The sequence below is a fragment of the Cavia porcellus genome, unplaced genomic scaffold (assembly GCF_034190915.1).
Source record: "Cavia porcellus strain 051 isolate PalLab524CR breed Dunkin Hartley unplaced genomic scaffold, mCavPor4.1 scaffold_30, whole genome shotgun sequence".
Taxonomy (NCBI): domain Eukaryota; kingdom Metazoa; phylum Chordata; class Mammalia; order Rodentia; family Caviidae; genus Cavia; species Cavia porcellus.
In genome coordinates, this window is record NW_026947513.1 from 20,196,463 (window position 1) to 20,323,348 (window position 126,886).

Genomic DNA, 126,886 nt, shown 5'->3' on the forward strand with positions numbered 1-126,886 from the left:
GGACCAGTGTGTTTCCAGACCAGGGGACAGGATGGCTTCCTGTGAAGTTCCTCAGGGACATAAGCACAGAGAATTCTCTCAAGAACAAAAAAACGACCCTGGGCATTATCTAGATTTTACTTCAAACTACTCTGCCAATGGCATCTTCACCCTTTCAAGCTTAGAAATTGCCACATGTCTGCCTGTTCATACACAGAAAAACTGGGTAATACAAAGCCCTGTGTCTCCAGGGCATTACTTGGCAGGCATGGGTTTGAAACCTGTTTTGGGTCCATTTTTGCACATGTGGCTGGCATCTGACCACATAGACAAGGGTTTTCTCCTGGAGTGCGATCAAAGTATGATCTGAGATGCTCTCCATGTATAAAGAATTTGTGGTAAAGTAAGTTTGGAGTATAAATACTGTACACTTACATGCCATTGTTAAAGTTTGTAAGTATACTGCTGCCTGGGATGTAGCTCAGCAGCAGACCGCCTGCCTGGGTAAGCATGAAGCCCTGAGTTTGATCTCCAGTATCCCTTCCCTGCAAAAAAACAGTATTGTGTAAGCGCACGGCTATCCTACAAACTTTGATAATTTAAAGGAAAAGCACAATATAATGAGTTTAAAATGATGAAGAGTTAATGTACAATCTTTTATTTACATGTTTTTCACATTTTTGATAAAATATAAATGGTAGGAAGCTATGAAGAGATATGGTCAGATTTGTTATCTCAGGAACTTTTCACTCAGGCCAGAATGCCATCATTCAGTTTTGTTTGTTGTTGTTGTTTTTTTTTTTTTTTTTTTGTCTTTTTCGTTTTTATTGGTACCAGGGATCGAACTCACAACTGCCAAGGCAGGCGTTTATGCCGCTGAGCTAAATCCCCAGCTCCAGTTTTGTTTGTATTTTGAGACAGGGTCTCAACTATGTAGTTCAGGTTGCCTTTGAACTTGTTATGTATGTAGTTCAGGCTGGCCGCAAATTTGTAGTAATCTTCCTGCCTCAGCCTTCTGAGACTGGGATTATAGGAGTGTATCATCGTGCCCTGCTCATTATCCACATTCTTAAAATTATCTCCTGTTATTAGATTTATTTCCTCAGATTTGTTTTCTCATTTTCTTATTTTTTATTATCACTGGGGACAAGGTCTGCTGTTACCCAGGTTGGTCTTGAACTCTCAACTCAAGTGATTCTCCTGTCTGTTTCCTAAGTAGCTTAGTTTACAGACAAGTGCTATTGTGTCTGATTATCATTATTTGTTATTAAAATCCTTTATACCTACCCTTTATAAATAATTGAACAGAGAAAATTACTTTTTCTTCATGACTGAGTATACTAATATCTGTAATAGCTACCATTTTATAGGACTTATTTTTACATTATTTATTGAGCACTGGGTTATTTTATGTGTCTGAATATTTCATATGAATCAGACCACTTTCTCTTAAAATTTTAAATATATTTTAATTAAGTATGTAGCTCTGCAGAGGCTAATTAAAATATGTAAATATTATTCAAATGACATACTATGGGGCAGGGGATTTTAGCTCAGTGGCATAGATGTTTACCTGGCAAGTGTGAGGTCATAAATCTAATCCCTGGTACCAAAAAAAAAAAAAAAAAAAAAAAAAAAGAAAAAGACTAGAAAGATGTACAATTTTTTAGAATTAGCATCATGATGGAATCAAAGGTTAGGAAACAAAAAGAAACTCAAACAATTTTGAAAAATTTAAGACACTAGCAGTTATCATGACCTCTAATTTCTATATTCTGCATTAAGAAACTACCCTCACATACTGACTGGTAATAGAATACTTTTTTTGTGTGTGTACTGGGAATCGAACTTAGGACTTTGTGCTTGCCAGGCAGGCACTTGTGCTCCAGCCCTAGTAGAATAAAGTGCCTTTGTCTAACATATAATTCATAAGTAAAATGAAACCATCAAAAACCTAAAATATAACAGTTTTAAACTGAGCTTAACTGGGAATGAAAAGTTTACCAGCTACATAAAAAGGGAGAAAATTCTGAGACTGGGTTTCTTTTGGTTTGCTGTAATGCTCATGCTTTCATTCCATGAACATCCATAGATGGTTTATTTTTTACAAGTCTCCAAGTTTGGCAATAAGGAATATAAGGCTGAATGGAAAACAGCCTATCTTGAAATTACAGATGATCCAGTAAAGGAGATTATAAAAACATAAATGCTTGTAATTATAATTAAGTAAAATACTCTGGCCAAAATCAAAGTACAAAGGGGGCAGATTACTTTCAATTGGAAGGAAATCATACTTACATTTTAAGTAAACATTAATAAATAGGTTTAGAATTTAGCTGTTAAGTAGATCAAAGGAGGCTGCAGACAAATGTAAAAGGGTTAGTCATTTTATTTACACAATTATTTACAAAAATTGAAGACGTTCCAAAATATAAATTTTCTTATCTCTTTAAAGGTTACTTTCTCTTAAAATACCAGCACTGACTTACTTCATTTAAAGTGCTAGCTAGTGGGCATTTTGCCATTCCTGTTGCTTGGCATTCGAGAATTAAATATTCTTGCAGAATTCATTATAAGCAATTGTAATGAAACTAGAAAGATTACAAAGAGCAGAGTGTAAACCACATCAAGATAGTCAAAGTTTCTTATGTTTTTTAGCAGATACATGCTCTTGAATGACAATGAGCTCATAAACAATCCATGTACTCTACTAACCTACAGTTGTCTCATCATTTGAAAGATGTATTGTACTTTTCCTATTGGCTTAGGATGGAACCAATAGGCAAAGAGAAAAGCTTTATAACTGCACAAAGGAATGCTGGCATGGTAAATGTTGGGTAAAGACTGCTTTTGTTCATTTGCTTTTGACTTTCAGAACTTTATGGTACTGATGTGTTTCTTTCATTACCAGTGTAAGCAATTTTAAAAAATGTTCAGCCTGGGCACTGTCTTGGTGCCTTGAAATATATGCTCTTCAGTGTAAGAACACTGTATTTCTTATTGTTCAGACTCGTGATGTATTTTTAACAGATGTTCAAAGGAAACTACAGTTAAAATACAAGTTTTTATTACCATGTCGAACATATTTCATATGAACACAATTATTATTAACTTGGTAGAACAGCTTGAGGTTTATAATAGGGTTCTTTCCCTTCAGAAGTGTCACATGCCACAGTTACTAGTCTTTTTTTAATGGCTGTTTAGAGGCAGAGTTAATGCTAGGTTCTCCACCAGCTGTTTATACCTTGAAATGCTGGGTTATTATACTTTGTTTTTGACCTTTAGTAAAAGGGTTAAAAGGTGCTTATATGTTCATTTTTTAACACAGGAACTCATGGGACCCCTAGTATATGTGCAGCCAAAATAAGCACACTCAAGGTAGCTCTAAAAGGACCTTTGTAGCTTTGCATAGGTAACTTTAGCAGAAAACTTACCATCCCAAGGTGTCTGCTTGCATCTTACTGGCTTCTAGAAAAACCACTAGAATGTTCCGAGTGTTCCAATTAGATCAACAGGAAGAATGCACTTACACTTTCCCCTAAGTTTTAGTTCAGTTTAAAGCTCTTGCTACAGCATGTCTCTTGGATGTAAAAGAATACTTCCTTTCGGGTGTTTCTTTTCTGTTCTGTGAAAAAATGGAGAAAGTGGAATCCGAAATAACTGCCAAGGCAGTACATGGGAAGGAAACAACAGGCAGACAAATGGACCCCTACTCTCAATCAGAAAGCCCGGGTGAAATTTTTTTTTATTACTCGGGAAACCTCGAACGTTTCCTGTCAGGACACCGGGAGAGCAGAGCTGGGAGAGAATAAAGCATGTCTGGGGACCGGGTAGTAACAGCGATCACCACAGCGAAGAGCACACGGTTGCTCCCCCGCCCCCCAATCTCGCTCCTCGGGGGCAGAAGCCGGGCCGCGGCCCCACGTGCGAGTGCGCGCGCCTTTGTGCTCACGCCCGCGAGATCGGCCAGCGAGTGGCGGCCGGGCGGCCTGGCTCCGCAGCGCGGCACCCCGGGTCCTTTTGTCTCCCCGCCCCGCAACGTGCCGAAGGGTCCCCTACATCCCTACGCAGCGACCTTGGGTTTGGGTTTTCCCACTTGGGAGCGTGACGACCGGGGCTCGGAACTGCTGAGGTTCAACAATTTGTGCTTGTTTCGGCCCAAATTCCGGTCCCGCGTCGCGTCGTTCCGCAGCGCCACATTCCCCGCGAGCCTGCCACCCTGAGGGCTTGCGCCTCCCGCCGTCCAGAGCGGGGGCCACGCCGCAGGCTTCCGGGCGAGCTCTCGCGGGTGCGGGCTCGGACGCTGCGGAACCCGACGTGCAGGGGCTTGCTGTCCCGAGGGAGCGGGAAAGTGGCGACGCCTGGGGCTCGGGCGGGCCAGGCGCCCTGGAGAGCCCGGGACACACGGGGCAGAGGTCGCGGCGCGGCGGGGAGGCGGGGGCGGCGAGCCACCTGGGCGACGTGGCAGCCATTGCCGGCTCCCGAGACCGCTCCCCACACGGCCGCCCACCCGCCCTCTCGCGGCTGGTCCTGCGAGGCTGCTCTTCCGCGGCCGGACGGAGAGCGGCAGTGTCTCCCTGCCCGGCGCGCTCGCCGCGAGTCTCCCCCCTGCGGCCGCGGCTGCTCGGCGACCTAGCCGCGCCGGAGAGCGCAGCGGCGGCGGGAAAGGGTTGTGGCCTCGCTTCGGCCCGGCCTCGACGCCCTCGCCCGCTCCGGAAGCAGGTAAAGGCGGCGGGTGGGAGGCAGGCGGCGGCTTGGGGTGAGGGGCCCGGTGGGACGGGATCCCGGGTCCCTGAGCCGAAGCTGAGGCCCGGAGGCAGCGGCGGGGGCGCTGCGAGCGAACGCAAAGCTCTGAGCGCGGCGACGGGCACGGGGTGCCTGGTCCCCGGGCCCAGCCGCCGCACAGAAGGGAAGGAAGCGTCGGCGAGAGGCGGGCCCTGGCGCTCCGCCACAGGCCGGCGAAGGCTCCCCGGCCTCCGGGCGCCTGGCGGGCCTCCAGGCCCGGGACACACCCCCTGCCCCGCGGCTCCCCCGCGCTCCGCCCGCACTTGCCCTTGCGCCCCGGGCGCCCGCCCGCCCGCGGTGTTTCCAGCGGAGCCTTCTGGGAACTTGAGGCCACCTTCCCGAACACGTAGTCCTAGCAGCGCTGCTTATTTACTCACTTCCCCAGACCCAAACACGCTGCTCCTCCGCACGCACGCTCGGATTGGGGCTGCCGCGAGGATTCGTTCCCTTTCTGGGTTTCGCGCGTCCTGATCCTCCTTCATTCCCTACTCCCGGTATGCAACTCTGAGCCTGCCGGGACCTTCCTGGAGCCGTTGGGCCTTCGGGACCCTCTCCCAGCTCTCGGCGTGGAAATCCAGCTTCATTGAGTGAGTCATCTCACCCGGGGGCAGTTTCTTTTTTCACGCGGTTTTCGTACTTATATTTTTTACCCCCCTTTAAAGAGAGGTAGAGGAATTAAAAAACCCAAAAGCGTAGATGCCAGATCGCTCTCTGCATTGGAATCTTCTTTAGGGCAACCACATTGAGAGCTCAGATCTGATATCTGTGGCCGGGACAGGTTTGTACACATTCTTGCCATGCAGTGGTTGTAAGGTCTCCATAGCAGAGTTCTGACTTGAGGGCAGGATTGGCTGGTTTTTCTACTCGACTTCTTTAAGCCAATCAAGAAGCGCGGCTTGCCTGGAGACTGGTTAACTCAGAAAAGGTGGAGATTGGCTGAACTCTCGAGCAGAAAATCCTGGAAGTGAGCCTGGCGTTTTAGAAAAAGATTGGCAGCTCTCTTTGCTCTTCCACTTAAAAATAAAAGAATATTTGTTGATGCCACTATCGACCTTTTTACGCACTTTTAAAAAAATTTTTTTGAGACAGAGCCTCGTTATGTATTCCGGGCTGGGCTCTTCGGAGTCTAGACTGGCCTCGAACTCACATGCTTCTGCCTCAGCTTCCCAAGTGTTGGGGTTACGGTTTTATACAGTGTTTTATTTGGCCTCGAACTCACATGCTTCTGCCTCAGCTTCCCAAGTGTTGGGGTTACGGTTTTATACAGTGTTTATTTCAGATGTTTTCTGTCCAACCAGTTCTCTTTTGAAACTCGCTTTATTTTCAAGGAAATAATTCTTACATACCTTAAGGAATGTAAATAGACAATTTTTTATTTTTATAAGTGTGGTCCAATTTTCTTTTTTTTTTTTTTTAAGGTCAGAATGTAAATTTAACTTTTAGTTCCTATGCCAAATTTTAAATTGCCTTGTGAGAAATGGGGGTATGGCAAAGATAGTAGAACGGGAAACAGATGGCTGCTCATTATACAATTTAGTTAATGGAAAAAATGCCAACCTATGAAACAACCCCTACAAGTCAGTCTGCAGTTGACTGTTCTTTGAAAGGGAGGGAACGGGAGTCTAGAACATCATAGAAAAAAATGGGTTTTGTAAAGGTGAGCTTTTTCTGTCTTTATAGTATATCAAAGTAGATACAGGATCTTACACACAGTAGAGTAGACACAGTTTCTTACACATTGTAGACATATTTTTAAACGCTACGTATTTTTTTAAACCTTCCGTTTTTTCATGATTATGCATGTCTTTTGACATGTAAAATGTAGCTATTATGTGATATTTAGAAAATCTGTTTGCCATGGCAAGCAGTGTTACTTGATATCTATTAAATGCTTTTAAAAGTTGTATATTTTAGGTAAGAGGGAATTTTTTTGATATCTACCATATAGGCAGTGAGTAAGCCCTACAGCATCATTACCCTCATTTTCCTAGCAGTAAACACCGTGGTGTGTGTGTGTGCTAGTTTTAAGCGCTTTGCATATGCCATTGTATTTGAGTTTCACAACTGAAATTTTCACTGTTATTAGTACTGTTCTACAGATAGGGAGATAGAGACCAAGAAATGTTTAGAGAGTGGCTTTAGGTCACCCAAGTTGTGTATTTATATCACAAAGCCAAGATTAAGACAAACCTAGATCTTTCTGATCCAAAACTTCACTTTAAAACATTATTTTCTTTTTTAATTGGTACTGGGGATCGAACTAAAACTGTATGCTTGCAAGGCAGGTGCTTATGCCACTGAGCTAAATCCCCAGCCCCAACACATTATTTTCATAGCTTTCTGAAAGTAACTTTTGATACTTAGTAAATAACTACATCTACCAACTGTAAGATGTATTATCATTTTATATATCACTTCAAAAAAAAATCCCACAAAACTCCAAGTAAGTTGTGATGTGTTATTGATTCTGCAATGTGCCTCAACTACAGAAATATAAAACTGTGTCTTAAAATTGACAAGATACATTGGTTTGTCACTTGAGCATTTTCTTTTATTTTCTTTCTTTTTTGAGACGGGGCCTTGCTGTAGAGTTCACGCTGGCCTTGAGTTCACTATGTATCCCTCCAACTTATGCTGACCTCCAACTTATGCCTCAGCTTCCCAAGTGCTGGTGGCATGCACCACCATGCCTGGCCTCACCTGAGCATTTTCCCTTGCATATTGCCAGTAATTGACTTTGCTTATGTAAAACCATACATGTTTTGAATTTTGGTTTATTGAATTTATAAGTGTTTCCTTACTAAAGTCTTTTTTTTTTTTTTTTTAAAGTTCAGATTCTCCTTTAACTAATTATGTAGCCCAAGCTGGTCTTGAACTCATAGCACTTGCTGTAACTTTGAACTTGCTGTCTTGACCTCCATTGCATAGGTGTACATCACCATGTCTAGCCTAATATCTTAAAACACACCTATTTGATAGATTGTTTGGCTGTTGGAAGATAGGCTTTTATAAGGCTTAGAAATCTCAGCATTGTCCTTCAGTAATTATTAATACATCTAGATTAATCATTTCTGTCTGAACTCACATAACCAAAAATTAAAAGAGCATTTCATTAATTTCCTTGAGGAAGTAAACTGGCTAAGTTGGCTAGATTTTTATGATTACTAGTAAGTGGAGTTAGTGGATCAAAGAATAGGGTCGATTTCTTCATGTCTTTTTTTCATTTTATAACACATGTAATAAGTGCTTGCTATTAAATAGTTTGGGTGACTAACATGAATAATACTTAATTTTTCTGTTCCAAAGGCAAACAGCTTTAATTCTTTTTGAATGTGTGGTGTTGCCCGTTTAGAGTGTCTTCACTACTCTCCTTATCCTCCTCTCCCTGAACTCTACTAACCTACAACTTCAAGATGTGGGGGGTGGTATTTGTGATTTTTTTTTTTTTTTTGGTATTGTGACTCGAACTCACCACTGTGAGCTTGCAAGGCAGCCTCTTATACCGCTGAGCTAAATCCCCAGCCCTATGATGGGTTTTTAAGCCATGTAAATATCCCGCATCCTCATGGCAGTAGTCCAACATGGCAAAGTAGCCACAAAGAATACCTTATCAGACTTCTTCTTCCTGATTTAAGCCAGACTCCCTGTCTCTCCTTCCTGCGCATGCCAAGGATTCCCCAGTCCCCAGCCTGAGTACACTAACATGTAGCAATAATCCATCACTGTCATCTCACCAGACCCTTCCTCAAAAAAGGTAATCTTTTTTTTTTTTTTTTAATAATCCGTACCAGGGATCGAACTCACGACCGCCTGCTTGCAAGGCAGGTGCTTGATGCCGCTGAGCTAAATCCCCAGCCCCAAAAAGGTAATCTTTATAAGCGACCCCCAATTGTTTGTCCAAGAGGGTTCCCACATTCTCAGTGTGTAAATCTTTCCCATGCCTGCATTAAAGGTCTTTTTGCTGTTTTTTCCCCCCATTTCTGTGCCTTTAGATTGAGTCCCAAAAATAATCAATTTGTTGTAAAGTCATCTTCCTTCTTATGCATATATTGAATTACCGTATTGAGAACCTTTCCTTCATTAGGAGAGTTGATACTGAATCTTATTCACCAATTCTTCTGGTCTGTCATCATTCACCCCTTTCCAGAAATATGTCTATAGTAAATAAGTGTTGGTAGGACTGCCAGAGATACTTTAAAAATCCTCCCTCCAGCCCAGTTACTACACTGAAAATTCTTTTTTCAACCTAAAGGCTCTTTTTTGGTAGCTGGACTTTCAGAGCTTCATGACATGTTCATCTGGTACCTCAAACTCAGCATATCCCAAGCTTAAGTCATTATTGACTTGTTTATTCCTAAATGAACAAGAGTAGGGCATACTGGCTCTTTTCCATCTCATTTCTACAGAACAATTAAATTAGATAGTGCATGTGTGATGAGAATACAGTAAATAGTATGCACTACAAATATTGACTTGAAAGAAACATGGGCTATTTCTTACATACTGCTTTTTCTTTCACATTCTAGTTGATCTTTGAACCCTATTGAATTCCTTCTCGTTAGTGATCTCTTGAATCTGTTTACTTTTCTTCTTGTAGTGCTTGGAACTAAACCCAGGTCCTTGAACATGCTAGGCAAATGCTATAATGCTGAGCCACACTCCCAGCTGTTTTATTTTATTTTATTATTATTTTTAATTTCTTTTTTTCTGGGAATTGAACTCAGGACCTCACTCTTGCCAGGTAGGCACTGTGCTGCTGAGCTATATCCTTAGCCCCTATTTTTAAAATTTGAGATGTTTTGCTGAGTTGCCCAGATTGGCTTTAATCCGTGATCCTCCCACCACCTCCCAAATATCTGGGAATACAGGTATGCACCAACATTGTCAGTTAATCTGTTCTTTTGTTGGGGGAGGGAAGGGCTTTTTATTTTATTTTATTTTATTTTTTTGTCTTTTTCATTTTTATCGGTATCAGGGATCGAACTCAGGACTGCCAGCTTGCAAGGCAGGTGCTTATGCCGCTGAGCTAAATCCCCAGCCCTGGAGGGTCTTTTTAGAGACAGGGTCTCACTACGCAGTTCAGGCTGGCCTTGAACTTGTGTCTATAAGCCCAGGCTATTCTTGAACTCTCTATAGCCCAGGCTATTCTTAAACTCCCAGCAGTCCTCCTGCCTCAGTTTCCTGAGTATTGGGGATTACAGGTGTGTGTCACCATGACCAGCATTGTGCTTTTTCTTTATCCCTTTATCCCTACTGCTATCATCCATTGGTCAGTTTCACCTGTAGTTACCTCCACCTCCTGTCACCCCTCTCCCTTTTAATTGTAGCTGTAGTGATTTCTCTTGACACATTTGAGCATGCAGCTCTGCTGCTTAAGACTTTTTTGTATCTTTCCATTGCCTTCAGGATGTCTGAACTTAATTTGACTTTCAAGACTTTCAAAATTTGGCTTCTAGTTACCTTTTAGGTTCACTTTTGGTACTAGGAATTGAACTCATGACCTCGTGCTTGTCGGGCAGACACAAATAAATAAAAGGCTCATCCAATTCTTTTTTTTTTTTTTTCCGTACTGGGGATCGAACTCATGATCTTGTGCTTGCCAAGCAGGTGCTTATGCCACTGAGCTAAACACCTGGCCTGCAATCTATAGACTCTTGTCATGTTGTAATTGCTTATTTATCATCTCATGAGACATTGGTTAGGGTGTAAGAAAGAAAAGAGGTAAATTGAGTATGTTTTAAAAAAAATTATGTGATTTGCATGGTATATATTAAAAAAGGTAATTGTCATTTTGGGAGTTACCTAGTAGAGGTAGCTAAGATACAGTTTATCTGATGGATGAAAATTTTCAAATCAGGAAAGGTACAGTAGGCTCTTTCATAGCCTTAATGTAGAATGAATACCCTTTGACATCCAATTTTCCTCTATTCTGTTTCTTCAGTAGGAGTTTTGAAGTGAAAATGATTGAAATAATCTGTGGGAGGAAAACTGCTATTCACATGACCATTTAACAATTTGTGTTACGGAAGTTGCCATGAAGCGTTGGGTGGGAGCTTGCCCCTAGTTGGACCTTTCTTGTGCTTATAGTCGTGCATATGGGCTTTACTTCTCTAGCTACAGATAGTAGGACCTAGTTCCCGGCAGCACAGGCTTGTCCTCTTAGAGCCTCCATCAGAGACTAGGTCAGTTTGGCCATGTGTCCTTCTCTTGACCAGTTCCTGTAGCTGAGGGGATGCTGCTTAGTTTAGCCTAGGGCATGTGATGCCATTTTTAGCAGGGCCTTCTTAGTAGAAAACTGACTCCTGATAGGGATGGTAATGAGTTCTGGGCTGACAAGAATACCTGTTGTAATTTGTAACACTTTTGATTATGGGTTTTTAAAAAAATTTTTGGGGGAGTACCAGGAATTGAACTCACAGCCTCACACCAGGCAGACACTTGTTCCACTGAGCTAAACCCCTGCACCCTGTGGGTTTATTTATTTATTTATTGGTGCCAGGGATCATAACCTCATGTTTGCCAAGCAGGTACTTAGGCCGCTGAGCTAAACCCCACACTCGTGCCCTTCTATGGGTTTATTTTTGTAGGTACTTTATTTATGGGGAAGATAATGCTCTATGTTATAGATACAAATGCAGAAATGGTCAAATCCAGTATTTTGAAGAACTTCATTGGCTTGAGATGGTCTGTGCTAGGCATGTAACAAGTATGAGTGCTTGTTTGCTAAATGAGACACATCTGTGAGATGCTTACAGAGTAGTAGTTGAAACAAATAAATACAAAGGTATGCCTAAGGTGCAGTGAAGGCGCAGTCTAAATCAGATTTTGGGAGAATGGAAAAAGTTCCTGAAGGAAAATTAATTGAGCCGTACTCTGTTGCCAAGCAGTATGGCTTCAGTGGGATGAGTAGAGGGACTTGGGGCAGAGCGTGTGTGAAGCACAGAGATGTGATGTTGCCCTGCCTTGCAAGGGAAGCAGATAAATCCAGGTGGAGTAAAGTGCCCGGGGGGTGTGGGGAGTAGGAGGCCCAGGGTTGGTGAGAGGCCAGTCATAAAAGTCCTTAAATGCATTACCAAAGGACTTGAGCTTGAAAGCAACAGCAAATCTTTTAGGACTTGGCAGTGGTAAATCCCGCTGTGGCACCGTACCATAGGTTTGCCACCACTGCCCGGCCTTTTGGGCTTGATGCACCTCTGAATAGCTGTAGAGATGTGCCTGTCAGGGAGTTAACTGTGCTGAACAGGTTTTTGCTGGAGTCACAGGTGCTGAGGTCATGGATTTGGAGAGACCAAGAGTAACTGCAGTGAGAGGATTGGTGCAAAACCTGGGGAACAGTGACACTGAAAGAATGAGAGCAGGGATCCATGAAAGAGAGTAAGGTGCAGCCAGAGACACATCAGAGGAGTGGACCCTCCTGGTCCACAGACCTTGTCCAGTGACCCTGAGTGGATGTGTGAAGTGGCAGGTAGTACTCGACCCTAGATAGACTGTTGTTTTCTGTAAGTACTGTACATGTCTGTGATGACCTGTAACTTACAAATTAGGCACAGTAAGAAATTAGCAGTAGTAATTAATAATGCAGTAGAACAGTTGTAATAATAATGATGTGAATATGGTTTCCAAAACACTGTCCTGAACTCACCATTTACCTTGTGATGATGTTGGAAGGTAACAGTGGCTACATGATGAGATGAAGTGAGCTGACTGGCATAGGCATTATGATGAAGCATTGGCTGCTGTGCCCTCTTCACTGAACCTCAGAAAGCTGTTCTAAGCAGCAGGTACCATCCTGCTTCTTTCCCCACCAAGAGGTCATCCCTTTGGTCAGCGTATCCATTCTGTAAGCAGTACCCGCCATTGGTCACTTTGTGTCCCTTTCAGTTATCAGGACCACTGCATCATATTAGAGTACTTTTCCTTATGTAACCTTCAGCGGCACACACTTTAGGACTTAGGGACTGGTTTTTATTTTTTTATGGTATCAGGAATTGAACTCAGGACCTCATGCTTGCTAGACAGGCTCTGTGCCACTGAGTTGTATCCCTGGTTCTGGACTGTTTATTTTTGAAGTTTTCTATTAAATATTTTCAGACTGAGACTAACCACAGGTATCTGAAATCACAGAAAGTAAAATGGAGGATAAGGAAGGATGTTATAGATGGGGATGTTTGCATTGAGTCAGAGTCAACAGAGAGTAGAAGTTGAAACAATGAATATAAGCTACTTTTAAGCAACTAATACTATATAGGAAATATTACAAGTTTATTTGGTTTGAGTTAGAATTCCCCCAACCATTGTCAATTTTGGGTGCAGTGAAAAAAATTTTTCGATCATTCTTCCAGTGTAGGCATCTGAAATTTTTATTTGATGTCATTTGTAAAGACAGAAAGAAGGGCTGGCAGTTTTTTTGGTGGTGCTGGTTGGGAGGAAGGAAGCTGTGGAGTAGAGGAGTGAGTGTACTGTGGCACAGTCCTTGGGGAGGGTAGAGGTAACACATAGTAGAGTGTTAAGATCCAGTAGAGCTGTTTTGTCAGGGCACCAGGGTTGTTGACTGATTGTGAATGAATTCACTTCATTTCTTAAATTTCCCTGCCCTTCTCCTTTTCCCTTTCCTTCCCTCCTCTTCCTTGTTTTTTACTTTCCTTTTGCCTACCCTTTCTCTCCTTGTCTATCTCTCTTCTTTCCTCCCTCCGTGCTGGGGATGACCCCAGGGTCTTGCCCATGCTAGATAAGTGCTCTATCACTGAGTATATCCCCAGCCGTATTTCCCAGGATTCCATTCTGTTCTGTTCTATTTTTTCTTTCTTTGCTAGAGTAAGACAGTTTATTTGGAAAAAAGACGGAAAAGAAAGAAGATAGACAGCTGTCATGGGAGGCATCAGAGTTGAATATCCTCTGTTCTATTTCTTACTGTCTCTTTTGGATCAATAACTGTCCCTACTAAGTCACTATATTTTTTTCTTTATTGTTAAACTCTTCATATTTAAAAAAAGTTATGATGAAAAGTGCATAATATGAAATTTATTATCTTAACTGTTAAGTATGTGATAGTTGTGTTCACTCTTTACATCTTATTGTGCAACTTTTTCATCTTATAAAGCTGAAACTATATTTCACTGAACTTCTTTTTCTCTCTCCTCCCAGTCCTTAGCAATCAACATTCTACTTTTCTTTCTTTTTTTTTTTTTTGGTCTTTTTCGTTTTTACCGGTACCAGGGATTGAACTCACGACCTGCCTGCTTGCAAGGCAGGCACTTATGGCGCTGAGCTAAATTCCCAGCCCCAACATTCTACTTTTCATTATCATTCCTCACAAAGTTATCAATAATTCCCTAGTGCCTTCTACAGATACCATATTTAGCTTTCCTCACTTTTCCAAAAGTGACCTTCATTGCTGTTTAAAAAAAAAGAATTCGTTTCAATCAAGGGCTGCCCGTTGCATTTAGCTATCTCATTTTTTATAGACCTTGTCCGTTCTACCCATGCACCCTTTCACTCACCTGTCTTCTTCTTCATGCTGTTGACTTGCGAGCTCTGTTGAGACTTTATTTTGTATTGCTCGTTTTTTCCTCATGCTGCATTGTGGGTGCTCACTTGGTTCCCAATATCTAGACTGGCAACTGGGAGTTGAATTGAAAGTTGTGAGTAGACTTAGGTTAAACATTTTGGAAAAGTACTTCATATTGTTTCATGATAACAGGTATGTGGTATTTAGTTCCACTGTTCTAACTTTATCTTGATTACCAAGGTAAGGTGGTAACAATCTGAACGATCATTTCTTTTTTGCATCTAGAAATAATCTATGGGATAGTATTTTGCTATCATTGGTTTCTGTCAACTTTTCATGTAATGGAGGTTTAAAAATGTTTTGATTTATTTCTGAGGTTTTGTTATTATTTATTTGTGAAAGTAACAACTATAGGCCTATAATCACAGCACATGGGAGACTGAAGCAGGAGGATTACAAATTCAAGGCCAACCTTGCAAACTGGAGAATCTTTTTCTTAAAATATTAAAGCATGAGAGAGAGATACAGAACAGTGCTCCCTGGATTCAGTCCCTAGGACTGCCCCTCAAAACCCAACCAAACTAAACCAAAGCAAACCATACCAAACCACACCACAATAAAAAGTAAAACCTAGGTTTTTTCTTTCTCCCAGTTATCTTTGTTCTCATTTTGTTTTCAGTCTTCTTTTGAATAGCTCAAAAAACAACAGCCTAGATCAGACATAGGAGCTTGGGGAATGGGTCAGCTGAGGGGAGCTAGAGGGGAAAAGGAAGTGGAGGCAGCGGAGGAGCTCCGCTTGCCTGACGGCAGAGTCCTCATACCAACACCTGATCTAAGGGGGTGTTCCGACTTTTAATTGAAAACAACAAAATAAAATAGGAGCTTCTTTTCTCTCTTTTCATTGACCATACTTGATCACTACTTAATTGTGTTATGAAATGGTAATTACTATTATTTTCCATTGTTTTAGTAGTTAGTTGCCTGAATAAAGACTTAAATTTTCCGGCATCATCTGGGACTATTTTGTTACTTTGAAATAGTATTTTACTCAAAAAAGGGTGAATAAATGCTGTTTTTTCTCTTTATATCACTATTTTCACAGTGTAGTAGTCCTTTTAATGGCAGCAAATGAAATCTGTCTTTTTCTTTGGAATATCATGTGTGTTTATATTATGAATAGTCTTAGATTTTTCATTTGAGATTAAAAGTTGATATGTTTACTTTTACTATATAACATTTTATTTTACAGTAAGAAGACCTTGTGTTAGATGACAGGAAGAGCTGTAGAGTTTGCAAATGTCAACCATGGCCTTTCTAAGCGTGTTGGTAGCATCAATGCCAGAAAGACGGTAAGTGTTAAAATCTGAGGGCATAGGGCTAGGGTTTATAACTCAGTGGTAGAGTGCTAGGCTAGCATGGGTGAGGCCCTGCGTTCAATCCCTAGCAACACGCTTACATAGAAAATCGAAGGCATGAATGAATATTTTACACATTTTCAAGCTTGCATGTATACATTTGAGTGATTAAAAGAAAAATTTCTCATGGAAAGGGAAGTAATCTCAGATTTTTGTTAGTAGAATTTCTAAAAGAGCTGGGGGTGGTGTAAAATATATTGACTCAAAGCATCTAAAGAACTGTGTTTTAATGAGTTTCCCCACTTAAAGAGCATTTTATTTTCTCCCTAAAATGCCGTTTCTTGCTCTTTCATATTTATATGTCATTCATTAGCTATTCACAAATAATTTGGTATGGAACAATACTTAAATCCATGATTTCAAAGAGCACAGCTAGCTGGAGAGCTCAACTCATGCAGATGAACGTATTGTAGTTCCTTGTGGCTGTCTGGGAGGTCATTCTCCCTGGGCTTTATGGGGGTGGTTCAGGGAAGCACAGAGCTCTGCCTGTGATGTACAGTCCTTTTCCATGAAGGTGGAGATGAAGTTGGGCTGCATATTATTACAGCTTCTCTGAGTCCTTTCGGACTATGACCAAGGAGACAAATCAGGTTGAAAACATGTCCATTCGGAGTGGGGTGGAGAAAATATGTCAGTAAAGGCAACAAGGGAAATCTCTTGAGATAATTAAGGAGGGTCAGTACTACAGTAAGGCGAGAAGGTTATAGGAAATGTGGAAGGATTATAGAGAAGTACATCTGCCTGCCATTCTTTAGCCAAATGCCATGTATTTTTTAACAACTGGCTTTTACATTTATTTATTTGATTTATTTTTTGAGAAAGGGTTTCTCTGTGTAGTTTAAGCTGGCCTTGAACTTACTTTCTCTTCCAGGCTGGCCTCGAATTCATAGTGATCCTTTTGCCTCAGACTCCCAAGTGCTAGGGTTATAGGCATGTGCCACAATGTCTGACTGGCTTTTATATTTAATAGTGTATCTCAGAGCTCTGATTTCTACATACCACTTTATTCCTTTTTAACTGCTGCATGACATTTCTTTCTTTTTTGGTACTGGGGATCAAACTCATGACCTTATCCTGGCCAGGCAGGCACTTATGCTGCTGAGCTACATTACTGACCATGACATTTCAAAGAGGGATTTTGGCCATAATTTAACCATATTCTTTTGCATCAATATTTAAAATATCTTCAGTTATCAGTTATAGTTTTTCTGACATGTAGATATATTTTAAGATGATTAATGCTAGGTAAGATGGTGATGCGTACCCGTGATCGCAGCACTTGCTGGAGCAGGAGAGTTGAAAATTTGAGTCTCATGGGTAACTGAGCAAGACCCTGTCTCCAAAATAAATAAATACACAAATAAATAAAAAATAAGGATGTAGCTCAGTGGCAGATTGCCCCAGTTCACATTTTCTGTAAATACTATCTTTTTTAATGCTAGATGTGGTGGCACATGCCTATAATTCTAGCACTCAGGAGGATGCTAAAGCAAAAGGATTGCCACGAGTATGAAGCCAGCCTGGGTTGCATAGTGAAACTCTGTCTAAAAAAGGAAAGAGAAAAACTTGTGTTTTTTAGTGACATTCCCTTGGCACCTTCATGAAACTTTAGTATCTGTCTTTTTTTTTTTTTTTTTTTTTTTTGTCTTTTTCCTTTTTATCGGTAGTATCTGTCTTATACTCTTTTACTTCATTCCTAGAAAGAATGAAACCATCTAGTCCTGGGGTTTAATTTTGGGAAAGTTTTAAAGTACAGATTTTATTCCTTTAATAGATAAAAGATATCAGATTTTGATATTTTGATTGCCACCCCCCCCCACTTTTCCTTTCCTCCCTTTCCCTCTGCGGTCTCCTTCTCCCTCTCCGCTTTTTGTGGTACTAGCGATTGAACCCAGAGTCTTATACATGGTAGGCAAGTGTTCTACTGATGAGCTACATCTGCAGCCCTTTTTTTTTGAAACAGAATCTTGCTAAGTTGCCCAGACTGGCCTCAAATTTGTGATCCTCCTGCCTCTGTAGGCTTGTTTCACTATGCTTGGATTTATTCTTCTTTTCTAATACACAAATTTCTTTCTTTCTTTTTGGTGCCGGGGATTGAACTCATGACCTCGTGTTTGCCAAACAGGCACTTATGCCGCTGAGCTAAACCCCCAGCCCCTAATATACACATTTCTATATATATCATTTTTTATGCATGGTTTTAATTGTATTCCACAAATTTGGATATATAAAATTATTTGGTTCACAAGTTTCTAATTAACGTAGTGAGTTCTTCCTCAATTCACATGTAGAAGTGTGTTTCAATTTCAATTACTGTAATTAGATTCTAATTATTTTTGCTAGTGATGTCTAGCATAATTCCATGTGAATTTGAAAATAAAGTTAGCAAGTGTGAGATCTGAGTTCAATGCCTGGTACCTACCCCCTCAAAAAAAAAGTAAGTATAGTCTATGGTTGTCAAATTCACTGTTTTGTAGATATTAAGTCAAATTAGGTTTATAGAAGACTGAGGTGGTAGCTCAGCGGCACAGTACCTGCCTGGTAAGTTCAAGGTTGTGTTTGATTCCTTGTACAATATATATGTATATGTGTGTGTGTGTGTGTATAAAATGTTTATTGTATGACTGAAATCTGTGTCCTTATTGCTTTTACTTTGCCTCTTTTTTTCTCCTCCTCTCTTCTTTTTCCTCTAATGGTAACATCTTTGTAAAAATATAGTAGGAGATCAGTCAGGAAATTCACATTAAGTTACAGAAATCTCAAGTGGCTCTTTAATATGGACCTCCTCTTACTTTTGCTTTGGCACCAGTGATCTGTTCTCCTTTTCTGTAATTCTGTCATTTCAAGAATGTTGCACAGGTAGAATCATTCAGTATATCACTTTTTTCATTGTATATAATTCTCTGGAATTTCATCCAGGATTCTGTGTGGTCAGAGTGGGAGTTGAAGCTGGGCATGGTGGTGCATGTCCGTAATTACAGCTTTTGGGAGGCTGAGGCAGGAGATTACCATGAATTTGAGGGTAGCCTGAGCTACATAGCAACAACAACAACAAAAAACTACAAAAAATGTTAGCTGGTTTTCTTTCTTTCCTTTTTTTTTTTGTCTTTTTCGTTTTTATCGGTACCAGGGATCGAACTTACGACTGCCTGCTTGCAAGGCAGGCGCTTATGCCGCTGAGCTAAATCCCCAGCCCCCTAGCTGGTTTTCTTTTGCTGACTAGTATTTTATGGAGTGAGTGTATCTTAGTTTGACTCTTCATTCATTGACGGACATGTGAGTTGTTTTCAGTTCTGAGTTTTTCTGGATAAAATTGCAGTAGAGCTGGGCGTGGTGGCAGTGTTGTAATCCCAGCTACTTAGGAGGCTGAGGTAGGAGGAATACAGATTTGAGCTCACAGCTCAGTCTGGGCATTTCAGTTCTTTATATATCCTTGGGACTAGTCCTTTGGCAAGTATATAGTGAAAGAGTTTTTGGCAAGATAAGAGAGAGAATATAAAGTAAAAATAGCCATTACTCCCAGGAGGTGGAGCGATACCCATGACCGCCTGCGGCCAGGTCTCTGCTGGAACGCGGGGTATGGGATCTGTATGTTATCTCTGCCCAGGGGTGGCGCTTAGGGCGGGCATTGATGAGGCTGAGGAGCTGATTGGAGTTTTCTTCACGCAAACAGGAAGGGGAGTTGTAATTAAGGCTGAGGAAGAAGCAGGAAGTGGTAGGCGTCCCGCTTTGGTTTTCTGCCACGTTATACCACCGCCATAACCTAATTTATTCTAGGGCAAGAATCTTTCATATGGTATGTAAATATTTTTTTTTCCTAAATGTGGCCTGTCCTTTCATCATCTTTTTTTTTGGTCTTTCCGTCTTCTTAAGGTGTCTTTTGTGGAGCAAAATTTCGTTTTTCTTTTGTTTTTTTGAAACGGTCTCATTATGTAGTTTAAACATCTCTAAGTTGCAGCTGTATTCCAGGATGACCTTGCCTTGAACTCACAGGGGTCTTTTTTTTAAAATCGATACCAGGGATCAAACCCACACTGCAGGCTTGCAAGGCAGGTGCTTATGCCACTGAGCTAAATCCCCAGCCCCCACAGGGATCTTTTTACCTCAGGCTCCCCAATCCCAGGATTACAGGGGTGTGCCATCAAGCCCACTAAAAAGTTCTTGTTTGTTTATTTTTTTGTCTTTTTAAAAATTTTTTTATTTTGTTATTTATTTATTTATTTATTTTTTGGTCTTTTTCCTTTTTATTGGTACCAGGGATCGAACTAATGACTGCCTGCTTGCAAGGCAGGCGCTTATGCCGTTGAGCTAAATCCCCAGCCCCAAATTTTCTTATTTTGAAGGTAGTAAAATACAACAGAACAAGACAGAATAAAGGCAATCAAGACAATGCAGTGAATTTGGTATAGAACTTCACAGCAGGTTACCGGGATAACAGTAATAGGTATCACAGTATATCTCGTTATCTTCACAATATTTGTCCTTTCAATCAGGTATAGCAAAATCAAACCAAATACAGAACATGATAAGGCCTATCATAACAGAGTAGTGAATAGAGCAATAAATCAGAACAGAGTGAAACAGTGATAATGGTATTCGCTTTCAAAGAGATGGTGAAAGAAACCCCTCATATTTGCTATATTGCATAAGTCATCCTCCCAAGAGATGCTCAGACCTCAGGCTCTCTTTTGTTACTGGGGTTGGGGAAGGATGGGATGTTTGATTTTCAGCCCCCACCGCTGCGTGGGTTGCTTTGTTGTCCAGCACCCTAAGTTCCAACATGGCTGGGATCTTGGGCGATGCCGGCTGCCTGGTTTTCTCCCTGGGTCGCCTGCCGCTTGCTCTTTTTGTCTTTTTTTGAGACGAGGTTTCATTATATAGTTCAGGCTGGCTTCAACTCCTTGTGATCCTCCTGCCTCTGCCTCCCAAGTACTGGGATTACAAGTATATACCACAAAGTTCCCATTTTGGTGCAGTAAAAATTATATGGTTTTTGTTTTATTTTATAGATCATGTTTTTGGTGCTTTTTCTTACCTGTAAAAGCTGAAATTTTCTCCTTGTTTTTTTGGTTCCTCCCTGTAAAGTTTTATAGTGACCAGGTACAGTGACTACTTCTAGGTCGAGGTACTCAGGAGGCTAAGATAGAAGTTTGAGGCCAGCCTGGGCAATTTAGCAAGACCCTTTTAAAAAAAAAAATTAAAAATGCTGGGGATGTGGATCAGTTGTAGAATTTTTACCTTACATATGCAAGGCCCGAGGTTCAATCCCTAGTACTTCAAAAAGTCATAGTGTTATATCTTTGTGTATTTTTTTTTAATACTGGAAATCTAACTCAGGGTTTTGTGCTTGCATAGCAGGTACTATGCCACTGAGCTATATCCCCAGCCCATAGTTTTGTATCATATTAAAGCTTCGGTCCATCCCGAGTAACTCTTCGATGAAGTTTGTAGATGAAGATCAAGTTTTTCACCTATGGGTATCCACTTACTCCATCATCCATTGTATCATTTATCATCATTGATTGTATTTTTTCTCTGTTGACTTAGTTTTGCACCTTTGTCAGGAGCCATTTGGCAAGCTGGTGGTACCTTCCTGTTGTCCCAGCATTCTAGGTAGCTGAAGCAGGCTTGCAAATTTGAGCCCAGCCCAGGAAGCTTAGTGAGACCCTGTTTCAGAAAAAAAGGTGGAGGGTTAGGTATGATACTGAATCCAGTTCCCAGTATCATGAAAAAACCTTTGGAGTGTATTTGTTAGTGCATTTCTGGAGTTTCTGTTGTGTTCTGAGATCTATAATCTGTTATCAGGTCTGTGTATCTGTTATTTACTGATACCATAATCACCTAAATGCATTTTATGATTCTTCAAGTTGGGCTGATCTCATCCACTCTATAATTTGTCAGATTAGTACATGTATTTCATTTTTTGAGTGATTGTGAATGATACTGTATTTTAATTTCCATATCTGTTCATTGCTAGTAAATATATTGTGTTTTTTGTATGCTTAATTTGTGTCCTACAGCCTAGCTGATCTTTTTTTGTCTTTTGTCTTTGTGAGACAGGGTCTCGTTATGCAGTTCAGGGGTCTCAAGCTCACTTTGTAGCCCAGTCTGGTCTCGAACTTATAGATGTGTACCACCACAGCTGGCTAACCTTGCTGATCTTACTAGTTGGAGATTTTGTAAATTCCTTACCATTTTGTGTATAATCATGTCATTTGCAAATAGAAGCATTATTTTTTTTTTTAGTACTGGGAATTGAACTCGCACTTGTAAGGTAGGTGCTTATGGCAATGAGCTAAATCCCTGGCCCAGTACAGGTGCTGTTATTCTTTTCTTTTTATGTATGCTTTGCCTCCTTTTAATTAATTTATTTACTTAAAAATTTTTTTTGTTTTGTTTTGTCTTTTTGAGACAGGGTCTCGCTATGCAGTTCAGGCTGGCCTTGAGCTCACTTTGTAGCCCAGGCTGGTCTCGTACGCACAGTGATCCTCCTGCCTCAGCCTGCTTTACTTCCTTTTTTTTTTTTTAAATCTTACTTCACTAGCTAGATCCTCCAGCTTATGTTGAATAAAAGTGGCTAAAGTACATATCCTTACTGTTTTTCTGATTTTAAGAGGAAAGTATTTAGTATTTTCCCACCTAGTATAATGTTAGTTGTAATCTTTTGTAGATTCTTTTTAATGAGTTGTGATAGTATCCCTCTATTCCTGTTTTACTAGAGATGGTTTTTTTTATCTTGAATTGGTAATGAATTTTGCCAGACATTTTTCCTGTGTTATTTAACTTTTTCTTAACACTGTTCATGTAGTAGTTTTCACTAATTTTTAAATATTGAACATTTACATTCTTAGAATAGATTCTACTTTGTAGTATATAATTCTTTACATAATACATAAACTATATATGTATATATATGTGTAAACTATATACTTGACTTTGATTTGCTAATGTTTTGCGAGGATTTTTTTAAAGGTAGCGATATTTTTTTTTTTCTTTTTGTTTTTTCCCCTACCCTCCCTTCAATCCTACTCCTTTTTATTTATAAAAGCTTTGTTTCCATGTTTTCCTCTTACTGTTTTTTTCTGTTGTCCCTTTTTTCCTCCCTCTCCACTCCATACCCTTCTCATTTTCTTCCATTTCACATTATCTCTTATACCTTTTGGTCCTTATTTACAGTTTTGGTTTCTCACACTACAGAAATCTTGATATTTACACACATATGTCTGATGTATTTAAGAGTAGGGCCTTAAGGTGCATCTGTTTAGCTAGAAATGCTTCAAGTGTATCCTTTAAGGCAGAGGAGTACTCCCTTGTGTTCCACCTCTCTTTTTTTTTTGGGTACCAGGGATTGAACTCATGACCTTGCATTTGCCAAGCAGTCAATTGTGCTGCTGAGCCAAATCCCTGACCCTCCTCCTCCTCTTTATGCATTCATAGATTCATAGATACTTGGGTTATTTCCAAGATTTTAGGTATTATAAACATAAGTGTGCATATATCATTGTGGTATGATACTTTTAATTCTTTTGGGAAGATACCAAGAAAGGGAATAGCTGGTTGATTTTTTTAGTTTTTTTGAGGATTTTTTTCTTATTTGAATTGTTTATTGGGTATATTTTAGGTATATATAATGATCACATTCATCATGGGGAATTTGTACTTGTACATGATGTAGCTTGGTCCCCCCCCTTCCCACTTTTCAATCCCTCTTCCCCTCCTGATTACAAAACCTTTGTTTCCATTTTTCTCACCATTTTTTTTCTTTTCCCTTCCTTTCTGTTTCTTTCCTTTCTACCTCCCCCCTCCCTAGTTGCTCTTCCTATTTTAACTTTTTCTTGCTACTTCCCAATATCTACTGTACATTACGGTTCGTATTTACACTTTTGGTTTCTGTGAGGGATTTTTGTATCTGCAGTCATAAGGGATACTGGTGGATAAATTTTGTTTTTGTACTGTTTTTGTTTGGTTGTGAATCAGGATAGTAAAAGCCTCTTAAGTGTTTTTTCTTTTTTTTTTTTTTTTTGAAGATGCTTTATAGAATTAGTGTTAATTTTTCAAAATGTTAGAATTCTCTATTCAAACCATTTGGTCCTAGATTTTTGTTTTAAGAATGTGAATTTTATTAATAATCATATATATGTATTTTTTTTCTATTGGGTGAGTGATGATAGTGTATATCTTGGAGAAACTGGTCAGTTTTATGAAAGCCATTACATTTTTCTGTGTAGAGTTAATCTTTTCCTTTGTTAGCCTTTTAATGTGTGTAGGATCTGTAATGATACCTGCTTCATTCCTGATGTTGGGAATTTGTATCTTTTCTCATTTTTCTTTCAGCTAGATTTGTCAGTTTATTGACCAGTGAATAGTAGTTTTTAAAATTCATTTTCTGTTTTCTTTTTCCTGTTTCAGTCTCACTGATACCTGTTCTTTCATTTATCCTTTTTTCTGTCTGCTGAGTTGAGTTTATTTTGCACATGTGTTTCTAGGTTCTTGTGATAGAAACTTAGAATTTTTTTTTAAAGTGAGATAGTGTCTTGCTATGTAGTTTAGACTGGCTTGACCTCACTGTGTGGCCCAGGCTGGCCTCAGACTCATAGTGCTCTTTGTATGTCAGCCTCTGGAGGGCTGGGATTATAGGAATGTGCCCCAGGCTTGGTGAGATTTAGATTATTGATTGGAGACTTTTTTTCCCCTTTTCTAGTTTCACAAGCTAGATCTTCCATTATTATGTTGAATAAAAAGTGGTTAAAGTAGACATTCTCACTACTTAATAAAAATTTTCCTATTTAATATATCCTATAAATTTTAAGGGATGTATTTCAATTTTCGTTTATTTCAGTATATTTAAACAGTTTTCCTTGAGATGTCATTCTTGACCCATGGTTTGTTTAGAAGTATATTGTTTGAAGATTTTCCTGTTATCTGTCTGTTACTCATTTCTACTTCTATTTTGTGTAGTTGAAGGAGGTACTCTGCTTTTTGTACTTCTAAGTTTGTTAAGGTTTATTATACAGCTTAGATTTTACTGTTTCTTGATAGTGGTTCTATGGGTGTTTGAAAAGAACGTGTATTCTGGGGCTGTTAGGTGAAATGTTCTGTAGATGCAGTGTTGACTACATCCTTAATTATTATTGTTGTTTTGTTCTGTGTACTTGGGATTTTCTAATAGTTTTTATAAATTGTTAATGGAGCAGAATTAAAACCTCTAACTGTAATGAATTATCTCTTTTTACTTCTGTCACTTTTTTTCTTCACCTGTTTTGTAGCTAGTTGTTTGATATTTAGACATTTAGGGTTGCTCCATGTTCCTAGTGGATGGATACTTTTATCATTATGTAATGTCTTTTTTTTGTTTCTGTTACTTTTCTTTGTTTTGAATTCTTATGTATAAAAATGTGATTTTATTTAATTTTAATTTAAATAGGCACATGTGGCTGGTGGATGCTATGTTGACAGTGCAGTTGTGGAAGGTGGAGAGAGTTATGACACAAATTTAATAAAAAGGTAAATTTTATGTAGGAGGTGATTAAGGGTAATGGGTGATAGCGGAAGGGGGAAATCGGGGCCAAGGGATTGGGGTATTTGATTTTCGGTTGGCTAGTTAGGATTGGAAATGATTGAATATGATACTTGAACAGAGGATTTGAAAGAGAGAAGGGGAAGAGTATTTCTAGTGCTAGCAGGGAGGCAGACCATTGTAACAACTTAGGGTTTAGGGAAAATCCTAATCATTCTGGTTGTTATGTTGAAAATAGAATGTCGGGGACAAGGGTACAAGCAAAAAGACTAGTCAGGAGATAGAAACACAGGAAAGATGATGGTCGTCAGACCAAATAGAGCAGATTTTGGGGAAGATACCAGATTTTGGGTACTTTAAGTTCAAAATGTTACTAGACACATGCAAACAGATCATAAGGAGGTGGCAGTTCTACGCCAGATACATGGATTCCTGCCTTTGTGGAGCTTATCTTTTACTGGACTAACAATGATAAACACAGTAAAACATATACCATGTCAGAAGACAGGTGCTATGGAAGTAGGGAAAGAGGGTTAATGAATGGTTGGGGAACTGAATCTCTGATAGTGGCATACCTTGCAGTGATAAGAAGGTAGGGAGGAAATAGTGGGGAGAAGAGTAGTTCAGGTAGAAGGAACCAAGGGGAGAATGTGACTGATACGATGAAGAAGAGCGAAGAGACTAAGTATGCATGCATGGAGTGGCATGAGCAGGAGAAAGAGGGCTAGGGAATGAGAGTAAGGACAGAGGCACCAGTGTCTGGGCTGTAGCCTTTCATCCTGAGATGGGAAACTGGTGGACAGATTAGCAGAAAGAGGCAGGATCCAATCTGCAGTTTAATTGAATCACTTTGCCTGCAGTGTTAAACAGACAAAAGGGACAATGATAGAAAGGGGAAAATTGATTGGAATCTTAGAGTAATGGAGGCAAGAGTGTGGCACTCTACAGTTAGAGTGGAGACGTAAGGAACGGTCATTTCTGGATATGTTTTGGGGGTTGTTTTTGCAAAATGAGCTTAACAGTTGGATATGGGATGAGAGAAGTCAGGATTATTCCAAGACTCAGGACTTTAGCAATTAGATGGATAGAATTACATTAACTGAGTTTTGAAAGATTAGAAAAAGCAGGCTTGAAGACAGGTAATCAGAAGCTCAGTTTTAGATGTGTTAAGTTTATGATGCCAGTTAAACATCTGAGCATAAGCGTTCAATTGGTAGTCTACATTTATGGATGCTGATGTATGTTTTTAAAAGAATTACTAATATAAAACAATGTACTCACTTTCTTGAAATATGTTACACTTTGTTAATATCTTAAATTTTAACATGTTCCATCCTGGCAAAACTGGAATAATTTGAGAGAAATTGTTTGACCACTTTTAGGCTTCACTGCCATTTTCTTGGAGTTAAATAAAAGTTGTCACCCCAATTTTGGAAATAGAAATAGAAATATAACTATATAGTCTGAGTGATTTTACTTGCTTTTTATTTTAGGTCCTATTACTGCTGGATTGTGCAAGATTTTTAACCCTATTTTTTTTGAATTATGATTTAAATATCAAACATCTTAAATTTTATCAAAGGGAAGCATTTTAGTTTTGCAAATCAAAATGCCAAGGAAAAGGAAAAATCTTGGGGGAAACCCTTTTCGGAAGACTGAAAACTCTAAGGAAGTTGTGTCCGGTGTTGCTAGTCGTGGGGCACCAACTACTGCTCTTCTTTCTGTGCGTGAGACGAAAATTGATCAGGAAGAACTCTTCACCAGTATCTCAGAGATGTTTTCTGATCTGGATCCTGATGTAGTGTATTTGATGCTTTCTGAATGTGATTTCGAAGGTGAGAAAAAGTTTAGTTTGAACCCTTTACATCTTATAAGAAGACTTCATGTACTATATAAGACTAATAGTGATACAGAAAAATAAGTCTTATTTTTGTTCATTATTAAGCATCTGCCTTGGGCAAGATACCAAGTTTGGGATTATGAGGGATATGAAGAAAAATAATGCATAGTTTCTGCTCTTAAGAAATGTACAGTTCTAGATGTAAGATGTAGCTATAGATATCTTTTACATCTTTTTTTTAATCTTTCTTCTAGCACAGTTTGGCACTCTAACATTTTGGGCTGGATAATTCTTTCTGGGAATGGCTCTCCTATGCGTTGTAGAATATTTACTAGCACGCCTGGCTTTACCCACTAGATGCCAGAAGTGTTCCAGCCCCCTATTTGTGATGACAAAAAATGTTTCTTTACATTATCAAAAGAAAAAAAGTGTTTCTTTAATATTACCTGGTTGAGAATCAGAGTCCTAGACTATAAGCTCAATGAATATAGATATTTTAAAAATTGCTCTATTTCTGTTTTTTTTAGCCCTTAAAATGACAACTAGGAGTTAGTAGCGGCTAGTATTTGTGCAAAGAAAAGCTGATTAAGATTGAAGCTAGTAAAGTAGTATGGTTTTGAAATACTGCCTTTGGAGTCAGGAGACCTGGCTTTGGATTTCCAGTTCTGCCACTAATATCTCTAAGCCTCAGTTTTCTAACCTATTAATGAAAAGTAATAGTATGTACCTTATAGGACTTTTTGGTGAGGATTGACTTGTACTAACTTGTTTAAAAGCATGCTTACACACAGGAAAGCCTAGATAAGTTGACTAGATGAATAATTGTTAAGAGTCAGTATTGTTATTGGCCATTAATTTTATTTGTTAATTTTGTTAGTTTTATTTTTATTTTTTTAATTTTTGGGTTTTTTTAGGGTCTTTTTGAGACAGGCTTTCACTGTACAGTTTAGGCTGGCCTTGAACTCACTTTGTAGCCCAGGCTGGTCTCTTCCTTGTGATTCTCCTGCCTCAGCCTCCCTAGTGCTAGGATTGTAGGCATGTACTATCATGCCTAGCATCATGTTTCTTGGTTTTCTTATGAAACAGTGACCCCCTATGTAGTGTAGACTTGCCTTGAATTTACTGTATGCCCCAGACTGGTCTCAAACTCAAGGTGATGTTCATGTCTCAGCCTTCAAGTGCTTGGATTACCGGTGTGTGCCATCTCACTTGGCTTGGCCATGATTATTGTAAGATAAAATTACTCTACATTTGGAGATTTTGGTAATATGTGATAAAGGTTTCATTTCTAGTGTGTGAGCTGTGATGCGAGCGTATCTTATATATTCTGGTATACACAAAACAGTTTTTGCAATGTACTTTGTTGTTTAGAATGACTGAATAATAGAGTTCTGTTGTTACTTCAACATTTCCTAATTTTTATGTCTTTAAAATTTGTTACATATAAATTAACATAGTAATGGGGACTTATAAGAAAACTGTATTATCTAATATCCTAACAAAGAATTTATTTCTCTTTTTCAGGATCTTCTGTAGTCTGTTTAAAAACACTTGTTTATAAACACTTGATATTTTGTGTGGTTTGAATAATATCATTAATCACCTTTCATATTCTGCCTTTTAAAATTTAATATGTAATCTTTTAAAGTTGTTGCTATAATCTATATTTTAGTCGTTTTCTAATAGTGCTATGAGTTTTGTGCTTTACTTATTTATACCTAAATTTTTCATAAATAATATTGTAAAAAACATGTTAGTAAAAATAGCCTTTTCTCCCTTTTGGCTTCTTTTCTTTGTCCCAAAGTTTTAATTTCTGCATCGCAGCCTAAGAACGGTTTTCAGCTTTTGGAAATGTATTGTTAAGTTGCCCACCGTGAGGTATGCAGATTTGTAATACTGCTGGCACTGTGTAAGTGTAGCGCTTTCACCTTGGCCTCTTCAGCACTGTGTGGAATTATTTTAAGATTGTAGTAAGAATAAAATTGTACCTTTTCTTAATTTGTTTTTTTTTCATAAAGGGGATCATTGAACATTTTCATACATGATTTCTTATTCTTACATTCTCTTATAAATTGTTCATTCTTTATTTTCGATTGATTTCATAAGTGTTTTTTTCCAATAATTTGTTTAAGGAATTTTCTTTTTGTGTGATTATTTCTCTTGATCTTTTACTTACTTTACTTAATGCTGTTCTTCATTTTTATATGTATTTTCTTCAGTTGGTCTTTTCAGAGTTTTCCATTATGCATATTTTTTCATAGAAGTACTTCTTACATTTGCATTTTTTCTTTTTCATTTTACCCCACTTTTCCATTTTTAGGGCTTCTTGCCTTTGTAGTATTGCTGTGATCTCCTAAATGGTCTATCTGCCAGGCTTGCCCCTCCAATTCCTCTTTGTTTTTCTTCTTAAGGGAACATTAATTGGGTGCTTACTAGGTGCCAGTCCTTGTGCACAACACTTTTTCATGGATTATCTCATTTAATCCTCACAACAACATATGAGGTAGGTACTTTTATTATCCCCATGTTACAAGTGAGAAAAGCGGGGCTTAGGGAGGTTAGCTAACTTGTTTAAAGTGTCATAGCCAGCAGGTAGGGATTTAAATACTGGTGTCCTGACTCCAGACCAGAGCTATTAACTAAATGCTATGCCTTTAATAGATTTGTCTTCCTTAAAATGAAACATAACACAAAACTAAAATTTAAGAAACACAGATTTCAAATGTCTGAATATTATTATCATCAGTGTCATCCTTGTGGTACTCATGATTGAATCCAAGGGCCTTATGGGTACTCTATTGGGTACTCTACCACTGAGTTTCATCCTTAGCCCTCAAATGCTTAAAAATTCTAATGGCTCAATTATTATTTCTGTTAGAACAGAAAAAGCTCAGCCTTGGAGTCAGACACACTAGTGCTGGCTCTGTCACTTACTGCCTGTGTAACGTAATGTATTTTTTGAGCTTCATTTTCTTTTTTTATTTGTTAGGATGTTATACCTCACAGTATTATTTGAGGTTTTAGTGAGGTAATTTGTATAAAACTTCTAGGCCAAATGTGATGACTGGTCATTTTCATTCAAGTTCCCTTAGTAAATAAAATTCATATTTCTTAGCATGACACATAGGCCCATTCCCAGTTTAGCTGAGTCTTCCTCTCCAGTTTTATCTTCTCTGATCTACTATACATGGCACTGTGTGCCTGCTCCTCAACTGACTTCTTTTAACGCCTTTAAACACACTTTTTAAGCTTGGCTTTTCCTCTTACTCTGTCTGGCAAGTTGTTTATCCTCAAGTGCCAGTTTACGTATCAGTTTATGTGAAACCTTCCTTTGTCACCTAAATACTGCTATGGCATTTATGTATTATCAAAAGTACATTATTTAATCTATATTATGATGAATCATCTTGTATAGTGGTACCTTCATTCACAAAGGCTTTTATTTGCAAACACTTTAGTTTACAAATAAGCATTTGGCAAGATTTTGTTTTGTTTGTGAGCTCGGCATCAGGTAACAAACAGGACTGTGGGCATCTTTCCCGCATGAACGCAAATATGGCTGTCTTTCCTGAACCATGGAATGAATTCAGTTTGTGAGCTAAGGTACCACTGTACCATAACTGTCTTCACTTTCTACTAAACTGCAAAATCCTTTGAGTGTAGTAAACACAAGGTACAAAGTATTCCTGATAAGTAGCATATGCTCATAAATATTCTTCGTATAAAGTAAAATTCATAGCATGGACCATATATAAGTCAGTAAGTGGTTGAATAAATGAACTGGTATTAGGACCTTTATTAATAACCCTAATACATTCAATTACAGATGTTTATATGTTTACTCAATAAATTAAAGAATATCTACTTGATAACTTTTTACTACTGTCTTGAGTGGAAGAACAACGTTGCATGTCTCTCAACATTGGAACTTTTCAGTAATGTAGACTTTGGTGTATTATTAACAAAATAGTAATTTTTAAAAAATGACTTGAATATTACCAGTCTTCCTGTATTACATTCAGCACCAAAATCCATTATTTTTCCTTTTAATAAGGTTATATCTAGCTTTTTTTCAAGAAAGTTATATCTTACTTTTGTTGTTGTTGTTATTCTTGTGCAGTTGAAAATGCCATGGACTGTCTGTTAGAATTATCTGCCACTGATACCAAGGTAGAAGAACCATCTTCAAAAGCCTCTGTTGCTTCTGAGAACCAGCTAAGAGAAACAGAAAGTGAAATAATGGAAAAGTGTCCACATAAAGAAGAGAGTGAAGATTCAAAACTGAATTCAGTTTTGGATATGCAGCTAACCGACGACTTGGATTCCTTAATAGAGAATGCTTTTGAGAAGTTGAACACGTCTTCTGATGACCAAGTATCAGTTTTGCCTTTGCAAGATGTTAATAGTCTTAATAATTCCAGTCAGTTTACAAATTCACATTCAGATAGTATGACAACTATTCTTTCTACACAAAATTTAGATTTGAACAGTGAAAATTCAGAGATTTCTGCCTCTGCATTAAATTCAAAACCATTAACTTCACATTCAGTTTTGAATGAGGCCAAAAGTTTTATGAAGGATAACACATTAACACTGGAACATAGCTATTCAGAAGATTCTCTTCTCAGTGGTTCTTTAAATCTCGCAGATGACTCTATTGTGGATTGTAGCAGTCTTAATCAAAGACAGAAGGTGCTTTTAGATTCCAACTGTGTTGAGACTCAGCTCTCTCCAGCCCCTGTAGATTTGGATGCCAATGTACCTCAGGGTCCTTTAAACCTTACTGTGCTGCAAAATCCTGAGCTTGACTTAGCAGGTACAGGTGAGGGTCAGAAATCTGTTTCTATCTCTGGTGTTTTTGTACCTTCTGAAGTGTTTAATTTCAAACTGCACAAACATACTGAACTGCCACCGAAGGAGAAGAATGTGAATTACTGCCCAGTACTTCATCCTGTCCCTTTACTGCTTCCTCCTCCTCCACCACCAATGTGGAATCCAATGATTCCCACTTTTGACCTCTTTCAAGGAAACCATGGCTTTATAGCTCCCATCGTAACCCCAGCTGCGCACTGGAGACCTGTCAGCTACACGTTTCCACACTCAGTCATTTCTCACACTTCCCCACCACAAGTATGGCGAAATCAAGAGGGAGCAAGTGCTTTTCAAATACAAGAGGCTGCTGTTTCTCAGGTTGTAAGAAAGAAGACAACTTACGTTGGACTAGTGCTTGTTCTTCTCAGAGGGCTTCCAGGATCAGGAAAATCTTTCCTGGCAAGGTATGAGATTTTAATTAAGTTTTTAAAAAATATAATGCATAAGTGTGAACAGATAATGTGAACATCTAGCATATTTTATTTAATAGAGATATTTCATAACCTTTGAAGTATTTTTTACTAGTTTTTCTAGCGTTTAGCTAATAGCAATGTTTTTTTCCACAAGTTTTTTTTTTCTTTGAACTTTTGCCTCCCTATTACTTTTTGAGAGTGAATAGAAAAAAAAAAATGAAAGATGGTTTAAGAATTTGAGCTTCTGAAATCAACAGACATAGCTTTTTGAATGCAGGAAAGATGAAATTCAACTTTGATCATGGATTTTAAAAGTCATAATGATTTTTAACTTATAAAAATGAAGTCTTAAGCTGCATGTGGTGGTACACGCCTGTAATCCCAGCACTTGGGAGGCTGAGGCAGAAGGATTGCTGAGTTTGAGGCCAGCTTGGGCTACAAAGTGAGTTAAAGGCCAGCCTGAACTGCATGGTGAGACCCGCATCTCAAACAGACAACAAAACAAAAAACAAAAACCCCCCACAACAAAAGAAGTGAAGTCTTAAATACATGAATTCTACTGTTGGTTGAAATTTGGTATATACTATGTTGTTAAATAATGCTTTTAAAAATGTTATTTGAAGGAAGAGAGTGTAGGATGAACATTGGTAGTGAGAGAGCTTCACACTTTGAGAGATGTGTTTGTCCCAAAACTTGGCATCCTCAGTTACTTTCTCATCTCTACTTATGTCTGCTTTATGGTTAAGGGAGGGTTGTGAGTGCCTTGAGCTAGGGACCGGGGTTAGGGTTAGAGTTTGCCTTGTTATGGTTTCAATGACACTCCTTCAACAGTGTTGAAGCTGGTTGTCTTAATTCCTTCTCACCCTTCTTAGTCTTTAAATTCCAGGAGGTTTATACCTGACATATTTTACTTGATAGTTTTCTGTCTGTCTCTGTCTCTCTTCCTGTCTCCCTCACATTCTGTTTATATTCCTCAATTTTTACTTAGGTCTTTTATATTTAGTCTAGATATATATAGTCTTAGAAAGTATGCATAGATATATAGAGAATGCACTTTGTTCATGCATTTTTAGTTGTTTTTCGATAGCTTTGGTTTGTCTAGATTTATTTATTTTTGGTGCCGGGGATCAAACTCATGACCTCATGCTTGCCATGCAGGTGCTTATATCATTGAGCTAAATCCTGGCCTTTTGTGTAGATTTACTTTCTGTAAATTTCCACATATTTTGATGCATTTTATAACCGTATTCTTCTGTAGAGGTATCATAGGCTTTTCTTACTGACTTAATGACAATATTAAAACAATTCAATATTACATGTTTTATACTGTTACATTTTATGAAAGAGATTGGAATGACGGCAATACCTTAAGCTGTAGTAGAGTCTTTTTTTTTTTGTAACATGGATGGAGCCAGGCAGGCTCTTGTGCCACTGAGCCAAATCCTGGGCCTGGGTAATAGTCTTGAGAGAGATTTATAGAATTAGATTTTGAGGGCCTTCAAATCATAGGCAGCTAACATTTGTGAATGGGAAGAGAGAGAAATACTTAGCACAAAGTAGGAACAATGTTTCTCAAAGAAGAGAGAAATAACTGAATAGTGTGGCCACGTAAACTGGGTTTTCCCAGTGAGAATGGTCCACAGTATTAAGCTAGCTTTTGAGCTCAAGGAAAATGAAGCATGAAAATGAGGCTTTTGGAGTGTTAGAAAGAAGGTGTTGAGAGTTGAGATCTGCTCTCGCTATGCAGTTCACGCTGGTTTTGAACTCGCTTTGTAACCCAGGCTGCCCTTGAACTTTCAATGATCCTCCTGCCTCAGCCTCCGGAGTGCTAGGATTACTCCTGTGGAGACACCAAACCAGGCTGGAGTCTATATTTTAAAGAGCCATTTTGTTGTCCTGTGGGAGTAGAAGACAAAGGGAAAGGAACCATTGATATTGAAGCATTTAAGGGAAGAAGAAAAGCTGGGAATAGTTGAAAGGGGTCTCAGCATGTGGCAACGGTTTTATGATTTATATTGCCAGATGTACCATCTAAAAGGAAAAGAAGAGAAGGGAATACTTATTTATTTTTTGGTGAAGGGAACAGTTCCAAGAGGATAAATAAGAGTCAACGTGTAGTGAACATTCACTAGAATATAAGCTTCATGAGTGAAAGAAAATTTCTTTTTTTGGGGAGGAGGGGTCCCGGGATCAAGCTCATGACCTTGTGCTTGCTCTGCAGGCTCTCATGCCACTGAGCTAAATCCCAGGCCCTCGAGAATTTTTCTTTTCTGTCCATCAGTGAATGCCCAGTTTTTAAAACAATGTCTACCTCTTAACAGATACTAATAAAAATTAAATTCAGGTTGAATGTGTAGGCCTGTAATCTAGCTAGCTGTTAAGGAAGCTGGGACAGAAGGATTGTGAGTTTGAAATCAGCTTGGGCAGTTTAGCAAGACTTCCATCTAAGAATAACATTTAGAAAAGCGACAAGATGTAGCTAGGTGGAAACATGTTTGCCTAGCATATGGCAGGCCCTCAGCTTAATCCCTAGCATCACAAAAAGCAAAACAAAACAAAGTTTGTCAGTTTTAAAATGTAGATGGTTAACTCTAGATTTATGTAAATAATTTGCATAAATCAAAATAGAATTGGTTTAGGTCAGTTTTTTGGGGTCATACAGGTTATATATGACTAATAAAAATAATCATCTTTATCATTAACAGGACTTTGCAACAAGATAATCCAACTGGAATTATTCTTAGTACTGATGATTATTTTTATATAAATGGGCAATACCAGTTTGATGTAAAGTACTTAGAAGAAGCACATGAATGGAACCATAATCGTGGTAAGTGTGGAGGAAATTCTGAGTAATGTTGAGAGTGATATCTACATTTTAAGTATACTCTTCAATCTCTTTTTCCAGAGTGCTGTCCTTTTCAATATAGAGGTGTTCTCTATCCTTTGTTAAATTGATTCCTAGATATTTCATTTTTCTGGATGCTTTGGTGAAAGAGGTTTCTCTGATTTGTCTCTCAGTGAGTTTGTTATTCGTGTACAGGAAGGCTATTGAATTTTGAGTGTTGATTTTGTATGCAGCTCCATTACTTAATTTGCTTATTAAGTCTACCATTTTTTTAGTGATGTTTTACTTTAGATCATTATTTTGTGTCTGTTTTTTGTTTGTGTTTATATTTTATTTTTCAATGATTTTAGAGTTAGAGAAAACTTGGCAAAGGTGGTATAGAGAGCCTCTGTATGCCTTTCACCCATTGTCTTCTAATGTTAACACCTTAGGTGTAGTGATGGTAGATTTGTCAAAACTAAGAAATTAACATCGGTATATTACTATTAACTAAACTGTAGACTTAATTTGGATTTTAACTTTTTTGCTAGGTCCCCCTCCGCCCTTTAATTTTGGTTTTTTGAGGCAGGATCTTACTGTGTCAGCCTGATCTTGAATGTGAAGTGTAGCCCAGGCTTGCCTTGAACTCATGCAGTTTGCCTGTCTCGTCCTTCAAGTACTGGCATTACATGTATGCACCACCATGCCTGGCACTAATGCCCTTTCCATTTGCATAATCTAATCTAGGATACCATGTTGCTTTATATACCATGATATAATTTTTCTCTGATTATTACATAACTATAGTATTTATTTGCATTTGTTATTCAACTTTTACCTATGCTTTAGTTTTTCATGTTCTCAGAAGTGATAGTTATGTCAGATAGTGTGTAGAATTTGTAAATATCTGTGGTTTTCAAATTAAATACTTACAAAATAAAAATATTAAAATGATTTGTCATTTGCTATTATTTTTCAGCGAAAGAAGCATTTGAGAAGAAGATATCACCAATCATAATTGATAATACAAACCTACAAGCATGGGAAATGAAACCATATGTTATTTTGGTTTGTACTATAAATTTCTAATATTGAAGTTTTTTTTTTTTTTTTCCTTTTTGAGACAGGGTTTCATTATGCAGTTCAGACTGGCTTTGACTTTACTTTGTAGTACAAGCTGGCCTCAAACTCAGCAATCTTCCTATGTCAGCCTCCCAAATGCTGGGATGCTGGGATTATAGGTGTGTGCCACCGTGCCTGGGCTAATACTGCGTTTGGAATCATTGACTGATACTAGTTTTTATATAAGTGACTATCAAGCACTTGAAAATCTCAGAATTTTGGTCTACCTTTAACTCAATTTTCTCTGGTCTTTAATGAAATGAGCAAAATAATAATATTGCTGAGTTTTCCATAATTATAAGTTTATTTAGCTTTTAAATATTGAGAATTAAAACCTTAATATCTAAGACTGTTTTGTGTTTTGGTATCTTTCATGGAAAGCTAGTAGTATTAAATTTTACTATTAAGCTGGTGTGGTAGTGCACCTGTAATCTCAGTATTTAGGAGGCTGAGGCAGGAGAATCACTGGGAGTTTGAGGCCAGCCTGGACAATATAATGAGTTTAACACAAGCAAGACTATCTGAAAAAAAAAATTTTTTTTTTTTTAGGTATGTATGTATATACACGTATACGCCTTCATACTCTTACTTGAGGAATTAGAATTTGTTGGTCCTATGGTTGTGCACACCTGTAATCCAGGCACTTAGAAGGCTGACACGTGGATTGATGGCCTTCAGTTTGAGGACAGACTGGCCTACGTTAAGAGTTTAAGGCCAGCTTGAACTGCATAGTGCAACACTGTCTCAACAAAACAAACGAAACCCAAATTTGGTGATCCCTTATTACTCAGTTTAAAAAAAAATGCTGTTCTGAGCAATTCTGAAAACACCACCATTTCCAATTCCCTCCGTTTGCCAGGTTCCTTGTAATACCCAGCCCGGAGCACTCGCACTCCTCCCACTATCCAGGCTGGCCTGGATGGCAGTGCACTTGCTCTTTTTGTACCCTGCACTCCAGTCCTGTTTTGAGACAGTGTCTTGCTAAGCTGTCCAGGCAGGACTGGAACTTGCGGTCCTCCAGCCTCAGCTTCCGCACAGTAGCTGGGATTAGAGTGTGCTATCACCATGCCTGGCTTTTTTTTGCATAGCTGAGTTAGTTACTTTTTACTTTCATACCACCCTGGATTCTGTAATAGCATGATGTGTGCTGGTTTTTTTTTTATTGGTAGGCTTACTTTTCTGTTAAGTGCAAGTAAGGATTTTAGGTTTTGTAGGTCACATACAATCTCTGTCACATATTTATTTCTTCCCACTTCTCTTTCATTTAAAACAACAAAACAAACACAGCAAACCTATTCTTCATTCCCGTTCAGAAGGGAGCAGGGAAATAGGCCCCTAAGTGGCAAGGAAATGGAGTAAAGAGCAAGCTGGCAGAAAAACGTATTATTTGACAGAATTTAAAAATGTCATGTCTTTATTAATTTAGCAGTGCTGGGGATTAAACCCAGAGCCCTGCATAGTAGATGAGCCCTCTGTCACTTCCTTACATCCCAAGCTCTGAAGTAGTTGTAAAATTATAAAAGTTAATGCATATATAAGATAAATATTCAAACTCTGAAAAAGAGAAAAAAAATGCCTGAAGTCCTCTTTGCTATAGGTAAATGCTTTTAATATTGTTTTTAGAATCTTTTCAGGCTTCCATGCACATACAAAGGCCCATATCACAATTCTGTTTAAAGCTGGGTGTGGTGGTACATACTTGTAATCCCAGTGCTCCAGAGCCTGAGGGCAGGATTATTATCAGGGAGCACAGTGAGTTCAAGGCCAGCCTGAACCACGTAATGAAACCCTGCCTCAAAAAACACTGGATATTAATTGCCAGGTTACAGGTTATTGTAGGTTTTATCACTTTAACATATGTACCAAAAAAAATCTTTGTTCTTTCATTTTTGACATGCTATAAGCTTGGAAATAATGTGATTAATTTTATGAAAATAATTACTTTAAAATGTTGTTGGTTTTGTTTGTAGTCACAGAAACACAAATATAAAGTCCTTTTCCGGGAACCAGACACATGGTGGAAGTTCAAACCAAAGGAACTTGCAAGGTAAAACTTGGAGGCTTTCTAACATGTTTTTATTTCATGGTGCAAAGTCCATTTAGATTTTTTTCCTTTATAAATGACGAATGAAGCAATATTGACTGTATTACAGGTTTGCCACTTAAAAATTGACAGCAAATTTGATATTGTTTGCTTTTTCCCCAGTTTTACATGTGTAACTTTGTTTCTAAAATTTGTTGTCTCAATATACTCAGTACTTTATTTCCTCTTAATGATGCATTAGTATCTGAGATTAGAGCAGGTCCTAGGCTTTGGCACAGTTGAGCTGTGTGCTTCTGGCAGGGACTTGCTAGTGATTTACTAGAAAATGGAGATAGAAATTGAAAAGATAAAAAAATATCCAAATGTCCAAATATTTTACCCTCCCACCACCCAGGCTTATTTATTTATTTATTTATTTGGTTTCTTTAATTGAATAAAAATTGTTATTCAGGACATGGAATATAGTATTTTTTGCTGTGTCTTCCATATTTCCTTAGAGATAGCCCGAGCTTAAATTTAGTCAGGGTATTTTCTTCTTGGTAATTTTAAGTAATTTCAGTAATAACTAAAGGACAGCCTAACATTTTTTGTGTTGTGTGACTAATTCCAGAACATTCACACTTCAGTAAAAAGAAATCCCACACCTGCTAGTGTTTACTCCCAGTTCCTCCCTCCTTTGGGCAGCCATTCATCTGTTTTCTCTTCCTACAGTTTTTCTCATTCTGGATGTTGTATATAAGTGGAATTGTGTAGTATGTGGGCTCTTATGTTTGGCATCTTTCGCTTAGTGTAATATTTTGTAGTTTATCCCTGTTGTAATATATATCAGTACTTAATTCCTTTTCATTATCCTTTTGATACATTACTGGATTCGTTTTCCTATATTCCATTTAGGATTTTTATGTCTGTATTGCATCTATATAAAAGAGTAAGATTGACCTTTAGATTTTTCCTTCTTGATCTTCCTTGCCTGACTTAAATGTCATTGTTTTGCTTTCATAAAATGAATTGGGAGGTATTTTTTCTTTTCTCCTTTGGAGTTTTAGGTTTGAATATTTGATAGAATTTACTTGGTAAACTTTGAATCTGGTGTTTTCTTTATGAGAAGGTTCAGCTGGAGTTTCCCATCATATCAAAGTTATTAAAGTTTTATTAAAACAATTATAATGTCCTTGCCATGTACATCTCTACTACATTACAGTTAAGGTTTCCTGTTCAATCTTAATGTGTTTACTTTGTCTTCATTTTTTTCTTGATCATTTTCACCAGTGATTGGCTTTATTTACTAGGCTCCCCACCCAAATAAACAACTCTTGACTCACTCGATCTTTTTCTGCTGTAAGTTTTATGTTTCTTTTTTACTTCTTTTCATTCTGCTCTTTGCCTTTTAAAAATAATTTGCTTTGCTTATTCTGTTATTTTAAGAACTTCTTTTACCTGAAGAATTATTTTCTACCATCATTTGATGTCATATACTTTCCAACGTGCTACTTATCTATTCTTAGAATTTTAATACAGTCTTTTCTTTTTGGTCATTTGGATACCGTAAATTTCCCTGTGTGGTTCTTTATCTACTCTCAGAATTTAATATGTAATCTTGTCTCTTTTTGTTACTATTTGTTGTCTAAATTGCTTTATGGTTAATTTTATTCTTTTAACTTTTGAGTTACTTAGAACTGTGTTTAAATTCCTTAACATTTGGATGTTTACCTTTTTTAAAAGACTGATTTTCAGCTTTATTGTAGTAGTTTAGATTGTGAGATTTGCATGATACTAATTGTCTGATCTTCTTTGGGGGAGGTTCTGTTTTTGCTTTTGTTTTTGGAGACAAGATCTTGCTGTGCAGTTCAGGCTGACCTTGAACTTACTGTGTAGTTGAGTTTGGTCTCAAACTTGCTGCTATCCTGCCTCCCCTTTCTGAGTGCTGGGATTATAAGCATGTACCACCATGCCTGAACTCTTGGTATTTTTAAATACATTTTGTGGCCTCATTAAATGTTACTTTTTAATAAGTGTTCCATTTGTGTTTTATAAGAATGCATACTAATTATTTAGGAAACAGGGTCTTGCTGTATGGTCTGGCTGGCCTGGCCTGTTCTTGAGCTCATTATATAGCCCAGGCTGCCCTCAAACTCACAGCAGTACACCTGCCTCAACCTTCTAAGTGCTAGAATTACAGGCATACATCACCAAGCCTTTTTTTTAATTTGCCCAATTGATTAGTATTTTGGAGAGGAATGATGAAATCTTTTGGTGGGAGAAAGGTTGAAAAAGATCTCTGTTATCTTGAACATGTCAGTTTTTCCTTAATAGATTGCCTATTATTGTAACAGTTGGAATTTTTTCTATTGTGTTTTATTTTGGATTTTTAAAATCAAATCTGTATCTTCCCCCCAATAGTTAGATACAGTATGCTTTTTTTAGTGGTTATCTTACAATTTTTATCATGTAAACTTTAGTTAAGCCATTTTCTAGCTTCTTCCTCATAAATACAAAGGACTTTGAAATATTTTTTGCTACCTCCCTTCCAGTTTACCTGTTTGCTTTATGTATTCTGCAGATATTTATTGAAGTTTATGAGAGTTTAAGATTTTGATATTATCTTAATTAATTTAAATTTTTATCCTTTGCCTAGTGATTTCCTTTTATCTTTTAATTTTTGTTACGAGGTGTAATTTGTCTAATATTGATAGAATTATACCAGTTACCTTTTAGTATTTGAATGTTATATACCCTTTTTAATATTTTTACTTTTAACATTTCAATATCCTTTTTGTTTTTACAGGGCTGGGGATTGACCCTAGGGCTTTGTGTATGCTTGACAAGTGCTCTATCACTGAGCTACATCCCCAGCCTGTTCTGTGATCTAGCACAGAAAATTGTGCAGTTGGAATTTTTTTCTATTATATTTTGTTTTGGATCTTTAAAATCAAATCTATATTACCTTTTTTTTCTTCGCAATAATTAGATGCACTATGCTTTTATTTAGTGCTTACCTTATAATTTTTATCATGTAAACTTTAAAGTTAAGCCATTTTCTGGCCATCTTCCTCAAATACAAGGACTTTAAATATTTTCTGATACCTCCCTTCCAGTTTACCCGGGATCATTGTCCAATTAATACAGACAACGCTTGTTTTTATTTACTTGTATTGTTACTGCTTTACCTTTTTTTTTGCATTGTAGACCTTTCATTTGGAAATTTCCCTCTGCCTGATGCTTAAGAAACCAGTAAAGGTCTGGTTGGTGTCAGACTTTTTTTGAGGTTTTTTTGTGAAACCCTTTTTAAAAATTTTAATGTGAAGATCCTTTCATTGTCCTTATTCTTGTCAGATACTTTTTGCTGTATGAATTCTAGACTGACTGACATTTCCATTATGGAAGATTACATTTAATTCTCTTCTCATTTCTATTTTTATTAATGTTTGTAGACAAGTAGCTCAAAAAGTTTTACAAACATTTTTGGTTTTAATATTCATCTTTTTGTCTTTGGTGAATGACACTTTCAGTACTGTGTTTTTGGTTATGGATTTCATCTTGTTTGGAGTTTGTTTGAGTTCTAAAATTGGGGTTGTTGTCTTTCTTCAGTTCTGAAAAACAGCATTTTTCTTTAAATTGCTTTTGTCCTATGCACTCTCTTATCTTCCTGGGACTTTGAATGGATGGTAATAGACCTTTTTGCTCTACCCTTTGTTTCTTAACCTGTCTTTCATATTTTCTATCTCTTTGCTTCTCTGTGATTTGAAACCAGACAAGATTGAGGTAGGTAAATATGGAAGTCAGATTTCTCGTCAGAGGCAAATGCTCATTATATCTGGGATTCAGACACAGAGCTCTGAATCCAACCCAGAATAAGAGAGTTTCAAGTGAAATACTTTCATTAAGACAAGCGTCTTGAGGGATTAAACCACACAGCTGGCCTCTGAATAGATACAAATCCAGATGTATAATGAGTGAAAACACCCTTAGTTTAACACCTAAGATTCCCATATGTTAAGTTCAACTATGTATGTACTCATTAACACAAAGAAATAAGCTAACATTAGTAAATGGACAAATAACAAGCTTCCCATTTGAACATTAATAATATGTTTGATTTTAGTTTACATTGCATCTAGTTTTATTGTGACATAAGGGCACCTTTGAGTACTCTAGTCTGCCATGTTGGCATAAGCAAAAACCTCTGTAGTGGGATGTTTATACTCATTAAATTCTAATTAACTAAAGCTTTGAAATGACTGTTTAGCAGATTATAAATTCTTAGGAATTGGGCTTTTTTTTTTTTTTGAGACAGTGTCTCGATCTGTAATTCTGGCTGGCCGGCCTTAATCTCACTGTGTAGTCCAGGCTGGCCTAGAACTCAAGGCAGTCCTCCAGCCTCAACCTCCTGAGAACTGGGAATGTAGGCATGCACTGCCATGCCTGACCCTTTAGAGATTTTGTGCAAAGCTTAAGAGCAGTTTCTTTTAGTTATTGGAACCTAGTTTTTCTTAAATTGGTAAAGGGTGTTTGGAAAAGAAAGCCTGATAGAATGGAAATTAGAATCACATAGTATATGTTATCATCAGGAGCTTGGCTAAGAGTCACAATTGTCCGTTATAAGAGTATAGTGAGAAAAAATAAAAGACAGAGGCAAGTATAATAATGCATCAAGTGAGTATCTCCAGATAGGTTCTCCTTCACTTCCCAAGCAGCCACTATTTATTAGATGTAAATAGTGATAGGTGAGGCTAGCAAGGGATTACAGTTTGGCAGAAGACTGAGACTGAAGAAGGTGTAGATGATCATATGAAGAAGGATCTTGTCCTGGAGTATAATCCTGGGGTGACTCAAGAGGCCATAGATGATTTTATGCTTAGAAGAGTCAATGGGAAATCTCAGATGGGTGGTACTTATAATCCCAAACCTCCATTTTATCCTATAGGGACTTTGCAAAATTAGCCATTGTAAATTTGTGGTCCCCAACATGTTATGTCATAATAAACCGGTTTGGATATTGTTTTATGTTAGAAATGTATTATTAATGAGGCTTGTAAAACTCACTGGTAGAGTGATTGGGTGACGTGTAAAGCCTTGAGTTTAAGCGGTAGCATTATAAAAAAAAAGAAATGTGTCGGCATTCCCCTGGACATTATATATTCTTTTTTTATTTTTCCTTTGAATTCAGTTATCAGTAATTCACGTAGACTTTTGTTCCTTCGTTTTTTTCAGGCGAAACATTCATGGGATAAGCAAAGAAAAAATAACAAGAATGTTGGAAAACTATCAGCGTTTTGTTTCGGTGCCTATAATCATGAGCTCTTCAGTACCAGAGAAAATTGAATGTATTGAGTTGTGTGCATATTCTTGTGAAGGCCAAAGTCCCAGGTAAGTTAAAATGCCTTATTTCCAAAAACTTACTTTGAAACTGTTTTTTAAAAAATGGTAACTTTTGCAGCATACGAAATCAGTGCAATTAATTTTAAAAATTAGACTTTTGTTATTTCCAACAAATAGACTTGTTATTTCTAAATGGGTATGTACAGTCTCATCTGGATTTAGCTGAAAATAAGTTAACAAGAGAAGTCAAAGTTCAGAGAGGTATGAGAGTTTTTTCATTGTACTTGGGTTTTGTACATCTGTGATTATACTATGAATATAGTATAATCCTTGTTACATTGTTTCCCTTATTTCCTTACTATTACTATTTTGGTTTCCATATTGCTTCTTAATTTTCTAATGTTTTAGTGAAAATACTCGTAAACTGGTTTCATAAAAACTAATTATTCATAGTTTACTTTTACTAATACAAGTCATGACTCTTTGGAAGTTTATAATTTGGGAAAGTACTTGTGCTAGTTAGCATGTTGTCACTAACAAAATACTTGAGATAACCAACTTATTAACAGAAAAGACTTGCTATGACCCACAGTTACAGAGTTTCTGGTCCCTGATCAGTTGGCTCAGTTGCTTTTACCTGTGGTGTGACTGTGTAGCATGGCAGAAGCAAACCATTCACTTCATGTCCACGAAGCAAATGAGACGAAGAGGCAGTCCCTTTAGGGGTGCACTCATAGTTACCCACTCAGGCTTTCTGTGAGGTCCTCCTGCTTTCGCCAGTTCTTGGGAGCGCTATCCAGAGGACCAGGACTTTGGCACATGGGTCTTTGGAGGACTGGTTCCAACCATATCTGTACTGATTCTATAAAGTACTTAGAACACATGAACAATTGAACAAATACATGAATAAGAATTTAGATATAGTTGAAGTGTGAAGTGCCATATTTTTCAATGGCAAGGCATGAAAGTCTTTGTTAAAAAGAAATTGAGAGCGGGGAAGAGGAAAATTTATAAATGTCTGTTTAATGTGAAGCAGTGTGCCAGAGTGGCTAAGAGCATGGACTTCAGCTATGTGTCCTGGATTCAGATCCCTAACCTTTGGAATCTTTGCAGTTACAGAATCTCTCTATACTTTAGCTCATTACTAAAATGTCAGAGATATACTCTACTCCTAAGGCTGTCAAATGGATTATAAGACTGTGAAAGGTATAGAATAACATATGGCACATGAAAAACTTTAAGTATGATTTCACTTATGAAGACTTTATGGAAGAATTGTTTTTTGTGTGTGTGTGTGTGTCTCCCAAACCTATTTTATTTAAAGGAGAACAAGAAGAAAAAAAGCTACAACAGAATTTAAAGACACATCAGTCAGGGGGTAACAATGGTATATACAGTGTGCATTGTCATACCCAAATCACTCAGCCAGAGCACAAGACATAATGCTTTCAATTGTTTGAACATGAGTAGCACAAATCTTTCTCTTCAGTGAACTCAGAGAAGTCAATAGTATAACCATCTTCACTATTCTATAAATACGTGTATATGTTTTTTCTTTTAGCTTCTCACACTACATGTGTCTCATTTATTTCATTAATGAGTATGGTCTCAAGTTGCATCCATTTACTTATAGAACTCCAGTTTGACCTTCTTTATGGCTGAGTGGTACTCCATTGTATAAAAATACCATATTTTTATATACATTTCTCAGTCAGTGGGTGTTTATTTCCAAGATCTGGCTATTACAAATTGTGTTGCTAGGGCTGGGGATTTAGCTTAGCAGCATAAGCGCCTGCCTGGCAAGTACGAGGTTGTGAGTTCAATCCCTGTTACACCCCCCCCCCCCAAAAATGTGGCAGGAGAATCATTTGAGGCCACCCTGAGCTACATAGTGAATGCAAAGGCAGCCTAAACTACATAGTGGGACTAAACCTCAAAACAAGTTGTGCTGCTATAAACATGGGTGCACATATATCTCTGTGGTATGATGCTTTTAATTTTCTTGGGAAGGTACCCAGAAAAGAATTGGAATTTTGAGAGTTCTTGGACGGAAGGAAGACAGATGAGTTGACAGATTGAATAAGAAAAAAGTATAATGACTCTGCAAAAGTGCTCTGAATCTGACACCCAGGTTGTTTTTAAACATTTAACAAGTGATAGCTCAAGTGAGAGCTCTTCTTCCTTTCTCTTATTTCTCATAATCATACACATTATGTTGATTGGTGCTTTGTGACTTTGTACGTGAAGCTTGCTTTCACAAGTAGTGGATAGATACAAGGGAAACCCAGTGTTGTGCTACTCTTACATAGGTTTACAGGAGTGAGGAGGTGATATCCTGCTCTAGGAAGAAATTCAGAGCCTTAACTTTCCTATTTAATGCATAATGAGCACCTTAACTGAAAAACTGATGTTTCCTTTCCAGTTAAAAAGGTTTGCTTCATATATGCCAAGCATTAAGCCAGATATTGTTATTACAGCAAGGAAATTGAACCCAGGGCCTTGCACGCGCTAGGCACTCTGCCTGTGAGCTATATGTCATTATATATCACTGAACTATGACATTTATGATTTTAATGTAGTTATTTTTTTTTAAAGAATGTGTGTAAATCAGGTGTGGTGGTGCACTCCTGTAATCGTACCACTCAGGAGGCTGAGGCAGGAGGATAGTTGCAAGTTCCAGACCAGCCTGGGCTACAAAGTGAGCCCAAGGCCGGCCTGAACTGCATAGTGAGATCCTATCTCAAAAAGAAAAAAAGTGTGTTAAGTGTGCAAGGTAAGTCACATAGTTCTTTAACTCATAGTGTTCATAACAACAGTGAGAGACTTTCTTATGATATTTAAAAAAAAATCTTACAGCTCAAGAGACAATGAAGACAATACCTCTGAAAAAGAAGAAAATGTTTTGTCTTCATATTTGCCACACCTAGAGTCCATTGAAGAGAAGAGTCTCGAAGTGACTGAAGAAACCTTGTTACCAGAGAATGTTACATGTCTTTCTCATGAAGATTCAGACAAAGGAAGAGAAGATTTAAGTGGTATCAATCATAGCACTCAGAGTACTTTTATTCAGGAAACTCCAGACGCATGTCTTTCTGACTCTGAAAGCAGAGTTCAAGCAAGTCTTTCTGACTCTGAAAGCAGAGTTCAAGCAACGGACAAGAGGGAAAAAGAAAAGGTATTAGTAATAACCTATAGGAAAGAATGTACTGAAACCAGTTCAGATAGCCCTGTAGAGAGAATATCACCTACTATTTGCTGCAGGGAAGGTAATCAGGATGAATTTGATTTTGGAAACATGGGACCATTTCAAAATGAAAAATCTCCAACTGGTGAAATATTAGAAGAAAGAATCACAGTAAAGAAAAAAGCTGTTGGGAAACAAAAAAGCAGATCATCTGAAGAAAAGTTTCCAAGACTTGAGCTATCAAATTTTGTTGGTGATTGGCCAGTTGAGAAGACTATTGGTCAGAGGATGAAAAGGAACCGGAAAACTGAAAAAGCTTCTCCACAAAGTGACAAAAAGTTTAATTGCCCACAGTCATGCACAGTATTAGATAATAGTGTATCTGTGAATACAGATCTTGTCCAGCAGCAAGGATCTTCACAGGAAAGTGCAAAGGAGTCACAGTGTGATGATCCTTCAGAATTGTTCAGTAGCTATAAATACGAAACTTTTAAACCTACTGAAGAAAACTCATTCAGCATTATTGGTGACTGGCCATGTGATTCTTTAGCTCAGAGAGAACACAGATCAAGAATGCCAAAGGTTGATATAAGTAAATCCAAGATAGAATTTGGAACTAATAACATTATAAATGAAATATCCTTGTACCCAGCACATGAGACCTGTTGGGGTACAAGCCTTGAAGAACTAAAAATGTTGGGTACCTCTACTCTGCCGGGTTCTGAGATGCCCAGGGAAATGACCTGTGAGAATCAGACTTACTTAAATAAGCAGATTCCTGGGTCACACACATTGCCTCTTTCTTTTACTAGCAGTGTAGCAGTGGCTTCTGGAGGACTAGGACCACAGATGTTAGCTGACTTCCCAGGGGAAAGGTCTAAAACAGGCCCTGAAGGAGAAGTAGGTACGTGTACCCAGACTGACCCACAGGATTTTGCCCTCATATGGAAAATAGAAAGGAATAAAATCAGAGTTTCAGATTCTATCAAAATGTTAACAGGAAGATCGGATGGATTTAAACCGAAAGCTTTCGGTACTAACACAAAAGCAAATGTTCAACAAACAATTCCATATAGGGTAATGCATGATAAAAGCACGTTTGTTGAGGAAGATGAGCTTACCAGTATTGATGAATCTGAAAATCTTAACATTCTTTGTAAACTATTTGGATCCTTTTCATTAGAAGCCCTGAAAGACTTATATGAGAGGTGTAATAAAGATATTATCTGGACTACAAGCCTTCTGTTGGACTCTGACATTAAACTGTGTGAGGATACAGAATTTGGGAATTTCCGAAAACCATGTGGTAAGCCACAATTTGGGCCATTTTCTTTGGGATCTGATTTGTTGAAGGAGGTTACTAGCCAAAAAGGCACCTTAGAAGATTCTAATTCTGTGCCAGAGTTTCACAGAAATAGCACCAATAACAGTAATGCACAGCCTACCTGGGATACAGAAAAGGGAAACTCAGAGCAGGCAGAAATACAAGGTATAACTCCTGAAAATCCTGAAATAATAAATACATTTCCTGCTGCTACTGTAGATGTAAAGAGTAATGATGCAGTACTTCCTAACAGTCAGGCAGAATTTTCTGACTTATGTAACTTTAATCATTCTTTTCCAGCTGTTCAAAAATCCCCTAAACCTAATGATTTAAGTGAAATAAAGAATAGTCTAGTAGCCACAGAGGCTGGAGATGCTATACATTCACCTTTAAATTTGTCTGATACTCCAAACTGTGTAGCAAGCACTTCAGATCTTGAGTTAAATAAAGAAGTTCACTTTACAGAGAATTTTGACATAAAGAAAAGTGAAAATCTTCTAAGAGATTTTGAGAAATTTGTAGATACAGAAGAATTTATGAATGAAGATGAACAGGAAATGGAGAAAATTCTAATGGAAGGAAGTTTGTCAGCTGGAATTGGTGAAGAAGACAAAATTGAGTTACTGAATCCCACACCAATGATGGCCAAATCTTTGACCATAGACTGTCTGGAATTGGCATTACCCCCTGAACTGGCTTTTCAACTTCATGAATTATTTGGTCCAGTTGGTATTGATTCAGGTAAGGAAAAGGTAGATTATCTACATGTGTATCTTTGTGTAACTGGAATGCAGAAGCTTCAATTATAAAATTATTTCACGTTAACTAAAATGTAAAAGTAATTTGTGTTGTTGCACTTTACATAGTACTTTGACACAGTTTATTTCTAGAGTATTTTTAAAAAATGTAATTGGAGAAGTAGATTACTGCATGTTTTTAATCCATCACACATACATAATTAAAACTTGCTTTATGATTTTCCTCATACTTGTTTGTACAGAGGAACTCGTATCATCTGGTGCCAGCATTAATTCTTGCTAGGTAGGATGATGCACACTTGTAATCCCAGCTACCTGGAAGGCTGAGGCAGGCATATTGCAAGTTTGAGGCCATTTTGGGCCATTTAGTGAGACCTTGTCTCAAAATACAGCTTAAAAAGTGCTGTTGATGTGACTTAGAGACCTTGCAGCATGCATGAAGTCACAGGTTTGATTTCAAGAACTGGGAAAGAAAAACCATAGAACAGCCTTATTGAAAGGCCTTAACTAATGGAAATGAATCAGTGGTTAGAACATGGTCAGACTAGGAAATGAATAACCTAGATTAATTTTGAAGTTTTGTATAATTATACCATTAAGAAGTGTGAAAATAATGGCATATATACAAAGATGTCCTAGTAGAGGTAGAAAAGAGAAACAAATTAATATCGCAAATTAGTTGTACAGTGTGTATGATTTTCTTCTAATGTATAATGAGTAATGATTAAGCTTTCTTTTTTTTCTCTTCACAAGGATCTCTAACAGTTGAGGATTGTGTGGTTCATATAGATCTGAATCTGGCTAAAGTGATTCATGAGAAATGGAAAGAATCTGTAATGGTTGGTAGGCTTCTTTTTATGAACAGTTTCTTTTATTCTTTCATCATCACTGCTATTCAGTAAAATCCACTGTTATATGAATGAGCTCTACTGCATTTTGACTCTGAAAGAATGAAGTTTACCAGCTGGCTGTAGTGTAATCCTCGTACTCAGAAGTACTCTCCCTGATTTTTGAGGCCTAGTACTGTCCCTAGTACTCTCCCTGAGTTTGAGGCCAGCCTAGACTATAAAATGAGTTCAAAGCCAGCCTGAACTACAAGTGAGACCCTGTCTCAGAAAACCAAAAACCAACCAAATAGAAAGTTTACTAATTGTTTTTGTTTTTTCAATATTGAAAATATTTCCAGATTGACCCTATTATGTAATTTGCAACAGAGGTTGTGATTATTAATTTCATTTTAACCAAAAAAATCCTAAACAGTGAATTCTTCCCTCCTTAAAAGATTACAGTGCAGCTTGGCATAGTGGTGCTTACCTCTATTCCTAGCACTTGGGAGGTTGAGGCAGTTTGAGGCCAGCCTGGATTGCATATCGAGATCCTCTCTCAAAAAAGAAAGCAAAAAAAAAAAAAAGCACAGTGCTCATTAATTAAATTTTAAAAAGTTTTTTTTTAAATGCGTCATATAAAATCTGTATAAGAAGAAAGGATATATAGATGTTAAAATTTCATTTATCTAGTTTTGTTTTATTTAGATTTAAGAAGAGCTATTTATAGTTACATAAGAAGAAATGGCTGGGCGTGATGATGCATGCCTGTAATCTCAGTACTGTGAGGCTGTGAGTTTGAGGCCAGTCTAAGCTACATAGTGAGACCCTATTTCAAAACAAACAAAAGGCAGCCAACCAAACAAATGAAAAAAAAAAACAAAAAAAGTAGGAAATGATTTCTAGAGTAAAATAATAAAACCTGTAACCTTATTTACCTTATGTACCCTCCTTTCCCCATTCTCTGCTTTTTATTTGTGTTCAGGAGCGACAGAGACAAGAGGAAATGTCTTGTGGCAAGTGTATACAAGGTAAAGCATGTAATTTTACTTCTGTTCTTACCTTGATGTTGAAACTTGGCATGTATTTGAACTCATTTTGAATATACTTCCGCAAAATATGTTACTAATGAATTTACATTTGCAAATTCAGATTCTTTAGAAATACTTGAATTGTAAGATAAAGCAAAAACTTAAAAGGTGGTAAAATGAACGCTATCTTTATCATACATTTAATTTAATCATCATGAGTGCTTTGGAATACTTAAAATATGCTATCTGATGCATATGATATACACAGAATGTTTCCTGTTAAGATTTTGCTTTGAGTGAAAGAAAACTGAGTTGACAGAAACAGTGTTTAAGGGCTGGGGATGGAACTCAGTGACACAGTGCCTGCCTGGCAAGGGCAAGGTCCTGAGTTCACTTCCTGGTACCACCCCCCACCCCTCAACCCCCCCAAAAAGAAAAACAGTGTTTATGTGTTTGAAAGCATTTTTGAATTATTACTGTGGTTTTCAAAAATTTTATTGATGTCAGTATTACTAGAGCATAAAATCAGCCTGCTTTTTGGTTCTTCCTGCCAACTTGAAAATACTAGATTGGGCTGGGGATTTAGCTCAGCGGCATAAGCGCCTGCTTTGCAAGCAGGCAGTCGTGAGTTCGATCCCTGGTACCGATAAAAATGAAAAAGACAAAAAAAAGAAAATACTAGATGACTTATCTTAGGGCTATCCTCAGTGAGGACCTTAGATGATGAGGATCTTCTTTCTCTCCCTCCTTGTCTCTTTTCTCCTCTCCTCTCTTCTTCTCCTCTCCCTTTTTCTCTTTTTCTTTCTCTCCTTCCTTCCTTCCTTCCTTCCTTCCTTCCTTCTCTCCTTCCTTCCTTCTCTCCTTCTCTCTCTCTCTCTCTCTCTGTATTTTTTGAAATAAGAGTCTCGATGTAGTTTAGACTGGCCTTGAGTGCACTTATGTAACCCAGGCTGCCTTGAAACTTAAGCAGATCCTCCTGTCTCAGCCTCTGAAGTGTTGGGATTACAGGTGTGTGCCACCATAGCTGGCCAGTGGTTTTTTCCTTATTCATGAGTCCCACCAAGTGCCTCTTTTTTCCATTGCATACTTTGACCACAGCAGGGAGCCCCAGGTGGCAGATTGCTTGAATCTACTTTAACTCTTGTGCTTGTGTTTTGTCTCTAAGATTTAAAGCTGTCTGAGAGCTTGAGTGTCCAGAGTGTGTTATAATTGCATGAATGCAAGTGTGTGCTGTTTTCTTCATTTCCTAGGAAAACAAGGAATATGTGTATATCTGTTATTAAAGGTTACACATTCAGTTCTGTTATAACTTCTTATTCAGTTCCTTATTTTGAATGTCATTTCCTTAGTGTTTATTGTATTTCCAGTGAGTTACTGATTTGCCAAAACACTGATTCTCTCATTTCTTTAATTGCCTGGACAAAGCTGACAAGAGCCATTCTAGTTTTCATTTCTACCTAGCTATAATATCTTCTGTTTACCAGTGTCCTAAATATGCATCACCTTTTTTGTGTCAATGTGTTATGAGAAAGTATGGGAAGTACTGCTATACCCAGATCATCGATCGCTTAAAATATTCCTACATTTATTTATCTTGCACGTAATTATGTGAAAATGTATTTTGAAATTTCAGAGTTGTGTTATATTCACAAATTCAAAAGCTAAAAATTGTATTTTCTTGGTTTCTTTGAGGTAGATGTAAAAGTGAGTATTTTTACTTTTGTATTAATTGTTGAAGGTTTAACACTATTTATATTGCTCTTATAGATCCTTCCTTGGTTGGAAATACTGGTCTTGATAATCCTGAACAGAAAGTAGACAGAAAATTACTGCAGACTTTAGCAACATCTGAAATGCTGCCCTTCTTGGATCACTGGAATACTCAAACTAGAAAAGTATCACTCAGAGAAATAATGTCAGAAGAAATTGCCATACAGGAAAAGCTTGATTTGGTATGAGTTAGTACACATTTTAAGCTGTCATCTTTAACTCTTGTTAATTGTTGTTGCTTACTTTGTGTGTACATTTAATTCAGTGTTTTCTAGTTTAGAATCCATATTTCACTTGGTTGAAATTAGTGTTACAGTTGAGATTTTTTTATTTGAAAGCAGAGTCTTACTGTGTAGTTTAGGCTGGCCTTGAATTCATGACATCCTCCTGCCCTAGCTTTCTGAGTGCTAGGATTACAGGCATGTGTGATCATACCCAGGTGAAAAATGTTTTAAGTATAATCTGAAGTTGGAAGTTTTGCTTTTAGGTAATTGATATTTTAATAATCCTTTTAATGTTATATTAGGTTTAATTTTGCAAGTGATTAATGTACATCTTTCTTAGCTTTTAATATTTATCTGTGACTTTTTAAAAAACTTTTTGGTACCAGGTATTGAACTTGCAACCTTGCACTTGCCAGGCAGGCATAGCTGTGCCACTTGATCTATGCCCCCCCCCCTTTGTCTTTTTGAATCAGGGTCTTGCTATGTAGCCAAGGTTGGCCTTGAGCTTGTGGCAGTCCTCTCTCAGCCTCCCTTGTGCTAGGATTTCAGGTGTTAACATTTCTAGCTACCTCTGATTTTTTGATGTTAGAAAAACACACACACAAAACTTTCATTTAAAGATAAATTCATACATAAATTAGTATTAAGAATTGTTCATCTTGCAATTAAACATGTGCCCAGCTTTTTTTGGTATTTTTTTATTTTAAGGACAAAAAATAAAATGATATAAAATTTCAAAACAAGATAGTAGGAATGTAACAACAGTTAATACATTGTATATGGTTATTTTCAAAGTAGTTGCTCAAATTCCAAGATAGGGACATGAAAAATTGATCAATATAAACACAAACCTTTCTTTTCAATGAACTAATAGAAATTAGTAGCATAAGAGGCAGGGATTTTGCTCAGTGGTGTAAGTGCCTGCTTGGCAAACACAAAGTCATGAGTTCGAGCCCTGGTACCAAAAAAACAAACAAACAAAAAAGTCATATAAAGCATAATAACGTAAGAGCAACAGAAATTAGTAGCATAACTATCTTAACCATCATATATATATTTATTTTAAAGGGGATAAAACCAAGGAAAATAAAGCAATAAAACCAATCAAAATAAAACAGTTTAAGTGATATAGGATTTCAGAGCCTTATGAAATCAACAGTAGTTACCATAATGCTTTTTATTGTCTTCAGAATTGCTGCAGATACCTTTGGACATAATAAAAATCAAACCAAACAGAATAGTATAGAAACAATAAAAAGAAAATAATGAATGCAATAAAGGACTTCCAAACAAGCCAGTAGTAAACTCAAAATGTCTCCTATAATATGTTTTGCTATCTTTTAAATAGCTGCTCATGCCTTCAGATTTAACATAAACAAAACAAAACCAAAGAGAATAAAACCAACCCAGAAAATGAGTAGCGCTGACTCACGGAGAGAGGCTTGGGTCTGGCTCTCTGCTTTTCAGCAGTGGCATGTGCGTGGTGCTGGTTTCTAGGTGGGGATCACCTCGTGGTGAGGACTGATTTTCTCCCTCCTCAGTCCGAGAATGACCTTTTTTTTGGACTTTTTGAGACAAAGTTTTGCTATGCAATTCAGGCTGTCCTTGAGCTCATTTTGTAGCTGAGGCTGGTCTCGAATTTGGACTGGTCCCCCTAGCTCAGCTTCCTGAGTGCTGGGATTACAGATTTGCACTAGTATATCCGGCTGTCTTTATATATTTACACATTTATTTATTTATTTATTTATTTATCCTTTTTCCTTTTCTTCTCTTAGCCCAATTTCTCTTTCCTTTTGAACAATTCCTTCCCATTTCATAATATCTGTTGTAAATTTTGGATCTTTCTGACTCTTTTAGCTTCTTACACTAGGGAGACATGCTTAACGTGTCCATCTTTGAAACAATTTTTAGAGAATTTTAGAAACTTAATGGGTTTGAGTTTTAAAATTTACTCTTTTTCTAACTTAATTAAGCAAGTTAAAACAGAAACTTTACTTTGAACTTTATTTTTTATTCTTATATAGCTAATTATATGAAGCCTTGAGTGAATTTGATTTCTTTTGTATTTTTTCTCCTTTTACTTCTGAAACTTAATATTAAAGATTTCAAAATCAAAATGGAAAATAACCTATTTCACAAGAAGTAGAAGTTAACTCTTAAATGGTGTTCTTAAAACATTTTTGCACTCTTTGTTACTCATTTGATTTTCATATTTAGTTGTAATACATAGAATTGAGACAGAAAGAATGATGGGAATCTTCATATTTACCTTGTTAATTAAGTTGTTAATATGCTACCATTCTCGTCTTTTCACTCTTATATAATCAAAGAACAATCTCAATCAAGTAGTAGTGTCTTATAATTTAAATGTTTTTTCAGATGTCCCCTAATCTATGGGTGTAATAAACTGAAAAAAGCATTTTCTGAAAAAAAAGTTTAAGGAATGCCTAATAATAATTTCTGCGCAAATAGTTAACCGCTTTTTGCTATAATTCCGTTTTCCACCATAATGTTAGATTTACAGTCGTTACCTGTTTTTTAATCTCTCAGTGTAACGTATAAGTGAGCATCTTTTGACTTCACAATTTAGTGCACTTTTTTCTGTATAAATGCCACATGCTAACCAATTGCACTGCTGGAGCATGCTATGCACTTTTCCCAGTTAGTGATAATTTGCAAATAGAAGCCGAATGACTTAGTCTCAAGGAGACTTTAGGTAGATGTCAGTTGAATTTCTTGGTGTTTTCTCTTTGTCTCCAGAGAAGTATATTTTTTTATGTATTTTTAAAGCAAGCAATATAAAATAAATGTTATGCACGATATATGTAGATAATGGTTTTAAGATAATTAAGGACATGGGTTTTCAGTTCATTGATAAGATGTTAGAATTTGTAGTTTAGAATTTCTATGACCTGGAGATTGCTATAGTAAATATGACCACTCACTTTAAAAAAAAAAATAGATTGATTATAATGCATAACTTAAATAAATACGAAATACTTAAATTCTTGAGGTGGCTTTTTCCCTTACTCTTGTCTTTTTGAGACAGGGTGTTGCTATGCAGTTCAGGCTGGCCTTCAGCTCACTTTGTAGCTCAGGCTGATCTCAAACTTGGAATGAGATCTCCTCTTTCCTCAGTCTCCTAAGTGCTGGGATTACAGGTGTGCATCACCGTACCTGGCTCCATCATTCTTGTGAAGTGTTCAATTTTGTCAATCCTTTTTCCTGGTCAGATTTGGTGCTATGAGTGGTAGTTTGGTGCTATGAGTGGCTTAATTATAACTAGGCTTCAAAACAAATATGTATTTGAGGTTATTTTGGGTTACTATAATTTTTAAATGTAGAAATTATGTTTATTGTTATCTTTTCAGTGTTTAGGATCTTCTTAGAAAACAAAAAGTATTCAGTTGCATCACAGTGTGGACAGTGTTAGGAGCCACTTAAGTCACCTTAAAAATGTTTACCATAATCCTAGATTAGAATTAAAATAGTGTATTTTAAGAAAGTTCTTTTGGCTTAGCAGTGTTAGACTGGCAGATCCAAATAGAAATTGTGAAAAATAATATTTTATAGTTATTTTGAAGTAATTATGTTTGTGAAAAACAATAGTGAATTCTAAGATTTTCTGTGAGCTTGAATTTGCAACCTGTTTGTACATTGTAGTTTCTGCATTGAAGAGAATATGTTTTTGAGGACATTGTTCACTTCACCAGACAGTGTTTCTTTTATGATGACCCATGGGAGAAATTTCTTTCAGGTTTCAGTATCAGAAAAGCTGTAGTTCTCCTGAGCAGCTGGTTTGTTTTGATTTTGTAGACACTGAGAGTCTTTGTTTTTTCCTTTCCTTTATTTATCCACTGAGAGGCTCAGAACTAAATTTATGGTCCACCTTTTAGCAGTTGTCCAGGATTTCATGGAATTGACTTATATACTAATTTTTCTTGCTGGCTTTATTTACCTTTATTTGCTGTAATCTCCATACTTCATTTATTTATATTCTGTTTATATGTACCTCCATGTATTAATTAGTGACAGACGGTGTTCTAAGAAATGATATTAGGCAATTATATTGTTATGTGAATATCAGAATATGTCTGGGCAATCCTGGATGGTACAGTATCTAACCAGTATAGTATTGCATAGTTGTCTGGATAGTTTAGCCACTGACATATGCAGTCAGCCATTGACTGAAACATCGTTCTGTGGTATATGACTGTATGTATCTCTTCATGCTTTTCTGTAATATGATTGAATGTATGGAAGATGTGTGTGTACATATATTTATATATAATGCACACATTTGTGTATGTCTGATTGTATATCTATATATGAGCAATTTCAAATACTTTGCAAAAATGAGACATAACTAAACAGTGCAAGAAGATTTAATAGTACTGAGTTTATCCTTTTTAACAAAGAAAGCCTGTGAGTGCTTATAAATTATATCTTTTTTGCAGTAGCTTAGCTTTTGGTTAGCTCTATTAGTGTTTTAAGTATCATCTTAAGGGTGATTTTTATGTTATTTTAGAAAAGGGAGACACTTACTTTTGAAAAAGATTGTGCAACTAAACTGAAGGAGAAGCAACTGTTTGAGATGTTTCCAACCATTGATCGAAATTTTCTGATGGATATTTTCAAGGATCACAAGTAAGTGCTTATGTCTTTTCTGCTTGGTTGTCACTGAGGGAATCTGCCAGACAATCTCTGATGTTTATTTTTCTGATAAAAATTATATAAGCAATTCAAATACAATATACCTGGTATGCAGTTTCTGGCAATTTGTGTTCCTCAGTCTTTAAAATATATGTTGATAGATGTGCATACGTGTGTACCTGTGGGCTTTTGCGTCTGTATATGCATATGTATTTCATAAAAAGATCATATTTTATGTGTTGATTTTGTAGTTTTGCTGAAATTGTCTTACCTATACATAATGACTTATTCTTTTTCATGTTTACAAAGTGTTCCATAGTAAGAAAGTACCATAATTTATTTAAACATGTATGTAATTGTGAAGGGCTTTTTTTTTTTTTTTTAAGACAGGGGCTTGCTATGTAGTTTATGCAGTATTCCTGCCTCAGCCTCTTGAGTGCTGAGATTACAGGCATGGGCCACCATACCTGGCTGTGTTTTTTTTTTTTTTTTTTTTTTTTAAATTTAAAGAAAGACAATGGAAAACGGGTAGAAATAGTACATACTTTCAAAGAAAAAAAATAAACAGTAATAAATCACTTGTTGATGTTTACATATTGTCCTCTAACAAATAATTGTTCAGGATACAAAAGTGGAACATATAAATGGAAATTCAAACAGGACGACTGCAAATAGTTCTGTTCAACTATCTAATAAAAACTTAGTAATATGGGGGCTGGGGATTTAGGTCAGTGGCATAAGCACCTGCCTTGCAAGCAGGCAGTCGTGAGTTCGATCCCTGGTACCGATAAAAACGAAAAAGAGAAAAAAAAAAATTAAAAAAAAAAAAAAACAACTTAGTAATATGGCTATCAATCCTATACACTTAAACATGTACGCATTTATCCATATCTTCATTTATGTTGAGATTAAGTAAACTAAAGCAGACTAAAATCGCTCTGAACAAAGATTAAAAGTATTGCTGGGTTTCACATCATGACACTCCAGAATCAGCACTGGGTACTGTAGTGCCTTTTTTTCCTTCAAAGCATTTGTTCATTTCATCATGTGTCATATGATCAGTTCTCGTAAAGTGTTTATAGGTTTTACATAAGCATGAGTCTTAACATATATTTCTATCCTTTCTATATCAGAGGGAGAAACAGAACAAAGCAGGACAGAACAAAACATATTCCTATAGACACCTAAAACTAAAAACACATATAAAACTGCTGTACAAGGAGTTCTACCATGGTTACTGTGTTGTCTCTTGTTATCATCAATAGAATTGGCTATATCATCAGATAAAGTATAATTGAATATATCAGTACATAACAGTATTAATAGAAATACAACTTTGTAGATAGTGTAGAACTACAAAAACAGGTAGTAATCGAATCAGAATGGGTATCGTAGTGAATCATTGTCATTTTCTGTATAGTTGTCTGTACTCTCTGACTTGATACTATCAACAGTTTTGAATAAAATGTGTGAATAACAAGCAGCAATCAAGCAAAACAGGTTTAACTAAGATCAGTCATGATATACAGCATAAGTTATACAGGGATCCAGATTAAGTTAATAGGAAATTAAGATGATTACTGTGCTATATCCTGATAATTTTGGGATAGCTGTCTGTGCCCTCAGATCTAGTGCTTGTATACAAAGTGGGATGGAATAGGCTCTATCTAAGCAGAGTGGTGTGACTAATACGGGTTTTAATTTCTGATACACTATTAGCAATATCTTCTGCTGTCTTTTTAAAGACAATTCCTCCCCTTTCACTCCCCCAGAGTGTACTGAGTATTTTTGGGTCTCCAAACACCCTCGGTTTTATATTGGGGGGGGGGGAGGCAACCTGCTATTTACCTAAGTGTTTCTGAACTTTCTCACTCCTGGATTTGATCTCTAATTGTATTTCTTTACTTATTAAAGCCTGTCTCTCCAACCTATCCATAAATACTGGTTCAGTTGCCCCTATTACTCTCTGGTTCCCTATCACATAGAGTTCTGTTTTCTCATATTTGATTTTGGTCCATATACCTTTCTTCAGGTTAATTATATTTCCTATAAAGAGTATCTCAGTGGATCTTATCACTTGAGCCACTATGCCTGTGATTCTCTCTTTGTTTTCCTTAATTTAGTGTATCTAGGCCATGAATATTAGAAATTATGTCCAACCTTCTCTACCTCATTTCTGTTGTGCTCTTTTTCCATTATTGGTTGTCTGTTTGTCTTCTTCATTTCATTTTTTGCTCCATTCATTGGGGCGTCTCTGCCACTGTTCCTGAAATCCTGGTGCTTTTCTCTCTCTTTAGAATGTCCTGTAGGGTTGCATTGGTAGTTGCGAATTCCCCCAGTTCCTCTCTATCTTGGAGGTATCTTGTTTCTCCATTAATTTCAAGGGACATTTTTCAGGGTACATCAATCTTGGCTGGAGGTTATTTTCTTTCAGGACTTGGAATACTTCGCTTCACTCTTCTTGATTTGATAGTTTGTGCTGAGAAGTCTGCTGTAATTCTGATGGGCTTTCCCTTGTAGATAATCTGTTTCTTGTCTCTGACAGCTTCTAATATTTTATTCTTATTTTGGATTTCTGGTATCTTCTTTATTATATGCCTGGGTGTAGTTCTGTTTTGGTTGTAGGTGGCTGGAGTTCTGTATGCCTCATACATCTGAATATCTTTTCCTTTTCTTATGTTTGGGAAGATTTCCTTAATTATTTCTGTGATTAACCTTTGTAGTTCCTTTGTTTGTATCCCTGCTTCTTCATTCACATTCTTTATTCTTAAGTTATAGATCCTCTTGTCGTCTTCTAGCCTTTGTATTGTTACTGCTTGTTATTTTAAAGAAATTTTTCCTTTCATGATCCCACATTGCAAACCTGTCCTGTAGTTTGGATAATCTATCCTTAGTTTCTTTCAAGCAATTTTGCCAGCTTTCAATAGAGTTTTTAATTTCCTGGAAATCTCTTTGAACCTGCTTCATGTATTCTATGTTTTCTCTGTTTTGCTTATCAAACAATTCTCCCTTTTTTGTGTTCTTCTCTTTTTCCATCTGTTTTTTCTTGAGATGTGCTTAGCATTTCTTTAATTATTCTATTTATGTTTTGCTTTACTTGGTTAAATACTTCACTTTTGAACTCATCTATGAGGTCCTGAAAATAACACTTTATGTCTACTGGTACCATGTCTGATACTGCATGTTTGCTGTCCTCATTCTCCTTTGCATTTACCTTTCCTGGATCAATGTTCTCAGGATTAGGGACTGGGGACCATTTCTTGTTGCTTCCTCTTCTCATGTTTTTTGTTCCTTCCATATAGGTGTATATAGGAGGCCCAGTTTCTTTCTTTGTTGGTTTGCAGTTTGTCTGAAACATGCTGGCTAGGTGCTCCCACCCACTGCAGTGTACTGGGGAGATACAGAGTGGGGCACCTATGCTGGGCCCTTCCCTCCGGCTCAGTCAAACTGCAGAGGGCCTCACTGCATTAGAGTGCACTGCCAGGCATAGGGACTTGGTTTGGGCTAACCTACTGGGTCTCAATCTGGGGCATGACCCAGGTCAAGTGCTCCCCACCAAATCTGCTTGAGAAGGGAGTAGCTGACTGAAGTCACTGCAGCCCCTTGTTCTGGCCAGTCTGCCGGGTCCTAGAATATCGTCTGTTGGAGCCTCTTTGTCTATGGAAGGGTTTTTATTCCCATCACTCACCGCAGGTCGATGTGAGGTTCCCCACCAGCTCAGCTCTCAGTTCAGTTTGCTGATTCCCATCCTTAGTCTGAATGCATCTCCTGTGAGTTGAAACTGGCGGGCTTTCAGATAGCTTGATAAGTTTCCACTGTTCCACTGTGTGGGTTCAAGTGCAGCTGCTGCAGCGTGTTCAAGCAGCAGTCCCAAGACTGTGAGCGGTTCCAATAGTAGCACTGGGACTGTATTTTTAATTGGTTTCTCTCAGCTTAGTTTGTTCCTGGGTCAGAAGAGTCTGTCTCCCTCTGTTCTGGACTCCCCACGCTGTATTATATTTGGAATCTAAGTTGACTATCTCAGGGAACCTCTGTAGCTTGCTGTTATCTATCTGCCATCTTTTTCAAGTCCTCTGTGGGTTTTTTAGTATGAGAAAAATTGGTAACTATGTTGTAGTGAGCATCCTTGGGTATATGTCTTTGTATACATTGGTGACTACTATTGTAAGATAGTCTCTAGAAGTGAGATTGTTGGCTTATATAGAGTGCATACATTGAATACTTTTATAACTAATCCCAAATGTCCTTTAATAAAAGCTGTCTGTATTAGTTATATGCTTGTATGCAGTGAAGAGTGTAACCTTGCTGGGTATTAGGAATTAAATTGTTTTGTCCCTGTGGTAGGAAATATATACTGCCCACTAAATTTCTGTTTTCCTGATTGCTTGCAAGGTGGTTTTTTAAAAATTTCTTTTCCTACCAATTACATTTGCCTATTCTTCTGTTGATTCTATCTCTTTCTAGCTTTGTGACATTCCATATATATTGTGTATAGTAATTTTTGTCTATTAAGATAGGTTACAACCATTTCCTCTCAGGACATTTGGTCTTACAGGGCTTGTGCCTGTCTTTTAGGGGAGTCTATTTCTGTTACTTGTTTAGTAGAAAACTACTTATGGTACCAACGTCAAACCAAGTCACTAACTTCCTCTTGTTGGACTCCATCTTGTGATCCTCCTACCTCCTAAAGTGTTTGAATTATAGGCCTGTGCTACCAGGACCAGCGAAACATCACAGTGTGCCAGCAGGATGATAATCCAAGGATCAGTCTGAGGAGACTCTGAATACTTCCTTCTTTTCTGCCTGGTATTATTGGCTCTGAGTTTGGGAATAACCTTCATTGTGCGAAGCCCCTCTGACCCGAGGGCCATCATTCTTGGAACAAGGCTCATAGTTGCCAGCTTGTGTTTCTTCATCCATATGTGTTTTTTGGCCTGGGCTGAAACTGTGGAATCTTTGCTGAGAAGACTGGAAAGGGGGCGGAATTTCCGAGAGTGCAAAATAGGACTTCCCAGAGACAGCCAGCTCCTCCCTATGACTCCCCAGTGAACTCTGGTGTCAGGCATGCATTGGCATGTTGAAGTCTTCTAAGTATTGTTTTTAAGCATAAATAAAATTTGCCTTTAGAAAAAAGATAGGTTTATCTCTTAACTTGGTGTAGTCTCTTTGGGCATAGATGTCTTTAAATTCATATGTTGTAGCAGCAAGTTTTTTCTTTTGTCATTTTTGTGTTTTATTTAGGAAGTCTTTTCTATCCCAGTGTTATAAACATATGTTCTTTAATATTTTTAATATTAAATTGTTTTTCTACCTAGTGCTTTTATGCGTGTAGTATGAAGTGGTGATTTATTTATAAATGAGGTGGCAGTTTTCCAAATAATTAACTGAATGAATGGATCGTCTTTATGCAGTCATGTAAAATATAAATAGCTATTTGTTAGGCCTTGAGTTGCCACTGTATAGTTTTAAATTATTATTTTTTAAATTTTGAACTCACTTTTTTTTTAACTTTAAAGATGATACAGCTGCGGATTTAGGTTAGTGGCATAAGCATCTGCTTGGCAAATGCGAGGTTGTGAGCTTGATCCTTTGTACCAAAAAAAAGACATTATTATTATTATTTTACAAAAAAGATAATAAAGCCTAATAAAACAAACCAGTGCAACTGGTACAGAACTTCAAAGCAGGATAATAGGAAAACAACAACCATCAGTATATCTTATCCTCACAATAGTTGTCCATTCTGTCAGATATAGCAAAATCAGACCAAAACAGAATAAAAACCAATTAACACAGAACATTGAATAAAGCAAAACAATCAGAGCAAAACAGAACAATACTGAACTGCAAAAACAAGATAGAAGGAAATCCCCCATATTTGATATCCTGCATACTGTCATCTTCCCGACAGATGCCCAGACCTCCAGCTCTAGGCCTGCAAAGTCAACCAAACAGTACAAACATTCAGTTGCTTTTTGTATCTCAGTTGCTGTCAACTCAGCCTGCCCTCTAAACCAGCCAGTTGCTTACAGGGTGGAGGTAGGGTGGGTGGAGGCCCTGATTTTTCAGCCAGTAGGCTCATGAGAGGTGCTGTTTGACTTTTATCTTCTGGACCCTGCTTGGCTTGCTGATTTAAATTATTATAGTGCTATAGTGCATCTCATGTTTATTACGAGTTGTTTAATTTAATTAATATGTATTTTTCATCATATATTTTTTCTTAACATCTTGGTTTAGCAAGAATTAAAGAAACTATGGAACCTTTTGAGTGAGTAATATATGTTTTGATCTTTATTAATATACTACTGTATCAGTCACAATAATAGATTTCTGGAATAACTCCTGATTATCTTCAGAGATTTGCTTTTTTTCTGTTGTTTAACTCCTGATACAGTATTTTTATTTTCAGTGTTTTCTAAACATCTCTAATTTCAGCCTGGTTTTTTTACTTATCTAAGTTTTTTTTTCCTCAGCCCTTTTGCCTTTGGTAGTGATAGTAGGAGATTTTTGTTGTTATTTTTGAATTGGGGTATAAGAAAGTGGCCTAGAAAAGTATAAATTATTAGAATTTGATATTCTTTTTGTGGTTTAATATATAATCGGTTTCTTCCTCTAGCTTTTGAGTTTACAGTACATTATTGTTATCTCCTGTTATCCTCTTGTACATCACAACTCCTTGCTCCTGTGTAACTGTAGCTGTTATCAACCTTGGTTACTACTCTTGGCATACAGTGATGGTATTCATTTTGAAAAATTAGGTTTTGGGAGCCTGTTATTTGTTAGTTTCTCTCATTTCGTTCTTAACTCTAACTACACAGAGAATATTTAACTTTAGTGCTGAAAACTTAGAAGTCAGTATTTCACATTTTTATACTATGTTTAAAGGTTGCTTATATTTAAACCTTCATGTAACTTTTTGTTTTTATTTAGTCACATATTTGTACTTTAACTTTCTACAGCTATTCATTAGAACCAACACTGCAGTTTCTAAACTGTGTTCTTGAAGGAGAACCTGTAAAAACAGTTGTAGCTCAAGAATTTGTTCACCAAAATGAGACTGTCACTTCTCACACTGCGCAGAAGTCTAAAGAGAAAAAGGTGTGTATTGAGTTACTTGTTTTTTACTATAATGTATATAAAGTGATTATTTGGTCCTTGAGCATAATAATTTAATGGTTATTTCTCAGGGCTTTTTTGTCGTACTAGGGATTGAACCTAGGGCTTTGCACAGAGCTACATCTCTGCCCTTCTCCCCCCAACATTTTTTATTTTGAGACAGGTTTTCCCTGTGTTATTGAGCTGGGCTTTAATTTGTGTTCCTCCTATCTCAGCTTCCCAGAGCGCTACAAATGAATGCCACCAAGCTCAGTTTATTTCCTACCACTTGACTAGGTTGGAAATTTATAGCTGATTGTATTTTTTCTTTAATATTCAGTGTGCATGACAGCACTTGAATTACTACAACTCCTATAGAAATTACTTTTTTCTTTAAAAATAAGAAACAAAGGGGTCTCTTCTCACAAAACCAAAATTCATTTTTTTCTATGAATTAGGAACAGAATCCTTTGTACAATGAAATATTTACTACGTTTATAGTGTTAGCAGGTATATGGGAATTTTCTTTTTTTTTATTTTTTTTTTTTGTCTTTTTCCTTTTTATCGGTACCAGGGATCGAACTCACAACTGGCTGCTTGCAAGGCAGGCGCTTATGCCGCTGAGCTAAACCCCCAGCCCCGGAATTTTCAAAGGTTAAAGAGATGATTTTTATTATCCTTTCCAAAAATCTTTGATTTTATTAGGAAGGCAAGATGTACACTCTTGTAACATCTGAACGTTAATATAAACTAGCTGTGACTAAACTTCTGAGAATGACTTAGGATATCTATGGATATCTTTACGTAAAAAACATTCTAGTATTCTGTTTTTCATAACATAAGCTGTGTAATTGCTGCAAAAATAAATTGATTTACAGGATTTTAATTTCTGATAATATAGTGATGTCTTCTAAATGTTCTTTAATTTTTTTCAAAGCTTTAGAGTTATAGAGTTCAATTAATCAAAATATAATGAAGGAAGAAATTATATAACCAGCTACTGTTATGTAATATTAGGCTAGTTTTCTTCACTCTTTCATGACTTCTGAACTGTTTTCAGGAGGAAGATTTGAAAAAAAAAAGTTTTTAGTCAATGATTAATATATATGTGTATACAAAACTATAATTTTGACATGATGTTTAATATATAAGAGATACTACATAAATTTTTTTGAGATAGGGTCGTGTTATATAGTCCAGGCTGGCCTTAAACTCAATATTACATAAAATTTTTAAATCATTATTCATTGAAGATTGTTTATAGAATAGATTATAATTATAATCCTTGACAATAGTGTCTGTCTGTCTGTCAGTCTGTCTCTCTCATTTTCTTTTGAGTCAGAGTTTCACTGTGTGGTTCAGACTGACTTTGAGTTCACTATGTAACACAAGCTGGCCTTGAACTTGCAGTGATCCTATTGCCTTAGTCTCCTGAGTGCTGGGATTACAGGTGTGTACCACCACACCAAGGCAATAATATTTCTAAATGAAAATTTTCAACTTTTTGAATTTTTAAAAAAATTTTCTAATTAAACATACTTTTCATTGGTTTCTATTGTACAATATACTGAGGCATGTGTGGTGATGCACACTTACAGTCTCAGCCCATTGGGAGACTGAGGCAGGAAGATTGTAAGTGTGAGTCCAGCCTGTGTAACTTAGTGAGACCCTGTTTCAAAAAATAAAGAAGGCTGGTGATGTAGCACAGTACAGAAGTCTTGGTCCAGTAAAGGAAAGGTCCTCAGTAATGAAACATAATTTACAAAATAATGGCTTCAGTGTTGTTTTCATATATGCATAGCTTCTGATCATATTCACCCACCCTGTTAGCTTCCATTATACCTCTCTTTCCTTGGCTCCCCCCTCCCCCCCTTTTTTTGAACTCATGACCTTGTGCTTGCCAAGCTGGCACATATGCCACTGAGCTAAATTCCTGGCTCCTTGCCCCTTTCTTCCTCTTACTTAATGGTAGTATCCCTTCTTTGTTGTCATCTTTTTTAGATTCCATATATTAAGGGAAAATGTGTAATACCTATCTTTCTGAGTCTGGTTTATTTCACTTACCACAAAACATTTTCCTGCAAGTGACATAATTTTTTTCCTTGTAATGTTTGAATAATACTCCTTTGTGTGTATGTGTATGTGTGTGTATATATATATATATATATATATATACACCAGAATTTATTCATCCATTCATCTGGTGACGGTCATGGAGGGTGCTTCTATTGGTGAATTGTAATGTGGTAAGCATAGATGTAAATGTATCACTATGTATATTATTCTGATTTTAATTCCTCTGAATGTATACCAAGGAATGATACTATGTGGTCAAGTGTGGTAGATCTATTTTTAGTTTTTGAAGGAACTTCCATTACTGATTTCAGAGTAGCTATACTAATTCACATTCCCACCAGCAGTGTAACTGTAACCCCTGCATCCTCTCCTACATGCATTATTTTTTGTATTCTTGATGATAGTCATTACCACTGGGAACAGATGGAAACTCAGTATAGTTTTTGTTTGTTCCATTTAGTTTTTGAAGACAGGCTCTCACTGCATAGTCTAGGCTGGCCTTGAATTTATTATGTGTCCCAAGTTGCACTCAACTACATAGCCTTCAGCCTTCTGAGTGCTGGGATTACTAGTGTGTGCCTCCTGCACCCACCTCTCAGTATAGTTTTGATTTGTATCTCTCTGATGGCTAAGGATGTTAAACATTTTTTCGTATGCTTACTGGTCATTTGTATTTCTTCTTTTGAGAAGTGTCTGCTCAATTCATTTGGCCATTAACTGATCAGGATTTTTTTTGGTGTTCAGTTCTTTATGTATTGTAGATATTAATCTTCTATCAGAAGAGTACCTGGCAAAGATTTTCTCCCATTCTGTAGGGAAACTTTTTAGTTTAACATAGCCTCATTTATTGATTCTTACTATTTTCCTATGTTGTTGGAATTCTATTAGGAAATTTTTGTGCCTATACCTCAAGTGTTTCTCCTGTGTTTCCTTACAGCAGATTCAAAGTTTCAGTTTTTATACCTACCTAGGCTTTGTATGCTTTTTTTTTTGGACAGGGATTGAATTTACCACCTTGCACTTACCAGGCAGGCACTTATGCTGCTGAGCTAAATCCCCAGCCCCTTTTGATCTATTTTGAATTAATTTTTGTAAAGGATGAGAGATAGGAATCTAACTTTACTCTTTCACAAGTGAATATCCAGTTTCCCTAGAACTGTTTGTGAAAGAGTCTATCTAGATGTCTCTAAACCCTCATGTGATCATAGGTCGAGCTTTTTCCTAGAGGTAGCTGGATCTAGAGTGTGTGATGCTGGTATTAAGGGCGTGTGATTACTAAATTAGTCCATGAAGTGGTTTGGCACAGTTGAGAGTGTAGATAATGGGAAGGCCTGTCCTGGGGGTGAGTGCTGCCTGCCCTGAGGGTGTGTGGCCTGGCTATAAGGGATAGGAAGGGGGCTGCTGCTGTTTGCTGCTTTGCTGCCTTGCTGCCTTCTGCCTGCCGGGAACTGTTTCTCCTCTGTGATGCCCCTCTGCCATGCTACCCTGCTTGGAGCCAACTGATTATGGACTGAAACATCTACGAACTATGAGCCAAAATAAACTGTTCTGTTTTTACCTTTGGGTGTCAGGTATTTTGTCTCCACAGTGAGAAAAAGAAATTAAGGCAGAGACTATCTTTTCTTCAGTGAATTTTTTTGATACCTTCATCAAGAATTAGATGGAAATTTCCAAAGTATAAAAATCAGTTGCATGCATTTGTTTATGTGTCTTCTATTCCATTGACTGTGTTGATTTTGTGCTAGTATCATGTAGGGGTTTTTTTATGTAGTTTTTATTACTTATGGCTGTGTATTATAATTTGAAACTAGGTCTTTTGATGCTTCCAGCTTTGGCTCTTTGCTTAGGATTAATTTGACTATTCTAAGTCTTGTATGTTTTCATATGAACTTTAGGATTTTTTTTCCTACTGTGAAGAGTGTCATTGGAATTTCGATAGAGATTGTATTTATTGAATGTGTAGATTGCTTTTGGTAATATGGCTATTAAGTTGATTCTGTTGAACCATGAACATAGGAGGTCCTTCCATCTCCTAGAGTTTTAATTTCTTTCTTCAGAGTTCTGTTTTTTTCATTGTAAAGGTCTTTCATCTCCTTGCTTAGGCTGATTCCTAGGTATTTTATTTTTTGAAGGTATTGTGAATGGAGTTTCCTGGGTTTGTTCTCATCTAGTTCATTGTTGATATTTTAATATTGATTTTGTATCTTGAGCTTTTGTTAAAATTTAACAAATAGTCTACACTATTTAAGTTTATGTTTGGTTGATTATATCAGAAAAAGCACGATTTATTACAACATAGACAAATACAATTATTTTTCATTTTGATATTGAATGTTCATAAAATGTTTATTAAATTACTTGGCATGACATTTATTGGAATTCTCAGGCTTTTAAGAAAAGAACTTTTGGGGCTGGGGATTTAGCTCAGTAGCATAAGCATCTGCCTTGCAAGCCGGCGGTCATGAGTTCCATCCCCGGTACTTTTAAGGGCCAGAGATTTAGCTCACTTGGTGTAAGTGCCTGCCTGGCAAGTGCGAGGTCATGAGTTTGATCACTGGTTCCCAAAAAAAAAAAAAAACTTTTAAATCATGTTATTCTTCTATAACTAAGAGACATACTGTTGTTTGTAAGCAGTTTTCTCTATGAATTGGAGAGAGGAATAAATTAAAAGCTAAGTTTGATATGGAAACCACTATACATGTTTTTAACATTGGCTTTTGATATTCTGGAGACATTTGGATATAGTGTTTTAACATATTCAAAAATGCAATTTTCCTATTTGGTGCGGAACACAAGCAATTTGCATGGTTTTTGTTTTCATTATTATGTGTTTTATATAAGCATGACTTCTGTCTTTAAAAAGATCTATTTTGGGTAGTAATTACATGGTAACTTTTTTAATGTTTAAAAATCTTTAATTCAAATGTTAAAGTTCAATACAAGCCATTTGAAGGACTGGGATTATTGTTCTTTTAAAAACAATAATTGGGAAATACAACAAAATGGTCTTTCCACTGTTCAAAGACTTTCAAGGAAAGAATACATCATAGTGCCATAAAGGATGCATTTGCGTAAACCTCCTTTCTCTCCTAGCAATACGATAACTTTTTAAAAGATGATTGAAATTGCAAAACAGTTAACTGATCACAGTTCCTAGTGGTAGTAGTTACCTGGTCGAAATTATCCCATAAACATACTTATGGTTTTTATTAACTACTAACCATGGTAACTCTACAAGCTCTTCTGTTTTAAAAATAATATTTTATTGTTTTTTCAAAAAGTATGATTTGAAATATGCCAGCATTACCATCTGTGACTGAAACTTTTGAATAGATCTGCAAAGTATAAAAATCAGAATTTCTGCACTGGATGAGTTTTGTTGACTTCCTTATATACTATGTTCTGGCTTGATTTTTGTGACCTAATTATCTTTTGATAACTTTAGGGAACACTTCAACATCTCCTGAGGTAAAAATGATTAAAGAAAGGGTAACAATAATGGCATGGAAGAGCTAATAACAGTAGTGTCAGTGCTTGACTTAAAGATACTGATTTAGAATTTGTTTTTTTTTGTTTGTTTGTTTGTTTGTTTGGTTTTTTCTTCTTTTTGAGACGGGTCATGTAGCAGTACAGTTCAGGCTGCCCTTGAGCTCACTTTGTAGCCTAGGCTGGTCTCAACTTGCAAGATCCTCCTGCCTCAGGCTCCCAAGTGCTGGGATTACAGGCGTGAGCCACCACACCCGGCTAGAATCCGTTTTCTTTTTTTTTTTTAGAATGCATTTTTTCTAAGAAGGTGAAAAATGCGCCCAATTTTATGTGCATTTTCTGAAGGTGTCATGTATTTTTTCCTTTCTTTGTGTATTATTATGAAACCTCTTACAGGCAAAAAAATTAAAGGAAACTGAAGATACTCTGAGTGAGTCATCTTTCCAGGATTTCGAGTACCCCAGATATGACGACTACAGGGCAGAGGCCTTCTTGCACCAGCAGAGGAGAATAGAGTGCTACGGCAAGGCGAAGGAGGCCTATCTGAAGGGGAGGAAGCATGTGGCCACCTTTTATGCCCAGCAGGTAAAGTGAGGGACTAATTATTTTTACTTGCCGATTATGTTAGTCAGATATTCTTGAAGTAGATTTTAAAATCTGTACTGTGTTGTGACTAGATAAAGTTATTTTAGGGAATATAGAAATTATATAACTTATCCAAATAAGGCACCCTAATGCAAAAGAAATCTGATTTCAAAAATTTCATCTCTGCTGGGCGTGGTGGCTCACGCCTGTAATCCCAGCACTTGGGAGGCTGAGGCAGGAGGATCCTTGCAAGTTTTGAGACCGGCCTGGGCTACAAAGTGAGCTCAAGGCCAGCCTGAACTGCATAGAGAGACCTTGTCTCAAAAAGACAAAAAAAAAAAAACAGATTTTTTTCCCCATCTCCTTCATTCACTTTCTGTCATTACTTCTACATTTATAGCTTATATGAATTAAAGTTTATTCTGATGGTCTATCTTTTCTTTTAAGTTAGATTCTAACATGTTGTAGCCTATCTAAAGAGACACAAGTATTCTGGAGGAAAGAAAAGTGTTAAAATTGGCCATCTCAGGGTAGAATTATAAGGGTCTTGAACTTTCCATGATGTTTGAATTCTTAGTAATGTATTACTCTTAAAATTAAAAAAATGGCAGTATTTTTCAGGGAGGTAAAATTTCTGTGTAGGCCCATTTTGCATCTATTCTAAGAAACCACTTTGATTCTTTTTATTTTGGTTCCATATGGCTTATGTTTTTGAACAGAGTAAGATGTCAAACTGCTGCAGTCATGTTTTGTCTAACTGCATTCCTGGGGACCTGGCTTCAGAATTTAATTGTAACATGTTGAAAGGGAACACCACGCTGAGACCCAGGATTATCAAGAGTATACTTATCATCAAGCAGTAAACCATGGGGTTTTATCTTCAGATAGATAATATTTAGTTGTTTCCTCATTTTATGATTTTTGGTCCAGAAAATATTCTAGACACAATGATTGACTCCTTCTACTCCAGGGAAGGAAGAATGGGACAAAGGATTGAAAATTATTGAAATATGTTATCTTTATTTATTAATCCCCCAAAATGAATGTAAATTTTACATGTTATAAACATAAACCAATAAAAAAGTCAAACACCAGAAACAAATATAAAAGTGTGAACGGACAAACAACTTGTGCTATGTCTGTACTGTGTAACATTAGTTAAAAATGAAAAGAGATAAACTGTTGATAATTAGTATATAACAACATGGACGGGTCTTAAAACATTACATGGAATAAAGCTGAGCAATATAATAATAAACAAACAACAATTCACCAGTTTAAGAACTATATTAATTCACCAAAACTTATTTTGGTGCCTCTTTGTCTCTTAGTCAGGGCATTAAGTTTTCAAATTTATTGCTCCACGTTTTATTTTGGGCACTATTAGTTTCCTCATTGAGTAGAAAATATCTTGATATTTTGTCCATTGGTGATTGGTTTATAATTATAAAGGGCAGTTTTCATGAGCGGAAGATGAAGCAAGCCAATCACCTTGCTGCCATGGAGATCTTTGAGACAGTCAATGCCTCCCTGCTGCCACAGAATGTTTTGGACCTTCATGGGCTGCATGTGGATGAAGCTATAAAACATCTGATGACAGTTTTACAGCAGAAAACCGAAGGTAGGAAGGTGTATGGGTGAAACACCTTTTCTCTTGACAGTGTTGATATCACTTGCAAATTCAGGAGTATCTTAATGTACAAACTCAAGGTTGCTGCCTCATTTGTGGACAATTGTGTTAGCCGTTTTTCAAGGGAAACTGCTTGGCAGACAACTGTCGCTGATGACTGTTAACAATTCCTTCTCTTTTATGTCCCTGTTCCAGTAGTATGTATTTCTTTGCTATATTTAGTAAAGAGGACATATCATTATTCAATTGGTGTTTAATAAAATAAAGAAGTACATGAAGTAATGAGATCTTTGCAGAGTTGTCACAGAAGCCATGCTTTCTAACTGTCCACAGTGGGGCCTCTTCCTTAGTTCTGCCTCTTTCCAGGGCTCTGGATGGAGGTCTTTTTCAGTGCCTCCATCCAGTACTGTGTATTTCTCGTATACTACAGTGTCTCACCACATTTCGTTTTCTTTTTATTATCAGATGATAGGGGCTGGGATTTTAGCTTAGTGGCATAGCACCTATCTGGCAAGTGGGAAGTCTTGAATTCAATTCCTGGTATCTTCCCTCCCCAAAAATCAATCAATCAATCAATCAATATTATAGGGTGGTAGCACTTACTAGAAAAATCCTGTCTTTTGTCTCAAACTTTAGTATTGAAAGTTATGTCTTTTCATCATTACTGTTTTTGAATTCTTGACCTTTATCTTTATTTTTCATTTTATTGGGGAGATTTTAGAGCCTTGTAGCTCCATAGCCCTATACTATCACTGATAGCTATGTTGTTCTGGTTAGTTCATATATATATATATACACACACACACACACACACACACACACACACACACACATACACACACACTTTAGTAGGCTTTATAGTGTACCTCATGTAAGTTAATCAATTCAACACATATCACTTATAATTAATGTTGAATGGGATTGGTATGTAAGGTTGAAATTTCATGTTTACTGTGACATTGCAACCATTTTGAAAAATTGCAAAATAATAAACACCTCTACCAGTGAATCTTAAGAATCCAAATAGCAAGTTATAACATTTTAACATATTTTTCAGTTTTTTACTTTTCATTTTGTATTCCTCCCTAGAACCTTTTCCTTCTGTCCCTCCCTGTTGATCTCTCTTTCAGCAGAAGATAGAACCTACCGCTCTTGTTTATTCTAGACATCTTCCATCGCTTTCTAATTGAAATCAACATTTTGTAATTTATTCTACATCCTTCCTGTCCACATTACTACGTGGGCATGTGTTCACATATAGTGTGCAGCATTCCTTTCATGAATTTTAAGAAAATGATTGTATATGATGTCATAGTAGAGCATCAGCAAGCCCTTACTTTATTTTCACCCAATAAAGTTTTCAAGACCTACTTATCATGATGCATCTGGTTTTCCATTATAATTGCCTTTAATACTATATGATCATATTATAATGTGTTCATTCATATTGTTGGCCACTTAGTTACAATGTTGCAGTTAACTTTATTTTGCTTATCAGCATGTGTGTACTCTTGTCACTGTCCTTTTTCTTAACATTTTTATAATAAAAAATTATAGGAAAAGTTGGAAGAACCATACATGAACTCTTAGGTATCCTCTCTGTGGATTGAGTGATTGTTGACATTTGGCCACATTTACTTAATCTGTCTAAAACTGCTTTTTGCTGAATTATTTGAAAATGAATTTTAGACATTGTATTGTTTTAGGTACTTTGCATGTGTACCTCTTTACAGATTTGGAGCCAGAATTGGTGGCACATGCAATCCCAGGACTTTGGGAGGCTGAGGTAGCCTGGGCTGTATAGTGAAACCCTGTCTCAAGAAATGAGTACTTGTTGAGAGTTTGATAACGGATTGTGTTTGCTGATATTTATTATTTTCTTCCATTCGATTTTGGTTTCATTCTTTTATTCTTAATAAAAAACAAACAAACAAAAACCAGGGCTAACTAACCAACCAAGAAATAACAGATTTGGTCTGTGGACATAGTTCAGTGGAAGAGAGCTTGCAGCATGATGCCTTGGGTTCAATCCCTAGCACTATGGACAAATTCATTCTCTTGCATAATCATAATATCCTTGTCACTTTTAAAATATTTCACACTCATACAGTTAAAAAGCCTGATATATGTCATATTCAGATTTGTCTACTTGTATGGATAATGTCCTGCATAGCTGTGTCTCCCCACTATCCCATCCAGGAGCCAGTCAAGCATCAGATATTGTCCATTACCTTATGTTTGTATAGTTTCCTGTAATACAGATTTCCCTTTCTAGTTTTTGTCATTGACAGTTTTGAAGACTCTTAGCCAGTTGTTTGGCAGATTGTCCTACATTTTATCTGATTATTTAACAAATCAGATTAAATCTTTTTTTGAATTACACCTAGGTAATATTAAATTATCCTTGGTGAACATAACAAGAGACTATATAGTCATTTGTCTCATTATTGATGCTGTTTGATTCTTTTTCTTTGAGACAGGGTTTTACTATGCAGTTCAGTTTGACCTTGAACTCACTTTGTAGGCCAAGCTGGCCTGAATTTGCAGCAGTCCTCCTTCAGCCTCCAGTGCTGGGGTTACAGGGGTATGCCACCATGCCTGGCCAAATTTGACTTTTTAATTGCAGTATTTTTTGTCAGAGTTTTCTTTGTAAATGTAACTTTCTCAGCCAAGTATTTTCTAAGCCAAGTATTTCTTAGCCATGCATGGAGGCTGACGCAGGAGGATTGAAGTTTCTACTCAGCATGGGCAATTTAGTGACTTAGCAAGACAGTGTTTTAAAATATAAGATTTGAGGGACTGGGGATTTAGTGGCATAAGCACCTGCCTTGCAAGTAGGCAGTCGTGAGTTCGATCCCTGTACTGATAAAAAGGAAAAAGACAAAAAAAAAAAAAAAATGATTTGAGGATGTAGCTCAATGTGTAGGCCCTGTGTTCAGACCTCCAGCCATATTCATTCTCTCTGTCTGTCTCTCTCTCTCTCTTTCACATACACACACACAGCACATGACAGAGTACCTTTTTTCCTTTTTTAATTAATCCTCTTTGATGGTTGATTATGTGTTGTGCTTCTCACTCAATACTCAAAAACTTCTTAATAAGTGACTATATAGGTAGGTAGTCCTTTCATTCTTTTTGAGCAATAAAGTTGTAGGTATTTAATGTGTTCAGTGTGATTTGATATATACACACATTATAAAGTGATTACCACAGTCAAGCATGACACATAATCATGATTTAGTAATCATCACTGGCTCAATTCTTGGCCAAAAAGATAAACATTTAACAATGGTAAAATGAGCTTTATGAACACTATGATAAACTTTTGTACCTTTTAACCAGCATATCCACATTTACCCCTACCCCAGCTCCTTTTCATGTGTTTGGCTTTTTAAGGTCCATGTAGAGGTGAGGTCTTGCGATATTTCTCTTCAGTTTCCTTATTTCAAGTAGCATAATGCCATACATGTTCATCCATGTTTTTACAAGTGATAATATTTTCTTTTTTTTTTAAATCAGAAAGTAATATTCCCGTGTGTGTGTGTGTGTGTGTGTGTGTGTGTACAAGCAAAATGGTAGATCCATAATGCAACTTTTTTTTGGCCATAAAAAGAGTGAAATACTGATACATGCTATGACATGGTTGAACCTTGTAAACTTGTTACATGAAAGGAGTCAGATATGACAGCCATGTACTGTACAGTTCCAGTTATGTGAAATGTCCAAGTAGGTGAATCCACAGAAAATAGATTTCTGATTCCTGGCGCTGAAAAGTGGAGTATTTGAAGTGACAGCTAATAGGCTTAGAATTCCTTTTTGAATAAGGAAATGTTCTGGAAGCAGTAGTGTTGGTTGTATAACACTGTTAATAAACTGAAAACCTCTGTATGGTGCATGTAAAAGATGGTGAATTTTGTGATATGAACTTTATAAAAAACTGTAAGAAAAAAAAAACAGGCATGAATAATTAGCCAAGATAATACTTGTGTACATCTGAGACAGTTTCTGCAAATCAAAGTCCATCTCTTGCATCTCACCTGATGTAGCCTGTAGTTGTTGTCCAGCACCACCAGGTGGTGATATTGTTGAATAGAAACCTTTTCAGAGGAAAATTTATGGATCTGTCCTTTGTTGCTTTTAATCATAGTATAAAAGGATTTTCAAAATTGGAGATGAATAGAAAAGTAGACCTTGTTTGTCTTGTGATTGAGATTTGGATTATTACCTACAATATACTTTTGCCTCAAATTCAGACTAGATGTTGATTAGGCCTTAAGATCTGACATACTGTATCGTAGTGGATTACAGGGGACAGAAGAACATGTTAAACACCACCATGGGAATATGATCAGGAAATTCATACTGATTTTCCTTTCTTTTGTTCTCTTTTAAGCATGGGAAAATGATTTGGAGAAAAGGAATGGGGAATAGGATCATCTCTGAGAGACAGGAGGGCTCCCAAATGGGTTTTTCCAGACTGATTTTCACAAATTCTACAGTATGGGTTTTATTTCAACCTTTATACAAACAAACCGCTTAATTTTTGAAATTCATTTTTCTTAGTTTTTTTTTTTAAAATTTTAAGCTCCTTTATTATACTGTAGTTACCAATTTAACAACCCACCTACTTTAGCTTCCCTGAGTGTTTTTGTGCAGTTTTCTGTTTTGTTCCCTGAAGATATGCCTCCCCTTGGGCAGCTGTTGTTGCTAGGTAGTTCTGGGACGGGTGCCAGCTGAGAGCCCTGGTGTGCGTAGTGGAGGGGAAGTGGCCCCGAAGAACTGTCCGCCTCCATACTTGGGCCAAGGAGAGGCTGGGCGCTGGGACATATCACCTGGCCCAGGAGACCTGCGAAGAGTGAGGCTAAGTCACTCCCACGGGGGTCTTCTGGGTGCGTTTTCTCCTCCAAGGGTTGTTGGTAATGGTTTGGAGACCTGCCACTGCAGGCCCTGTGCTGGGACTGGCTGGGTTGTGTCTTTCTACCTAGCACTTGGGCAAAGTGGGACAAAATTATTGTTGTGCAAGATTTCAAACATACACACTAGTCGAGAGGGTATAAGGATCCGCAACCATCTCCTTTAACACCTGCCACCATCACCTTCCGCCTTTTCTTCCATGTATATTTCTGAGTGTCTACCTGTCTGAATTCCTTCCTGGAAAATCTGAGCTGTGGAATGTTTTGTAATTTGCGCAAGTCTACGTAGGGCTCCCTGCTAGTCCTTTCAACTCAGTTCGCAGATTCCCGGTCTCAGAGCTTTCGCGTGTCTCTCTCCCTGCCCTGCAGATTTGGATGCAGCAGCGGCAGCAGGAAATTCAAATCGTGGCTTCCAGTGGCGCGGGTTCTAGCTTCTGCTCCTGTTATAGCACCAGGATTGGATTTCCAGTTGGTTTCTCTCAGCTTAGTTCATTCCTGGGTCGGCAGGGTGTATCTCCCCTTGCTTAGGACTCCTCGTACTGCACCATTCCAGGATTTTAAGCGGGGTATCTCAGAGACCCTCCATAGCAGCTGCTGTCTATCCGCCATGTTCTTCTGGAAGTCGTCTCTTTTTCTTAGTTTTTTTGAGGCAGTCTTAATGTATAGTTTAGGGTGACATTGAACTCACTAGCAGCCCAGGCTGCCCTTGAACTTGTAGCAGTCCTCCTGCCTCAGCTTCCCAAGTCCTAGTATTACAAGCATGTGCCACAACACCCAGTTTAATTTTTTTTAGATAATTGGATATTTTTAAAAACTGATATTAAGAAACCATTGTTAATTTTGTAAGGTGGTGTTATTGTGGTTATGGTTTTTGTTTTTGTTTTTTGAGATGGGCTTTCATTGTGTTGCCCAGATTGGTCTTGAACTCCTGGGCTCAAGTGATCCTCCTGCCTCAACCTCCCAGGTGTTAGAACTATAGGTATACACCAGTCCACATGGTTGGTGGTTATGTTTGTTTTATTTTTTTAGGAGTCCTTTTTGAGATACATACTGAAATATTTGCAGTTTAAATAATAAAAAATCTGGAGTACTCTTAAAAATGAGTTATAAGGGGCTGGGGATTTAGCTCAGTGGCATAAGCACCTGCCTTGTAAGCAGGCAGTCGTGAGTTCAATCCCTGGTACCAATAAAAAGGAAAAAGACAAAAAAAAAAAAAAAAGGAGTTATAGGGTTCTTTCCCTATAACTCTCTATTGGTAATGAACAGCAAGAACAGCTGTGCTTTGGGAAACTGAACACCAGTTAACCCATGCTACAAATTTGAACTCGTACCCTGTGTGAGGCATGTGAACCACCTGGGGAGCAGTAGTGAAGGAGTGATGGGGGTAAATTATGGCTAGGAGAGTTGCTTTTTGGTAGTTAAACTTATTTATGGTATGCCAAATGTAAACAACAATGCATAATTTATAAGTTTATAGAGCAAACCTTTTTAACTAGAGTGAAAATAGACTATAGTGAAAATGTAGATCTTAAGCAAAAATAAGGAGTTAGAAATGCAGGAACATAGAGTCTTTTACAACTTCAAGCTGAATATTACCCTGGAGATAATGAGGCTTTAAAAACTATCTGTTTGATTCTCCAGGCGTATAACCACAATTTGGTGAGCAAAATATGGAGTGCTTAGGTTCTATGGGGTGCATATTTTATGCTAAAGATAAAAACTTGGGCTGTTTATGAATGAGGATAGCTGTTTATTAAATTCATTTGTTATTTTTGTGTGTGAGCCTTTTTGGTCTTTTTGAGACAGATTCTCGCTATGCAGTTCAAGCTGGCCTTACACTCAGTTTATAGCCCAGTTTATCCTCAAGCATGCAATGATTCTACTGTCTTAGACTCTCAAGTGTTGAAATCACAGGTGTGTGCCACGATGCCTGGCTTGTTATTGTTATTTGTTATTAAATTCAAACTGTATCTATTGACTTTCCCAAAGTAATATTCAAAGTACAAACTGTAGTCTTCCAAGAGACTCAGGGTCATTCAGATTTTAATAGTTCTCTATCAGGGAGCATTTCTTAGGCTAACAATTGATCATCTTTAACAGTAGGATGGTGTTTCAGTCTTCAATTACTGGATTTGCTGACAGCCATTTCTGAGGGGATGGACTACAAAGTAATTTTTGTTATTACTCCATTTCTTTATGAGGAAAATGGCACCACGAAGCTATAAATACTGTTCATGGTCACAGTCATTTAGTGGCAGGGCAGTGACTTTAAAGCTGGCTGGCTTCAGAGTACTTAATAGAGTTGTGAAAATTTCTTATTTCTTAAGTATAATTCATTTCAAGCAATGCCTGTGTCCACGGTATGTAATTGTTAGGTGTTATAAATTTTGTTATTGTCATCATCACTGTAGGGAGAACTTCTGATAGTGCATGAATATCTCCTTCCTCACAGTAGGGAATGTCCCTCTGAAGTTTTTAGATGGACAGATTGCTGTAAGGCTTTGTGCATTTTAAAATAATACATTTCAAAACATTCATTAGGCTTTTTGAGGTAATAAGGCTCTAAATGTTCATAAAACCAATTTTGTACACATTTGACTGGTTACAGTATGTTTTCTGTTGAGAATGTAAGGAGTCATTTTAACTGTCACAATTCTTGTTGTAACAGAGTTTAAGCAGAATGGTGGTAAGAACTATCTTTCTGTAATTACGGGGAGAGGAAACCACAGCCAGGGAGGAGTTGCGCGCATCAAACCAGCTGTCATTAAATACCTCACAAGCCATAGTTACAGGTGAGTATAGATTTCTAGTATCAAGAATGGCAACTGTCTGCATGTGGCTAAGTGAACACTAACAGTATGCTCAGAACTTTGTCAAAGTAGTCAACTAAATTAAGCCATCTGATTTCAGCCACAAGTTCATGTTTAAAATATGATACAACTTTTTCCTACTATATGTGTACTGTATAGCAAACCAGAAATAGAAAATGTTTGTTAAAACACTTTGATGTGTGACTACAATTAAAAACTTTAATGGAAAAAAAGAATCATTGAATAAAACTGTCATAATTTTAAAATTATAAAAAATTTCACTATATGTTCTTTTGATAATGCATATTATCAAAGATAGATTCAATGTATCATAATTTAAGATTTGTTATAACTCATTTGAAAGAAGAAACTGGGTTTTTGTGTAGAATTGGGGGACTTGCTGAAAGATAGCTGTAGTTTAATGAGTTTATGCTTTAGTTGAAACATTTCCGTTCATATGAATTTATGATTTTAACTTTATAAGTTAAATGCCATAAATGCCATTAATGATCTTTTACTGTAGACATGAAATAGCCTTTTCCATTGTGTTACTATTCAGTAACAAAATTATAAAAAAAGTCTAAGGTTAAAGACCTGCTGATGAATAAGTTCCCGTGTGTATCTTTAAATTCCCTCTTCCTTCCAGTTTCAGTTATGGTAGCCTATTTTATTTTCACAACTTTTTTAATGCTATGTAACAAAATGTTACTTATCTACATTTAGAAAATGGTAGCATTAATACTGAACACAAAAACTGATGACATTTTAGGGATTTTTTATACAAGTAGTAGTTATATCAGAACATTATCATACAGAGATTAATGATCTATTTCAGAGAGTAGTGTTCCTTGGCATTTTATATTAAGAGAGCTGAAAATGTTGCAAGGCCAGAGGAATCAGGCTTGTCATCTGTATCAGATGTTTTTCTTGATGCACAGAAGCATTACAGTGCAAATACCATTTTGTCCCTCATATAGCAAGCAGACTTTATGGATCAGGGAAGAGGTTTTGAAGAATCTTAATACTGTATTAGTACTCACTGAGTCAGGGGTAACCCTGAACCTGGGGACTGTATGTGACCTGACAGTTGAGTAAATGGAACATAAGCATGTGGTAAAATTGGTCCTCGATTTTAATAAAGGAGAGTACTTTCATAGTAAAAAAAAATTTTTTTTTTTTGGCACTGGGGATCGGACTCAAGATTGCATGCTTGCAAGGTAGACACTTATGCCGCCGAGCTAAATCTCCAGCAGTAAATATTATTTTAAACATAGGCACTTAGAATCAATTAAAGGAATATTTGTTAGTCAATTTGAAAATTTTTGTTTTTTAAACAACTTTTTTCTCATTTCCACAGGTTCTCTGAAATTAAACCAGGGTGCTTGAAAGTCATGTTAAAGTAAAATAAACGTCCTTGACTTAAAAGTGTGGAGGTTTGTAGGTTAAAATTAATTTTATTTGCAATAATTCAGTCAATTCTGTTCTAAACGTGTTTTACTAGAAATAATATCCATTTATAAGTCAAATTTTTCTGAAATTCAAGAGAAGTTTAATTTTTTTATTGAATCAAAGCCAAATAATTTTTAACTGTAAAGAATATTCAAGAGAATTTTTATTGATTACAAAATATCTAAGAAAGCAGCTGCCGTTTTAAGGTCTGAAATGCTCTGATTCTCCGAACAGCCTACGTACGTACGTGTGTGTGTGTGTGTGTGTGTGTGTGTGTTTTAAGTGAAGTCATAAAGGCTTCTCTGGGTGTTCATGCCCTTCAGAGGGCTGCATTCAAAGGGTAATAGAATTGAAGAAAAAAAAATGTAACAAAAAAAATACTTGAATACTTTTTTTGCTTTCAAAGCCAAACATGAAATCATACCATCATGCCATAATATGCTGCAGAAAGGAAGATACACTGTTGCACTTTTTCTGTTTTGTATATGTGATCTTAATCTCTTGCCTTTTGTCCCTGTGCATTTTTCTTGAGGAAAGTTAGGTCTGTGATTGTGTTGCAGTTTGTGTCTTTCATAGGCAGAAAAGTTTTCAGGGAAAAAATGGTGAAATATGAAACGTGCTGCTGCCTTAGAACTAGGACTGTCTGTGTAAGAGACATTTCAGGCGGTGCTAAATAACGATATATGTGAGGCATGTGATTTCTACACTATAGATCAAAATCCTATTAAAAAACCAGAAAACACTCATATAATAGGAATCTGTACAAATTAATAAAAATTTTTCTTGTGTTTTGAAAAGGATCCAACTTTCTGAAAGAAAATTGTCATTGACTTCTTATCATTCTGTTAGCTAGTGGATCTGATTATTATTTAAATTAGTTTCCTTTACACAAATTTATTGTGGGAAAGTAATTTTTCAGTATGAGATAATGGCTAAATTTTTATTTTGGATGTATAGATACTTCCAACTTATACAGTTTCAGCAAAAAATTGTATTTTTTTTTCATTAGTTTAAAAACTTACTTGTGAATTTGAGGATCATTTCGAGTTCAAGGCCGAGTCTAGCCAACGTAGTGAGACCCTCTCTCAATAAACCGAAAAATTATTTGCATTGGGAATGGTAGGATTCATTGAGCTATTACTGAAAGAATTCCTGAACTGCACAAGTGATTTCCCAAAAGGACAAACAGTTTAATAAAAACAAAACTCAAAGATTCATATTTTTATATTTCATCAGTGCACGCATGCTTTTAAATGGAGAGCCTTACTGAATTTTATTTCCACAAAAATAAGAATATGTTTATTATTTAGAAACGGCTTATTAATGGTATTGGAGTATTATTTACATTTTTGTGTTTGTAATAATTTGTTAACAGGAATTTAGCACACTTTAAAATAATCTTTAAAAGTATATACATTAAAAATAAGTTACTGACTTTTTACAAAATTATAATCATTAGTTAATGAAGTAAAATTGTATAAATTAATATGGTTTAAAATATATGAAAAAATACTAAAACCTGGAGTTTCTGGAATGTGTGTAGCTGCATACTCATTTTCTGTGTTTTTTATATTTCTTAACTGGTTTAAAAATACGTATTTGAGTATTTCAGCTAGGCTTCAGTATTGTGATTATAACTCACAGGAAAGCAGTCCAGAGAAACGGGGTTAGGCTATTTGAAAGAACCTTACTTTCTACTGTGTCAGCATCAAGTATAAGTCTTGTTTTGATAAATCTGGTAGCATTATTCATGAATATATAAGTGAAGTCTGAGCACCATATAAATTCTTATGAAGTCCTAACCTGCCTCAGACCCAACTATCTAGTATAGTTTAAACAGCACATAATTATGAAAGAAAGATTTAGAACCCCTCGTTTTTTCTTTTGGCCATTATCTAAGAGGCAGTGATAGTTTGGAGACTTTACAAGATTTCATGTATTGGTGTATTTGTTCCAGTATGTGATTTACTAGAACATCTGTTGATAAATTTAGTATTTTAAAAGTACAGAACTTCTGTAGTTTGGAAGATTTTACTAACAGTTACATCCATTGAATAGTCTCTTACAATTGTCTACCAGAGGAAAAAAGAACTGCTATGGAAGCCTCAAGGGTTATAGAGATGGGCAAGGAGTCACTTTTTAAGTGTTCTCAATCTATCCATCTCCTTAGCCCAATGTGAGAAATGGAAGCATGTTATCATGCATTTATTGGATGTTTATATCTCTCCATGTTATTTTCAAATCCATGTTATTTTCAAATTGAAGTTTCTGTTTATCAGCATTTCTATACTATTTGCAATTCTATGATTTTTGCATCAGTACATACTATATAGTAGAAATACTAAAATGTTTTGTGTATTATAACATCTTTTGAGAAGAAAAGCTCACAGTTCTTTTGGGTAGTTTCTTATCCTTTTATTTTCATCTTTTTCTTTTAAAATTCAAATGTTTTGTGTGCTTAGAGAAAGGACTCATTTAGTAATAAGATTACCTGTTCTGAGCTGGAAATGGGCAAATTTTGAAACTCAGGAAATTGTTCTGACAATGTTTTAACTGCTGTCATATTAAGAAAATGACAAAAATAATTTGTACTGTTTTTTCCAAATGTTTTTTCTACATGCTTTCTGTTGTGCAATGAAGTTTGATAATATTTCTGTGTGGTGGTAATAGACTGCTTATTTTTATTTACCTGTAAAGGAAACAGATTTAAATGTTTGTGTGGACAAAGGAGTGTCATTTATAAGGTAAAGTAAGTTTATATAGAGTATATATTAATGGTGCTTATTTTAAAAATGTAATTGGTTTACAGTATTAATGCCTTTTTACAGAATTTAATAGAGAAACAAAGCTGGAAGATGCCTGCGTACTCAAGAGCCTTTTGTAACTTCATGCTGTATGATGACAGAGTTTATTATTTTCCTTAAAGTTGAATTGACTTTTAGGGTCCAAATGATGAACCTGTTAATAATAAATAACTAAATTAACATTGAGACTTCTCATTAAAATGTAACATTGCAGCTGTTAGAGAATATATTATAAAATTTTTAGATCATATGTCAGAAACAAAATACTTCTATTTGTACTATAAAGAAAGTGTAATTTTGCTGTTAATTCTTGTACTTTTTTATTGAAAATATTTGTAATTTTGCTTTTAAATTTCTTACAAAGACATTTGCAGATCATACATTTAATTTAATAAAATACTTTAATCACAGTCCAGTGTGAGGAAATACTTTGTTTGAAGTAGCAGGTTATAGTGACTTTTTCTCATGCGACTTTGTAACTGAGGGAAAACGGGTCATAAAATTTGCATTTCCATACCACAGCTTTCAGTTTATTTTGGTGTAGCAAATGGTGATTGACTTTTGACCTAGGTAAATGGGTTAGCTAAGTCTTCTTTCTTTACATCCTGTGTCTTTTGACTGATGTCAAAATTTACAGTTGTGTCTTTAGGAATTTGAGTAATTCTTTTTTTTTTTTTTTTTTTTTTTTTGTGGCAGGACTCTAACCCAGGGCCTTAGACCTGCCGGGCGGGGCTGTGCCTCTGAACTCCATCCTTGGCCCTGAGTATTTCTTCCTTAAATAATATTAAGGACCTTATTCAGTTCAAAAAAGCAGAATAATTCACTCACTTAGAAAGAACTTAATATATTTTTTCAGTAAGTATTTATTGAGCTTTTATTACTGGGGACATAGTGTGAGACAGCTTTTCTCCGCAGGTATCTTATACTGTAATGGTTCTCACCAACTGTTATGAGCATAGTAATTTTTACTGTGGGAATACTTTCATATACGTTTTATTTTTAATCCCAAGAGAGTTATTACATAGATGCAGCTTTCCAAATTTAATGGATAAAAATATGTAACATAGAGAAAGTAACAGAGATGCAACTCCAGCTTAGGCTCTCTGACTCCTACAATACAGCGGCTGACTCTAATCATAAGAGTCAGAAGAGTTACTTAAAAATGAGTAACATTTCCTGTGCAGATATGTGGCTGCACAGAATGTATCTGTGAATATCTGCAATCTGTGAGACTGGCTTCCTTCTTTGTCCAAAGAAACCTGGCATTTTGGGAAACTCCAAATACAACTGGCAAAAGGTTTATTTTTCTTTTATCCCAGAGATAATCCAGGACTGATAAGAATGCTGTTCTCCATGAAGTTTTTGGGAATTTAGGATTCTTGTAGCTTACTATTCTGCCATATCCAGGGTATGACACTCATGTTTGTAGGCTAAGATGGGTGGCTGAAGCTCTAACCATCACATCTACATTCTCTTGAAGGAAGGACAAAGAAAAGGAGCTGGTGATAAGGCCCAGTGGTCTTAAAGACCATGCATTTTTAGAAGCTTCCATAGGACATTTCAGCTTACATTCTGTTGGCCAGAACTTAGTCATGTGGTCACAGCTAGCTGCAGGGGAGGCTGGGAAGTTGTTTCACACTGCCATGAGTTTAGCTAAAATACAGGTGTCCTGTTGTTAAGGAAAGAGAATGAATATTAGGAGAATGAATAGAAGTCTGCCAAATCATGTTTTATCATGATATACAAATAATGTGAAGTTGGGTCTTCTCTTTGTAGCTCTTAATACATTCCTTCGTCAGATCTTTGTTGATAACTTCCATATACTGTGATAATAAAAAGGAATCACAGTTGTCTGTGTTTTGACTTTAAATACTTAAGTGCTCTTAGTTACCAACCTGATGAAATGGGCTTCAGTTTACAGTTATTGCCTATATGTATTGAATGTGTGTTACTAGTTACTCAGACTGATGCTTCCACTGGGGAAGTTGGGGAAAACTAAAAATTCTGGGTGGTTTTGTCCCAAAAGTCAAAGTGAAACTTTGGAGGCATTTTTGCCAAAGGAGCCTCTGTTCTCCACTCTTTAGCTTTGGCTACTGAGACAAAAGACAAAGGCTAGCAGACTTGGAGACTAATGAAAGGCCCCTTGTAAAAGCTGACATCCTAGAGGGCTTCAGTATCAGGATGAGGATAAATAATTTTGCTCTGGAGTGTGAGGAATATTGCTTTGGCACTGAGAGAGCAAGAGACTAACAAAAACAAAAGCATGATATGGTACCATTAATGGCTTTCACAGATTATCAACCCAAAGTCACCTAACCCAAGGATAGGAAAAAAAGTCTTCAAGCCATCAATTGAGTTTAAAGAGGTTGCAGCCTGCTAATGTCATCATTGGCTGCCTGGGAGGGGCAAATGCCAGTCTCTTCAGAGATTATATACCTTCATCTTGGAAATTAAATTTGATCAACTGTAAATCCAGTGATCAATTTCTAGGAATTACAGGAGAAATTTACAGAATGTTAAGTACCACTGTTGGGATACAATCACCAAAAGAGATGGTGGGAAACTAAGCAATGTGCTATCTCTATACACAATTACAAAGAAAAGGATGACACTAGCGAAGGAATTACATACACATTAAGACTTGGGCATCATCAATCATTGCGGTTTGTGCACCTTGTTTAGGTATTGGTTCAGCAAAAATGAAACAGAACAAGGCAACTCCGAATAAAGTAAAAGATAATAGGCAATGTGAACATTGATTGGATATTTATATTAAAGAACTATTGTTTTGGGGAATGTTATTTTAAAGACTAAAGGATACATGATGTAAAATGTGCATAAAATGCAGTTGAGACTATTTCAAAATAAGAGGGAGGAAGTGCCTAGAGGTACTTAGTGCAGTGAGATTGGCCATAAATTGGTAAATGTTGACAGTTAATTCGGAAAAACCTGGCCTCACCTTAATGTGACTTAGCAGAACAAACCATTGCAGTAGGTAACGGCTTTCACTCACTTCTGCCTCCCCTGTCTCCTCAAGGTTTGGTGGAAATGTAATTTTAAACTTCTCAGTCTTTGAGGTACAGAGTCTCAGTTACTAGTGGAGCAGGAGAATGAGGATGAAATATCCAAGTATACTAACTATGCTGATGGTACTTGACAAACCCAGTGCTAAAAGTAAAGTGGGTTGATGTTTGTCACAAAAGCCTCACGGGCTTATGTAGACATGCCTGTGAGATCCCCAACTCCCGGGTAATGTAAGCATATCTTTCAGGAGACTTGATTTTACTCAGTGGCAGGTAATGCATATTACTTACTATAGTTTGTTTATGAATTAAAAGTGAATTTGTTATAGAGAATAGAAACATTTAACTTTAAACATAAAATAGAATCAAAGACATTAATATTTTAGTTAAGAAACTCCTTCTTGAGTAATTTTTATTTTTTCGATTATGGGGATCAGACTCAGGACCTTGCGTTCACCAGACAGGCACCTGTGTTGAGTAACGATTCTTAAGCAATAGTGTACACAAGAATCTAGCCCAGTGTAGTGGTGCACACCTGTTATACCAGGAGGATAGGGTAGGAGATCGTTGTGAGTTTGAGGCTAGCCTGGGCTACATAGTGAGTTTTAAGACTGCCTTAATTACAGAGCAAGATCCTGAAAAAGCAAAACGAACAAAAAACCAAAATCAAAAAACAAAAAACAACCCCCCCCCCAAAAAAAACCTTCAAAAGTATCATCTATAAAATGCCTAGATAAAATAGATTTCTGTTCTCCTTCAGAATTCCTGAATCACTCACAGAAGGTTGGGCCCAGCATTTTAAGTAAGTATACCAGAGGACCTGAGACCATTGTTCCACACCTTAAGAACACTACCCCAAAGGCAAAGTCCAGCACTTTATGCTTAGCTATTTAAGGTGCTATCCCTTGGCTTCTACCCCAGTCTTGGTTTGCAGATTCTCAACCAATCCTGGCATGAGACACACAAGCCTGAACCCTTTGAAATTTATGTAGAATACTGGGTGTGATGGTGCATGCCCGTAAGCCCAGCACTCAAGAGGCTGAGGCAGGAGGATTGCTGGGGGTTTGAGGCCAGCCTGCACTATATAGTGAGAACCTGTTTCACAACAAAACAAGTTTGTATGTTGTAGAGTAAACTTATTTAGCAATTCAGAGAGGGAAATTGAAGCATGAAGAAGTTAGCTTAGCTTTGCCCAATATTACATAGGATATGGGAGCCAGGATTCAAGTCAAGGCAATAAGGCCTCAAAGCCTTTGCCCTTAGCGACAATACTGAATTACTTTTCCACAGCAGGAGTCAGGATTTGCTGCATGTGGTGGTGTGTGCCTATAAGTCCAGCTATTTGGAAGGCTGAATCAAGAGGATTGCAAATTTTTGGCCAAGTGGAGCAATTTAGTGAGATACTATCTAAAAAAAAAAATTAACTGGGGTTATAAATCAGTAGAAAAACATTTGTCAAGTATGTGCAAAGCACTGGGTTCAAGCTCCATTACCAAAAAAATATAAAAAGCTAACACTTCTGGTTTAACAGGGAGAAGCACAGGGAACATTTACTTAGTTTCTTCAAGGTCTGTCAGGCTTCATTAACTGTCTACAAAGGCCCTGTTATGTTTTCACTAATTCCTAAGTTCTTAACGCTTCTGTCCTCTGCCTGGTTTGAAAGCTCCCACATTTTTAGGATTTTGTTATATCAAGAAGCTCTCTTTTGGTTCCATAGTCTGTGTTGCCTATTGTGTGTAAAAAGTTATCTCAAAACTTGGTAGCCAATCAATGTAATCCTCAGTTTCCCAGGGCTCTGGGAGTGCCTGCCTGGGAGCTTCTAGCAGAGTCCTTCATGAGGTGACAACCAGGATGCTGGGCGGCAGTCCCGAGGAGGCGGCCGTGGGTTGTGGAATTCACTTCCATGGGTGGTTGCCTGTGAGATAAGTAGGTAAGAGTAAGTGGTCTCCTGAGGCCCATGGGGGGAGATGGAGGCGACTCATGAAAGTGTAGCTGAGGTAGAGAACAGATTTGGCAAGTTGGAGACAGGGAAAGTGAAAGGCTACAGGAAGAGAAAAAAATGTCAGGGCTCAAAATATCAGAGATGAAGGTATTTGTCCCCTATTTGTGACTGAACATGGAGATGGTGGTCATCAGAGTGGAGAAGGTCTTGGGAAGGATGCCACACGTCTAGGTCATCTGCTTAGTGAACATGTCAGGCAGCAGGTAAGGAGCAGAAGACAGCCAGTCTGCTGGACGTGTGAGTGAAGTTACAAATGCTTTCTTTGTCCTTCACACCGGCAGGGTCTGACTGGTGCAGCCCGCTCTGAGGAGAGACTTGTAAGCAGCACTCCCCTCATCTGCTTTTGGGCGTTGACAGCAGGGATGAGAGGGACAAGGCCCAGCAGGAGGGACAGGGTTGGATGAAGGTGGCGCTTCCCGCTCGCTCTCAATCACTTCCTTGCGTTGGACCTGACTGTTTGCTTTGAAGTTTTCTCCTCTTGTTTGTTTATCCATCTGGATTTATGAAAACCAATAAATTATGCACTTGAGATTCTCCACTATTCTGGATTGTTGCAGTTTCACTATTTACAGAAAGAGTCAAAGGCCAGCAGCAACTCCTGCATCTCTGCACAGGGCCCCTGAAGTGAGTGGGCCGCACAGCAGCAAGAGCTCGCTGTCTCCCAGTCTCTGGGCCATGCTTTGCTTTTCATTGTTCTGTGTTTTCTTAGGTAAAATTAATTTCTTCCCTTGAAAAATAATTCCTGGCAGTTGGTTACTCAGGCATCTATTTTTAAATCCTCTTACTAACTTTATATTATGTTCATGAATTTATTAGCTAGAATTTTTGAATATAGTTTCTCCCTTAACCTTTATATTTCTTAGTTCCTGTCCTTGGTGTCATGGTAACAGTTTTAGGACGTGTGCCTGTGATTTTATTTAAGCTAACTGAAGTCTTTTTGGAAACACAATAAAAACCTATATCTTTAAGGAAAAAGAAGCAGGTTGCACATAACTTCTTAAAGTATGTTCTTATTTGTGCTTTAAAAAAGGTGTATGTAGGTAGATTCCCATATGCACTGCTATACGTGTGTGTGTGTACACACACACACGCACGTATATACAGTGCAAACACACACATAAAGCAGATAGAATGGATTCTGGGTCCCTACATGACTCCGCTTCAGGAAGTGTTGTGTTCAGAAGACAGTACAATGTAACTCTGATTTTTTACTTGTATTTCTCATCGGACTTATATGAAACCCTTGTGTCTTCCATCACGTAAGTTATACAGACATCACTTCTGTGAACACTTCTCTAAGTCGGTCTTTTCCATATATTCTGTCTTACACTCTCATATTGTAAAACGTCTCCACCCTTTTTTGTGGTGCTGAGGATGAAACCCAGGCTTTATGACAGGTCAGTGTTCTACGGTGAGCTACACCCTAGCTCTGCATATGTTTTGTCTGCCTCTTTCACCAGCACTCTGTTGGGTATCTGCAGTCTCAGGACTCATCTGTCACCACCCCCCCATCAGGAGTAGGCCCCCCTCCCGGGCCTTTTAGTGGTAAATCTGTGTCAGCGTCTTTATTCTTCACTTAGGACCTTCCTCCTTTCTCATTCCCTCTGTCTGCATAAGACCGTAGGGCAGTGTGATACAGTGCTCTATGGAGGATCTGATAGGATCTGAACAGGGTACAACCATCATATAATATATTTGGCAGTAGGAGAAAAAAAGCGGCAAACACTCCCACAGTAATAATCCCATGTTCCTGTTACATGTGAAGAATTTCTGAAAGATTCTATAAGAAACTAAATAGCAGGTTACCTTGGTAATACGCTTGGGAGCCTGAGATAGGGAAGAGAGAATTTACTTGTATTGTCTGGACAATTTTTTTTTAAACTGTTGCTCTTAGAAAACCTTTTTAAAAATAGACACAATAGGTCTATAGACACAACAGGTGTCTTATTTTTAAATGTAATGAAAAATCCATACTTGATACAAGAGTGAATTGTCTAGTCTGTAAATTGTGTGTAGATTTTCTTTGCAATAATTTGTTTTTAATTGCATAATAATTGTACATACTTATGGAGTAACAGTGTGATGCTTCAGTATATAAATGCAATGGACAGCAGTCAGGGTAAATTATATATTTTTTTACGTTTCATCTTAGGCTATATACTAATATCAAATGTGGGATAATGCAGGCAGGTTATCTGTGGTTCTCCACATTTTCAGGAGCAGCATGAATATACTTTTCCAGAGTCTTAACTTGACACCGTTAAGTTCTGGAAGAGGGGAGGACAGTTCCAGACCTAATTGTGAGTAACTGTAGTTGTAGAATGAATAAAGAAAAGCTCAACTTAATAGAAGCAAATTGAGTTGAATCAAGTCTTATATTTGTAGTTTGAAAGTGTTTATTATATTCTAGGCAGAACTGATTCTGTAAAGAAAGGCACATACCTGAGCATAATATGATAGAATTCCTGAGTATCAAGGTTGAAGAGAAAAACCTTGTAAATTCCATACAGAGAGAAGTTATTTACAGATGGGAAAGAATTGGGGAATCACATCTGTATCATTGAGAGAAAAGAAATGTAGCAACCCAAGAAGTTCTTTTCCAGATAAATATCATTCACCTACCAGGAAGAGAGGCAGAAATGTAAGGGTTCCAAAAATGTATCATCCATATACTCCCCTCTGAAGAAGCTAGGAAAAGAGGACTCTAACCAAGGAAAAAATGGAGGGAATAGAGATTTCAAGAAAGATAGAAAAAAAGTGATGAGTGAAAAATGAGATACATGGGTGATGGAGGGATGACTGGAAATGTGTACTATAGGTGTTGAATAACAACTCAACATAAATGAGACTCACTATAAGAGAGCCTGGAATAAAAGTCACATAATTACTCAGCAAAATGTGAGAGATGGGGTTAGAGAGAAGAGGAAAAAAAGGAAAAAGCTACCTCATTGGGATGGAGGGCAAGAATCAGGGAATAGAATAACTTCATGTGTAAGTGGTATCTATTCACAAAAGATTAACAAAAAATATGTTTGACTCATGTTAAAAATAACTACCAGTAGAATGGAAATGCATAATATTTTGAGTTTGTGAGGGGAGACATTGTATAGTGTAAATATAAAGAGGAAAATTAATGAAGTAAATTCAATAGTAAATAGAAGATAAAATTAGGATTATCGTTAATTACATTAAATATAAAAGAGCTAAATATTTCTATGAAAGACACAAAATTAGCAGGGCTGTGGAAGTAGCTCAGCAGAAGAACACTGCCCAGCACATGCGAGGCCCTAGGTTTGATCCCTAGCACCACAAAAATAAAAACAAAGTGAAAACCCCCATACTCAAAGTAATATTTAAAATAAAAGGATTAGAAATGTAATAACCATACATGTATCACCAACTATTAGGAGGGTCAGTGTTAATATCTGACAGACTAGTGTACATTAGGGAAGTAAAAGAAGAACTTTACTATAAAAGACATGAATTTCATTAAAACAACTATTTAGATAACTAAAAACATGAGTACTATACGTGTAAGTTTAACTTCATACAAATCCAATTAAAATAGACTTTATTCTTTCAGGTAGACCTACTAGTCAAAAAAATAAAGACCAATCAGTGCATTTGCATATATATTATGTGTATGGAAAAAATGTATCCTTCAAACAAAATAAATGTGTATTTCCAGTTGACCATTGACTTTACAAAAATTGATCATTGCTTGGTACCATAGAGCATGCCTGTAATCCTAGGTACTGAGGAAGCTGAGGCAGGAGAAGGGCAGCATGGATAGCTTGGGGAACTTGGCACAACCCTAACTCAAAAAGCTTTAGAACAAGGGCTGAAGATTCAGCTTAGTGGTAGAGTGCATGCCTAACATGCAGGATACCCTGGGCTCAATCCTCAGCACTGTTAAGAAGGAAAAGAAAAAGATCTTAAGCTTGGCTGCAGACACACGCATGCATACACAGGAAAGAAACACTAAGGAAATGCGAGATTGCTGCCAGTCACATTAGGTTGAAGTAAATTAATGAAGTTGGAAATAAATGTTTGATAAATAAATGTTTAAAAAAATAAAAGATTCAGTCCTTTATAATTTAACACCATTCTCCTAAACAATACTTGGATCAAACTAGAAACTGAATTGAAATTGTAAGCTGTAGAAAGCAAAAATGGAAAACTCAGGGCTGGGGATTTAGCTCAGCAGCATAAGCACCTGCCTTGCAAGCCGGCAATTGTGAATTCAATCCCTGGTACCGATAAAAAGAAACAACAACAACAGCAACAACAACAAAAAAACTTAACATAGTCAAACTACGAGATCTAGCTAAAGCTATACCAAAAAGTTACAAATGCAGGAAATTAATACTTACTTTAAAAACTAGGAAAATAACCAGACAAGAAAATAGAAGAGGGAATTAAAAAGGCCTTAGAACATATTTAAATAAATGCAAAAGAGTTGAAATGATCCCTTGCATGCTATTGGAGCATAGCGCTATGAAATTATTAATTAATGATAAAAGATACTGCAAAAATCCCACAAACACATGGAAACTGAATAACACACTCTTGAGTAATCAGTGGGCAACAGAGGAAGTTAAAAAAGAAATTAAGCAATACCTACAAACAAATGAAAATACAGATACAACTTACCGGAATCTGAGGGATGCAATGAAAGCCGTCCTCAGGAAAATTTAATGCACTGAGTTCCCACATCAGGAAAACAGAACAAATAAACAACATGATGCTACACATCAAACAGCTAGAAAAAGAAGAGCAAGTCAAGCTCAAAGCCAAAAGAAGAGAGGAAATTATAAAAATCAGAAGAAATCAACGCAATACAGACTAAGAAAACAATCCAGAGAGAACCCAGGAGTACGTGGCGATCCACACATCCGCCATAGGCCCAGCCTGGTACACTCGGACTCTTAGCTTGCAGCCTTCAGCAGTTACCCCTCAGGAGTCACCAGCCTAGTGTCAGCAGTCTGCTGCAGCCTGCAGCCCAGTGCACTCAGAAGAGGAGAGGTGTAGCCAGGGAACATGTTTGGCTCCTTTATCAAGGATAAGGTGCTTGGCAGAAGCCCCTTCCTTTGTCTGGAGGAGGAGGGATCCTGGGTTCCTGAGGCACCTCGGCCTGTGCCCAGCCGCGCCTAGCCATCGGTGTGCAGAGGAGGAGCTGCGCGGATCCGGAGCGCCTGCAGAAGCCCCTTCCTTTGTCTGGAGGAGGAGGGATCCCAGGTTCCTGAGGCACCTCGGCCTGTGCCCAGCCGCGCCTAGCCATCGGTGTGCAGAGGAGGAGCTGCGCGGATCTGGAGCGCCTGCAGAAGCCCCTTCCTTTGTCTGGAGGAGAAGGGATCCCGGGTTCCTGAGGCACCTCGGCCTGTGCCCAGCCGCGCCTAGCCATCGGTGTGCAGAGGAGGAGCTGCGCGGATCCGGAGCGCCTGCAGAAGCCCCTTCCTTTGTCTGGAGGAGGAGGGATCCCAGGTTCCTGAGGCACCTCGGCCTGTGCCCAGCCGCGCCTAGCCATCGGTGTGCAGAGGAGGAGCTGCGCGGATCTGGAGCGCCTGCAGAAGCCCCTTCCTTTGTCTGGAGGAGGAGGGATCCCAGGTTCCTGAGGCACCTCGGCCTGTGCCCAGCCGCGCCTAGCCATCGGTGTGCAGAGGAGGAGCTGCGCGGATCCGGAGCGCCTGCAGAAGCCCCTTCCTTTGTCTGGAGGATGAGGGATCCCAGGTTCCTGAGGCACCTCGGCCTGTGCCCAGCCGCGCATAGCCATCGGCGTGCAGAGGAGGACTTGGGCGGACCCGGAGTGCCTGCAGAAGCCCCTTCCTTTGTCTGGAGGAGTGAATATTTCTGCAAGCAGGGAGGGATCCCAGGTTCCTGAGGCACCTCGGCCTGTGCCCAGCAGCGCCTAGCCATCTGCGTGCAGAGGAGGAGCTGGGTGGATCCGGAGTGCCCGCAGGAGGCCCTTCCTTTGTCTGGAGGACTGTGGATATCTCTGCAAGCAGGGAGGGATCACAGGCTCCTGAGGCACTGCGGCCTGTGGTGAGTACCCTAACCCGGCTGCGATCCAAGAGCTGTGGATCTACCAAGGGGCAGGTGGGCGCACAGTGTCCCTGAGGCCCAGCTTGTCTGGAACCGCGGAGTTCTGAACAAGCAGAGGAGGGCCATTGGTTTTGCAGGCCCAATGGCCTGGGGTAGAGTGGTGCCAGAGTCTCAGTAGCTGCAAACATAGAAGGGGATTTTCAACAGATCCTGAGGAGGCTTTCAAATAACACTTGAAACACAGAAATATAGGAAAATGACAAAACGAAAGACCAAATTACAACCTCAAACCTCCAGCCCATCTCAGGAAACCCTAGGAGGAATGTATTTAGAAGAAAATATATCCCATCCTCCTCATATATCAGACACAATAGCTACTGAAGTTGACAAGCAACTCCAGGAAGCTTTAAAGAAATTCAAACTCGAAATAATATCCCAGATAAAAGAAGAAATGATAAAAGAAATGAAAGAGATTCTAAATATATCTAAAGAAAACACAGATAAAAAATTGGAGGAACTAAACAAAAAGATAGAATCCCTAGACGAGCAATATAAGAAACAAACAGAATACATAATGCAGATGCACAGAGATATACAGGAAATAAAAAACTCCACTGAAAGTTGTAAAAACCGCCTTAATGAAAGTGAAGATAGAATTTCAGACCTTGAAGACAGGATTGCAGCTAGTGAACAGGAAAGGAAAGATCTTTTAAAAATAACAAGGAATCAGGAAACAACAATTCAACAACTGCAAGATGATGCAAAGAAGAATAACATAAGAATGATAGGGATTAATGAAAAAGAAGGAGACAACATAAAGGATATCAAGAGGATATTTAGAGAAGCAATAGCTGAAAACTTCCCAAGCATGAGATCAGAAACTGACATCAGGATCAGTGAAGCATATAGAACTCCAAATAGTCATAACCAAAATAAAACTACACCCAGACATATAATAATCACCAGCCCAGAAATCCAACACAAGAATAGATTATTAAAAGCTGTCAGAGAGAAAAGACAGATCACTTATAAAGGAAAACCTATGAGAATCACAGCAGACTTCTCATCACAAACAATAAAGTCAAGAAGAGCATGGAGTGAAGTATTCCAGATCCTAAAGCAAAATGATTTCCAACCTAGACTGATATATCCTGCAAAACTATCATTCAAAATAGATGGTGAAATACGATACTTCCATGACAAAGAACAGCTGAAGAACTTCATGAACACCAAACCAACCCTGCAAAAAATATTGAAAGACAGTTTAGATACACAAAGGAAAAAACCACTAAGCAAAGCAAATAATTAAACAGAACAGAAAGATAAAGATGCAAGAGCAGAGAGATAAGATTCCTACAATTAACCAACATTTAACAGTAATAACCATTAATGTAAATGGTCTCAATGCACCAATCAAAAGAAACAGACTAGCAGAATGGATCAAGAAACAAAATCCAACCATATGCTGTTTACAGGAAACCCATCTAACCCAGAAGGATACTCACAGACTGAAAGTCAAAGGATGGAAAACAATTCTTCATGCAGCAGGAATCCAAAAAAAGGCAGGAGTAGCCATTCTGTTTGCAGACAACGTGAACTTTAAACCAACAATGACCATAAAGGATAAAGAAGGTCACTACATACTCGTAAGGGGAAAACTCCAAGAGGAAGAGATAACTATCTTAAATATATACGCACCAAACTCCAGAGCGCCCAGTTATATAAAACAATTATTAACAGAAATGAAAACTCAAATTATCAGTAACACAATTGTAACAGGAGACCTTAATACGTCATTGACACCAAGGGACAGATCGACCAGACAGAAAATGAGTAAAGAAATAACAGAACTGAATCATACCTGTGAACAAATGGGTTTGATAGACATATACAGAATGTTCCACCCAACAACATCAGAATACACATTCTTCTCAGCAGTACATGGATCATTTTCTAAAATAGACCATATATTAGCTCATAGAACATATTTAAACAAGTGCAAAAGAGCTGAAATCATCCCTTGCATGTTATCGGATCACAGCGCTCTGAAATTAGAAATTAACGATAAAAGATACTGCAAAAATCCCACAAACACATGGAAACTGAATAACACACTCTTGAGTAATCAGTGGGTCACAGAAGAAATTAAAGAAGAAATCAAACAATACCTAAAAGAAAATGAAAATGCAGATACAACTTACCGGAATCTGTGGGATGCAATGAAAGCCGTCCTGAGAGGAAAATTTATTGCACTGAGTTCCCACATCAGGAAAACAGAACGAATACAAATAAATAACTTGATGCTACACCTCAAACAGCTAGAAAAAGAAGAGCAAGTCAAGCCCAAAGCCAAAAGAAGAGAGGAAATTATAAAAATCAGAGCAGAAATCAATGCAATAGAGACTAAGAAAACAATCCAAAGGATCAACAAATCGAAGAGTTGGTTCTTTGAAAGAATAAATAAAATCGATAAGCCCCTAGCTAACCTTATTAAAAAAAGGGAAGAAAAAGCTCAAATTCATGCAATAAGAAATGAAAAAGAAGTCACTACAGACCCAATAGAAATACAGAAGATCATCAACACCTATTTCGAAAACCTCTACTCTCAAAAGTTTGATAACACAGAAGAAATAGACAGATTCTTAGAAGCATATGAAGTGCCAAAGCTAGATCAAGAGGATGTAAAATTGTTGAATAACCCAATCTCGGTTACTGAAATTGAAAATGTAATTAAGTCCTTACCAACAAAGAAGAGCCCAGGCCCAGATGGATTCACTGCAGAATTCTACAAGAAATACAAAGAAGACCTAATGCCGACACTCCTCAAACTATTCAATGAAATTGAAAGGGAAGCAATCCTTCCTAAGTCATTCCTGGAAGCAAATATCACTCTAGTACCAAAACCTGAGAAAGACCCAACTAAAAAAGAGAACTATAGACCGATCTCCCTAATGAACACAGATGCAAAAATCCTCAATAAAATATTGGCAAATAGGATCCAGCAAATCATCAAGAAGATTATACACCATGACCAAGTGGGATTCATCCCAGGAATGCAAGGATGGTTCAACATACGCAAATCAATAAATGTAATCCACCATATCAATAAAGCCAAAAATAAGAATCACATGATCATTTCTATAGATGCAGAAAAAGCCTTCGATAAGGTCCAACATTTATTCATGATAAAAACTCTACAGAAAATTGGAATAGATGGTCTTTACCTCAATATAATAAAGGCCATTTATGACAAACCAACAGCCAGCATCATACTAAATGGCCAAAATTGAAAGCCTTTACTTTAAAATCAGGCACAAGACAAGGATGTCCTTTATCACCACTCCTATTTAATATAGTACTGGAAATACTAGCCAGAGCAATTAGGCAAGAAAGAGAAATAAAAGGGGTAAAGATAGGAAAAGAAGAAGTTAAGTTGTCATTGTGTGCAGATGACATGATACTCTACATAGAAGACCCCCTAAGCTCCATTGAAAGACTCTTAGATACAATAAATAAATTCAGTAATGTGGCTGGATACAAAATCAATACTCAGAAATCAATAGCATTCCTATACACAAACAACAAAACCACAGAGAGGGAAATAAGGGAAACTGGACTATTCACATTAGCAAGCAAAAAAAATGAAATATTTAGGAATTACTCTTACGAAAGAAGTGAAAGAGTTATACAGTGAAAACTATAATACACTGAAAAAAGAAATTGAAGATGATCTCAGAAAATGGAAAGACATCCCTTGCTCATGGATAGGAAGAACAAACATTGTGAAGATGGCCATTCTCCCAAAACTGTTATACAGATTTAATGCAATCCCAATAGAAATACCATCAACATACCTTATAGATCTAGAGAAATCACTCCTAAATTTCATCTGGAACCAGAAGAGACCTAGAATCGCAAAAGCAATTCTAAGCAGCAAAGACAAAGCAGGAGGCATCACAATCCCTGACTTGAAATTATACTACAAAGCAACAGTAGTAAAATCAACATGGTATTGGAATCAAAACAGAGCTGAGGATCAATGGAATAGATTAGAAGATACAACCACAACTCCAAACACACTCAACCACCTTATCTTTGATAAAGGAGCCAAGCAGGTTCACTGGAAGAACGACAGTCTCTTTAATAAATGGTGATGGAAAAACTGGCTCTCCATTTGCCGAAAACTAAAGCTAGACCCATGTCTATCACCATGTACTAAATTAAAATCTAAATGGGTCAAAGATCTGAATATTAAAACAGAAACGCTAAATCTATTGGAAGACATATTGGGTAGAAACCTTGGAGACATAGGAGTAGGTAGAGAATTCATGAATAGGACTCAAACTGCACGGGAAATACTTCCCAGAATCAATAACTGGGACCACTTCTTATTAAAAAGTTTTTGCATGTCAAAAGAAATCTCCAGCATAGTGAAAAGAAAACCCACAAACTGGGAAAAGATTTTAGTGAACTCTCTCTCAGATAAGGGACTCTTGTCTAAAACATATAAAGAATTAAAAAAACTCAGACCTCCAAAATTCAAAGATCCAATCCAAAAATGGGCATCTGAGATGAATACACAATTCTCAGATGAAGAAATGCAAATGGCAAATAAATACATGAAAAAATGCTCATCATCATTGGTCATTAGAGAAATGCAAATTAAAACCACACTGAGATACCATCTCACTCCTGAAAGAATGGCCAGGATCAAGAAAACCAACAACAACAAATGCTGGAGAGGCTGTGGGAAAAAAGGAACTCTCCTGCACTGTTGGTGGGAGTGTAGACTGGTACAGCCTTTGTGGAGGTCTGTCTGGAGGTTTCTCAAAAAGTTGGGATTGGAAATCCCATTTATTCCAGCTATTCCAGTTCTAGGCATATTCCCAGAAGAACTGAAAGCATCATACCACAGGGATATATGTGCACCTATGTTTATAGCAGCACAATTTGTAATCGCCAGATCTTGGAAACAACCCAAGTGTCCATCAACTGAGGAATGGATAAAAAAGTTGTGGTATTCCTATATAATGGAGTATTATTCAGCTATAAAGAAGGATCGCATTGAGATATTTATCAATAAATGGGCGCAGCTTGAGACCATACTCATAAGTGAAATAAATCAATCTCGCATGTATGAATACTGAATAGTTTCCCTAATGTAAGTAATGATTCAAATATATAAAAATATGTGATAATCATGATTCCCCATTATGTGGCCTTGAAGCCTTATAAAATTTTCACTTATTAATTAGAAAGGCTTTATTCTGGGCTTTTTGATATGGAAATATTTGAAGCTATAGTATATGAAATTTTATCCAAATATTTTAAGGAAAAAGACAGACACTATGGTAACTACTATTCTTTAAAAAAAATTATTTAGCTATTTCTTATGTTTATTTTAATTAAGGGAAAAATTAAAAAAATTAGGATATATAATAGTAACTCTTTTCGATCTCCTATTAACTTGTTTTGAAGTCCTGTAATACTCGCAAGATCTTGTTTTGACTGATTAGACTCTGTTTCATTCTGTGCGATAGTAGCAAGTCTGAGGGTATAGGCAACTAATTTGAAGGCAATAAGATTCACAAAGATGCCCATTCTGGTTTGGCTATTGTCTCCTTTGGAAGTCCTGTAATGTTCACAATGCCTAAGTTTTATTGGTCTTATTGGTCTTGTTCTCCACTGTTTTGTCCAACTTTATAATATCTAATGAGATAGACAATTCCTTTTAAGGAAACAAGAGACAATGTTGATAACCATTGTTAATAACCTTGTACTCTGTTCTACATCATGTGCTATGTCTATCCTTGGTTTTGACTTACAGCTTTGTTTTGCCATATTTGACTTTATTCTCTCCCCCCCAAAAAAGTAATAAGAACTAAGGAGTAATAAAATCCAAAATGTGTAAATTTTGTTGTAAAAAAGAGAGGGAGGAAAAAAAAAAGAGCTCTAACGGATATAACAGCAAGTGTGTTTAGGTGTGTTAAATAGCTGACTATATTAATGTTTTTGGATCATTGAACACAGCTGTTTGCAGTCTCTCTGTTTGAATGTCTACTTTGTATTCTTTGATACTGTGATTTGAGCAACTATTTCCAAGATGATAATATGTAATCTATTAACAGGTGATTTCTTACTGTTATGTTTTTTTTTGTAGTTCTGTATTATGTGTAACCTTACACTGCTTTGTTTTGTTTTGTGTTTTTCTCTTTTTCCTCTTAAATAAAAAAAAAAAAGAAAACAATCCAAAGAACGAATCCAAAAGTTGGTTCTTTGAAAGAATAAATAAAATCGATAAGCCCCTAGCCAACCTTATTAAAAAAAGGAAAGAAAGAGCTCAAATTCACGCAATAAGAAATGAAAAAGGTGAAGTCACTACAGACTCAATAGAAATACAGAAGATCATCAACACCTATTTTGAAAACCTCTACTCTCAAAGGTTTGATAACACAGAAGAAATAGACAGATTCTTAGAAACATATGAAGTACCAAAGCTAGTTCAAGAGGATGTAAAACTGCTGAATAACCCAATCTCTATCAATGAAATTGAACATGTAATTAATTCCTTACCTACAAAGAAGAGCCCAGGCCCAGACGGATTCACTGCAGAATTCTACAAGAAATACAAAGAAGACCTAATACCAACACTCCTCAAACTCTTCAATGAAATTGAAAGGGAAGCAAATATTACTCTAATACCAAAACCTGAGAAAGACCCAACTGAAAAAGAGAACTACAGACTAATCTCTCTAATGAACACAGATGCAAAAATCTTCAATAAAATATTGGCAAATAGGATGCAGCAAATCATCAAGAAGATTAAACACCATGACCAAGTGGGATTCATCCCAGGCATGCAGGGATGGTTCAACATACGTAAATCAATAAATGTAATCCACCATATCAATAAAGCCAAAAGTAAGAATCATATGATCATTGCTATAGATGCAGAAAAAGCCTTCGATAAGGTCCAACATACATTCATGATAAGAACGTTACAGAAAATTGGAATAGATGGTCTTTACCGCAATATAATAAAGGCCGTCTATGACAAACCAACAGCCAGTATCTGTTGGTTTGGCCATTTAGCCAGTCCACTAAATGGCCAAAAATTGAAAGCCTTTACTTTAAGATCAGGCACAAGACAAGGATATCCTTTATCACCTCTCCTATTTAATATAGTACTGGAAGTACTAGCCAGAACAATTAGACAAGAGAGAAAAATAAAAGGGGTAAAGATAGGAAAAGAAGAAGTTAAATTGTCATTGTTTGCAGATGACATGATACTCTACATAGAAGACCCCCTGAACTCCATTGAAAGACTCAGATATAATAAATTCAGTAATGTAGCTGGATACAAAATCAATACTCAGAAATCAATAGCATTCCTATATACTAACAACAAAATCACAGAGAAATAAGAGAAGCCACACTCTTCACACTAGCAAGCAAAAAAATGAAATATTTAGGAATTACTCTTCAAAAGAAGTGAAAGACCTATACAGGGAAAATTATAATACACTGAAAGAAGAAATTGAAGATGATCTCAGAAAATGGAAAGACATCCCATGTTCATGGATAGGAAGAATAAACCTTGTGAAAATGGCCATTCTCCCAAAACTGTTGTACAGATTCAATGCAGTCCCAATAAAAATACCTCAACATACCTTATAGATCTAGAGAAATCACTCCTAAAATTCATCTGGAACCAGAAGAGACCTAGAATATCAAAGGCAATTCTAAGCAGCAAAGGCAAGGCAGGAGGCATAACAATCCCTGACTTGAAGTTATACTACAAAGCAACAGTAGTAAAATCAACATGGTACTGGAATCAAAACAGAGCAGAGGATCAATGGAATAGGTTAGAAGATACAACCACAACTACAAGCACACTCAACCATCTTATCTTTGATAAAGGAGCCAAGCAGATTCACTGGAAAAACGACAGTCTTTTTAATAAATGGTGTTGGAAAAACTGGCTCTAAATGGATCAAAGATCTGAATATTAAAACAAAAACACTAAATCTATTGGAAGACAAGTTAGGTAGAAACCTTGAAGACATAGGGGTAGGTAGAGAATTCATGAACAGGACTCAAACTGCACAGGAAATACTTCCCAGAATCAATAACTGGGACCACCTCTTATTAAAAAGTTTCTATAAGTCAAAAAAAAAATCTCCAACGTAGTGAAAAGAAAACCCACAAACTGGGAAAAGATCTTAGTGAACTCCCCCTCAGACAAGGGACTTTTGTCTAAAACATATAAAGAATTAAAAAAACTCAGACCCCCAAAATTCAAAGACCCAATCCAAAAATGGGCATCTGAGATGAATACACACTTCTCAGAGGAAGAAATACAAATGGCAAATAAATACATGAAAAAATGTTCACCATCACTGGTCATTAGGGAAATGCAAAGTAAAACCACACTGAGATACCATCTCACTCCTGAAAGAATGGCCAGGATCAAGAAAACCAACAACAACAAGTGCTGGAGAGGCTGTGGGGAAACAGGAACTCTCCTACACTGTTGGTGGGAGTGTAGACTGGTACAACCTTTGTGGAGGTCAGTCTGGAGATTTCTCAAAAAGCTGGAATTGGAAGTCCCATTTGTTCCAACTATTCCACTTCTAGGCATATTCCCAGAAGAACTGAAAGCATCATATCACAGTGATATATGCACACCTATGTTTATAGCAGCATAATTTGTAATCGCCAGATCTTGGAAACAACCCAAGTGTCCATCAACTGAGGAATGGATAAAAAAGTTGTGGTATTTCTATACAATGGAGTACTACTCAGCTATAAAGAAGGATCACATTGAGATATTTATCAATAAATGGGCGCAGCTTGAAACCATACTCATAAGTGAAATAAATCAAAGTCACATCTGTGAACACCGAATAGTTTCCCTAGTGTAAGGAATGATTCAAATATATGAAAGTATGTGGTAACCATGATTCCCCATTATGTGGCCTTGAAGCCTTATAAAGTTTTCACTCATTAATTGGAATGGCTTTATTTTGGGCTATTTGATAACAGCTATTTTGAAGAAAACAAGACATCATAATAGCTAGTGCTGATTTAATACCATCTTGTTTTGAAGCTGCACCAAACTATGGCTCTTCTGTCTCCATTGATTTTATCATGTTGTATCTTGCTGGATTTTATCGTATGTGGTAGTAAAAACAAAAATTGTTATAGGCAAAGAGACAATATAGAAACCATTATTCATTTTTCTGTTAGCTGGTTCTAAATACTCTACAATGCTTTCATCCACTTGAATGGTGTTACACTGTTGATATGTTTGATGCTATAGCATATGAAGTTATATTCAAATATTTCAAGGAAAAAGACACTATGGTAACTACTATTAAGTCGGTAACTACTATTAAGTTTGGTGGTGAAGCACTAGGTTGCTGAAAGTGTCATGCTTTAACCTGTATTGTTATGTTGTTATGCCCCCTTTTATCTCAACCTCTCCCTTAGTCATTAAAAAATTACTTAATTTTTTAAATTTCTTTTATAAACTAAGGGGAAAAATAAAAAAAACTAGCATGATATATTGTAGTAACTTTTTTGATTTCCTATTAACTTGAAGTCCTGTAATACCCCCGTTACCTTGTTTTGACTGATTAGACTCTATTCTGCTCTGTACGAAAGTATCAAGTATCAGAGTATAGGCAACTACTTTGAAGGCAATAAGATTCACTATGATGCCCATTCTGGTTTGACTATTATCCTCTTTTGAGGTTCTGTAAGATTTACAATATTTAGGTTTTATTGGTCTTGTTCTCTACTGTTTTGTTCAACTTTATAATACCTAATGAGATAGACAATTCTTAAGGAAGCAAGAGGCATTATGGTAACCATTGTTGATAACCTTGTACTCTGTTTTTACATCATGTGCTATGTTTATCCTTGGTTTTGATTACGGCTTTGTTTTATCATGCTTGATTTTATTCTCTTACAAACAAAAGTAATAAGATCTAAGGGAGCAATAAAACCCAAAATGTGTAAATTTTGTTGTAATAAAGAGAGGGGGAAAAAAAAGTGCCCTAAAGGATACAACAGCAAGGGTGTTTAGGTGTGTTAAATAGATGACCATATTAATATTTTTGATTGGATTACTGAACACAACTATTTGCAGTCTCACTGTTTGAATGTTCACTTTGTATGCTTTGATCCTGTGACCTGAAACACTGTTTCTAAGATGATATAGCGTGTAATCTATTAACTGGTGATAGCTTACTGTTTTTTTTTTTTGTAGTCCTGTATTACTTGTACCCTTACACTGTTTTGTTTTGTTCTGCTTTTTTTCTCTTTTTCCTTTTAAATAAAAAGACTCATGCTTGCGTAAAACCTATAAACAGTTTATGAGAACTGATCTTATGACACAAGATGAAATGAACAAATACTTTGAAGAAAAAAAAGGAGCACTGCAGAACCCAGTGCTGATACCAGCATGTCATGATGTGAAATCCAGCAATACTATTAATCTTTGTTTAGAAGGATTTTAATCTACTAAGTTTTGTTTGGGCTCACCATAAATGAAGATATGGATAAATGCATACATGTCTAAGTGTATAGGATTGACAGCCATATTGCTTAGTTTTTGTTGGATAGTTGAACAGAACTGTTTGCAGTCTCCCTGGTTGAATTCCCATTTATTCCACTTTTGTATCTTGAACAATTATTTGTATGGGGACAATATGTATACATCAACTAGTGATTTATTACTGTTTATTTCTTTTCTTTGAAAGTATGTACCGTTTCTGCCCGTTTTCTGTTTTGTTTTGTCTTTATTTAAATAAAATTTAAAAAGGCCTTATATTAGTGAAACATAATAGTAGAAAAGACAAAAAAGTTCTCTCTCAAAATTGATAATGAATCTCTTAAAATACATATTTAAACACTATTCAGTATAATTCTCATGAAAATAAAAACGTTAGTCTCAAGATTTTATATGCACTTACATGTAGCATGTGCCAGCACATTTGTTGCAGTAATGTTTATAGTGGCAAAAACTGGAAACGGTATGCTGTTATGCACTGTGGAATACTGTTATATGCTGTTTACACTGTTACAACACTGGAATGTGATGCAGCCATAGAAAGGATGAGTTAATCCTGTTTCATTTATCTATTGCCATGTAACAAACTGCTCCATGATTTACTGATAAAAGTTTTATTATGCTCAAGGATTTTAACCAGGCACAGCACAGACTGAAAGCACAATGGAAGTTGTTTTTCTGTTCTCCGTGAGTCTCAGGACTCATTTTGGAGAGGAGAAAGCTGGTTCAGACTCACTGGCAGGTTCTGGAAACATCCCTCACAATATCTACTAGTGCGGCTGTCAGCCGGTACCTTAGCTTTGCCTGCCAGAACTTGTTTTTAGTTTAGGTTTTGTTTTGTTTTGCTGAGACAGGATCTCACTGTGTAGTTCAGGCTTCCTTGAACTTGCTGTGATCCTCTTGCCTCAGCTTCCCAAGTGCTGGAATTACACCATGCCGGCCACTTCCAGCCAAAACTCCACACACCCTCCCAGTGTAACCGGGGTTCCATCACGACATGGTAGTTGAGAGAGGCGAGGACCTACCCTGGACACTCAGCATCACTTCTGCCACATTTGATTTATCAGTGACAGTGACAGGCCTTCCTGGGTTCAACAAGAGGGGAAATAGATTCCCTCTTTTTACAGGAAAGCCACGTTCTGGAAGAGCTTGTGGAGCAGGGCACATTGTGGCTATGTCTACAATCTGCTTCAAAGCAGTTAACCTGGAGGATATTCCAGGAAATATTGTTAAGCAAATAAACAAAAGGTCCTCCAAATGTATCTAATTCTATTTTTATAGAACAAGTCGGTGGCAGCTCTGCTGTCGGTGTTCATCTGAGGCTGTGTAAGGCAGAGGCTGTGAAGGATAAAGGGCAGGGAGCTACTTAGGCTCAAGCTAATGGGCCCGGTGGAGCGTAGAGGGAAATAAGAAATAAAAGTACATGCAAATGAAAGAACGTGCCCCAGAGAAGCAGGGACGAGAGCGGCCACGCTGCAGGTGCCAGAGTTCGGAGGATCATGACGTGGACCAGCGCAGTGTCATGAGCAGCATTATCTCAGTGAGAGGTCACAATTCAAGACTGGGAACAGCTGGGCATTGTGGGTGCATTCTGTAATCCCCGAAATCTGGGAGGCTGTGGCAGGAGGATGGTAAATTTGAACCGATCCTGGATAATTTACAGACTAAGTTTTTTTTGTAGCGGAGATTAAATTTGTGACCTTGTGCTTGCCAGGCAAGTGCTTGTATTGCTGAGTTAAATCCCCAACTGGAGACTAAGTTGTGTTTTTTTAGAGACAAAGTCTCTATTTAGATCAGGCTGCCCTTGAACTCATGTTGTAGCCCAGGATGGTCTTGAACTCATTGTGATCCTCCTGCCTCGGCCTCCCAAATGCTAGAATTACAGGCTTAAGCCACTAGGCCCAGAAAAAAAAAATATTGTTTAAAAAGGGCTGAGAATGTAGTTCAGTGTGAAGTCTCTGGGTTCAAATACCAGTACTGGGGGGAAAAAAAGATTGGGAATGACCAGTCACTGTCTTTGTTGACAGAAATAGGCTTCATGCAAGTGATAGCCCTGCTATTATCTGGGAAGATAGTTTTCTTTTTGAAATAGGGTCTCACAATGTAGTTCAGCCTGACCTTAAATTCACTGTATAACCCATGTTAGTGTTGAAGACTAACACTAGTCTTCAACTAGACTAGTTGAAGCCTTTTGAGTGCTAAGATTACACTGTGTGCCACCATGCTGAGCAATTTTTCTTTCCTTTACTTTCCATTTTTCTTTTTCTTTTTTCCTTGAGACAAAGTTTCACTATGTAGTTGAGGCTGGCCTTGACCTCTGTGTAGCCCAGGCTGGCCTTGAACTTGTGGCAATTCTCCTGCCTCGGCCTCCTGAGTGCTAGTATTACAGGTGTGCAACAACACACTGGACTTGTTTTTCTTGAAGTTTTTCCCCCTAATTTTATATTTGTCCTGCTATTACTTATAAACAATATGCTGGCAACTCTCTTTTGTGGTGTAATTGTTGATCTGAATTGGTTACATCTGCCATAAGCTTTCCGAGTTCTAAGGCCCACCAGTTACAAATGAGAGTGGCCTTCCTTTCTGAAGTCTGTTACATTCCTGTTGGTGTATTAGAATGGCTTTTTGTTATTGGAAACTATTATATGTGTAAGGGACATATCTGCACTTCTTAGCACTTACATGGGGACAAATTATACATACTTTTCCTGCTTGCTGGCTTTTGGGTCTTCTAATCACAACCACTCTAAAGAGTTTATGGAGAAGCAGCATTAGAAGTCTGACCAGTGAGAACCAAGGATTATTACTTTGGATTTCTTGGATAAGGCTTGCTTGCATGAGCTTGAAATCAGATTTAAGCAGAGATATTAATTAAAGTAATTAATGCCCCCAGAATCACCTACAGTACACTCCAGACTTTTTTTTTTTTTTGTACCAGGGATTGAACTCATGACCTAGCGCTTGCTAGGCAGGTGCTTGTGCCACTGAGCTAAATCCCTGGCCGAGAGTCAACTACAGTAAAGGAGACCAATTTTCTTTGGAATTCTGGATGACTATTTTCCTTTTAACCCACTATAGATGTGTTCCTTCTGTAGTGACAGCAGTGATTCAGAAAGGAGTATGAGTATTTGAAGACCTCATTATAACTTTGCCTCTAGAGGTCAGAAATTAGCTCATGAGGTCTGCACTGTGTACTGCTGGGTGCTGGTAGAAAACGCTCTAGTATTTTTTTTTTTTTTCTTCTTTTTTCTGGTACCGGGGATCGAACTCACAACTGCCTGCTTGCAAGGCAGGTGCTTATGCCGCTGAGCTAAATCCCCAGCCCCAGCTCTAGTATTTTTTTAAAAAATCAATTTATATACTTCTGATGAGGTTCAGAAAACTCAGAAGATGCCTTCCAGTTCACAAAGTTTGTAGCTTTTTTGTTTTTGAGACAAGGTCCCACTATATATCCCAGGATGGCCTGGAACTCTTGGGGATCCTCCTGCTTCTGCTTCCTGAGTGCTTGGATTATAGGTGTGTGCCACCATGCCAGGCTGATTGAATTACAGGTGTGTGCCATCATGCCAGGCTGATCTATAGCTTTTTCAACCAAATTTTAGCAACTAAGTTACTTGGGGTCTTTAATCTGTTCACTCAGATTAACCTTTTTTAAAAAAAATGATTAACCTTTTTTTAAAAAAAAACTTACTATACACACAGACCATTCCAAATTAAGTGTTCATGGTGGGAATATATTCAAAGATTACAAATGGAAGAGAAAGGAACTAGGTAGATTTCTAGTAAGGATATGTGCATAAGGTGAGCAAAATTCATCCATCTGTGTGTTTGAGTTGGAAACTGCTGGCTACCTGTATTTTTCTGCTGTATCTTTTTACCATGTGCTGCCAAATGGAATAATTTCTTGTTCAATAGCAACTCAGGTTACACATTTACTTAAATGATCGGGCTCATGTGTCATGGCCATTGAAGGCAGCAGTATTTCAGAAGTCTCATTCAGGTCTTACATACGTTGGTTCCCCTGTGTAGGAGGAATGGAAGAATAGGTGATATGAAGTATGTGTTTTAAATGAATAGTTTGGAGGTGTATTTACTTGTTTGGAAGCTTCAAATTTAGCGAAAACAGATTCGCACACTTTATATTGTGTAGAGAAGTGATTTTATTGCTTATCCTGGAGTTTGGAAGATGCATCATGTAGATGTGTTATCCCGTCTTTCAGAGTTGTATGTGGAAAGGACTTGCCTTCCACTTTCAAGGTTTCTTCTGGCACATCCCTCCAAACTTTACCAGGCGTTCTCTCATTTTCATAGTTTGCTGTGGCCCATTCTGCTGCCAGAGGCTGGAGAGAAAAACAGGGTCTATGTTCTAGGTCCCAACAGCCGAGCCGTGTTGCAGGACAGAGTGCCGTCCTGTTTCTGACCTGCTCCTGTGCTTGGTCCCTGGTCCCTTTGCTCCTGGCCTCAATGCTGGGTGGTGATCCACATGCAACATGGCCAGAAAAAGCAGTTTTGATTATCTGGTGGCATCTGAGTTTAGCTGTGGATTAACCCTAAGATTGGCTAGAATTGTACCCCACCCTCACCCCCCACTCACATAGTGAAGTCCTAACTCTGAGTAGTTCAGAATGTGATCTGAATTGGAGGCAAAGTCTTTATCAAGGTAATCAAGCTCTAGTTGGGTCATTTATGTGGGTTCTCAGCCAGTGTGACTGGTGTCCTCATGTAAAGGAGGAACTTGAACACAGGAGAATGCACAGAGGGAAAATGACCTGAGGAGCCCTGGGAGAAGATGGCCCTGTGAGCTGTGGGGAGGCCTGGGACAGATCCTTCCCTTGTGCCCTCAGAAGGAAGCAGCCCTGCTGACACTTCGGTTTTGGACTTCAGACTTCCAGAGCGTTGAGACAGTACATTTCTGTTGTCGGAGCCATCTAGCCTATGGCACTCAGCTACTGCAGCCCTGCAAACAAACACAATGAGGTTGGATCAGTGCTACCATCACAGTGAGGTCAGAACAGCACAGTGTAGGTTTGAATATGCGAGAGTGACCCTCTCACTGCAGCCTTCCCAATGGCAGGTATCACCATAGCTTCAAATCTCCCAGTGGTCCACACATGAAGAACCAAGGTAGCATTAATATTTGTCAAATCATACCAAGTCTATGAGCTTTTTTGTGCTTTGTGCAAAAGTACCCCCCAGAAATCCCTGTAGGAAGGTACCTCTGAGAATAGATCCCACTGAGACCGTACGGTGGACAGTTGGCTTCCCCACCCCGCCTAGAGTGGCAGAGCCTCCCACTTCTAACTACTCTTGTCATCAGTTGGGGGCATCCCTGGCGAATCAAGTTGACTCCTTGAGTCCTCAGTCTCCCCTGGGGCTGGTTTAGGAATCCTCTACTGAACAACTTGGGCCAATCGCTTAGATCCTGGATGTTAGCAAACTAGCAGCCTGAAGTTCTACACAACAGCTGATTGTCCTGAGCCTGGGAACTTTCCGAGAGGCGCCCAACGGACATTGCATTTGATGAGGATTCTAAAATGACCTCCCCCCTGTTAGGTGCCGTGAGAACACAGTTCCTGACCCCAAGGATTTGTGCAATAGCAGGAAAGAGTTGGACACATGCCATAACACCGTGTTTAAGATAAATGTTATATTAGAGACTGTGAGGAAAGGGAAGAAGCTTATTTGGATTGGGACAACCAGGAAAGACACTGTGGGCTGAAGCGTGAGAGGGACATGGAAGGAAAGTACTTTGTGCTCTGCATGCAAAGCTCAGAACTGTGGCCACGATCTTTCCAGAGACACCCTCCTTGTGAAGGAAGCTAAGACAGACTGGCATTAGTGGATGGACACCAGGGCCAGGGGGCCAGAGTCACTTCACTCTGCACAGTGGCTGGCAGCCCGGGCCAGGCGGCTGTGAATGGCTTTGCATCCTGCACCTGCTGGCAAACCAGCTGGATTTGCTTCCTCTGCACCAAAACTTTCTCTCTGTCTCTCTTTCATGTTCTCTTCTTTTCTTGTTTCTTCTTTCTTTCTCCAGAAATGAGTACCAAAAAATAGAAGGTACAGATTTGAGGTTCTTAACCATAAATTTTCAAGACCTATTCCTGATTATAAAAGTGATAATGTTTGTGAGGAAAACACCGAAAACACACACACACACACACACACACACACACACACACACACACAAAGGTAAAAAGAAAACAAGTTTAGTCTTTGTTAATATCCTTCAAAACAAATAACTAGATAGCTATTATTGAAAAGACCAGGGATTATGGAGGTTGGTGAGGACGTGGAGAAAAGGGAGTGCTTGTTCACTGCTGGTGGGACTGCAGAGTGAGGCTGCCCTTGTGGAAAACAGTGCTAAGATCCCCAGTAATTAAACATATTGCTACCGTGTGACCCACGAGTTTCTCTTCTGAGTCTACCACCTTGTGAAGAAGCGCACTTCCGTGTTCATGGTAGCATTATGAACAATAGCTAGGTATGGAAATAACCTAAGTGCTCCTCAACAGGCAGAAGGGTAAAGAAACTGTGGTAGATGTATGCATACCATGCAGTATTCTAAAGGATTAAAAAAGGAGGAGATCCTAGCATTTGTTACAACATGGATAAGCTTGGAGTACATTATGGTCATTGTCAGGCTTTACAAGGGAAAAGATTCAATATAGGACATATAATTTATAGGATTATTTTATAATATTCACTCAAAGAGTCAAATACAGAAGAGATTTGTCTATACACTAGAAACCCGAAGAATCTACCTGAGGGCCTGGATCCAATGGCAGTATCCTGCACGAATCCAGTTAATGATCTATAGTCCTCCACAAGTCCAGCTGGAGGCCTAAAGCCATGACAATGTCTCATGCAAATCTGTGACGAGGAACTACAACTGGGTAGGCCTAAAGGTCAGTGGGGGAAGCTAGACAGCGTGTGCCACAGGGTGAAAGATCTGTGCCAGCAGGCAGAGAGATCTGCACTGGGACCAGGAAACCGTGTTCCAGAGCTCTTTGCAAAGAGAACACAGCCGTCCTCAGTGACAGTGCAGACCGAGCTCATCTGATGATGAGAACAGCCGAGTTCTTGTCAGGAAAGCCAGTGTGACAAGCCTCTCCAGGAGAATCAACAGTGCACCATTTTCCTTTCTAATTCTGCTTTTATGCTGTTGACAACATCTGTTAGGTGGGCTTACCACACCCAGAACCACACTGACCCCATTTAGCTGGGTGTTCCAAGTTGGCCATTAGTTGATCCACCACAGTAAAGAAGTAAGCTAGACACAGAAAAACATGCATGGTATCCTTATATGTGAAATAAAAAAAAAAAAAAGGAAAAACTGCACAGAGCTGGAGAATAAGATACTTTTTCTGGGGATCAGATGGGGAGGATATGGGGAGTTGTAGGCTAAGGGTCCAGGCAGCAGATATACAAGATGAACCTAAAGATATGATACACACGATAAAGACTGTAGTTAATAACAGTTTGCTATATTCAGAGAAAACCCAGCCATTAACATTTTGGTAATTTTCTTGTCCAGCCTTTCTGTGTATACCGATAAATATAGATGTGATCGTTTTTATCTATCATCTATATTTTTTAATATCTAGACTTCTGAACTGCAAGTTAAATTGTGCATTTTTTCTGATGTTTTTAAAAGCCAACTCTGGTTAAGAGCTGTAGGATAAAGGCAATGAATCAATTGTAATTGGGAGAAAATATGAGGACAGGAACCCTAATAAAGTATCGATGGAGACTTTTTTCCATCAGTTAATGACTCACGCTACCTGTGCTTGTGCTGTACCCAGTCAAAGCGGATGGCACCAAAGCAGATGGTTTTTGCAGCAGCCCCAGCCTCTGCCTGCCAGCGTTTTCCCTCTGGAGGGCAGGGAGCGCCTGGGTCAGTGCCCAGCTGAGGCTCAGCTTTGCAAACTGAGTTCAAGAAGCGTTTCTTACTTAGATTGACCAGAATAAGAAACAAATAAATAGGTCTGGGGATAAGGGTAGCCAGGGAGCTGGTACTGTGCAAAGAAATGGGAAGGCAGGGAAAGGGAGATTTTTATTGCTTTGCTTTCTAAGACTTTTTGCTCAGCTAGAGCTAGACTCAATGTTATAAGTATTTTTGAGTTTGTTTTTCTCCCCCAGAACTGGGGCTTGAACCCAGGGCCTTTGCTTTGAGATAAACCCCAGCTTCTTTCCTTTTCATTTTGTATTTTGAGACAGTCTCTTTAAAGTTCCTCAATTTCCAGGTTGAGCTTGTACTTGGGGTCCTCCTGTCTCAGCCTCCTGGAGTGCTGGGATTCAGGAGTGTCGGCAGCAGAACCTTGCTTTGAGAGAGCAACCCCACCTGCCTGAATCTTACATTGTCTGCATATCTGCAGCCTCACTCGGTCCTTGGGATTCAAATAAAATTGTCTTCAAAAAATGCTTTTTAAAAAAAATGAAATAGGAATGACAGAAAAGAAAAAGAACCTCTAAGCATTTAATTTAAACAACTAGAAAACCAACCACAAAATGATTCAAAGAATGTTACAGGAGGATGATTTCTTTGCTCAGAAATGCATATACTCCAAAATCTTTACCTTGTCTCACCTGTTGGTGTCAATACAAACTGAAGTAGAATCAGAAAATTAGAAAATAACAATATAGCTAAAGTTGGCCTGAGTAAAACCAAAAACTGTTCTCACGAGATACGTTAAGTGTTAATAGGGGAAACTGGTAAGAAAGAGAAAAGAAGAAGAATAGAAAAAAATTTTTCAATTTTAGGCACAAGGAAAGTACTTATAGATACAGAAGAATAACAAGCATCAGCATCGTTTTGGGACAGCATGTGCCTTTCCTCTAGATTTCAATGATTAGTAACAAAATGCAGATGCACTTCATCATTTTAAAAGGAGCAAATGATCTTGGTTTTCCTGTCACTATCCCTAAAGAGGACAATGATCAAGCTCTCTCTCGATAGCAGCATCAAGTTGCCCGGAATTAAACAGAGAGCTAGAAAGGCCTGTGAGCTTTCCCTGAGACTGGCTGAGGGCGGCGATGGCAAACCTTTGAGAGCTCTCAGTGATAACCAACCGCCCACTGCGGCACGCGGGCCTTCCTTCACCACCACTGGTGTAAGACATGAGCTTCCTTTGGGCATGAGTAGCACATTTGCTTTGATGGAATGGGACAGGTTTGTGCAGCTGCAGTTGGGAGCGAGATCATAGCAAGACAGCTGCAAGCATAATTCCTTCCATGTGTTCGCGTACTAGCTGGTAGCTTGTTGAGTCTTTGCTGCTGGTATTTCTGTTGGATTTTTCTGTGGAACAAATGCTTTCCTCATTTGGAGGTAATTATTGATGTTTTAACACACAAACAGCTTTCCTAAGTCAATATGGGAGCAACAAATAGAAGAAATAGACACAGGATGAAAATAAGCGTCTCAAGAAGTACAACTGTAAATATGTGAAAGATAGTGAATCCCACTAATAATTAATTGGCAAGGTACCACTTTAAAAACCGACAAAAACTAAAAAGATATCCAGAATCTAGTGTGGTGAAAATTTAGATGAATAGACGCACACACACACACTCACACACCATTGGTGGATGTAACCCAGAATAAAATTTGGTATTATCAAGTACAACAAGCAGTGTACTTTGAAACTCTACTAGATAATTTCCTGGAATTATTCTTTTTTAAAAAATTTTATTTAAATAAAGACTAAACAAAACAGAAAATAGAAATAATACATAATTTCAAAGAAAAAAAAAAACGGTAAGAAATCACTAGTTCATGTTTACATATTGTCGTTTTACAAATAGCTGTTCAAGATACAAAAATGGAACATGTAAAGTGGGAATTCAAACAGTGAGACTACAAACATTTCTGTTCAACTGTCCAATGAAAACTTAGTAACATGGTTGTCAATCTTATACACTTAAACATACATGCAGTTATCCATATCTTCATTTATGTTTAGATTAAACAAACTAAAGCAGGTTAAAATCATTCTGAACAAAGAATAATAGTATTGCTGGATTTCACATCATGACACTCCATGATCAGCACTGGGTACTGTAGTGTCTTTTTTTAAAATTTAATTTAAAGAAAGACTAAACAAAACAGAAAATGGGTAGAAATAATACATAATTTCAAAGAAAAAAATAAACAGTAAGAAATCACTAGTTGATGATTACAGATTATCTTCTTACAAATAGTTATTCAAGATACTAAAGTGGAGCATACAAAGTGGGGATTCAAACAGTGAGATTGCAGCCAGTTCTGTTCAACTATCCAACAAAAACTCTTAGAAATATGGTTATCAATCCTATACACTTAAACATACATGCAATTATCCATCTCTTCAATTATGTTGACACTGAATAAACCCAAGCAGGCTAATTTCACTCTGAACAAAGAATAATACTATTGCTGGATTTCATATTATGACACTCCAGGATCAGCACTGGGTATTTTAGTGTCTCTTTTTCTTCAAAGTATCTGTTCATTTCATCATGTGTCATAAGATCATTTCTCATAACTCATAAACTGTTTATAGATTCTACACATGCATGAGTCTTAACATGTATTTCTATCCTTTCTATATTAGAGGGAGAAATAAAACAAAGCAAGACAAAACAAAACATATTCCTATAAACACATGAAACAAAAAAGACAAATAAGACCATTGTACAAAGAGTTCTACCATGGTTCCTGTGTTATCTCTTGTTATTTCCAATAGAACTGGCTATATCATCATACATAGTATAATTGAATATATCAGTACATAACAGTATTAATAAAAATACAACTTTGTATATAGTATAGAACTTCAAAAACTGGCAGTTATCAAACCAGAATATGTATTGTAGAGTCTTGTCATCTTCAGTGTAGTTGCCTATGCTCTCAGATTTGATACTATCAATCATATCAGTTTTGAATAAAATCTTCTCTGCCTCATTTCTGTTATACTCTTTTTTTTTGGCATCAGTTATCTGTTTATCTTCTTCATTCTGTTTTCTGCTCCATTCATTGAGGCCTCTCTGCCACTGTTCCTGGAATCCTAGTACTTTTCTCTCTCTTTAGAATGCCCTGCAGTGGAGTTGGATTGGTGGTTGCGAATTTCCCAAGTTCCTCTTTGTCTTGGAAGCATCTTGTTTCTCCACTAATTTCTAGAGACAGTTTAGCAGGGTATATCAATCTGGGATGGACGTTATTTTCTTTTAGGGCTTGGAATATTTTGCTCCAGGCTCTTCTTGACTTGATGGTTTGTGTTGAGAAGTCTGCTGTTATTCTGATGGGTCTTTCTTTATAGGTGATCTGTTTGTTGTCTCTAACAGCTTTTAATATTCTGTCCTTATATTGAATTTCTGGGATGTTAATAATTATATGCCTGGGTGTAGCTCTGTTTTGGTTGTCGGTGGCTGGTGTTCTATATGCCTCATATATCAGAATATCATTTCCTTTTCCTATGTTTGGGAAGTTTTCCTTAATTATTTCTGTGAATAACCTTTGTAGTTCCTTTGTTTGTACCCCTGCTTCTTCATTCACATTCTTTATTCTCAAGTTGTAGATCCTCTTGTTGTCTTCTAGCCTTTGTATTGTTACTGCATGTTTCCCTGTTATTTTTAAAAAGTTTTCCCTTTCATAATCCCACATTGCAAAACTGTCCTCCAGTCTGAATAATCTATCCTTAGTTTCTTTCAAGCTGATTTGCCATCTTTCCATAGAGTTTTTAATTTCCTGGTAATCTCTTTGCATCTGCTTCATGTATTCTATATTTTTTTATATTCTTCATCAAATGGTTTTCTCCTTTGTTTAAGTTCCTCCCTTTTTCCATCTGTGTCTGCTTGAGGGGTGCTTAGTATCTCTTTTATTAATCTTCTTATATCTTGCTTTACTTGGCTAAATATTTCACTTTTGAACTCGTCTATGAGGTCCCAAAGATATCTCTTTATGTCTGCTGGCGCTGTGTCTGATACTGCATGTTTGCTGTTCTCATTCTCCTTTGTATTTACCTGTCCTGGGTCAATGTTCTCAGGGTTGGGATCTGGGGACTTTTTGTTGTTGCTTCCTCTTCCCATCTTTTTTGCTTCTTCCAGGAGGCCCCAGTTTCTTTCTTTGTTGGTTACAATTCTTCTGAAGCATGCTGCCTAGTGAGCTGCAGACAGGGACAGCATATACTGGCCCCTTCCCTTCGGATCAGTCAAGCTGCTGTGGCCTGCACTCTATTACTTTGTGCCGCCTCCCCTCTGGGTCAGTCAGACTTCTGAGGCTTCATTGCGTTAGTGTGGTTAGTGTGCGCCACCACTCTAGGGACTTGATTTAGGATAACCTATTGGGTCTCAGCCAGGTCACGTGACCCAGGCCTGTCTCACTCCACCAATCCCATTCAGGAAAGGAACAACTGACTGAAGCCACTGCTGCCCCTTGTACTTGCCAGTCCTGCCTGGCCCCAGAATGTCATCCGCAGGAGCCCCCATTTCTATGGAATGGCTCCACTCCCATTACTCACCACAGGTCGATGCAGGCACCCTGCCAACTCAGCTCTCTGTTCGGCTTGCTGACCCCAGAACTCAATGTAACTGCGCCTTCAGTGAGCCGAAGCAGAGGGACCTTGGCAGCTCTGCAAGTTGCGGCAGGACTCGGCAAGTTGCGGTGGGAACTTGGATAGTTGGCAAGTCACCCACTGCGGCGGGAACCCTGAACCTTTAGCTGTTCCAATAATAGCACTGGAACTGGATGTTTGGTTGGTTCTTCTCACTTTAATTTCTTCTTGGGACAAGAGAATTCATCTCCCTCTGCTTGGGTGTCCCCACTCTGTATTATGTTGAATTCTAAGTTGACTATCTCAGGGAGCCTCTGTAGCCAGTTGGTATCTATCTGCCATCTTTGCTCCTCCCTCTCCTCTAATTATTCTATAAGAATACTTTTACTCCTGCACAATGATATTCAAGTGTTACATTGTTTTGTACAAATACAACACTATTTGTAATAGCCAAAGTGAGTTTATATCAAGGTGGACTTGTTAATTATGATACACACAATGGGATACTACGCTGCTATTAAAGGGTGAGTTTACATCATTTTCCAGGCTTGGAAGGCTGCTTGTGCTGTATTATATGATTCAAACAAAACACAAATGGATCGCAAGACAGTGTGTACAGCATGACCTTATTTCTGGAATAAAGAAAAAACTATGCAAAAATATATGTGACTGTATCATCAGACCATGCAAATATATGTAAAGTACTGGACTCTGAAAATCATTCCATACTGAGTGGTAGAAACAGCACTTCTGCTCATTTTTCTGGGGAAGCTTATGTTTATTCTAAGCTCAGATTTCCTGCTTCCACAGAATGTACAGCTTTTTTATGCTGCACTTCTCCTGCTGTTTTAACTCTGCCTTGACCCCCAATTTGGTGGTAACATTGTAGTAAAGCACAACAAATGATAGTATTTACTATTAATCCTATTTATTTATGGTAGGAGGGAATGAGCCCAGGGCCTTCACCCTGAGCTGCCTTCCTAATCCTTTTTAAAATTTTTTAAAAAATTGAGACCAAGGGTCGGGAATACAGCTCAGCACACAGCACCTGCCTGGCAAGCATGAGGTCATGAATTCCATTCCCAGTACGAAAAAAGAAAAACAGGAAAAATTGAGAGAGGGTCCCACTAAGTTACTGAGGCAGACCTTAACTCCTGCCTCACCCTTGTTTTTACATTTTAAATCCTCTACCAAAGCTTTGCCCCCTCTCCCAACCTCCTTGGCATCTTGCCGTGTAGCTAGCTTGTCTCTCCCCCAGTCTTTGGCTTTCCTTTGGAAGCTGGCTCTGAACTTCTAACTTTCTGTTCATGTCTTCTGAATGGTAATTCAGTGATACTGTTTTCATATATGTCCTATAAATAAATTTGCTATCTTGTAAGTTAATGTATCAGTTAGGATTAGGTTTAATTGTGTGTGCAGGAAAACATAAAACCAATCTGGTCTGCGCTCGAGAGAAGTCGGTATCTGCCATGAAAGTGAAGCCCAGAGGTGGGCGCTCTAAGGCTGGCAATGACAGCCCTGTGACCAGCAGGGACTCTGCTTTCTTCTTTCTTGTTCCTTAAGTCTTGGCTTTCAGTTTATGGCCCAAGTTGTCAGCTCAAATGAGCATCAAAGAAGGAAGGAACCAAAGCAGGGAGAATCTTTCATTTAGAGGGGCAGGTTTTGGGAGGTTGCAGTTAGTTAATTAGAACTTGGCTTGTACATTACTACATTGACTGAAAGGAGGCCTAGGAAAATAGCTTTATTCGAGCACCTGTTCACACAGTTAACTGCTACATTCTGTGGCCAAGGAAGAGAATCTGGAGGAATAACCTGTAGTCTCTACCACAACTATGTTTTCTGTTTTAAAAGAAATTTTTAACTGATGCATAAAAACATAAAAATCATATGTATTATTGATGTGCGATATAATATTTCGATACACATATACATTTCATTAAGTATCTTTATCTCCTCAAACACTGATCATTTCTTTCTGGTAAAAACTTTCCAAATCCTTTCACCTAGATCAACGATGGTGAACCTTTTAGAGTTTTCGGTGATAACACACAGCCCGTTGTGGCATGAGTGCCATAGATTTGTCGCCACTGTCTAAATGTTTGAATCTGATACCCAAGGAGAGGCTTGTTAAGTGGTGGCAAGTGCACACACAGAAGTACGCAATGTTTTCGCTACAACAGGACGTGTGATGGTAGGCAGTTTAGAAAACCAGACAGAAGTCGTCTTAGGGGGGCTGTGGGAGTCACGCCCAACAGTTTGATTTTATCTTGTAGGCAGTAGGAAGCCAAACATTGTCTTGTGTTTGTTACAGATTCTTCCAAGAATTTAAACTGATTGCTATATTTTTGAGCTAATTTGATATTTTTTATGTAAAAATTGTAACCTGCAAGACCTGACATTTAGCAAATAGAGAAACAGATAAAAATAACCAATGCTCAATCTTATCGCCTTCAGTCAATTCCTGTTAGTGGTCTGGCATTGTTTGCTTGGTTTTTAAAAACACTGTAGTATAGTGTATATTAGATGCCATGTCCTGTTTTTCTTTTTCCTTTTTTTTCCCCACATAATCTTACATCATGAGTATCTCCTGCTGTGGCCATTGATCATCCTAAATTTCATTTTTAAATGCTTGTATGTCTCAGTAAATTAATTTAATAACTATTTCTATACATCATTCTACATTGAGGAGGCACCATTTAGGCTGGGAGTTGGCTAGGCTAAGTTCTTTTACATTTTATAAGATGTTTATAGCTTCAAATTCAGATTTTTGTTTGTAATACATGTTAAAATACTTCCATGAATTAGAATGAACAATGACTAAGATAATGAAGGCATTTAATTATCTCACATACTGAAAGTTAAGAGCTGGTGAGTAGTCTGGCAATGTCAGGCTTCTGGCTCTGGCTCTTTGCAGTTTTCTTGTCTTTTCTGCTTGTCCTAATGTAGTCTTCAGAGTATCACATCTACATGCAACACCCAAAGAATGATAAGAAGGCTGTGCTTCCTCCCGTGTTCCCTTGAGCCCACTGGAGAGAAAGCAAGCAGGAAGACTTCCCTGAATATTTCTTGACTACAACTGGGCCACAGAGTCACTTATAGCTGCAAGAGAAGCTGGGAAGACAGGTAAGTTGTCTTTGACCAGATACCATGAGTCATCCTCTAGTATGTGACATTTTGTCCATTTCCAAATAGAGCCTTGTTTAGCAAGGAAAAAGAAGAAATGATTATTGGGAAGGTAGTTATCTGTGTTAAACATTGAGACGTATTGCAGAGATAATGAAATCCACAGAAATGTTTTTTCAGGTTAAGTTCTCAAAACTTCTCTTATATTCTGCACAGGCCAGAATGAAGAAATAGGTGTTTCAAATACAGCATTGTGATTCCACATTGCTGGTTTTTATTTTTAATTTTTTGCACTGAAGGCATGTCTGCATTTTTTAAAAATAAAATCTTCTGAGAATACCAAAGAACTGAAGCAAAACCAAATACATTAGAGAATCACAGATGAGAATATATGTTGATAACACTTTATTAAACAAAACTCTGAAATATTTATCTTCTTTGTTATTTAGTTAATTCTCACTGATTATCAAAAATTCTTACTGATTGTCAAAAATGCAGAGTGTAACAGAAAAAATTATCTCCAACTTCTCCATTTGGAGACAGTAATTATTACTTTTAGTATAATTGTTTTTGACCTTTTTTTCCACATAAACTTAGGATTTTACTATGTGAATTTAGTTTTATAATTTAATATTTTTACTATCCATCTAGGACCCTTTAAAGTTTTCCTCTTCTCTTGTGTGTCTCTCTCATTTAACCTATATCTCTTATGCTGTAAGTAATTAATTTGGAAAAGTCATTGGATTTCTAGGAGGAAAAGTTCACAGAAGTAAGCTGAGCTAGAGAGTTCCTTTACTCACTGCCTGGGTAGCCTTGTGTAAATTGCTTGACTTTTTTGAGTTTGATTTCTCACTTATAAAATGAAGACATTAACAGTAATAATACTAGTTTTTGCTATTTTACAGTGATCTTGTGAAATTTTTATATTTATAAAAGTAATTTGTAAATTGACTCTAAAAGACAAAAATTCAAAGTAAAGAAAGCTTAGTAATGCTAATATTTTCCTTTCAAAGTATTTTATTTTTTTCCAAATTCATTTTATTCAAGGATAAAAAGAAAGAAAAGAAGAAGAAGGAGAAGAAGAAAAAGAACTACAACAAAATTTCAGAACACATCAATCAAGGGGCAACAATGGTACACACCTTCTGCATTGTCATCCCCAAATCAAAGTATTTTAAAGACTCTAATATATTTTATATTTAGAAGATTAATTTAAATGACAGAAACTAGCAAGAAAATTTCATATTTTGAATAATAAATACTATAAAGATAGGTTTGTCTAAAATTGTAAAAATTATTTTATATTTGATAAACATTTGAGAAATTAAAATTTTGATTGAAAAATAATGTTTTCAGAGAACTTTTTATTTTTAAAAGAACTATGTGGTTAAAAAAGTAAAAAGGACTGATACTTTCTGCTTTTGAAATGTGATGTGCAATTTTAAATGTGATTTCGGTGGAAAGTGCTCATTTAGGAGAATTTATAAATACCTTTCTCGAAATGATTTAAAAATGCACAGCAACAACAATTTAGGTAATAATAATAATAAGAAGGAAACAGCAGATTTAGTTGAAACCAGACCTTGCAATCGTTGGCTGCACTTGTCACAAACATGTTTTCCTCTAATGATCATCAAGCATTTCCCACTACCTCTTTCTTTTTGAGTTCAGACACTGAATTAATTTCCCAGAAACCCTAATGTCATGTTTCTAAATACTTCTTATCTTCTCAAGAGAATTTAGAGTTACCAGATAGCCCCAGCTATCTTTCACAGTACAATTTCATTTTAAGAGAAAGTTAAGATAGGGCAGCCGAGAGGTTTAATGCAAAGCCTCCGGTCCCTCATCTGGGGAGTCCATCTGCAAGCTGGGATTTGCATCTGGTTGGAATCGTCTCAGTGTGACTGTGTTTAGGCTGAGTGACAAAGAAGATGACTTTGCCATGTTTAGCTGTGGTTTAGTAATTCTCCTCTTGAGAGTCAACTGCAATGAAATTACTGGTTCTTATGTAAAACCTATTTCATCTGAAGCAATGAGAATATTTATGTAGGCTTGCTCAATGCAGTTAAAGAGAAAGCGACAGTTATGCCATCTGATTCAGATAAATAATAGATGCTCATAATAGAAAATTTACAAAATACAAAAAAGCATATAAATCACTGTTGACATGTAACCTAGAGGTTGTAGCTATAAATCTTTTTTACTTTTATATAGATAAACTTATATAACAAATTTAATTCAATTCTAGTGTTATAATGTTTTCTTTTTCCATATCTACCAGCAGTGTAAACTCATTTCGGTGTCATTAAAGACTCTTTGATTGATAGGTGCCGATAGTGCCTGCTTCTCAGGGCTGGGCCACCAGTAGTAGGACATCAGTACTTTTGAGAAGAAAGTGGTGCCCTCTATGGCGCACATCTGTCTTTTTGTTATTGTGCCCATGGCCTATTTTTGCTAATAAGCAACTGGTGCCAAGTTTCAGCTGAATTGCATTATTTATTTACTTATTTTTATCTATGGGCCTAATTGCAATTTATAAATAAGCACAAACTTCGACACAGATATTTGAAGCTGATTCTCTCCATGCAGTTTGTCTTGGTAACAAAAGAAATGGCATCCACACATTGACATAAATGCTTCAATATTTATCTTTTATAATGAGCAAGTGGATATTTCCAAGACAAGTTAATTGGTAAGAAAGAAGAGATATGCTGATCTGAATTTGGCTTTCCAAAGCTCTAGTTAGATTATTCCAGATTTGCCAGTAGGTCAAATGTAAATTTTTTATTGAAGGAATGAAAGCTTAAAAATATGTGCCTATCTGATATGCGATTTTCTCAGATGTTTTTAATACTGTAAATAATGCCTTTCAAAACAAGTAAATCTGCATTCAAAGACAAAAAGCTATACATAGTCTGGGCATTTTTAAAAATTCAGGCCATATCCTGATTTCTCTGTGTTGGTTATATATTCGTAAAAGATGCATTTCATTCACTTAAGAACCTGCAGGTTCAGACAGCAATTCCAGTTTGGGCTGAATTTCAGGAGGCAGTGCCATGCCTCATCTGTACATCAGGGTATGCCTGCAGCAGCTTCCAGGACTCCAGGAGAGTAAGCAAAAGCTATTTTCACACACGTCCTGTCAGCAGAACTCTTTAGTAGCAGGGGAAGTTCTTGCTTATGTATTTAGTGGCAATAACTAATAAAAATAGCATCTAAAAACGAATGTGTCTGAAAGTCTTGCCCTGAACACTAATGCGGGAAATGAGAGGTGACCTAGGGGACGAAAAAAAGAAACAAAAAGGACTAAAGAACTGTTTCTTTTTCTTTTCTTTTTGTTTCTTCTCCTTCCTTCCTTCTTTTCTTTTTCTTTCTTTTTTCTTTCTTCTTTCTTCCTTTCTTTCTTGCTTTCTTTCGTTTATGTTTGAGGAGCTGGGGCTAGAGCCCAGGGCAGGGTGGGCGAGTCCTCCACCACAGACCTGCACCTAAGCCTTGCACTTTGTAAGTGCAAGAAAAACAGGGAGGGCAGAGGAAAAATATTTTTTTGATGAAAATAATGTTAATTTTTGAAGTTTAATGTCAATTTTTGTTAAATGAATCATTTAGAATTCAGGATCAGGCAAACGAGCTTGAGAGGTCAAGGTATCCACCTTGAGAACTAACAAATAATATTTAAATGATACAGTTGTACCCTGTAATCAAGGACACCACAGATACCAGCCAAATTCAAGTGGTTCCCATTATCCAGAAATGCCAGGAGGGACTGTGGAACCAGGTAGTGCCATTTATTGCATGTGTGACCAAGACACCGAAGCCCTCTGTGGCTAGGTTTACACACGACACATAGAGATAAGGGAAGGATACTGGTACCTCCCTCAATGTCGTCGGGATGGCTAACTGAGAAAATGCATAAGAGGTACTTAAATGGCGCATGTGAAGTGCTCAGTAAATGACAAACCAGTGTGCCCATCACTGTTAGGTTCTTAGGATTTGGGTAAAAAGATCAAGAGAAAAGAGGCATCAGTAAGCCCAAGAAGAAACCAGCGTGATGGTGCTACCCTGGCGTTTCTGCTAGCTACCTGGGCTCTGGTCCTGTTTCTTTCTACATGTCAACCACCAGACAAAGGGTCAGAAAAGTGGAGGGGTGAGCAGTTTGGGGAGGGCTGGGGCAGAGGTGAACATGAATTTGGTCCCTAGTTGTTGGAGAAGGGTTGTCATGAGGTGTGTGGTCAGCCTATGTCCCTCCTAGGTACAGGTAGAAGAGGATGTGGGGCTTCGAGGAGAGAACAGAAGACTGGGACATGATCTTAAACCCAGGGACTGATGGGCAAGGAAGGGCCACTGACCATGAAAATGGTCAGGGCTTTTTTTTTTTTTTTTTTTTTAATACAGGGCCTCACTATGTAGTTCTGGCTGGCCTTGAATTTACTATTCAGTAGCCCAGTTGGCCTGGAATTCATGACAATCCTTCTGTCTGAGCCTGCCAAATGCTAGGATTACAGGAGTGTGCCACCCCACGTGGCTGGAGGGATTATTTTTCTTGGTATTGGGGATCCAACTTTGACCTTGTGCTTGGTAGGTATTTTTGCCATTGAGCTATAACCCCCGCAAGAAGGGATGTTGTAAGAGACCTTTTGAGATCGGAAGCTGCAAATCTGTCTTCAAGGTTTGACAGTCTGTCTTTAGTTTCTTTCAAGCAATTTGTCTAAAAAGGGAAAGTGGTGGCCATTGTCAATCTATTATCATGATTTGAAACTCTTATTGTTTTCATTGTTCTGTTTAGTTGGTTTTATTCTGTTTTAGTTTGTCTACTTGTGTTAGATTTGATGGCATGGACAGCTATTCCAAAGATAGCAGGATACATTATGGCAACCATTTTTGATTTCCTATTAGCTTGATTTGAAGCCCTATATTGCTTTCATCATTTTTTTGGACTGATTTTATTCTATTCTGTTTTGTTTGACAGTATCAAGTCTGATGGTATAGGCAACTAATTTGAAGACAGTAAGATCACTATGATACTCATTGTGGTTTGACTATTGTTTTCTTTTGAAGTCCTATAATGTCTCTGTTATTTTGTTTTTATTGCTTTTGTTCTGTACTGTTTTGTTCAATTTTATTATGCCTCGTGATGTGGGCAATTCTTTGAAGATAACAAGAGGCATTATGGTAGCCATTGCTGATCTCCTTATGTTTTGTTTTTAAGTCATGTACCGTGATCATCCTTTTGTTTTGATTGACTCTATTTTGTTTTGTCTCATTTGGTGTTATTCTCTTCAAAATAAAAAAATAAAATAAAATAAAATAAAAGAGACCTTTCCTTCTCCTTCCCA

At 37.5% G+C, this 126,886-nt stretch overlaps 1 protein-coding gene across 11 annotated transcripts; it reads left to right on the plus strand.

Moving 5' to 3' along the window:
• Positions 1–4,561: 4,561 nt before the first annotated feature.
• Positions 4,562–84,667, plus strand: N4bp2 (NEDD4 binding protein 2). Of its 11 annotated transcripts, none has more exons than XR_010044708.1 (21): positions 4,562–4,701; positions 15,522–15,621; positions 25,112–25,191; positions 26,698–27,039; positions 31,165–32,320; positions 35,035–35,159; positions 36,136–36,224; positions 38,249–38,325; positions 43,534–43,689; positions 46,498–48,890; positions 49,661–49,746; positions 50,717–50,762; positions 52,530–52,714; positions 57,285–57,403; positions 64,369–64,507; positions 70,463–70,651; positions 72,104–72,272; positions 79,863–79,986; positions 81,362–81,437; positions 84,151–84,197; positions 84,282–84,667. XR_010044708.1 is itself a non-coding variant. In XM_063240649.1 (21 exons), the coding sequence occupies exons 4-20, from the start codon at positions 26,814–26,816 to the stop codon at positions 81,405–81,407; spliced, it is 5,007 nt and encodes a 1,668-aa protein (XP_063096719.1). In that variant the 5' UTR covers positions 4,562–4,701; positions 15,522–15,621; positions 25,112–25,191; positions 26,698–26,813; the 3' UTR covers positions 81,408–81,437; positions 84,151–84,667. The 11 variants fall into 11 exon arrangements, 9 of the variants coding, with proteins under 9 accessions (XP_063096719.1, XP_063096710.1, XP_063096711.1 ...); XM_063240649.1 differs by having other exon boundaries at positions 46,498–48,131; positions 48,450–48,890; positions 84,151–84,667; XM_063240640.1 differs by having other exon boundaries at positions 84,151–84,667.
• Positions 84,668–126,886: the final 42,219 nt, after the last annotated feature.

What these genes read in the sequence shown, in the direction of transcription:
- N4bp2 (XM_063240640.1), top strand. Translation starts at nt 26,814, where the DNA reads ATGCCAAGGAAAAGGAAAAATCTTGGGGGAAACCCTTTTCGGAAGACT. An exon ending in TCCAGTTGGTATTGATTCAG is followed by an intron (nt 48,891 to 49,660) that starts GTAAGGAAAAGG and finishes TCTCTTCACAAG; the next exon opens with GATCTCTAACAGTTGAGGAT. An exon ending in AATGGAAAGAATCTGTAATG is followed by an intron (nt 49,747 to 50,716) that starts GTTGGTAGGCTT and finishes ATTTGTGTTCAG; the next exon opens with GAGCGACAGAGACAAGAGGA.